Here is a 144,179-nt window from a genome sequence, read left to right as displayed (position 1 = left end):
TGCAGTTCAAACGAGATGTTGCTGTCGTTTTTTAATTGTTTGATTTTTAAATATCTGTCATCTGCCAGCCTTCAATGCAAGAATCTGGACCAAATGAAATCTGCTGTTGATTTGTATTAAAATCTTCTTCATTTTAACCATTTTATGCATAGGCACTAGAAAGACTTTGTGCAAGGAGCGGATGCTTCCAATTGTTGCTTATGAGAAAGAAAAGTATTCTGTGAGATCATAGTCCTTTTCCTCACTGAGCAGAAAGCTGGCTTCTGTCAGTTCTAAAGAAATTCTGCTGTTTCCCAATAGCTGTCAAGTGCTGGCACTTAGTTTTAAATCCCTTTCATGTTCGTAGAGTAAGGGGTTATTTAATTAAACCATATTTTCTCAGACTAATACACATATTGAAACATAATTATAATTTTTCTTTTGTACTTTTCTAAATTTTGCAGGATAAAAATGCATGCAATATTAATAATATTAATAATACAGAAAGTGAATCAAGCAGACAGACAAAGGCCAGTGGGGTCATAAATCCCTGCCATATCTGCTGATTTCCTCTAGAAAATGCTCTTTTGAAGCAAAATTTCCCCCAGATTAACCCCTCATGCTTTGACTCTTCATCAAGACAAACTCCCATACAATGGATTGACTGGCAGAGAACAACATCTGCATTGGTGATCATAAAAGGAAAAGGAGATTATAAACATGCAAATAGGATCGGTGCTTTGCAAACAGGTCATAAACAGATTGTACAGATTTCAACCGCAGCGCTGTTCTGCAGAGTATATTCAGGGGCAGCTGGGTCAATATGTTGCCATGATCTGGATGTTGGCATTTATTTGAGTGGTTTCTGATACTCATAACAATTAAATCTTATCAAGGCATAAATAAATAATAATAACTGGCCCAGTACTGTCAAGAATTTCTACAGATGAAGTCATCTGAAGATCTGATACCCGTTGGAGAACTGATATACATTCCTACATTGCAGATGCATATCCGTCATAATGGTATGCTCATTATGTAGACCAGCCATTCTCAATAGGGACCATATAGCCCCCTGGGGTGCTCTGGGATATTTGAAGAGGGTCACAAACTGGAAACAGTTCTTCACATACCACTTGACAAGGTTCATTATGGGACTTATACAACCCTCATTCAGCCTATATTTCTTTATGGCTGAGGCCACAAAAAGGTTGAGACTAGCCGATTAAGACTCATTAATTAACTATTCCTGCACCATCCAGTGACATTACTACATCGAGTGATTCCTAACAGTAAAATAAACATACAAGGAACAGCCAACCCCCACCAAATTCCCACTTCAGGGTAGGTAACTAATGAGAAGAATGCTCGAGCTGCTGCTGAGCCAAAGCTTCAGCAGAGCAGCTCGCCTTTGCCTCCCTCCCTGGATAAATGTGAGACCCTCAGTCTCATGAGAACGGCTTGGTGAGAGGCGGGAACCTTAGGTTATTTAAGGGATGTTCCCTCGTCTCCCTGCCCTTTTCCTTTCCTGGCACCAGTGGAGGATAGAGCTCCACTTCTTGGCTCTGTTGTGAGCTGCATCATCGATTGATGCCTGCGAGTTACAGCGATTAGGAGTATTGTGGGGTAGCATCGGCTCCCTCCCGCGGTTTGATTGCTAATCTTGTTGTTTTGGGTTTTTATTTTTAACATTTTTTGAATTCCTTTTGCTTAGCTTAGTCTTTAATATTAATTCATTTATTGTTAAATAATTGTATTAACAGGAATTGGTAGCGGCAAGGAAGGGGGCAGCCATGACCGCGCGGCTTGCATGGCTTGCACTTCAGCACGATCAGAGCTTCGGAGAGTGGAAGAGTGTACTTTAAATTTTTTTTAAAAGGAAGGGATAAAGGAGCCAACTAGGACTGAAGGGTCCAGCAAAGAGGTTATCACTCCGTCATGCCAGCCTTTTTTTTCAATCGACAAGGGCCCGGTAGACTCGGAGCAGTTAAGGGTCAGTGTGGTCTCTCAGATTCTCTGCTGTTTGAGTGCATCCAGGGCTCTGCGTGACTTTTCAACCATTAGAGCTCCGATCTCTTCATTCCCCCATCTTCTCCCTTCCACAACGGTCGGTGTTTTGGAACGTGTTGGTGGTGCTTCATTTGAATAGCTGTTGGCTGGTTCTAAAATAAAATAAAATAATATAAATAAAAAGAGAGAACAGTTACATAGCGAGGTGCTGAGTTTAAATTAGTCGTATAATTTTCACTCAGTCCAGCTGAATCAGGGATTAAAAGAAGAAGAAGAATTTTAATTTTAAATAATATAAAGCACATACATTTAAAAAAATAAAGAGATAATTAATTAGGTACATAAGTACAATCAATTGCTTTTCCTTGGGACCAGCAACCTCTATTGGATAGATTTTTAGCTTGAGGTTCAAAATTTAATTATAATTACACTGATTGGTACCTCGGGTAAGAACTGTTTGATTAAAATTAATTAAGTGCAATGATTTCTTTAATAATATTATTTTGACTTAATAAGTGTAATTCCAGGAAATTACTAAAGTAATAAAGTTCATTGTAATCATAGATTAGCTAATTAACAACATTCAGTTAGTTAAAACAATCAATAACAATTAAATTCATCCAAATAAATGCTTCTGAATACTAGGTTCAGGAGTGCATTGCTTTACTACAGGTTGCAGCTGGGAGTTATCAGCTTGTCCCCCCCTTCTATAGTCAGTGTATAGGGGGATTATAATATGAATTGGCACTGTAGCTGGTAAAATGCAAACTGCTCTTTGGCTGGTTTTAGAGCTAGATTCATATAGGCATCATGCAAAGGTCAGGGCAGCAAAAGGGAAAACAACCTCCCAGGAAAAGCCCAATCCCCCAAGTGTCTCCACATCAGTCTTCAGCGGACGAGGAATCCTGGCCTGTAAGGCAACAACTGCATTATCTAGATGGTTATCTTTTTTGTGAAGAAAGGAACACAGGGAGGTTTACATTTATTCTGGACACTTTTCAAGCTGTGGCAGAGGAGTTAGGTTTACCCCTAGCTCCTCTGCCATAGGAAAAAACAGAGGGACCCGCTATGTCCCTCACTTTCCTTGGCATTGAGCTAAATACTGTACAACAGATGTTGAAGCTGCCTGACAACAAGTTAGCTGACCTCAAGAGTTGGATAGCATCACTATTGCAAAGGAAAACGTTGTCTCTGCAAGAGCTTCAGGAGATTGTGGGCCATTTAAACTTTGCTTGCAGAGTCATGGCACTGGGACACACCTTTTTGCGCCGGCTTTGTGAAGCAATGAAGGATCTGCATCTTCCTTTGCATAGGACCAGGGTAACACACGGCATGAGAGAGGATCTACTAGTTTGGAGTCAGTTCTTAGCTGAGTTCAATGGAGTATCTTTCTAGAGAGGGAAAATAGAGCTTAAGGCAGACTTCCAGGTCCATTCAGACGCTGCAGATTCTTTAGGGTTTGGAATTTACTTCAGGAGAAGATGGAGTGCTGGCACATGGCCAGAAGATTGGCATCAGTCTGGTATTACAGGGATTTAACATTCCTAGAATTCTTCCCAATAGTCGGCGCGCTGTGGATTTGGGCAGAAGAGTGGTCAAACTCTGTCATGCAGTTTGGGTGCACTAACCAGGTGGTGGTTTACATTGTAAACAACCTTATGTCACATTCAGAACGGATCATGACTCTAGTTAGGGCATTCACACTGCAGGCTTTGAAATTCAATACAGTGGTGCATCGCAGAACGAGCGCCCCGTAGAGCGATGAATTCGCTCTACGGTGACGCTTTTGTGATCGCTAATGCGATCACAGAGCGATGGCCCCAATGGGCGAAAATCGCAGAGCGAAGGTCGGTAAGGGGTTCGCTTACCGACCTTTGCTTTGCGACCCGCCGATCAGCTGTTCCGCGGCTTCAAAATGGCCACTGGAACAGCCGAAAGGGTGGGGCGCAGTGTTTTCGCACCCTTGGTAAGCAAGGGGAGGGCGCGAAAATGCTGCCAGAACAGCCGAAATGGCTGCATGCAGCGTTTTTGCGCCCTCCCCTCGCTTACCAAGGGCGCGAAAACGCTGTGGCCGGCCATTTCGGCTGTTCCGGCGGCCATTTTGGACCCGCTGGACAGCTGATCGCAGCCATTTTCGCGCCCTCATTCAGCGAGGGGAGGGCGTGAAAATGGCTGCCAGCCATAGAGGAACATCGCTGTACGGTGAGTAAATCAGCCGATTGGAACGCATTAAACTAAGTTTAATGCATTCCAATGGCTTTTTTCTTTCCGTACAGCGATGTTTCACACAGCGAGGGTTAATCCGGAACGGATTAACCTCACTGTGCGAGGCACCACTATATTTTGGTTCAGGCCCGACACATTCCAGGAATAGACATAGATTAGTTGATGCAGTGTCGCATCAACAGATCAAGCTGTTCAGGGAGTAGATCCAGGAGCCAGAGAGTTACTGGAGATTCTGCCACCAGAGGTTTGGCAAATTGACACAAAGATGCGGAAAGAGCAATAGGCTTGGCCCTGGCACCAAGGACATGGAAAGAGTTCTTGGCTGTGAGTATAGAGTTTCAGGAATTTAGGAAGCTGCTCAACCTACAGCCAGTTTGGCCTGCACTGGTGGACCACCTTCAACAATTCATTGTATATTGGAATAGAAAGTGACTGCTGCCTGGAACTATGCAGGGTAGGTTGTCAGTGCTTGCCTTCTACGCCGGGGTTAATGGCCACCAGGATTATTTATCAGATTACCGCATTTAAAAAGCGATAGAAGGGCGGTCCAAGGAAAGGGGCAGAGTTCGGGACACCAGGGCTCCCATATTACCTGCATTGTTAGAACACATCTGTAAGCAGCGGGAGCTTCTGTGTAGGGATGAGTATGAAATTTGTTTGTTTAAAGCAGCATCCTTGTTGACGTTTTTTGGGGCTCTCAGGATTAGCAAGGTACTTGCTGCTGGAACAAGTGATAAGACTAGGGTAGCTCTGCAATAGCAGGACGTTAGGGTTCTAGACGGGAGGGTTCAAATTCACATTTGACGATCAAAGGCCAATCAGCTAGGTAGAAGTGCTCAACTTACACTAGCATGTTGTCATATAGAAAGCGTTTGCCCTGTGAAAGCCACAAATGCATACTTGAAAGTTAGGGCACAAGATCACGGCTATTTCTTTAAACATGGAGATAGTTTGCCATTAAAAAAGTACCAGTTCTGGAAATTGACAGACTTAGCACTGGATAGAGTTGGCATGCAGGGATTGAGGTTTGGCATGCGTTCCTTTAGAATTGGTGCAGCATCCACCGCTGCTGCCCTAGGATACAACACAGAAGAAATTAAGCATTTGGGTCGGTGATCTTCATCAAACTATCCTAGATATATCAGTACACTTCCTAATGTCTAGGCAGGGGACTGGTTTTGTTATATTTCTGCAGGTCCCGTGGTGGCGGCAACGTGGAGGCATGTTGTGATTTTGGGCCACAGCTATTTATTGGACAGTGCGATATGCGGCTGCATCCCCATGGGGGAGCAACCTGGGCCTTGGAGTCAGAGCCCAGCTCGAATGGAGAGGGCTGCGTGGAATGCTGTCAGCAATGCAGAATGGTGGCTTTTGGCCAATTTCCACTAGATGTGTTGGTGATACATCTGGGTGGCAATGATTTGGCCAGGTATCGTGGAAAGGCATTGATCCTGGACATTTTATGCAACCTGAGATGGTTGAAGGCCACATATCTGGCCAGGCATAATGTGTGGTTGACGATCGTCCCTCGCTTGGCATGGAGAGAGACCAGGAATTTTTCTCCATTAACACAGCATGCAGGAGTATTAACCAGGAGGTCTGTAGAGCGGTCTGCAGCAGCCTCAGATCAATGATTGGTCACCATAGGATCTGATTGGATAGGCCCAAGTTTTTTTGGAACAATGGTGTACATATGTCCGATGCTGGTTTGGATGACTTCATTGAAGACATCAAGGGGGCCCCTGCTTACTGAGCTTGGTCGGCTTGATGGTGAGCATGGGACTTAGCATGGCTAGTCCCTATGCTGTGGCAGGTAGTGCGGCCATAACAGGTTTTTTTGGTGAGTCCCACTGAAATCTCTGGTAAGCTATAGCCCCTCTGACCTCCCAGTGCTGCAGATCGTGCGATTACAGTGCTTGGGGGGGGGAGATGAGCTAGGGCTACAACCGGACCAACAGTCAACAAGGAGAAGCTGGCTTGAGGTCCGGGGTTGGTCAAATGGTGGCTGGCTGTGTTCTCACTGTCTTTAAGACCACAACAACTTGGGGGCAGGAAGTCACCCATTTGTTGCTTAGGGGGTCCTTTGAGACCTCTGCGCTTTAACCTGATTCCGCACTATGGCAGGTCCCCCCTTTGCCAAAGGATGGCAACACTGATTATGCTTAATAAAGTGTGACCCATATTTTAATCCATAACTCTTGTCTCGCGTCTTTATTCCGGGGTTGGGAGGGCAAAAGACTTATGTCCTTTAATTTAAACAATTAAAGAAACAGAGATGCCTGCTCTTATTATATTAGCATTGCCACATCTCACACCATCAACACAAACATGATTAATGAATATCGTGTCATGCTTCTTCTCTTCTTGGTTATACTTTTGTCTCATTCTTTGGGCCAATTTTGTTTCGGACAAAAGATTTACTTTTTGTATTTGAAGTTCCAAATGAGGCTTTTATCATCCAATTGCCCTGTTTCGTTCACAGTTTGTGAACATTCGATTCCTAACCTATCCCTGCTTTTTTTCCCCACTGCTTCTTCCCTTAACTGCTTCAGAAACATCTCGCAGGTTGGCAAGTCATGTCTCAGGAGCGGTCTGTCAAAAGGGAGTCTCCTCCTCCAGGATAGAATCAGGGAGGTGGGAGGGATTGAAGGCAACCATACCAACCACTGGGATTTTTCTGATGGTGGTTTAGAAGAAGTAGCTGTATTATTCTGTGCTAGCATACCAGGCAAAAATGAAAGGAAAATAGAGAATAAAGAAGATAGTGTCTGAGGAAGTGTCTGAGGAAGTGGACTTGTCCATGCAAGCCCACATTAAAATATAGCAGTTATTCTTAAAGGTGTCACAAGATTCTTGCTTGCTTGCTTTTCTCTGATAGGGAATGGCAGTTAGCTTAACAGAGTGTGCATGGTGGGTTCAATCAAAGCTGTTATTATCTCACACAGAGATAAGAGTTAGTGTAATTCAGGACAGTAGTAACTTTGTTCTTTTTACTCTTGAGTGTATGTTCTGTACAGTGCTCCTTGTTTTCCATTTATAAAGCATTCACTCATCTATAAGATGTTACATTGCTAAATCCTTGCTTTTATAGTAGGAAGAATTAATTACAAAATTAGTTACAGATCTGAGAATGAATTTTGGTCCATTCTGTAATTCTCTGACTCAGTTCTTCAATATATAAAACTGTGGGCCCAAGTATATTATTTTTTATTATTTTTATTTATTTTATTTCTATCCCACCTATCTGGTCATACTAAACCACTCTAGGCGGCTTACAACAAAAAAGCAACAATATAATTTTAAAAACGTTACAGCTTAACAGAGATAGAAATCGAAAAAGATATAGAGAGAAAATCGTCAGGAGTTTTCTGTTGGGAAGGCCTGCTTATACATCAGCGTTTTTAGTTGTTTCTTAAACATGCCCAGCGAGGGAGCCGCGCGAATCTCAGGAGGTAAGTTGTTCCAGAGGCGAGGAGCCACCGCCAAGAAGGCCCGATTTCTGATCTTTTCCTTCCGGGCTGAGAATATAACCAACAACAAAAGCATATGAGATTGCCATGAATTTGGGATTTATTAAAATTATAAACAAATGATGCCCTGTTTGAAGAATTGGGTGATTCTTATGGTTTGATTTTAAAGATTCCCTTCTTGCAGACCTTCTTTGAGCCTTACATTTGATTCCACCTTAGAGCCTGAAACCTTACTTTTGAGAAGTAATTTGCTTCTGTTACTTATAGTGTTCCAAAAGTAAGTCATTGTCACTACTCACAGCAATGCACAAAAAACTTATTTTTCAGATAATGAATTGCTTTTCTGTTACTTTTGCTTTACAAAAGTAAAACAATAAAAATGGCAAACTCAGGACTGCTAAGAGAATGGCAAGCAACTTCATATAATCCTGAGAAAATGTCTTAAGATTTCCTTTTAAAATAATGTTTGAAAACAACTTTGAAACATTACTTATTATAAGAGCAAGAGTGTAGGAATTTTTCCAGAATAAAAAACTACATAGCAATATGTTATCAAATTGTATGCAAAGCAAGCATTGCTACAATGAATGTTATAGCATATATAAGGTTAACATCATGACATGAAGAACATCACTCAACTCTCTCTCTCTCTCTCTCTCTCTCTCTCTCTCTCTCTCTCTCTCTCTCTATCTATCTATCTATCTATCTATCTATCATGCATTTATGCACCAGTGACAGTGCAAAGCACTGCTCTAAGTTGTTTATAGCAACACAATGTAACAGGGACCAAACCACCCAATATGTATTAAACCTCTCAAATAAAACAAGGAATAGATAAAACTCAAAATGATGGTGACACCATAACACATACAGAATAGATTAAGAGAGGATGTCCTTGAATGCTTCTTGAAATAGGATAGTCTTTGGCATCCTTTCAAAGGATAGGAGGAACGAGGCAGGACATAATTCTGCTGGAAGTTCATTCCATAAGAATGGGGCCACGAGGCCATGATTTCTGGTTATAGTCTTCTTTGCCTCTCTTGGAACGGCAACCTGGAGAAGTAGGCCGTAAGATAACTGGGTGGTACAGCCTGATATTCTGAGGGAGAGATGCTCCATCTTACATTTTCTAGAACTAGAGCCTTGGACCTGGCTTGGAAAATAACAATTTCTACAAATCAAACTAGTGTTAAAAACAAAGGGATAAAACAGGCTGTTTCCCCCAAGCTTAATCAACAATCCTATGCACTCCTACGCACACACGCACACACCTGCTGGCTTCCACAGCTGACTCTTTAATAGAGTGTATAATCATCATCCATTGCTGAACACCCTTTAATTTCCATTCATTTAGCACCTGTATATTAAAACAACTAACCAGGAGAAAAGGAGAATAATTCCATGTCCGCCATTCCTCAATGGCCTCTGTAAGAGTATAACTACGGGAACTGGGCATGGCCAGTCTCTGTTGTGCCACTTTACTTAGATTTCAGCATCATCCCATGTACACTGTGAATTAAAAACAACAATGGGTATCTCAGGTTGATACAGATTTAAACAGTTACATCTATTCCTCCTGCCTTTTCTGTATCTACCCATGGAAGCAAAATAAGGATCTATAGCTGAAAGTCCTGCCCCCCCCCCGAGCACTATGTAACATAGTTTCATAGAAATAGGAACTTGAATATTGTGGTGGCACTCCACCTAACAACTGGACATAGTTTTGCAGTAATTTTTCTTTTCTCCTCTTTCCATTTTTTTTCCTTGAATGCATGAAAACAATTTTTAGCTCAGCAATAGTCATTGCTCACATTCATTTTCTCCAAATCTGGAAATAAATTCTATCGGGGTAAAATGTTATGGAGAAAAACTGGAATACCCAGACTGAAGTGCTTTTGAATCATCACTCACTTACTTATAAAACCCAAAGAGGCTAAAGTCATTTTTATGACCATTGAAAAGGACTGAGAAAAGAGTTCAGATAAAAAAAATCAAAATTTCATCAGCCAAAAATCAGAGTTTATGAGGTGTTCGGTGAATGTTTAAGCCATTCATATTGAGAGCCTCTTTTGCTATTCCTTCTCCTGCTCATCCTCTGTTAAAAGAAGAAAAATTCAGACTTAATAGCTGTTCTGTAATGTTAATAATATCCTCCGACATACAGTATGTGTAGTCATAATAAAAGCAAAGGTCTTTTTTCATATCATTGCAATTTCTATGTAGCACCCTGAAATGAAAACACCAATTCTTCTTGAATATTCTTTGGTTATAAGACAATTTAGTTTGGATGTCTGGATAGCAAAATTGGGCAGCAAAGACTAGAGCTGACCCAAAAGCTCTTAGGGGGTTTGCTTGAGGGATTCTCATGTAGAACAGCAGATTTCCATGTCAATTTTGAAAATGTTAATCCCTGACCAGAATCCTGTAAATGGGCCACGTGTTCTGCCCCAGCAATCAGAACTGTGCAGGCTGATTGTGCAATCAGTCACATGGTTCCCATTTCAACCAATTGTGCAAGCTGCCAGCAGAGGTGCTTCATAAATAACACTTCTGCCTTGAGGCTGTGGCAGCTACTGTGTACATAACATCGAGATACTCCTGTGTAGATTCAACAAGATTTCAGTCTGTAATGGTGAATAAATTTTCCATAGATATTTTTATTACAAATATTCTTACTACAAAATGATTTCTATGCAATCAAGGAAAAAAGGTCAAATAATGTAATTCTAGGGAAGAAAAGAAAAATCATAATACCATTACCAAAGCATTTGACATAATAGAAAGGAATGGTTTCCCCTGCACTGTCATCGAACACAATGTTCTATTTTACTCCCACCAAGTACAATATACCATTCACTAAATATGACTCCACACAATTAAAAAAGCTGGTTGCATTGCTGCAGATTTATATAAACTGAATCTATGTGATTGAGGCCATGAACAGACTCATCCGGGGCAAAAACAGATCTCATTTTGTTGATGTTAACCATATTTGACTTATTACTTCTTCTAATGACAAATCAGTATGAACTTCCTTACCTAGTTTCTCTCTTTTCTCCCCCCCTCCCCTGTTTGGGAGAATGATTCTTACTATTTGGGGATGAAAAAAAGTAAAGAAGCACTTGAGATCTTGAATCAGATTATGCAATCTGTTAGAAAACTGGGTTAGTTAACCACTGCATCCTCTTGACAACACAGTCAGCCACACTGGCTGGGGCCGATTATAGGCAACATTGTAACAATTCGAAGAGCCACATTTGCAAATTGCTGCCTTAAATCCATTCAGACTGTTGGTTCTCCTTGCCATGTATCATTTACCCTCCACAGTATCAGGCCTTTCCCTACCAGGTGCAGGAATGTAAGAATCTTTTGGTTTCTGTTGCATTGCAAGTCTTCATATCCCATTTGCACATTCTTCCTGTCCTTGTTTCATGTCAGATGTATTTTTCCCCTTCCTGCAGTCATAAACATTTTCAATGCATTTTTTCCTAATATGCATCTTTATATATGCATTTTTACACATTACCCTATTGTCCCAAGGCACCCCATGTGCATTCTCCCAACTGAATTCTTCTTAGTCATACACAAAGTCTGGGTTCATTTTACTTCTCTCTGAAGGGCTCGGTCAATGCCTTGCACATGTATGACTTCTTCTTGAGGTGAGACATATTTCTTCTCACAATGAGTCTCAAGCTGAGACTGTCACATGCAATTAATTATTTTCCATATACTGCACAACTGAGCCTTCTCTTTAAATTGGAGATGCCAGGGATTGAAACAGGGGCCTTCTGCAGGCAAACCACATGCTCTTCCACCAAGAACTGTCTCCATCAGACTCATCGCTAAAGGTAATCACTACCCTGCAGCTTTGTCATTGCTGAACCAAAGCAAGAAAGATTCCTGCAGTCAGCAGAAGCTGGGCCGACAAATGTAGGTATTTCTTGATGCTTCTCACCCAGAATTTAAAGTTACTTTTTTAAACTACAATCATAGGCTCTCCCAACCATGGGGGCTGGGGATCCTGGCAGGTAAAGTCCAGAAAAAGAACTTCTCCAAGCTAGATAACTCTTGGGTCTGGTGATATAGACCCAAACCCTTATTCTACGATATCATTTCCAGGCAACCTTTTCCTGCCTCCATTATAACTGCTTCTTTTTGTAGTGTCAGTCATAGAGAGTGTGAAATGATAGTAATAGTGGTGGTTGGTTATACTTACAGTATCAAATGACAAGGTACGACTTACAGGGCATGACCAAACAGGTTTGATATGGCAATCCAGCAAACTGAAGGGGAGGGGAGTTGAGGAAAGGAAAGGGAATGAATACCTGATACATGAGAAAATAAACAACAAGAAAATCCTGGCACCACCATGGCATATATCATCTACATGCACCTATCACAGGAGTTCTCCTTGGAAGATAAAAGTCACAGATGTTTCCAACAGGGCAGAAAAGGAATCTGAGGTTGGAACACTTTCTGCCAGGTTGGCCCTTTCTTTGCACCCTGAAGGGTAGAGATCCAGTATATCTCATGGCCTTGGACCCCTGTTATATATGCCGTGGGGGAAAAATGGTTTTCTTCCCCTCATAACTCTAGAAGTCATGGCCATCCACTGAAAATGAATGCTGAACATTTCAGGACAGAAGAAAGAAGTGATTCTTCACACAGTGCACAGTTCCAAAAGGCACAGGAATTCACTGCCACAAAACATAGTGATGGCTGCCAACATGGGCAGCTTTCAAAGAGGACTGGAGAATTTCACAGAGGTTAGGGCCTTCAGTGACTCCTAGTCATGGCTAGGCTGTGTGTTACTGCCAGTTTCAGGAAGAATGCCTCTGTAAATCAGTTGCTGGACAGCATGAGTCAGAGAATGCTGTTCCTCCTGGCCCATTTCCCACAGTCCACTGGCTAGCTGCTCTGTGAACAGAATGTGCAACTTAGATTTTTTTTGGTCTGATCCAGCATAGCTCATACTGTACGGTCTTATCTAAATTAAAGGTGATACTAGACAAGCTTGCCTCAGTTTGCACTTTAAGGACTGTTCATGGTGTGGATGCAATCTTCACATTGATTGATGTATGTGGACCTACATGGAAAAATCCAGATCCAGAAAACAAAGGACTTAAGACTGTATCAAAATCCTCAGGTGGATTCTTGCATACATGGCACCTTGCACGTTGGGTGTGGCTTTTGTGAGAAATTTGCTTTTAAAACAACAAAGCCAAATGTCTATATATAAGATTAGCTGAGAAGAAAAAGAGGAAAGGTTGAACAAGGGAAGGCAATGTTAAAGGGAAGTCAAGCTACTTTCATGTTACTTATTTGAATAGATTCTGGCATTTCAGAATGTATTCAGAAAGAAAGTATAACTTTAAATGCTGCTAAAACTGAGAGCAAAATCCTGTATTTACGGGCATCCAAGATCATTGTAACCACTCTTTAGGAATCACCGTTGGTTTGTCCATGAGCATGTTATCCTCCATTTCCAATGTCAGTAGTCAGTCTGATAAATCAGTGGTTCCCTACCTTGGGGCCCTAGATATTCTTGGATGACAACTTCCAGAAATCCTGGCCATCACAGCTAGTGTTGAAGGCTTCTAGGAGTTTGAGTTCAAGAACATCTGGGGACCCAGGACTAGGAACCACTGCAATAAACTGCTTGGTGCTTATACCTATTCTCTTAAGTATTCTAAACATACATCTCAAAGCAGCCATCCCATTCCAATAAAGTGGACTATTATTTTTTAAAAACAGCTTAGTGAACAAATATTTATTGGTAAAGAAAATATAAGACCTGTTCTATCTAGGTTTCTCTGCATAGTGCTTACTTATGAAATTCTCCATGATGGGCTACCCAGCTACATTGGAATATAGAATTTTGTTACATCGTCAGTGGTCTCTTAGTGCACCACTGCTTATTCTTTAATCTTTGGTGCAATCAGCTTTCTTCACTGCTGAAGCTGAATGGTGCTTTCTGCATTTCCTCCCTTCAATGTGTTCATTCACAGCTGAATGCAAAACATTATATAACATTTTGTTTGGTTAAAAAAATAAACTGTACATGAATAGTAGGTGTACTAGAGGCTTACAGCTCCCAAAATCCTGCCAGCATGGGCAGTAGCCACTGCTATGGACATAAGTGTAGAGTGAAGGAAGAATAACAGGAACACTCTAGATATATGTGTGCCTGGTGTCTTATTTTAAACGTGTTGCCTCACCTGTGCATGCATTACTGGCATGCTAGGGAACTATACTGAGATTCTGTTAGCACTATGCCTGTAGTTTTAAATAAAAACCTTATTGCTTACAGTACAACAGAAGTTCATTGCTCCTGTCTGCACCTCAATGGTCCATTGTTCCTGTCCACATGCAGTCTCAGGCAGGTTGGCTCTTGGACCTGCAAACTGGCATGAGATATGGATTGTGACTGAAGTAATAGCTGCTGATGTGACAAAGGTATTGATCTCTCTTTTAATACGGGGATAGCAATTTTATTCATATGTGATCATTGTCAGGCAGCAGTGGACCATCAGCTGCCAATGGGCTACGTGTAGCTTTAAGCTTTTTACACTTACCAGTGCTCTCCATCAGTAGTAGAGAGGACTAGCATTCATCAAACTGCCATTTTGACAGGTACTACAGCCCTGTAAGGTGGGACTTCCAGGTCAAGGATCGACTTATGGGTCAAGGGTCGACCCTGGCCCCTTCCGGCAGAAGGGGCGGGTTGAGGGGTGACGTCAGGGGTTGTGGAGGTCACCGTGGCATGCCCTTAGGCCTCCAGGGTGTGAAACGCCACAGCGGTGATTTTGGGGCCCTTCTGCATGCGCTTGCCACTCTTTGCAGAGACCGGACAGTTTGGAGACGATGCCAGGTGATGAAAAACATGAAACACAGGACAGATTTACAGACTGTATATTCCTGCAGGGCGATTTCTCATCATCATGTTGAGCATTCTCCTGTTGGTGAGCATGAGACAAAATTTTAGTAAGCTTTTTTAAAGAACACACCACCACCACCCCAACATCCCCCATAACTATGCCTTTTAGAAATTTGCACTTACCGGGCTGCCTTGGCCCTCTGCATCACTCTCAAAGCCCTCATCTGAATCCTCTTCCATGGTCAGATCCTCAGAGACATAGCCATCCCCCACAAAAACTGGTTTTGCTAGCACACAGCCATCCACGTCCTCTGCTGATTTCAGGGCATCTCCGGTTGACTCTCCATGCGATTGCATGAATGAGGAAGGGTAACAGGGCAGTAAATGTCTCCTCCGGAAGCCTTTACTATGTCCATGTCTGGATTGAAAAAATGCAAATTTTGCCCAGTTGTTGTTTTTTCTCCTTATTTATTGCTGTGCTTGTGCAATAAATCTTTTTTTGACCCTTGTCCAACATCACACTCAAGATCAGCATCTTCATCATCACCCCACATAAGGGTGCAGGCTGGTTTTCTTGTGCTTTTCTGCTTTGGCTTTGTGGTAAATACGTATAGGTCTTCTGAAGTCCTACATTTCCTTAGATTTTCTGGGTCTTCGGGCAGCCTTCCCCTGAGCCTTGTAGGGGGTCCTAAGGGGCACAGGGGCTTGGAAAAACCCACAGACCCATAGTAGTATCCTAGGGGTCGCAAATGCCTTTTGGGTTTCCCTGTATCCTTTTGGCTTGTTCCAGGGATCAGGTTTTCTTTGTCCTCCATCACCTCCAAGACACACCGATCTCTGCAAAGAGCTACAGGCATACGCAGAAGGGCCCCGAAATCACCGCTGTGGCGTTTCAGCAAGCGTTGTGGACTTTCAACACCAGGCAGCCTAAGGGCATGCCCTACGACCTACCCCTTTCTAACCAAACCCCCACCCACCCCTCCAATTGCTTCCCATTGGACTATAGGGGCCGCCTGATGTTTTTGGTAGTTACACAGTATCTTTAAGTTGCAAGCTTTTTTAAAAAGTCTAGGACTTAGGAGAGCTGTCTATTTTGTGTCTTATTATGTGGAAAATGTTGTACTTTGGACAGTCTTAAAGCAGTTTTACTAAAATGTGGGTTTTTATTTTTTGTACTCTTCAAATTATTGCAGGTTTTCCTTGTCCGGCATCATCTCCAAACCGTCCGGTCTCTGCAAAGAGCGGCAAGTGCACGCAGAAGGGCCCCGAAATCACCGCTGTGGTGTTTCAGACCCAGGAGGCCTCAGGACATGCCCAGGCATGCCCTGAGGCCCACCCCCTTTTCTACCCAACCCTTCCAACCAATCCCATTGGTCTACAGGGCCACGGAGGGGTGACATGACCTTCGGGGGCCAATCCTCAGGCCTCCCTCTGGTCACGGAGATCCCCACCTCTAGGAAAACCTCCTATAGGTCCGTGGTGACCTCCACAACCCCTGATGTTACCCCTCAACCCGCCCCTTCTGCTGGAAGGGGCCAGGGTTGACCCTTGAACCATAAGTCAATCCTTGACCCGTAAGTCCCACCTTACAGGGCAGTTTGATGAATGCTAGTCCTCTCTACTACTTCCATGCACACACACAATTTTTTTTAAAAAATGATGTAGTTTGCTGCTGAAATTTGGTATTGGGCCACTCAGCTGGTACTAACAACAAGGCTTACTGGAAGCCCTTTTTATGTGTGTTCATTGGAACCGGCAACCCCTAACTACTACTTTCTTCTTCAAGTCCTCCCAACAGTTTTTCTTCCCCACACCTCAACCGTTCTTCAAAAAAATAATCCAAAGAAACTTTTAAAGCACTCAAAGAAAGCACAATTTATAGGCAAAAGTCCATGTCGATTTCGAAACCTTTATTGGCATATAAACCGACAACAACAAAACATGGGTACAAGCCAAGCGATGATCAGAGTAAACATAAAATAGGAGATACACTCAACAAATAGTATCATAGGTAATGGGTTAAATTGGAAATTTCCAAAAGATATCTTGCAACGGCAGATGTAATCCGCGGGCAAGAATCATTCAGGAAAAAGGATAGGGAGTTGGGCAAAAGAGAAAGCCACGGTTCGAGAAACAGCTTTCTCAGAGATGAATGCGCCGGGCAATGAAATAAAATATGGTCCAGGGAATCTGGGAGGGTATGACAGAAAAAGCAGAGCCTATTTGCACAGGGGATCTTAGCGAATCGGCCTGCATGAACCGCCGAAGGGAAGATATTGAGGCGAGCTAACATAAATGCTCTTCTCTGACCAGGGTTGGTCAGATTATCACACCTCATGCTACCTTCTTAATCAACCTCTGTCTCAATCTTCACATTGCCATTCTTAATGGCACATGGGGTAAGGACATCCCTGGTGAATACACCCACCTCTCCATTAGAGGTCCAAGCGTAATCGATTACGCCATCGCTTCCCCAGCTCTTTTCCCCTTTCTCTCGGACTTCTCTGTTGGTGTTCGTGCTGACAGTGACCACCTGCCTCTTCTTTTATCCCTAACCTTCCCTTCTTCCCTCTCCTCCCCCCAAATTCCCCCTTCACAACCCTCTTGTCACCTTATATGGACTTCTCAAACAGAAGCTGACTTCTTCTCTTGGACTTTATTGCCAGAGATCTCCAATCTTAACCTTACCATTGCTACAACTGACTCTATCGCCACAGCTATCACCTCCCATAATACTCTTGTGGATTCCTTAATTACTTCCCTTAGTAGTCCAACTAATTCCCCATCCCATAACCGTGCCACTTCATGGTTCGACTCCGATTGTTGGCAGGCCAAGAAACATGTTAGATCTCTTTTCCACTCTTTCCGCCTTAACCCTACCCCAGCGTCTCTACAACACTACCTTACTGTCAGAAGGTCCTGCACATTACTTTTAGACTCAAAAAAAACATTTCTTTGCTCAACGCAAGTGGTCTGATCTGCTCCAGGCAATTCTATCACATAACTACAAAGCCTTCTGGTCCTTGGTATCTTCTTCCACCACTTTCTCTTCTTCTGACCCTTCTTTTACTATCCCCTCGGAGGAATGGATAGCCCACTTCTCCACAATTTTCTTCTCCCTGAACCCCAACCCCCCTTCCGATCCCTCGCTCCAGGCCCTCCCCAACTGGCCTCCTGTTACTTCTGAGGAAATACTGGATTTAATCAGCTCACTGAAGTCTGGTAAGGCCCCAGGCCCTGATCAAGTCCTCACTGAGATTCTGACCAGTAACCCCCACTGGTGGTCTCATTCCTTGGCTAACTTTTTCACCTTAGTTAACCACTCTGGCATCCTTCCTAACTCTTGGTTAATCTCCACTCTGATTCCAATATTCAAAAAAGGTGATCCCTCTCTCCCTAGCAACTACCGCCCAATTAGCCTTCTATCTTTTATTGGCAAACTTTACTCAAAATCTCTTCTAGCCAAACTTTCTGCCTGGGCTTCTTCCATTAATCTTCTGGGGAAAGAGCAAATTGGCTTCTGCTCTGGAGCCTCTACTCTTGATCACGCTTTACTTTTATCCCATCTAGTTGAAAAATATTCCATTCATCACAAATCTAGTTTGTTTGCTGCTTTTGTTGACCTTCAAGGTGCCTTTGACTCTGTTAACAGATCTCTCTTATGGGACAAACTATCTCAATGGGGCATTGATCGTCGACTACTCTTTCTGCTTAGGCGTCTCCACTCTTCAAACACATGTCAGATTCGCCTCCCAAACTCCAATACACTAACTGATAGATTTCAAGTCAACAGGGGTGTCCGTCAAGGGTGTATATTAGCCCCCTTACTGTTCAAATTATTCCTTGCAGATCTCCCTCCTTTCTTATGTAAAGCTACTAACTCTTCCCCCTCTCTTAACGGTGCCCCTCTCTCAGTTCTCCTCTATGCTGACGATGCAGTCCTGCTCTCCCTCTCCAAAGCCGGGCTGCATCTTCTTCTAGCCAAATTTCAAGACTACTGCTCCATCAACGATCTTAGCATAAATTCTTCCAAAACTAAAATAGTTGTTTTTTCTAAATCTAGCCCTCTATCCACTTGGACAGTTGGTACACAATCCTACCAAAAGTCCATGTCTGGATTGAAAAAAATGCAAAATTTGCCCAGTTGTTTTTTTCCTCCTTATTTATTGCTGTGCTTGTGCAATTATATTTCATTAATTATGTTCAACATGTTAAGGAAAAGGCTGGGATTTAAGAGTATAAATAAATAAGATGGCCTATCATATTTCCTGAGTAATTCTGGAAAATAAAATAAGCATTCTGAATTTACAGAAGAATGAAATACCTTATTTCCCAAGAAGAAAAGAATTTAATAACTGTATCCTGAAGCCATTATTTGTCCAGGCATTTTGATTTAAGAATACTGGTCTCTTATTCAACAGAATGGCAAAATATTAAATTTCAGGGAATAATTTTAGAAAAATCAATAGTCAACCAAGCTGTATTTTATGTCTTAGGCTGACACCACTGCTCATCTCAGAAAGATGGATCTTGGCAGATAAGGAGATAAGGGCTAAATTATTTGATATTCTTTTGACATCATTCTTTCTAAGATCATACGTCAAAGATAAATATTCATATTGCATTTGAAAATTCCATAATTCCTGAAAAATAAATAAGTGCAAATACAGTTTTGTAGTAGAATGAAGTGTACACTTATTTTACCATTTCAGTCATACAACCTAGTCCATTTCTTTGATATTCCAAAGCAAAGCACGTAAACATCTAAATATTCTGTCACCATTTAGCATTTTAAAAGGCAGTGAGAACACATTGGCATCCTCTTACAAAACCAGTCAAAACATCATGGTAAGAAATAAAACACAGAATGAAAGGGAGAAGCAAAATAGAAAACATAAGACATAGTAAAGGCTTCAAGAGTAGACATTTACTGCCCTGTCATCCTTCCTCATTCATGCAACTGCATGGAGAGTCCAGACAGCATCATCCCTCCCATATTTTCCAGTGGCTTCTTAAGAAAGATGGAGGAAAATAGTCTGTTAAGGAATGTAAAGGGGAAAAGTTGCACTTTCTTTTGATTAATAGGATAAGGATCCCTCCATCTCTAAATACCTCCTATGGGCCTAAAATGTAACACCAAATTTCTTATAAGATCCAGGGAAAAAATAAAAAGAAGCAAAACAGAAAAGATACGTGGGGAAAAATATTGCTTGGGCTAGAAGCTCATGTTTATTTTACTTATTTTACTTATTTTATTCTATGTGTAGGTTAAATCGAAGGTAGGCAACAATATGTGGTGTATGTGTGGGAGGGCACATGACCTTTCTTAACCCACAGGACACTCAGAAAATCGGTGACTGCTGCTAACCAAACTTGCAGCAAAAAGTCATGCTCTCTGTTTAACAATGCCACTTTCCTTTTAAAACAGAGTGCTCACCTTGCATCTTACTTCCAGAGGGCTTCCTGGAGCACAAATTGTTTTGAAGACATGGCCTTTGTCTTTTCTGTATAATTAAAATCATCTTCTTTTACATGTGACCATCCTAAGTCTGCCAAATAATGTACAAAAAAAGAGAGGAGTGCCTAGATTCATTCAGCCTCTGTGACTTAGAATTAGAGCTTGGACAGGCTATGATGGGAGTTGTAGTCCAAAAGAAAAGTAACTCTACCAAGTCCTGCTTAGAAGAAAGAGTATTAAATTGGGTAGCATTTCAGTTAGGACATTAAAGGCATTCGTGTATAAACGGGTTGTTTACTATGGCAAATTGTGACCTGAGAAATACAGCCCTGGTTTTACTGCTTGAACAAATTTTAACATCTGTAGGTTACATGTGTCTACATCTTGTACTATTTTTTAAAAAGCAAAAAATGTCGAGGCTAGGCAGATTAAAATGTGTATCCTATCATACATTGGCCAAAATCCTGATCATTAAGTTGTTACATGATTTCCTTCTCAAATATTCGAGGGTCCTGCTCAATCTCTTTTGTAGCTGCGAAACTGTTGGGGTCTTGTGCACAAGGTCAGAAGTCTTTAATAACTAAAAGTCAAACAGCAGCAATTTTCAGTAATTAAAGACTCCTCCCCCACTTCTATGACTTCCAACAGTTCCAAGCTATGGAAACAGAAATGTTTTATTCCCCCACCTCACTACCAAAAAAAAAGCACCTTGCAGAACAAGATTTCAGCCATTGCATAGTGCAGATGGATGGGAAACAGCAACATATTCAAACGTACTGTATCTTATTATTAATTGCAAAATTTTAAAAATTGCTCTATACTAGAATGTTAGTTTATTGCAAAATTGTCATGCACCTACATGTACACTCTTCTCATTTATAGCACCATTCTCCTGTATTTTCACTCAAATATAAATCACAGTGGCTGAAATCCTCCTCCTTTGTGTAGTAAATTGCACGAGAGTTGGTTCACTGAATCAGTGAGGATTTGGTGAATCAACTCCTCCATAAATTCAGATGGGCCTGCTCTAGTTACGACTTACTATACAGATATAACGTCTTAGGACTGCTATCTATAAAGTAATTAGCAAGTTTTCTAACCCAAAAGATGTTTCATTTAAAAGAAAAATAACTTCACAAAGGAATACAAAGGTTCAATGAACAGGCTAAGTGCAAAATATAAGAAACAAAGGGCAAAACCCTGTTGATGTAAATTTATGCCAGTGAAACCCAGATTAAGTGCAAAAATGTTTAATGGAAAGTTTCATATTTGTTTGTTTGTTTGTTTATATCCCACCTATCTGGTCAAACAACCACTTTATTCACCTCCTTGAGGGTCTGAAGTTCTCTAGGACTATCTTTAGTCCTGGAGAAGCCTTGGGGAAATCTCAGGACATTCAATAGTATTTCTTTAAAAAAATCACCACCAGATTGCTGGCAGCAGCCTCAAACCTAGTTCTGCTTGTGATTTACTGTTATAAAGGCCTCTTCCTCGCTCACCTCGAGGCTGTCAAAGGCTTCCCTGGAACTCTAAGGAGTCTAGGAACCTTAAAAGTGGTAATAGGAAGCTTTCTATTAGTTTAAATTAAACATTTCCAGTACCTAATCTGGGTTACACTGTGCAATTTTATGCAACTGGCTTGTGCCCATTGTTTCAATTTTCAGTTTCTTCAGTACATAATTAAAAGTCCTTATTTTACTTATTTAGCTGTGCATGCTGTTCATTATGTAGAGATATTATATACAGATACTTAGATATTTGCTTTGACTCTAGGACTACTAGACCACACTGTTATTCACAGCCTCTTCACAACCAGGCCACTATCATTCTGACAGCACTGACTAACTCACAGCTTTTTCTGTTGCACACACATCTGTGTATACAAAATGGAACCACTCCAGCCAAGAAACACATGGATAAGTCTGTTTGCAGTTCCATTCCTAAACATTCTTTCACATTTTTCAACTGTCATGGCAGCCATTACTGGCCTATAGCCCACAAACAACAGTCAATTCACCCCAACCAAAGAAACCTGTACATAAAACCTGCATACAGTACAAAAAGGCCACAGTACCTGACATTCCTTTAAAGATAAACCAGCACTTTCAGAGAGACATCTGCACTATTGGCAAAAACATATCCATACTTGAAGAGAACTGCTGGATAGCTCACGAGTTTAGGTACTATCTGGCTGCGGGACCAGAAGTTGGGAGTTTTGATTCCCCACTGAGCCTTCTTGACGACTAGAGTTGATGATCCATAGGGTCCCTTTCAGCTCTTCTAGGATGATTATTAGTTAACACAAAAGTGGGCATCATCAAAAGATCCAGGGCCAATTTTATTTCCTGAAACCCATTGTACCCCCCCCCCAAACCGCACTACGGTGCTTCACTCAAACATGGGAATGTGGAAGTCATAGAAGTAAAAGAAATTGTTTAAAAATTCCAGTTAAGTCCAGTTTAAAAACTGGTATATAGAGCATATATATTTTGTTTTAAAGAATAATCATACTCCTGAGAGGCTTCTGGGAGTGCACGTCTCCTTTAAATCAAGGTACCCCCCTCCCCACACCCCTCATTTTAAGATAAAAATATCGTTTCTATCCACACTGTCAAAGTGCTGGTGGTAGGCGGCAATAATACAGGTTGCTGTTTGTGGCATGTGAGCCACTTACTTCCCACTCTTTAATTAATTTATTATCATTCAGTTGGAAAGAACTGTCAACTGCTACTTGACATACAGTTGAACATTGTACATATTGTTCAACAATTCTGGGCTGTCATTAAATGTGTACATGCTACACATTAGGAAAACTTCTGGCTCTACCACTTGAACAAGCTGTCGGGAGCTGTCCTTGGAACTGTCTAAAAGGGGAGAAATATATTCAGGCTGCTGTCAAGGATATTTTAAAGGTAGTATCTTCTGACTCAGAGCAGGAGTTTAAAACAGACATCTCTTGGGTCTCTTCCAGTCCCAGGATTTGGGTGGGTTGCAGAAGACGGCATAAAGAATTGGTATTATTACAGAAGACACAAATATGCATTTTATTGTTCTGGGGTTGGTATTGCTACTAATAATTTCAAGCAAAATAGCCTATCTAGATTTGGATTGTCTCTACTTCCATACAATACCACCTTATATTTATTTTTTTATGGAAACGACACTTCAATCAAAAACTTCCTTGAGAGCAATTCAGGCCACTTGGTGGGGCAGAGGTTTTAAAGAAATACTTCATACGCTCAGTTGGTCTGGGCCTGCAAGTAACTAGTTATTTTTGTTTTCACAATAATAAATGCACAAATGAAAACTTGCAATAACAAAGGCATTAGTTACATTATGATTGCAATATACCAAGTGCCAACTTGAGTGTCACTTCTGTTATCTGTGAGTGACCCTCTGCCACTACTGTTGCTGCCCAGCAGCTGTCCTTTCTTTGCCCCTATTACCATCCGAATCATCACTTTTCTTCTAAAGATGTGACCCTTAGTCCTGAAGAGAGCAGATGAATGTTAGTCTGTAGCCTCAACGTTAGCCATTGTACCTTCAGTGATGCTGCTTTGAGATCAGACTCATAATGAAATCTAGCCTCCTGACAAAATTGATCTCAGCTTCCTTGACTCAACCTGCCCTCATCACTTTAATATACATTCTAAGGGGTAGGAAATAGAGTAACAAGAATTAACATTAATTGGCTAAATGTAACTCTTTGATACTTTTACCCTCAAAAAACTTTCCCATAGGCTGGGATTAATAAACCTAATCATGTTTACTTAAAAATTCATCTTATTGCTTTCCATGGGTATTGTTTGTTATGTGCCATCAAGTCAGAACCAACTTATACAATTTTAAGATGCTAGATATATAAGGAGAGGTTTTACTAGTGGTTACCCCCCCCATGACTTCTCATGATCAAGCAAATATTCTAAGCCATGTTTCCTGACTCCTAGTCTGTCACACTGTCCACTACACCTCACTGAGTACCATTTTATGGACAATAATTAATTAATTATGTGCCATCAAGCCAATTCTGATTTATGGTGACCCTCTCCAGAGTTTTTTTAAGTATCAAAGAGGTTTACCATTCTCTTCATCTGGAGGGCAACATTTTTGAGGCCCTGAAGCTTGGACTCTTATAAAGGCCCCTTCACATCCAGCAGCGAGGTCTGGGTAACCACTGTTATCTTCTAATTTTTTTTAATAATGTGGACTAAAGTCACTTCTGTGGCCCCTCCAGGATTAGAGGCCCTGAAGCTTAAGCTTCATTAGTTTCATATTAAATCTGTTCCTGAGCTTGCCCAAGGCTACACAGTCTGGATCTTCTCCTGGGGCCCACAGTGGGGAATTGAACTCCCAAATTCTGGTCCCTCAGCCAGATACTTAACTCATTTAGCTGTCCAGCCAGCTTCCATGGATATTACTCCCTAGTAGGCACATTTAGGATTGCATTGCTAGATAGTAACAAGTTGCAGACTGAATATGTACTTTTTCTTGCAATCTACCTTCTATTTTTAACTGAAAACAGGACTTTCCATTCTTTTCAGTGTGACAAAGAGTGTGGTTGGGTGAATGGGTATGAGTCACCGGTTTTCAAGTGATAGTGAAAAAAAGAGTGTTTCCATAGTCCCAAAGGCGTTTGCATGCAAATCCAGTCTTCACTCTGTTGTCCTTGAATGTGCCACAGGAAAGAATGTACTTATACACTGAATCTGCCACAAGAACCTCAAGAAGTAGACACAGGTACTGGTAAGGAAAGGAACTTGCATACCAGTTATTAGACATTTGACACAATAGGCACATTGAACCACAGAATATGTTTTAGGTCTTTCCACAGTTGTGAGCATCAGGATCTTATCCTTGCTCCAGTTTGAGGGATGTGGTCCAAAACAGCTTTAAGTTGACTTTTTGTCCCAACATAAAAAGCAATTTAAGCAATGTGAGCCTAAAAGTAACTTTAATTTATTTCCCCAAAATAAAACTAAACAGGCTCACTAGCATTGCCCTCTAGGTCAATTCACACTTTGCAAAAGTGGTGTATATATTGTTTGGATGCTGTAATTTAAGCATGAGGGAAGACAGTCTTACTTAGTGGGCCAATGTCAGCTGTGGCCTTAGATGATATGTGAGGAAGTACCTATTGCTATAGTACAGCTAACTCAGTTTCCTCTCAGGATTTCTTGAGTGTAAGCAACGCCAAATCCCAACAAGTAGCCCATGAATGCAGATTGCACAGACACCCAACAGGCATAAAATTGGCACATAGATCTATTAAGAATCTCTTCTGCATTACAGAGTACTTTAATTCCAGCAAGCAGCGGGATTCTCCTCTTAAATCTAGTGTTTTCAATTGTTCTTCTTCTAGGTATTCTTATGTTTTCAGAGGCTAAATCCAAGTTTTTTTTTCACAACTAGACTCATTTAATTAATGAAACTTATGTAAGTGTTGACTTAACAAGTTTCCACTCATTCATTCAGTCTACTTTAGTTGAACTAACAACTAGTTTTAGGCTACAGATTTACAAAATATGGGAACTGATGAGTCTGTGGCGGTCTTAGACTAGCTTTCAGGTGGCCTTTCAGCTTCTCTTTAAATGTCACCAGTGAAGCTGAGCCCCCTACCTCCCAAGATAATCTGTTCCACTACCAATTTCCACTGTCATTAGGAAATGTCTTATAATGTTTTGTGAAATCCTCTCAATGTCTACTATTCAATTATAATTTTAGCCAAGGGAACAACAGAAATAGAGGAGTGGACTAGAATTTAAGGGAGGAGATAGCAAAGGAACAGTGATTCTGACCTGTTCTGCAGGTCAGAAACAGGAAAGCAGCTTATACTAATACTAATACTGATACTAATACTTAATAATAATAATAATAATAATAATAATAATAATAATAATAATAATAATAATAATAATAATAATAATAATAATAATAATAATAATAATAATAATAATAATAATAATAATGATGATGATGATGATGATGATGATGATGATGATGATGATGATGATGATGATGTTTGATATATGTTGAAAAGTTAGCAGGTTTTATAAAATGTAATGTACCAAATTGTTTCCCAGTTTTGCATTTATTGTGTGCAACGTGTGGTACATGTATACAAGGATAATGAACTTTAGGTTTAAGAATCTTGGATATTATTTACTGAGCCTGTTTCTAAGAGGACATTCCTTAAGTTTTAGAAAGTGGCATGCAGCAGCAGTACTGTATATGCTTCACAATGTGGTGCTCATTCACTTCTTCAAGTGGTGAGAAATTCCAGAGGACCAATGCATTAAGCCAGGTTTCATTTTTCTTGGAGGAACTCACTGGTGAGTTTAGTAATTTTAATACCGTTTGTGTTTATTTACAGATGTGTGTTGCAACACAGCTTAACATGCTAGCAGGCAGGCACTGCTTCCTCAGCTGATCTCATTGGAGAGACAACTTAATCCCTCAAAATGCTGTCTCCTTACAGGCTCCATCTTGCATAGGTGTTTGCAGGAGTTTTTCTGAAGGGAGAGAAAGCTACACAGGGATACGTTAGCATAAACCCCCCCCCACACACACACAGTGTATCATTACAATCCAGTGTGAAATGACAAGTAGATACCTACTGTGAAATACAACTGCTGTGAGAGAAATTGTACTACTGGACTTGGAAATTTTCTGGCCACCTGTCACATGCCTGGGTGCACAACTGAGGCTGCAACAGTCACCAAAAGATCACACACTCATGCTGAGCAGACACAATATGATTCTGGCTACTAAATAAATTTCAGATTTGGAGAACAAGTACTTTCTACACCTCCCTTCCTTGTGACATCCTTACCCATCTGAAATGACTGCCTCTTTAAGCCTCCGAGTCAAAACTGCTGTCTTGTGCTATTTCTACAGACACCTTGATTATAAAATCTTGGATGAATACCTGGGAGATAGAGAAAGGCACCCTCTTTCAGAAACTGCCTCTAACAACTTTCCCCCCTGGAAACACTTCACCTGTCATTTTCTGCAAGAGAAGTACTTGGCCAGTCATTCAAGGTTGTTTAAAGCAGTCTCCAGTACTACTTAAACTTGTCTTATACAAACCCCAGGGTGTACAATAATACATAAGGGCCTTACATAGAACTTTGGGTGCAACAACAATTATAAAGCAGAAGAGGGAACAAAAAAGGTGTGGATAATTTGGAATCCCTTCATGGATTGCTGCCTTGTCGTAGCAAAGGGGCTTGAGTAATTCAGAGAAGCTATGGGTTATGTCATGCAGGGACAGCCAAAACGGAAGGTCATAGTGGAGAGTTCTGACTAAATGCGATCCACCTGGAGCAGGAATTGGCAAGCCACTCCAGTATCTTTGTCAAGAAAACTCCATGGACAGAAACAAAAGGCTAAAAGATATGACGCTGGAAGATGAGCTCCTCAGGTGGGAAAGCATCCAAAATGCTACTGAGGGAAAGGGGAGGACAAGTACAAGTAGCTCCAGAGCTAATGAAGTGGTTGGGCCAAAGCTAAAAGGATGCTCAGCCAAGGATGCACCTGGAAGTGAAAGGAAAGTCCAATGCTGCAAAGAAAAATACTGCATAGGAACCTGGAATGTAAGATCTATGAACCTTGGGAAGCTGGAGGTGGTCAAACAGGAGATGGCAAGAATAAACATCGACATCCTGGGCATCAGTGAACTAAAATGAACGGGAATGGGTGAATTCAATTCAGATGATTATCATATCTATTATTGTGGGCAAGAATCCCGTAGAAGAAATGGAATAGCCCTCATAGTCAACAAAATGGGAAAAGCTGCACTGAGATATAATCTCAAAAATGATAGAATGATTTCAATACGAATCCAAGGCAGACCTTTCAACATCACAGTAATCCAAGTTTATCCACCAACCTTCGCCACGACAAGGCAGCAATTCTTGAAGGGGCCAGACATCATAGACAAGGGTAATTGAAAAGTAGTATTGCATTGGTGTCTGATGTTATTTACTTGCATATCTTCTTTCACATTTTTGAAAGTCCTGTTTCTTTGCTTGTGTTTAGCCATTTTTTCTCTTCCTTGTAAAAATGAACTGCAGAAGGACACAGTTCTCCCATTCAAGCTAATTTTGCCACATCTATTATTTTCTCCACCCCTCCTCTCATTTTGTGGGGTTGATTGCTTCCTGTCTTAATACTGTAGATGTGGTGTTGAACAAAATACTGTAATGCATTATTTTTAAGAAATCCACTGGCAGATTCATCCAGTTCTGCCTTTAAGCACACTAGCCTATCAGGGCCAGCCAGATGCTCCTGATGCTTTCCTGACTATTTTCTTTATAAAGATATTTTCCAAATTATAATTAGAGATAAAGCAGCTACATTTGCTGCTTTGGCCACAGCACTGAATAACCACCCCCGTGGCACCCTAAAGACTAAGAAATGTATGGGTTACACTTTATGGAACTAGAGTCTACTTGAGCAGATTCATATCCTGTTATTTAGTCACTGTTGCATTTATATCCTCCCTCACCACCTCCAGTTGATTCAAGGTGACAAACATGGGTCTCCTCCTCCTCATGTTCTCTTCAGAACTGTGTGAGCTAACTGGGTCAGGCTGAGACAATGGCTGGCCTCATGTCACCTACAGCAGTGGCTCCAAACCTTGAGCACCCAAGTGTTCTTCAACTAAAAGTCCAAGAAGCCTTCACTAATAACTGTGCTGGCCAGACTCTCTGGGAGTTTTAGTCCAAGAACATCCGGGAAACCAAGGCTGAGAACCACTAACCGAGACCTGAGGTTGAGGTGGGGGGGGGGCAGAACCTGGATCTCTCAAGTCTCCACTCCAGCTTTCTAACCAGGATAGCACACTGGCTCTGAAAAATACATCCAAATAGGATTCAAATGTACAGGCACAGATTCTAATGGTTAACTTAATTCTCCTATCGCTCACCCCCACCACATCATTCTAGTTGTTAACTTCAGTTGGAGACACACTGTAGAGAGCAATGAGCGGCAAGGAAAATAAAGGAAAGGCAAAAAGCTACTGACAGTTCAGTAGAATTTGGATGCAAGCGAAAAGGGTTTGCTGATCTTTTGCAACAGCAGTGACCATAACGACAGGTGTGACGAGCATCAGACCTGGTATCATCCTGCAGTGGAGTTCAAGAGCGGTCCCCATAAGCAAATACTGTACTTTCCTGAGAAAGACCTCCGTTCCCCTGTGCACCAAGAGCCCAAAGCAGCGGTCCTTTCCCGTTTTCAGCCGCACACAGCTATGGGAAACGAATGTGGGTTATCATTCAGTTTTCCCATATGTCTGGGCTGCGGATATTTGGCAGGGAAAATCAGACTTGACTGGAAGCGCGAAGTGTTGTAAGGCATCCGCTGAAACGTTTAGCATTTTGCCGTATTCTGATACAGTACAGCCGTCACCGCCTCCTCTTCCGTCCTCTAATTTCCACGCGTAAAAGTTAACCTTCGTTCTAAGTCTCGTAAAAAATAACGTAACGTAATTATTCTAATAGGGATTTGGGATTGCTGTCGGATGTCACGCGGCGCCGTGCCAAGCTCTGCGCCGCTGTTGGGCCAGCAAGCGAGGGAAGCGAAACGCGCCGAGTCCCTCTCTCCGCCCCCCCCCCCCCGGACTCTGTGCACGAGACAGAAGCACGCATTGGTTCGCGTTGGTACCGGGATCGAGTATACCGCCTAGCGAAGGATGGCTTCCTTCCGATCCAGCCTCCTTCGTTTCCTCGCAAGGAAACCACTCCGGAGAGCACGTGCCCGCGTCCAGCAGCTCTGCCGTTCCGCTCGGCTGCCCCGCTGGGCCGTGCGGCGCCGTGTTTACCTATCCGGAGGCAGCGTGGATTACACCTTCCCTTTGTAGAGAGGCAGACAAATGTCTCGAGCGGTCCGGGTGTTTTTTCTTGCCCGCACCCCTCCTCGCACACACGTTTCGCTTTGTGAACAAAGGTGGTGCGGGTCTCGAGAGCAAAGTGGAGAGGGGGTGGGGAAGAAGCATGGTTGATGGAAACAGCCAGGAGAAGCCCTCTTACCCCGAGAGAGATGCCTTGCTTTCCCTTGGGTTTCGCGTAACCCGCGTTTCCTTGCTTGGTGTGTTTGTTGCAACGGAAGGCAACAGGATTTGTGGGTTCACACGCGCTGGAGAATTGGAGATTTGGGGGAGGGGGGGAGAAAGGCTGCCCTTCTTCTCCAAAACGACCTTCTCAGTTGAATGAGTGCGTGGCTGCGGAGCCCGAAAAGACCCGGCAGTGGGACGTGGGAAAGGGGGGGGGAGGGGAGAGGATGCTTGAGGGACGAGCAAAGGGATGGAGGCCAACTTGTTTCGTGGGAGCCGCCCCACATACGCGGGCCACGCCGTCGGCGAGCCGCTCCGCCCGGCGAGTGAGGTCTGCCGCGCTTTCTCCTCAGCCCCCCTCCCGGTCCTCCTCTCCCCCCCCTACCCCGGGCTGGCTCTCCCTCAGCAAAGCTCTCCAAAAAACGAAGCTCCCAGCTCTGCCGCGCGGGAAGAGGAGGGGGTGGGTGAGAGAGAGAGCGAGAGAGAGAGAGATGAAGTGAGAAAGACCGTGACGCCAGCTCATCTTCCAGAGTAGCCAGCCAGCCGAGCGCGGACGCGGCAGGGCTCCCCCTTTGCCGCGAGACCCCGCGCGCCTCCTCCTCCTCCTCCACCGCCATCGCCGCCGCCGCGGGCGGCAGAAGCAGCAGCAGCAGCAGCCCAGCCACCGTTCTTTCTCTCTCTCTCTCTCTCCCCCCCCGCGGCCCCCCCACCTCGCCAGCTGCGCGCGTGCGCAAACCTAACTCTTAGCCCTTCTTCTCCTTCTCCTTCCTCTCGCTCTCAATTCCCATTCCTCGTTTTCTCGGAGGCGCCTCCATCCGGCACCCTCGCTGGTGGGGATGGGCAGCGAGAGCGCGCGCCGGAGCAACCCGGGCTCCGCCGCTCCCCCCTGCGCCCGCACTTGCTCCTGCTGCTCTTCTTGCCCGGCTGCCCCCACCAGGGCGGCGCCTCGACTGCGCTCCCGCCTTTTCCCACCGAGGACGGGTGAGTGAATGAGTGGCTCCTCCTTCGAAACACCTGCTTCTTTTTTTTATTATTTTTACGCGGCAGTGGGGTGGTCGGCGGGGAGTGTGTGCGCTCGGTTAGGCTCCGGGAGGAGTGCGGGGTGGTGGTGGTGGCGGCGGCGGCGGCAAAGAGGAGGAGAAGGTGGAGGTGGCAGCGACGGCGGCGGCGGCGGCTCTTTAAGCAGGGGCAGTGGGCGACGTCCCTCCTGTAAGGAAAGGTAGCTGCCTCTGTCCTGGACCGTCTCCCTTTCGTCGCCTCCCGCCCCTCAGGGGATGAAGAGACGGCTTGAAAGCTCTGAGGAAAAGAAGGGGGGGGGCTCCTCTGGAATGGAGGTGGAAGCAACCGCTCAAGCCCTGGAGGTCCAGCGCCTTGGCAATCTCCAGGCTGTTGCCCTCCTCTGAAGCCTATTATTTTGCACGTGCCCTCCCTCTCCTACAGTTCCCCTCAAATTTGTTGGTCGCCTAGGAGGCATTTCCCCCCCACACACACACACACAACCCGCCTTCCTCTACTCTTATTTAATCTCCAGCTCAGCCCACCAAAAGAGACCGTTTCTGTAACGTCCCCCGAGCCATAATTCTATCGCGGCCGCTTTTCAAATTTTTAACTTTTCGAAGGACCTTTCTGCGGATCCCCTTTTGCAAGAAGAAGGGGGTGGTGGTGGTGAATGAAGGGGACAGATTTTCCCCTCCAGAAGCAATCACCCGTGTCCTTTGCAGGCTTCTCCTTTTTCCCTCCTCCTCCTCCTCCTCCTCCTTGCTGTACAATGAAGTCTTTAAAAGAGATCCCTGGTTGCTCGCTAGCTGGCTGGGGTTGTGCCAGTCCTTCTCCAGTGGATCGCTGGACCGTTTCTCGGGGCTGAGCAAAGAATTTGATCTATGCAGAAGAGGAGGGCATATGCTTATACCTGGCGGGCAAGTGCTGCTGTGATGCGATTTTTGACATAGGTAAGCGTTTGGTGGCTCCTAGAATGAATGCAGGAGGAAGACAAAGATGAACTTTATTGAAATAAGCCCCCGCCCCTCCTGTTTTGCTCTCTTTACATAGTTGAATAACAAGATTGTGTTTCTGGAATGCTTCTCCCTTTATTTCAGCGCAGGTTGTGTTGTATTTTCAGAGTATGTTCAATATTTCAGTAGTTCTGTGTAGAAGGGTTGTTATGACAGCAGTTTCCCTCTCTGTCCCTTCTTCTCTCCTGTACTTTGTATATAGCATTAGTGGCCCCAATAGGACTATATCCTGTTGAGCCTGTTGCTCACGTAACTCCACAACCCTGTAATAGACCTGATGGGTGGGATACAAATCAAATAAATATAATAAAATAAATAATTTCTGCCACGTGAGCTGAGTGCAGTGTTTCTATTCTTTAATTTCTTCTGTTTGTATTTTTGCTGCTCTCTCTCTCTCTGTGTATGCATAAAGAAGTTGCAGGTATGACAAAAGGATCTTTTTTTCAGCAATTCAGTAGTGTGCCTCTGTTTGTGCACACTTGTAAGGGGTGTGTGCCTGTGTGTCTGTGCATGGGCTTACACTGGAGAGCTTCATGGGTTTAGTGCAGTGTCTGTGTGAATTGTTTACTTATAAGCCAAGGGTGTGGTGGTTGATTTGGCAGCAATGACAGTAACTTATGATGGCCCCTCGGCTGCATAAATGTAGGTAATAATTGGCTATAGTTTAAAGGAGGTAGTCATTAAAAAGTATCAGATCCATGGGTTGTTATGGAGATGAGTCGAGTTGATATTAGCAATGGTACCATTGTGTCATTGTATATCTGTCTCCTTGCAGTTAGAAACTGTAGCTTAAAAACTCTTTCAGTTTTCTGTTTTATCGCCTCTTTTTTTTTTAAATGTAGAGTATGTAAACCTGCATAAAATTGTACTGGATGGTATGAGAAATTGTGCAGGAATTCTACATGCTTTCTTTGTACCATTTTATTTTTAGGAACACATTTGTTCATTTTTACAAGGTTTTTTTGTGAATTGAGTTCTAACCTGTATGATTTAGTGATCCATCCTTCTATTGTACTGGGGTTTGAGGTGTGTTTTGTATTTATATCACTTGCATTTTTATTACGTATACGTTGACTTTTAAAACATTTGTATTAAGAATTGCTTGTTTTACAGACATTAATACACATTTACATCAAGAAAACAGGAACAGATCCCACTCCATTTCAGTATGGAAAACCCAATAAAATGCAATTTCTTTTTTCAAAATTAGTTATTTCATATATATTCACTGCAGTATTGGGAATGTGAATAAAATAACCCCAGGATACTTATTGTAAAAATTGTCACATAAAAATAAATCTCTTTCTATATATTACTATGAATTTTGCAGTCTTGCATTACTACAAAATATTATTAGAGAAAAGTACTTTTAATGTTTAATTTTAAGAGATTTAATCTGTTGGAATATCTGTTATTAGGAAGTACATAATAATAACATTTAAAAAACCTGGAAATTTTATCTTCTGAATTCAGCCGGTAACTATTGAACCACTGGTTCCCAATCTTGGGCTATCCAGGTGGTTCTTGGGCTGCAATTCCCAGAAGACTTCGCCACCAGCTTTGCTGATCTGGACTTTTGGAAATTGCAGTCCAAGAACACCTGGGTACCCAAGACTGGGAGCCACTGCACTAGATAAAATAATTCAGAAACATTATAGTTTGACCTAATCCTGTTTCTTCTGGATTAATCACTGCTGCGGAACTGTTGTTTTTGTTACATGCTATCAAGTTGTCTCTGACCCATAACAACCCTATGAAGGAGTGATCTCAAAAATGTCCTCTCCCCAATAGAACTGCTCATGACCCATAAACTCAAGGCTATGGCTCCTTCAGGGAATCAATCCAGCTCATTGTTGGTCTTCCTATTTTCTGGCTGCCTTCAATCTTTCCCAGCATCATTATCTTTTCCAGTGAATTTACCATCTTATGATGTGCCCAAAGTATGAACACTGTTGAACTAACCTAGGCTAAATCATTGAACTCAACCTTAAAATCCTGTATACATGGTAGGAGGCTGTATGTTTCTTAATATACCTGAGCTCTATGTCACAAAAAATGTGGAATTATCTCTGCTGGAAAAAGACCAGGATGGAAGTGGACAAGGGCTACATCCAAATTTAGTTATTTCACTTCCTCAAGAAAATAACTTGCGTGATCTCTGTTGAAGGATGTCCCAGCCATCAACTATTAAGAGAACTCGGGATACAGATCTAAATTCACACAGATCATTGACCCAATGGAAATAGGCTTGGCTGCTGAACAGAAAGGGTTTTCTCACATAAACTCATTTTATTTTAAACATAACCTAAAACAGTTATGTATGCTCAAGTTTGGTCTTGTTGGGTTCAGTGTGAAGCTGTAATAATTTTTTTCTTGGGGAAAATCTGACATTCTGACATGTGATTTGGTACATTGTCTCCTTTCTAGAATAATCCCTGCTTCAGTAGATAAAAAGAAAGCTAATGTTTGCGTCTAGGTAGATCTATCACTGGTAACATGGAAGGTAACACTGCAGCAGAGGTAGGGGAGTCAATGGGGTTATTATCATTGGGTAAGAATGGGCCATCCCTTTGTATTTCTGTTATGTATTCTTCAATATCATTTCAGAGATTTATAAGAGAATGTTGACGTCTTCCTCACTTTAGCTTTCCTTAACATCTTGTAAGATACAGTTGCCTGAGAAATGGCACATGCGGAAGGCCAACGAGAAAGCTTCATGGCTGAGTGCATATCTAAATTGAGGGTTTCAGTTGTCTTACAGTGGCTTATAGATGAGTATGGCTTAGTTAACTGTACCTGCAAGAGTGATTAAAAAGAAATGCATACATTGGGTAAAAGAAATTTCCACTGCTAATGTTCTTAATGGTAGTTTCATATTCATCTGCCATGAAAATCCATTTCAAGTTCAAGGAATTGCACAGTTTATATAGATTCTTTATATCTATCTATGGGAAGGCAGCTAGCTGTATTTTAAAATGCTGGGAAGTGACTGCTTTCCAACAGTGATCTTAAACAATATTGCTAGGCATTAATCTGAGATTCTGTGTAAATTAGTTATATTACTGATTCTGTGATCCATTCTCCAATCAGTCATTTTGAACTGGGGTAGAAGTGTTTGTGCTGGAAATAACAAATATTAAAACAGTATAGTATTGGATAAAATAAAACCTACATCATAGATATGGCACAAAATATGAGTAAAACAGTGTATGAAAACCCACAGTTATTAAAGAAAAATCTTTTACATTTCTAACTGCATAAAAGCATTAATGTGATAACCGTGGCAGACAGTAGTGGAGAACATTAGTAATTATTTCAATAATAGTCATAATGCTTTACATTTTTAACGCACTTTGAAGGGTTTATGGCACTTCACGGGCTTTGTTTCCATAATCCCTACAACAAGGATGATTGCTCTTAATATAAATCCTACTTTTAAAAAATTACATAAAATTTCACACACCATTTGGCTGCATTTTCCCTTTCTCTCCTGTCCCGTACAAAGAAGGATAAAATCAATGTTTAAATAAACCAGAGCTCTTTTAAAATTTCTATTAAGTTAAATATCTCCTTTAAAATAACATGGTTTCAAATGAATCAGAATTTAATAGAAATATACAGAGCCTGCGGTTCTTATAATCTTTGAAAACTGAATCTATGGCTGTCTGTCAAAGCTGCCATACTGAATTAAAGCCTGTTCTTGTAGAAAACTGTACTATGTTGAAAATATCTTAAGACCTTGCATTTTAAATGTGACTCTACATATACTCAGAATATTATTGTTCCTGATTGATCTAAGGAGCTAATTCTTAGGACACATCAAGGATAGGCAAAGAGCAGCCCTCCAAATACTGCTCCTAGTATTCTCACAACTGGCTATGCTAGCAACAGTTGATAGGATTTACCCCAGTAACATTTGGAAAGCCACTCTGCCCCCCATAGGCTAAATCCCTTTGTTAATCCCCAGATAGGGTAGACTCAATTAATTAATGAGACTTATTACATCAGCACTTATTTAAGTCCAATTGATTTAATGGATTTACTCAGGTGTGACTAACAAATAGATTTAGCCCTTAGTGGCTACTGGAAACTACTGATGTTTTAATAAGGTTTGTGTAACTTATGCAGACAATTACAACTAATTGACAAGATATTTGGGTACATGTTGGTTATGTAATTGGGTGCATGACCAAACTTGTGACTCAGATGCACCCCAACACCTTGACAATTAGCCACAGTTAGCTGCAGCAAATTACACAAATCTTACATAAACATTGACAGGGTTTCTGGCCAGTGTTTTGAAAGGGATTGCCTTACACCAATGCAATTTTAATTTTTCTTTAGTCAGTGTACCCCAGTGGCACATTAAAATGGAAATGAGAGTGCATAACACAATACTTATCTTCCATGTTGCTGTGATAAGGGGGCTGGCACAACTAGCCGCTGGAAAGAAGAAAGCAGAGTAAAAGTGCCATGACTGTGTATTTTTACCAACATACAGTAAGTGTACTTATAGTTATATTTGCTTTGCTTCTAATTTTCCATGTAAACAATGTGTATACAGTATGAGAAAATAAAATACATACCTTTGACAAATACTATAGTCAAAGCCTGCATTGTGCTGCAGTATAACCAAAAATTTACTGTGTCTGCACTCCTGAATTTTCTTACCTGCAAATAACTTCACTGAAACACAAGATGGCTACTTTTGAATAGATACGTATAGGGTAGAATCTATCTATCTATCTATCTATCTATCTATCTATCTATCTATCTATCTATCTATCTATCTATCTATCTATCTATCTATCTATCTATCTATCTATCTATCTATCTATCTATCTATCTATCTATCTATCTATCTATCTATCTATCTATCTATTTATTTATTTATTTATTTATTTATTCATTCATTTATATTCTGCCTTACTCACAAAGACTGGGATCCAAAGCAGCTAAAAAGCAAGATGCTTTGCTCGTTAGATCTAGAGATGTGCAGGGGGAAGACTTCTGGTTTTCTTCCATTTCAGATTCTTTTGGGAGATTCAGCTTTCAGCTTCTGATTCTTTCAGGTAAAGAATTTTCAGTATCTCCCCCCAATAACTACATCTTTCATTTTGGTTTTCACATTCTGCTTTCCTTCTCTAGAGCCAATGAAGCCCTAAAGAACCCTCAAAACTAATCCAGAAAAAGCAGGGACAAGGGAACAGACAACCAGCTACAACCTAAAGTGGGCAACAACAACCATATATGAGGAAGAAAAAAAAGACTTATGTAGGGACTAGCAGTACTTCTAAGTTCACATCTCTCCTCACATCCCCACCATCAGTTTATCAGCAGGAAACAGTGCAGATAAATCATTAGAGATCATGATCATAATGAAAATAAGCACACACACACTGACTTAGGCATAAAAGTGAGGAAACCAAGTTCGTAATCTAGAAAGCAATCCAGTAGTGGAGGAACCACACAATTTTTTTTTTTAAAAAAATGCATTTCTCAATGGAGAAACAACAGTAGTCATAGCAGTAGCAAGCCAACAAGGAATAAATCCAATCCAAAACGAAGTTCTGAGGAACTCTTCCAGCAGTAACAGTGAATAAGTCACCAAGCAGCTAAAGTGCAACCACTTTAGTTTTTGAGGCACTTTAGTTTTTGACATGGTGGCGCTGTGGGCTAAACCGCAAAAGCCTGTGCTGCAGGGTCAGAAGACCAGCAGTCGTAAGATCGAATCCACGTGACGGAGTGAGCTCCTGTCACTTTGTCCCAGCTCCTCGCCAACCTAGCAGTTCAAAAGCATGTAAATGCGAGTAGATAAATAGGTACCACCTCAGTGGGAAGGTAAAACGGTGCTCCCTAGTCACGCTGGCCACATGACAACGGAAACTGTCTTCGGACAAGCGCTGGCTCTACGGCTTGAAAAAGGATGAGCACCGCCTCCTAGAGTCAGACACGACTGGACTGAAAATGTCAAGGGGAACCTTTACCTTTACCTTAAAGCTTCAAATTTCCCTCCCACCCCTTTCAGGTGTCTCTGAGTCCTAAATGGCAGCTGATAGCTCTCCTCATGAGACTTGCAGTGGTACTATTTGCAGGAATATCAGTTGAGGTGTTGTTGCATATAGGAATTAAATTGAAGTAATTTGAAATACAAAATACATTTTAAAAACATGTAAATCAGCTTCTCTTTTGGAATCCTGAATTTTTTTTATTTCAAGGTCTCTACTGAAAAGCCACAGAAACCTATTTCATGTATTTTTCCCCATCCAGGTTAACCGAAATGTCCCATTCTTAGCTAGACCTAGTCTTTTGTTGCGATACAGGAGAAAACAATCTTGGTATGTGGGATCCAGTGACGACTATGCATGGGCCATTAATATTTTAATGAAAAACCCAAAACACAAAAGGGACTTTTATTTTTCATTTATTATTATTTATTTTTCTTACACTGATTCCCAAAAGAGATCCTAAAACATGAAAGAGGGTATTAAAGAAAGAGGAATACATGTAAATTTCATGTTTATTTCCTCTTCAATATTTCATGCAACCTTTCTTTTATCCTTTGTCTGCACATTTACCAGGAAATTTTTCATGTAGTAGTGACACAAGAACTAGTGTCAGCAGCTAATCAGAATGTCCAAGAGAGGGGAAATGGAATTTTGATTCTGGAAAAAGTCCTGGATTGGTTGGAACTCAGTACAGAATTCTCTTTCTTCGCTTCCGTTATTCCTTGTGCTCATGCAAGCTCCTGGTGTTCTTCTTATGTTGTGCTGCCTGCCTGCCTGCTTGCCTTTGTCCCTCCATCTTGGATCCTTTCCTCTTTTTTTTGCCATTTTTCCTGATTTTGGAGGAATTTTCCTCCATTTGTTTGGATTATTTTTGCTTCTGTCCTCCCAATGCTGCTTGGTGGACAGAGAAAGAGGCACAGGACAGAAGACTCTCTCTGTTCGTAGTTCTGGGTATGTGGGTTTTTTATTGCATTTTATGCCTTGATTTACCTGCTTGCTTATTTTTGGTTTTTGGAAGAGGGGGCTACGTATGTGTTTTTTAATTAAGCTTTTATTTATTTATTGCCTTTATGTGTGCAAGTATGGGCTTCCGCTGTTTGATTTTTAAAAATATATTATTTGTTTAATTTGCCATCTATTTATTCTGTTAGAGATGTTTATTATGATGGGTTTTTTGGGGGACTGTGCTTCTGTGGAGGGGTAGGTGGGCCATTAGAGAGTGGACTGTGTTGGTATGCTGTGGGCCACTTAGCTTTGTGAATGCGGTAATATAAACTAGTGCCCCCATAGATCTTGTATGATTTTTCTTCCTTATATACTGTTGTCTGCTTTTGGAATAGATTGATTTCCTGTTGCCTTGCTTCTGTTTGTTTGTTTGTTTTTGCTTTTGCTCTTTTTGTGGAGTAGTTTTCAAGGGTTTTAAAGGATTGGGTTTTTCAAGTGCCAGCAAATGAATGGAGAAACCCAAAACAAGAAATTCAAAGTAGTAAGGTATAAATATTTGCCATGTGGTCCGACTCTTACGTCTGAGCAAGCAGACTTGTCCACAAATGTTCACAATAGCTGTTAGTCTTTAAGGTGTCACAATGTTTCTGTCTTCTTTATTTTTTATTCTTCTAAAACTATCTCAAAAGAGGCTTTCCCTTTCAAGTAAATAAAAGGACTGGTTCACAAAAAAGTACAAAAATGAAAGAGGCACTCCTCTGAAAGAGCCGAAAACAAATACAAATATGTTCAATGTTCATATCACTAGTGATTACTGTCAAAGAAAGATGATTGCCTTGTTCACGCTTACGGGTTGAGATTTCTGAAGTTATAGTCCAAAAAGAGAGAGAGAGAGAGAGAGAGAGAGAGAGAGAGAGAGAGAAAGTAGAATTTCCAAGATCTGGTACAAGCATTTATTTATGGGATAGGTGGTGAAAATTTAGCTATCCTGATATTTGTAATGTAGAGCCTAAATATGGACAAACTGCTAGCAGACAGGAAAACTTGCAACTTTTTAATGACTCACACACACCCCCTTCTATTTACTAAACATCACCAACTCTGAGCACATTGTTTCTGAAGTGCTGAATGTTTCCTTAAGGGAAGGGACTATGCAGAAGGGTAGTGGTGTGACTTCTGCGGCAAAGGACCAGATTTGGACTGTCTGTTTCAGGGCAATAACAGCTAGTATCAAACATTCTATTGTTAAGCAAAATTCTGAAGTCAGTGATGTCCAAAATCCAGACTTTAAAAAAAAAAACATATTGGGCATTTAGCTCCCCTTTCAATCTGGCTGTTGCCCTGGATACTGCCTAGGTCAGCTGTGTGGATGAACAAGGAAACTGCCATCCTATTAATTTTCCTGGGCACTCTGGGTGGCTTGTGCTGCAGTTGATCATGGCATACTTCTGAGCTGATTACCCACAACCTTGATGCTATGATGCCTTGATTTCTTTATAGCAGAATCAATTCAGTTGGTAGTGCTACAAAGCGTCTCCCCCACCATCATCATGGCTTTTTACTTTTGAGGTTTCACAGAGTTCTACCACTACGGGAGGTCTAAAATTTCACCACTACACAAGGAATAGACATTTTTTTCAATCATTTCCATTTAATGTTCCGAGGGAAACAGTGAAAACTGTGAACAAGCGTCTGGGGTAGTTTTGGGATAGGTGAAAAAGAGTGAATCAAAACTTCAGCCAGTTCTGGATAGTTTTGTTCTCTTTCTGAAAGACAGAATTTACGGTTTTTTTTTAATATTCTTGGTCTCAGTGCTCTTTGAGAAATACTGGAGGAGTGCCTTGAATCAGCTTAGGCTGATATACCAGCTGTGATTCTACCTAGAAATAAACATCCAGACTTCAGTTATCCCTTTCTTACATCCAGGCTAGAGTACTGCAATGCATTCTGTGTGGGGCTGTTTTTGCATATGGTTTGAAAGCTTCCATTGCTGGAAAATGCTTCTGTTTATAGGTATGATTGTGGGGGCTCAACATTCAGACCATAATTTCAATGTTATATCAGCTCACAGGCTGCTTATTTGCATCTGAACCAAAGTTGAATAGCTGGTTTGGGTTTATGAAATCCTAAATAATCTGGACCAAGTTGAGAGCTTACATATGAGCTTTTCCAGTGTCTGAGGTGGATTTCAGAAGATCTTACCAAAGCACTTGTATGTACAATCAGATGGTTGGGACGCAGTCTGGGGATCCATCTGGACCCGGCGCTCACCATGGAGATTCAGGTGGCATCCGTGGTCCGCACCGCCTTTTTTCATCTCTGGCAGATAGCCCGGCTGCGACCCTATTGGTACATGCGCTTGTAATCTCAAGATTAGACCACTGCAATGCGCTCTACGTGGGGCTGCCTTTGAGGTTGACGCAGAAACTCCAGGTGATGCAGAATGCGGCGGCCAGACTCCTGACGGGAGCGAGAAAATTCCAACATATCTCTCCTATTCTGGCCGCATTGCATTTGCTGCCCATTCGGTTCCACGTCGACTTCAAAGTTTTGATACTCACGTATAAGGCCCTAAACGGTTTAGGACCTCGATATTTGGCGGAATGTCTACTCCCACCAAGTTCTACCCATGTCACCCACGTGAGCCAGGAGGTGAGTTTGAGGAGCCTGACGCCGAGGGAGGCCCGGAAGGAAAAAACAAGAAACCAGGCCTTCTCGGCGGTGGCTCCTCGCCTCTGGAACAATCTCCCTCCAGAGATTCGCGCTGCCCCCTCGCTGGGCATTTTTAAAAGTCAACTAAAAACCTGGATGTTCAGGCAGGCCTTCCCCTCCAGTTAATATTTGCTTTTCTCTTCTCTCCTCCTTGTAGTTCATTTTTCATTTTTCCCATCTTGATGTTTTTTAATATTGATTGTAATATTTTTTTTAATTGCTGCTGTTATTATTCTATTATTGTATTATGATGTTGTGAGCCGCCTAGAGTGGTCATGTTACCAGATAGGCGGGATATAAATAGAATAAATAAAATAAATAAAAAATAAATAAGAGATAGGACTTTTTCTTCTCATTTACATTGCCCCAGTCAGTTTCTGATTTGAAGATGGTTACAATTATTGATGTTGTGCAGTTCTGAAAGATTTTTATTGACCTTTGGATTGATATTTTTCTGTGCCTTTTAAACTTAGTAGTAGATCAGTTTAGTTGGTTTACAATTACAGGACTGCATGTTTTGTTTCATAGTTGTTTAGTTTTTTTAAATTACATGCTGGTCCAAGAGGACTTCATTCAGTATAGGAATCTATGAAGTGAGATAAATAAAATTCTATGTATGGCACGGTACAATATTTTGTGCAACTTTTGCTGAACAGCACTAGTGATGGTTTCCCCAGCATTCATGGTTCCTTTTGTTCAGCCTTTTTTCTCTTGTTACAACTAAGAGGCATTTCTCATACTACACATTTGGATGTCACAAAAGCCCTGATGCTTTCTTTAAGCAGGACTTCTGTATCTTTACCAGCTGTAGAATTATCACAATGATGAGAAAATCATTTGTGAAAGTTTGTCTGTTTGTTTGCTAGAGCAATAAAACATGGTGACTGTTGCTGACTGATTTAAATTTAGTTCTCCATTGCTACAAATTCATACATTTCCGAAACAAAGGTGTAACTCTGGTTATTACCAAACCATGTTAATTTACAATTAACAGAGTATTATTTGTGTTGTCATTTTTAGAGACAATCCTCACATATTTGTTACACCGTATACAATTTTAATGTTTGCTTGCTTGCTTTCTAACTATACGTATAGGCTCTTCTAATACCAATGACAGTTTTTGAGGTTAAATCTGGGAATATAACAATGCGCTGGACAAATTAGCCTTCTTTTCCGCCTCGCTCCTTTTATTTTACTCTTCCCTGGCTCAGCCCAGTTGAAATGCTTGCAACTAATAGGTAACAATAATAGCCTGATGGTAACCAGGCAGGACAAGCTGAGAAGCTTGTGTTTGGTAAGGAAATCTTTGTGTTCTTTAAATAACGACTTTCATTTGCAAATAAAAACTTGTTTTTAACTACGTTTATCAGGTTGGTACATTGGCCCAAATCCTGTTGCTTAGTGTAGTAAATTGCACTAGACTAGGCCCATTGAATTAATGGGGATTTAATGAGTCATTTTCTCTGTAAGTCCCATAGATTCAAATGGGTCTACTCTAACTATGACTCACTATACTATGATTTTCTATGATTCTGTGATTTACTGCACTAAGCAACAGGATTCTGGTCACTTTTTCACTTCAGACATTAAGTGGACCAACTCTATTAAAAATAGCCTGAGTACTTGATCAAATATTTCATGGTCATGTAACACATCCACTCTCTGTGTTATGGAGAATTAGGAGGAACAAGCCTTTCATGTTTTATAGCTACATCTTAGGCATTTGTGGATTGAGTGTAACAACCCAGTTCTCCAAACAAAGTAGCACAGGCCATGTCGTACCTCCACCTCACTCCATGTATGACCTTTCTTTGAAAGAGAGATGTTTCTGCTTAGCTGGTATGTGTGTGTATGTGTGGCACAGAAAACCTGAGTCCTCCATCTGAGAATTGGGGTGATAATTTAGTAAACTCACTAAGTTTTGCCAGTTGGAGTCAGATTAAAGCCAGAATGATATTACCTAGTGGTTGCAGCTTAGCCATTTGTGGGACTCAGGTTTTCTGTGTGACACATCCTAACCCACAGCCTGCCAGCAAAGCAGAAACATGTCCATGTCAAAGAAAGACCATAAATGGAGGAGGTGGATGAACATACATAACCTGTGCTTCTTTCTTTGGAGAACTTAATGGTTACACTCAGTCCACAAGTGCCTAAGCTGTAACCACAAAAGAACTATAAAAGAACAGTTTCCAGATGTCCATCCAAGAGAGACATCTAAGAGAGACATGCCTGGCAATTTCTAACTTACCAAGAACTCTTTGGACTTTACATCTGAGAGTAAAGTGCTTGGCAAAATCCATCATGCCATGTACGTTTGGACTTCAGTTCTTCACACTGGTACAAACCTGATGACGTGGTGATTTAATCCACAGAAGCTTGTGAATTGTATGATGACTTTAAAGTGGGCTGTAAAGGTACTGCCTATTTTTGCATTTGTATACAGTGGTGCCCCGCTTGATGATTACCTCGTTAGACGAGGAAATCACTTAACGATGAAGTTTTTTGCAATCGCTTTTGCAATCGCAAAATGATGTTTTAATAGGGAAAAATTGCTTCACAGTGATCGGTTCCCTGCTTCGGGAACTGATTTTTCGCTTAACGACGATCAAAATAGCTGATCGTTGGGCTTTCAAAATGGCTCCCCGCTGTGTAAAATGGCTCCCTTCTGTGTTTTAGGACGGATTCCTCACTATACAGGGAGCAGGAAATGGCCGCCCTATGGAGGATCTTTGCTGGGTGCTGAGGTATTTCGCCCATTGGAACACATTGAACTGCTTTGCTTTGAACCAGTTTTCAATGCATTTCAATGGGCTTTTTCATTTCGCTTGACGAGGATTTCATTCTACAGCGATTTTGCTGGAACGGATTATCCTCGTCAAGCGAGGCACCACTGTATTATTTACAGACTACAGCACTCTGCTCTTCACAATGGAAAGGAGTAAGATGCAACACGGGTGTCCTGTGCAGCTCAGCAAGCACACAGGAAAACAGGGATGAGGGACAGAATTTTTCCTTTCTTGTGCTCAAGGGAATTTGGTTGTAGCTCAGATTGTCTACTGAAGGAAGGCTGTGACTCTTTTCTTAGATTCCCTCTACATCCCCCAAGTTGTAGCACTTCCCATGTTGTTCAAGAAGGTTGCCTTACCCTCCAGAATAGCACAGAGTAGAAGTTAGCAGAGGGAATGGGGAGCAGAACTTTTGTCAGCAGAATTTCATGATTGCAAATGGGATCTAATCTATTATATCTAACAAACAAACAAAAAGTCATCACAAAGCCCTAGTCTGAATGGATGCTATCTAGACAAATCTATTAATTACATGAAAGAGTTAAGGTTGCCATCAGGAAGTCTTAATTAAAGCACATATATAGCAACACTTGCCAGTTCTAAAGCTTTGATTAATCAGTAATACACTGAAGATTTGTAACTAATTCAAAACATTTGTCTTGCCCATATGTTACTTTACAATATGCATGTTATGATTTTAATTAAAGATCTTAGGAAAAAGATAAAACTGAGAACTATTTTGGCATGGATTGTAATTGAGCTAATTGACAATCAACAAAATTAACATCTGATGCTAGCCATATTTACTTATTATTTGTGTACTAAAATGTTTCTGACTTGCCTTATCTAACCCACAAATCTCAGGGAAGTGATCAGTAAAATTACATTAAAAGAAACTGATGAAATTTATATACTTTGAAACAATTAAAATGTATTTAAATTATTTGAAACATTGTAACAATTAAGACCACCATCACCGCTACCACCAAGCTGAAGGAGTGAAGACAAAGCCATGATTTCTAAGTGTAAAATTCTTAGGTGGACAGCCAGGTTTCAATGTGGTGCCAAAATAAAGACGAGCTTAGTGCCAGTCAGTCCTCCAGGAAAGGGCATTCCACAACTAAGATGCTACAGCTCAGAATAACCTCTTCTGTTTCTTCACTTACTGTGTTGCTGACAGTGTTGGGACACATAGGAATGCCTCCCCCACCCAGCAGATTGTAATGATTCAACAAATATGTATTGGAAGAGGTGCCCCATCTCCATGCTTTTTAAAAAAAAGTTACATGTGGTTTATTTAGCTCTCTTGGTGGAAGGCGTACAATTTTGATCAATTTCTCATCTGATTTTACTTCCTGTGGGGATACCCTGAGCAGCTGCTTGGTGGAAGGGGAGGATTAACAAATTATATCCATCCTTGTTCTGTGAATAAAGATTTCAATGGACAAAAGGAATTACCTGCGCTCTGCCTGTACTATCCCTATATTTTTTTGTGTACTTTTAAGACTATCTCTAATTTAAACTAGCACAGACCCAATGAAGCAGAACTGTGTTCACAAGCATAAATCCACTAAATCAGTGGAACTTGCATAGTCATTGACTTACTAATTTCTCATTGATTCATTCGGTCTGCTCCAATTGAGACTATTTATTTTATTTTATTTTATTTATATACCGTCCCATTAGTGCAAAAGCACTATCATGGGTGATTTAACAACAAATTAAAACATGCATTACATAAACAATAAGTGGAAGGTTAAAAACACTAACAACATAAAAACCACATGGTGCCAAAGGCAGTTTCCCAATAATGGTAGAACAGGAAGTAATCAGATTGTCAACCAAGGTCACTATGAAAGGCCTCCCTGGAAGGGAATGTTTTGAGTTGTTTTCTAAACAACAACTGTGAACGTAACTGCTCCTAAGCGTCCCCTCCCATGAAGCAGAGCCAGGCAAGCCCCCTGGTTCACTAGGAAGCTGGCAGTGATGAAACGAGTAGGACGGAGACTAAAGCAAAGATGGCGGAAAACTCAGAGTGAATCCAACATAGGCTAGAGCCCGTTTGAAGACCTATTCTGTGGCAGTAGCTGCAGCAAAGAAAAAATTCTTTGCTGCCACCATTGCATCTGCACAAAGTTGTCCAGCAGAGTTTTGAATGGTCCGAGGCCTAGTACATGCCCCACCAAAAGAACAAAATATTGACGACTTCACAACCCCCTGTGAGGAATTTGCATGACATTTTGCAGATAAACTCACTCAGATCCGCTCTGACTTGGATGCTGCAATTGATACAGACCCAGTGGATGTAACTTTGGCCCTGGCTTGTCCTGTTTTAATGAATATTTTTCAGTTGGTGCAGCCTGATGATGTGGACAGGATTCTTGGAGAGGTTAATGCCACCACATGTGTGCTGGACACTTGCCCTTCCTGGCTCATAAAAGCAGCCAGAGGAGGAATGGCTGATTCGGTATGGGGAATGGTAAATGCCTCCTTGCAGCAGGGTAGGATCCCTGCTTTCTTAAAGGAGGCAATAATAAGACTGATATTGAAGAAGCTCTCCCTGGATCCCAGTGTACTGGGTAACTACCGGCCAGTCTCAAACATCCCATTTCTGGGCAAGGTACTGGAGCGTATGGTGGTTTCTCAGATCCAGGGATTCCTGGAGGAAGCAGATTATCTAGACCCATTTCAATCTGGTTTCAGACCTGGCTGTAGGACAGAGACCGCTTTGGTCACTTTGGTGGATGACCTATGCCAGGAACTGGGCAGGGGGAGTGTGTCCCTGTTGGTTCTGCTGGACCTCTCAGTGGCTTTTGATACAATTGGCCATGGTATCCTTCTGGGCTGACTCTCTGGGATGGGACTTGGAGGCATTGTTTTACGGCTTCAGTCCTTCCTGGAGTGGAGAACTCAGAAGGTGGTTCTGGGTGACTCCTGCCCAATGCCCTGGCCATTGGCCTGTGGTGTTCTTCAGGGTTCTGCTTTGTCACCCATGCTTTTTAACATCTACATGAAACCACTGGGAGAGGATGGGGTTTGGTGTCACCAGTATGCGGATGACAGCCAATTCTATCTCTCCTTTCCACCTAATTCCAGGGAAGCTGTCTTGACTCTAATCTAGTGCTTGTTATCAGTAATGGGCTGGAACATACTGAAACTTAATCCAGACAAGACAGAGGTGCTCCTGGTCAGTCGGAAGGCAGATGAGGGAATAGGGATAGGGTTACACTCCCCTTGAAAACTCAGGTCCACAGCTTGGGTGTACGTCTGGATTCATCCCTAAGCTTGGATGCCCAGGTCTTGGCCAGGAGTGCATTTACACAGCTAAAGCTGGTGTGCCAGTTGCGCCCGTTTCTTGACATGTCAGATTAGGCTACAGTGACACATGACTTAGTTACATCCTGTTTGGATTACTGTAACATGCTCTATGTGGGGCTGCCTTTGAAGACGGTTCGGAAACTTCAGCTGGTGCAAAACTGCAGCCAGACTACTGACTGGAGCCAGCTACAGGAAGCATATAACACAACTGTTACAAGAACTGCACTGGCTACCAGTCCATTTCCAGGCCCAATTCAAAGTGCTGGTCATTACCTATAAAGCCCTATACAGCTTGGGTCCAGGCTACCTTGAAGGACTTTATCTCCCTATATGCACCTTCTCCGCAATTAAGATCAGCAGAGGAGACCCTCCTCTCCGTCCCATTGCCAGCACAAAGACAGCTGATGGGCCCTTCTCTGTGGCAGCTCCCAGGCTATGTAATGCTCTCCCTTGGGAGATCAGGATGGCCCCTTCTCTGTAAAGCTTATGAAAAAAGTTAAAGACCCATCTCTTCAGGCCCATCCCTGAACCCCATTTTAGCAGATAATTTCACTTTAATTCCCCACAGCAATATTTTTCCCTTCTTTAGTTGTGCTTTGGCTTTAGTTGAAGCCATGTTAGGAAGAAGGAAGTACTGACATTCTCTTAGATTTTTGTTAGGACTTGTGTATCATGTCCATCTTTATTCCCTAAAGTAAGTACTGTATATTTAACGTAAATCAATTCAGATATCTCTTCAGCCTTGTCAGTGAAACCTTTCAATTGCTTGATGGTTTTTATTGTTAAATAAACATTCCGCCAAGGTCTGCTTCATTATATATTATACCAGCTGCTTCATATTTTGTTCCAGGACACTTTTTAAAATCCTTCACACTTGTACTTGTGTCCCAAAGTTTTTTTTCCTAAGATGGCAAGGTGACATGCATGATGTTATCCCATATATTCCTAAAATCACTCTATGGTATAAGCAAAATTGAGCGAGTGACCTTTCCAGGGTCACATGGTTCAGCCACTGAATGTATATCTTCCTAGTGACATTCTCACTGATATTCAGAAGTCTCCTTAACCTCAGGCTGAATGGATTTTTTTTTCAGTATTCCTTCAAATGAATCAAAATGTGTTACATTATAATCTAGTCCCACTGGAAATTAATGCTTTTTGATTGCCATATGTGCTTCCCTTCCATGTATTCCCCAAAGGCATGCCTGAGCTTTGACCTTCTCCTCAAACTAAACTACAAACTATAAACTGCTTAGAATGGCTACTGTTTTGTTCTTCCACAAATATCTTTATAGCAGAGAAACATTCCGAATGAATGAAATCAATTTTCAATTAGTTTTCAAGAGGATGGATTTGATTTAAATCAAATTGGCTTAAACCATGATTTAAATTTTAAAAATTGGATTTTTGATTATTTAAATAAAATGATTTTTAAAATTGTATCATGAATCAATTAATTTTTTTTAAAAAATCATTAATTTTCATCCACTCTAGTTTTCAAAATGATTTATTATTATATATTCTTACATAATTAAAATAGATGACTGAATAGCTCAGTGGTTTAGGTATCTGACTACAGAGACAGAGGTTGGGAATTTGATTCCCCACTGTACTTCTTGCAAGAAGAATCAGCCTGTGTGGCCTTGGACAAACTGCATAGTCCCCAGGCATCCCCAGAAGAAGTGAATGGTAAACCACCTGTGAGTATTCACTACCGGGAAACCCTGAAAAAAGTTGCCATAAGTCAGTATTGACTTGACAGCGTCATCTTCGTCTTCTTGTTGTTGATGATGTTAAAAATACCAGACACAGCCAATGAAAATTATGAAAACATTGAATGATATTATATAACAAATAAAAGTTTTAACCCAAAAACTAAGCATTTGTTAAATATCGGCTCAGTATGTATGCTGTTCCTAATATTGCCATTTTTTGCAGCTCTGATTATGTTGTTTCTGAGATCTGCAAGCACTCATAATGCTGTGTGAAATTTCTTGATACTGTATTATTATTGTTGTTCAAAAACACCAGGCACAGTCAAAATTATAAAAACATTGAGTGTTTTTATAATTTTATTACTTGTACAGTATCTGTATTACAAGTTTTAACGAAAAACAGATGCAAGTTTGTATCTGTTTTACAAGTTTCAACCAGATACAAGTTTTAACCAAAAACCTAAGTATCTGTTAAATATCGGCACAGTATGTATACTGTTCCTAGTATTGCCTTTTTTTGTAGCTCTGATGGTATGATTTCTGAGATCTGCAACTGCTTATGGTACTGTGTGAAGTTTCTTAATATTTTTCCCAAAGCCCCAATGACTAATGGGAACACTGAAGCATGTTTCTTCCAGAGGCGAGATGTTTCGATTGTTAGGTCTCTGTACCATGTTAGTTTTTCTAATTCTTTATTTTCAACTCTGGCATCCCCTGGAATTGCAATATCAATGATCCAGACTTTCTTCTATTACTACAGTGTCTGTTCAAGGTGTCTGCCAGTTTGGATCTGGAGATCCCACAAGAACTTGACTTCCTCACTTTCTGATACCTTCTCTGTCTAATGTTCCCATGGGTTTTTGGAGGCTGGCAAGTTATATTTTTTGCATAATGACCAGTGCACTAACTTTGCCACTCTATCATGTCTAATTTTGCAATCTGTTTGTGCAATCTTTGGATATTCACAGATGAGATGTGACACAGTTTCATCTTTTTCTTAGCAGAGTCAATATTTGCTGTTACCACTAATTCCTTGGATCTTAGCTTTCATCACATTGGTTTGGAGTGCTTGTTCTTGTGCAGCAAAAATCAAGCCTTTGGTTTCTTTCTTAAGGGTCCCCAGTTTTAACCATGCCCATGTTGAATTATGACCATGCTTTCCATCAGTATTTCTCAGGTGTTGTCCATGTAGTTTATTTTTTCCAACTGTTTAATTTATTTTCAAATTGTTGCTTCTTATACTGAGCATTTGTTTCTGTTGTTTTCAAAATATTCTCCATTTTCACTGCCTTAAGTAAGTTTTCTCTGCTTGTACTGATATAATCATTTAGGCTTCCCCCCCTCCACTACCTGCTGTATTTGCAGTAATCCACAGCCTCTGATTTTTCGTGATAAATATAATCTGTCCACATCACTTTTTGGATGTAGTGCGTGATGCATGTTCATTAGTTTCTGTGTTTTCAATCCAATTCTAATTCGTTTTGAGTCCAATCTATTATCCCAGCTGGGTGTCTGATCACTGGAACTGCCCATATGTTTATGTCTTTGATTGTATTTCCATTTAGTTTTGATTTTAAGATTTTCCGCAATCTTTTGATATATTCCTTTTCTGTTGGCTCTTTGACTTTTGTGTGCACGATGTTATCTGCTTCTGGTATTCCAGGGTATTTATAATTTCCATCACTTGAAAATTATGAATACCTTTTTAATAACATTGCCATTTTTAACTGTATTCATCTAGGGTTTTTTTAATCGGGCCACAGTGTATAGACAGAGCTGCACATTTGTCAATTCCAAATTTTATTTGGATATCTTTACTAAATATTTGCACTGTGTTTAGCAGTGATTCTATCAATGTGCAACGATTTGCATATAGTTTCAGGTCGTCCATGTATTGATTTTTGATGTATTGGTTATTGATGATTGATTTTTCCTGCTTGTTCTGAAATATGGTAGCTCACTCCAGTTTTATCTAAAATTGTTGACATGGGGATTATTAGTGAGATGTTAAACAGCAGTGGTGACAAAGAATCCCCTTGAAATATTCTTTTTTTTTTTTTTTGGTGCTAACTTCCCCAGTTTTTTCACCATGGGCAATTAAAAGAGTTTTCCATTTTTCCATGTTTTTCTTGAGGAATTTCTGAATGTTTTTATTAATCCCAAACATTTTTAGGCAGGTGTTAATCCAGCTGTGTGTCAATGTGTCAAATGCCTTTTTATAGCCTATCCAGGCAATGTTAAGGTTTGTTTTTCATCTTTTCACATTCTTCAATATCATTTTATCAATAAGCAGCTGATCTTTTGTGCCTTTTGACTTTTTAAAGTTTCCGTTCTGTTCAGTTGGGTATACAGACTTTTCAGTTAGGTAATTATATATTAATCTTGCAAGTACCCCTGTGAGGAGCCTGAACATTGTTGGAAGGCATGTAATTGGTTGATAATTACTAGGTTCATTGGCCTTTTGAGGATCTTTTATTATCAGAAATATGTGGCCTGTTGTCACCCAATCTTCAGTTGTAAAAGTTTTGAAGAAAGGAGATTAAATTCCACTGCTGTACTTTGAGACTTGTTAGATGCTTTAAGCAAAATCTGTGCAGCTCATCTGGACCAGGAGCACTCCAATTTTTCACAGCCTTTACTTGCCTCTTAATCATTTGTTGTTATTACAATATCATCCATTTGTTTTCCTTGAGTTTCTTTACAAATGTCTTTAATCCACGAGGCATTTTTTATGTCCAGTTGGGCTTTCCCACATTTCTTTCCAGAATTTTAGAGCATAATCTTTACATGCGCCTCATTTCTTTTTCTCTGCATTTTCTTCTAGTGATGTATAGAATAATCATTGGTTATTTCAAAATTGCGTATTTTCTCTAAATTGTTTCAAGCATCCATCATATCTTTCCATCATATATTTCAATTTTCTTTTGCTGTAGCTGATACCTGCTGTTTAAATCTTCCATAGTTTCAACTATAGTTTTTCTTTATAAGTCATATATTTTGCATAATCTGGCTTTTACTTTTTTATTTTTAATATCTTTCAAATGTTTTAAGTTGTTAATGGCTGCATGTAATTTGTTTATTTTTCTTTCCAGCCCAATTTTCCATTTTGGAGTGCCAGGCATTTTCTGTTTTTTTGCAGCTTGTAACCAAGTTCCGTGGTTATTATGGTAGCTGTGCTATACATGACCTGGTTTGTTTCCTTTAGCATGTTGTTTGGGATTGTTCTGACGACTACATTTGCATCATTCAGTAGGTCTTTTACTGGTTTACTTTGTAATTGGCACAAATTGGGGAGCCTTTGTCTTTCTGTGTTCTGGTTAATATGGTTTACCATTTTTCCCTAAGTGTTTGCCACTCTGTCAACTCATAATTTCTGGATTGTTCCATAAGTTGTTCATCTACTGATATGTTTTCTTCCACTATTGTGTCTACCTCTACCCTCCATACTATGGTCATTCTTCTGTCTTGATTTTTGCCACCCTTTTTAGTACTTGCAATTCCAATCTGAAAACATTTTACTCTGGATGATAAACCTTCTCTGGTCCATTTATCATTGTTCAGTTATGTCACTACTTGGGTGTTTCCTTTTCCAAATTTCCATCATTCTTTTTTGAAAACCATGGACTGTTGGGTTTGCCTCATAATAACATTTCATAATTTCTTGATTTTCGGCAAGAGTCCAAGTTTTGCATTTATGTTGTTTCAGTAACTGTGCAGCAGCTTGTCTAAGGGCTGCTGAGCCCTGTAGCCAATTTGTAACCAGATGCCTAGGGACTATATCAACTGATGCGGTCCTTGTTGGCTGAGGTGACGACCAACCCATTATGGATTTCTCTTTATTTACTCTCATCATAATTGATGGTTGGTGGACACAATTGGTCTGGCTTCTCTGCTGAGACCTGTCTGTCTTGGGATACCCTTCAGCATAGCTCTCAACCTCACTGAAGCACGCAAGCCCTTCCACCTCAACAAGGCCTGTGTCCATGGTAGGGATGATGATGATGATTAAATTAAAACAGAGAATCCAAAACCATGATATTTTTCTTTCTAAATTTTGCATGCTACTTTCTTAGAAAAAAAGCATTATTTTTTTCTTTCTTAAAAATGGTATTCTAAGGACTTCTTAGAAGAGAGAAAAGTCATCTTCAGGCAGCCTCATGGTGCTTTCATTAGCTGTAACAAATATAAATAATAAAAACTAATTTTGTGTATAGTTTTAGCTCTGTCTTGAGAATAGAAATATGCTGTATAGTAAGTGACATTTTAATAGTTAACAGAGAAATAATTTATCATGACTGCATGCTAGCTAAATTAAAAGTACCACAATTAAATTTGGTCTTGAAAGTCTTTGGAACAACTGCTGATCTGAGATTATAAGTAATTTAATTTCATGTAATCAGTGAGCTAAATAGGGCCTTTTGTGTGTAGACAACTACATGAATGAGGCTGATACAGTTCAGATCTGTGGGAAAGCTTTCTTGACTGTACTATATTCTGATGAATGTGACAGATACAGTAAAATATAACCTGATATAGAACTATAGACTGACTTTAAAACAAGACTTTTTTTCAGAATAGATGTATCTATGGATTAGCCTAAATTCTGAGAGATGTAATGTTATGATCAAATACAAACAAATACAGTTTAAAAACAAGGTTTAAAGTATGTTTTTTAAAAGTATCAATTAAAATAAGCGAACAAAATCCAGCTAGTTAAAGCTCCCTCAGTTGCATCAGTTTAGAAACCAAACACCCTTTTGAATTTTAAAAAAAGCATTTTGTAAACAAGGAGGGGTCCACTGGCAAGCAGCCCAGATCCTACAAAAAGCTATACTTAAAGCCCTCTCTCTCATCCAAGAATGGCAGGATTGAGCAAAGGCTGTCTCTAAAGTTCAAGGCCCAGGCAGGCTTGTAAGGGCAGTACAGTTTTCAAGATAGCTTAGTTTCAAGACAGTTAGTTTCATTAATCATAAACTACCCAACTGGGAACCTGGTGTTTCAGGGGGGAATGCAGCTCCCTCTATACAGGTATTAGGTTGAATACTGCACTGCTGGCCACATAAGCAACCTGCTAACAGAACTTCTGGGTTTTTTTTTCTGGATTGACGCTCAATATATTGGTCTTTCTTTCTTTCTTTCTTTCTTTCTTTCTTTCTTTCTTTCTTTCTTTCTACACACACACACACACACACACACACACACACACACACACACACACACACACACACATACATACATACATACATACATACATACATACAGTGGTGCCCCGCATAGCGAGGTTAATCCGTTCCGGATTAACCTTCGCTATGTGAAATCTTCGCTAAGCGGGAAGTAAAAAGCCATTGGAACGCATTAAACTTCATTTAATGCATTCCAAATCGGCCCTAAACTTCCCACTTAGAGAAGTTTCCTGGCCCCGGGCAGCCATTTTCGCACCCTCGGCAAGCGAGGGGAGGGCGCGAAAACGCCATGCGGGGCCATTTCGGGTCGTCCGCGGCCGTTTTGAAGCCGCAAAACAGCTGTTTTGCGGCTTCAAAACGGACCCGGAATGGCCCCGTGCCGCATTTTCGCACCCTCCCCTCGCTTGCCGAGGGCGCGAAAACACCGCGCGGGGCCATTTCGGGTCATCCGGCGCCCATTTTGGAGCCGCCGAACACGGCTCCAAAATGGCCGCCGGACTCCCCAATTGTCGCAATGCGTGTGCAGCGATTGGGTGCTCCGTATAGCGATCCTGAAAAAGGGGATCGCTATACGGATTTGTCGTTATACGGTGCACTCGCTAAGCGAGGCACCACTGTACATACATACATACATACATACATACCGCCCATCTGGCAGCCAGGGCCAGTCTCGGTTTATAACAGTAACTAAACCATAAAATGACAGAATAATACAATATCAGAGTTAAAGTGCACAGTAAAATATCATAAATAAACTGAAGGACAAAGTGAAAAAACACAATACATACAATTAATATAATTAGTAGCATAAAATATGGCAGCATATAAATTAGTGCATTGTCGCAGATACTGTTGCATCGGTAGTTGTTTACTCCGGGAAAGCCTGTCTGAACATTCAGGTCTTTAATAACTTTTTAAAGGTGCCTAGTGAGGGAGCCAGGTGAACTTCAGGTGGGAGGGTATTCCACAATTGTGGGGCAACTGCCAAGAAGGCCTGATTTCTGGTGGTTGTTTTCCGGGTCCCTCTCGGGGTCAAAACGCTCAGGCGCCCTGCCTCTGACAATCTTACAAGACGGGCAAACCTAACTGGAAGGAGGTGCTCGGCAGGTATATCGAGATCCTAACCCGTTTAGGGCCCTATAGGTTCATACCATCACCTTGAAACTGGGACGGAAGCAAACAAGTAGCCAGTGTAAGGCGGCCAGGGTGGAGGAAATATGTTGTTGTTGTTGTTTTCTAACCCCACTCAGCAATCTGGCCACCACGTTCTGAATCTGTTGCAATCTCAGCACCAATCCCAAGGGCAACCCCATGTAGAGGGCATTGCAGAAGTCTAATCTTGAGACTACCAGCACATGAACTGGCGTGATGAGGGACCCAGTGTCAAGGTAGGGCTGGGTGATCTGCTTTAGGTGGAAATAAGTGAATTGGACCACAAATGCTACTTGAGATGCCATTGTAGCGCTGGGTCCAGAAGTACACCCAAGCTATACACCTCATTCTTCGTGGAAAGAGTGGCACCCCTGCCAAAAGGCAGGAGGCCACCCAGACCACAGACATTAGGGGTTCCCACCTGCTGGATTTCCATCTTGTCTGGATTTAGCTTCAGTCTGTTTTCCCTCATCCACCCCAGCATCGCATCCAGGCAGCACTCATGGGATGGGACAGCATCCACTGCAGAAGGATGGAAGGAGAGTTAGATAATCATACCTAGGCACTGATTCAGAACAAGTGCTGGCTAATCTGGATTAGATGAAAAAGGAAAGGTAGAGCTGGCATCATCAGTGGTAATGACCCTTTTGGTAGCCCACATCTCCTGATGACTATTTTACATACATATGAAAAAATCAGGGGGACAGAAGAGATGCCTCTGGGGTCCTGTAGCATAATTGCTATTGGACAAAACAGCAATACTGCAGAATTTTCTTTCTTAATTTTAATAAATAGAAGTGGGACTGCTAGGTAGCTCAGTGGTTTAAATATCTGGCTGTGAAGCCAAGAGGTTGGGAGTTCAATTCCCCACTGTGCCTCCTTGAGAGGGACTGGACTCAGTGATCCACTAGGTCCCTTCCAGCTCCGCGTTTCTAAGATTCATGGATTAAAATGAGGTTTACATGGTTAAACAGCACACTAACTTGAATGCAGATGGCTTATGTAGAAAGATACAGTAGCTAATGGCAAGTAGTTGGCAAGAGAACTAAAAGAGTGACATTCCTGCAACTCCTCTAATAGCAAATATTATATAACAAAGCACTAAAGGCAGTTCCTGTTCCTGAACCTGACCAAAAGAACAGCCGAAAGAGATTTAAAGATGTTTAGAGATGACTGGTGATTATTTAGTCAAGCATACTGGCTGGAAGGGGGCTTTTGGCAGCTTATCCTATAGTTGTTTGGATCTGAGGTAGAGATGGGCATGAACCATTCAGAAGCAGTGATACAGGAGGCAGGGCAGGGAAGCCAGGACTCTGCTCCAGAGGACGCAGGGTGCTGAACCATCGAACAACTATTGCGATGGTAAATGAACCTGTGGTTGGTGCCCACCTCTAACCTGAAAATTTTGTTTCTGCAGAAGTAGCCTGATCACTGTCTCCTTCAAGGAAACTGGTGTCACTATTTATCCTAAAGAGAAATTTTCAGTCATGCACCATCCTAGAGTCAATCAGATAACCCTTCCCTATTACCTTTAATAGCAAAAGATCAAACACGCAGGTGGTTGGCTGGAATTGGTCAACCACATGAGCCACATGCTCAGGTCTCAAGAACCCAGGACTCATAAAAGACAAGGTGATAGTACTTTGTGTAGTTTATGCCAAAGATCCCTCACTGAACATGATATATATTTTGTGATAGGTGTGAGTGACTATATCTTCAAAGCTTAATTGGACAACATTCAGAAGTAGTGATGGTGGTGAAAAAGAATTCTTCCTTCGTTCTTGTCATTATATTTTAGGCTTCGGGAGGAGCTCAGATGGCACAAATTTTTGCTGTGTGATTGTCAGCCATATTGCTTTACTGCCATCAGTTCAGACGCATAACAAGGAAATACTATGTACATATAGAGTGGGCTATTAAGTACAGCCATGTCTGGAATATCATTTATGTTCTCCACAAACCAACCAAGATTTCTATAAAAAGTGGGTCATTAGCCATCACTTCTGAGGGTCATGGCTCTCCTTGGACACTGATTATCATATGGTTGGAAGCATTCTCTATTGGGGGGGTCAGTGTTTTCATTTATTTATTTATTCAATTTATGTACTAGTCAACCATCTATTCTAGCAAATTCATCCAGTGACATAAATCCATCCTCTTAGAATAGAAGAGGAAATGCTATCGCCACATTCCTTTCAGTACCAGTGATTGGAGGTGTCTTGGTATGATTCTCAGTGACTTTGTTAATAGACGTTGCGAACAGGCTGTGGCATGAAAGGGTAAACTCAGTTTTAAATTTGCTATAACTTTGGATTACAGGTGTCAAATAGAGGAAATATGATTATCATAAATAGAAACAAGAAGTTCTGAAATTGTTAAGGTGTAGGAAACAGTAGACAGATTAGATTGCACTCAGTAAGAAATAGTACAGAGCATATTTTATATTAACTGAAATTAAACTAAAAGGCACAGTACACAGAAGATACTATTTATGCATGGAAAAACTTTCAATGTGCCACAGGAACAAAATCTTCTAGTTTTCATAGGTATACAGGAAGTATTAAGCGATACTGGCACTTTGCTACATTAGATTAAAATGAACACTGGATAAATGCAGTTATCAGTTCAAATACATTAACATTTTCCAGGATGTAGTTGATTGCATCTGTACACAAATACTTGTACTCCCAGGTACAAATTCAGTTTACACAATTTTGGCCAGCCATGGTTTAACATTATGAGAATCCAAAGCAATAGCACAGTATTGGGACACTCTATTTCTAAAGAGCTAGCACATTTATTTATTCATTGTTTCAGTTGAAATAAAACCAAAGAAACAGTGATCTTAATTACAAAGCAAATTACAACAATGCCATAAATGCCATTAGTGCAAACACTGCTTCCCCCCACACACACACACACACTGTAAAGGACCTGAGGTCATCCCATCAAAGCAGTTTTTCTAGTGTCAAGCCATTAATTGGAAAAATCAGGAAAAGGCCACATGGTCATGGAAATAATGCAATACAGGTGATACCTTTAATTGACCATTAAGAATATAACATTAAAAAAAAACCACAATCAGTGAACTTTTGGTGACAAAACATCTTCCAGGATGTGCATCAAGTTCTTGTGGGTGGGTAGTTCCAACTTATACACTGTTGTTAATATTTCATATTCACATGGCTGATGATGTTGAAGCCAGGTTCGCTTCTTAGATGGTGATAGTGCAGTATGCAAGTTGTTTTCAAGATCCTTCTAAGCTAGCACTTTGGAATCTATGGCTTGTCTCTTAAACAGGAGAGCCGGGCAATTGGTTACTGGCCAGAGTGCTCCCTCCAGCCACTCACTTCCCGGCAGTGGTGGAGGTGTCGGTGTCCGAGCACCAGGAGGCTGAGCCTGGCCGGGTTGCTCCCTCCAGCCGCTCACCTCCCGATGGAGTCCAACGAGGCTGGGGTTGGCGCTCCTCACCGCCCTCCATGGGCCGATGGCGGGAAATTCAAATGGCGGAAGGCAGCGAGGAGTGCCGACCCCGGCCTCATTGGAGCCTGCCGGAAGGCAAGCAGCTTGAGGGAGCACCCTGGGCGAATTCAACCTCCTGGTGCTCTGACACTGCCGCTGGGAGGCCAGTGGCCGGAGGGATCACCCCGGCCAGGGTCAGCCTCCTGACGCTCGAACGCCACCACCATTGCATCCCTTTCCCTAACCGCTGGGGCGAAGAGCTACAAAGAAGCAGCCTCTTCGCCACCAACGGTTTGAATTTCCTGCCTTTTCCCCCTGCCTTTTGCTGTTCATAAGTGGAAGCTCCGTCTGGAAGTTGAAGCAAAACTTTGTGGCCGGAGCTGTTCGTAAGTCGAATTGGTTGTAAGTAGGGACATTCGTAAGTCGAGGCACCACTGTATAGAGACTCACAGAAGATAATAGCTACAAGTTCCCCAAACAGCCCATTCCTTTCTCATTAACTGGCACTTAATGTCTCAAGAATTCGTTCTGATACATTTGTAGGAGAAAGTATGAAAACACTCTATTACTTAGTTGTGAACGGATCAACAGCAAACAAACAGCTGCTTCCAACAGACTAAAGAGAGGTAAAGAAGATGACTCAGGAGAGAGACAGGGCTCTCTGAATTCAGAAGTTGGAGGGAACAAGTTGTCAGTGCTAGATAGATTGACAGTCCCACAGTCCAGAAAAGTCCCTCCCAGCCACACCTTTTACAAGCAGCATGTCAGGTTCTAAAAACTCCAGCCAAAAGCATAGCTTTTGGCAGGATTATGCCTCAACAGATCTACATTATCTGTTGCATTCTGAATCATACAATTAAGCTTGAATCAGATGTCTATGGAGATTTCTAATTTGCAGCAGATAATTTCTTTTATGTAGCAGTGCAACAGGATTTTTATCAATGTGTTTTCATTCTTAGTACAATTGGTATGTCTGTCTCTTCAGGCAAATGTATCTGTTACAAAATGAGAGGATTAATTTATTTATTTTTTAAAGATTAAATCCTGATTTAAGTTGCTTTGATGTAAATCTGTATATCCTAGAGTTACCATTGGCATAATGTACATTTGGTTGATTCATGAGAAATCGGGACAAATCAAGTAGAATTCAAAGTGACAGTGTCTTAATACAGAAGTCTAGACACCAGTGATTTTGGGTTTTGGTTTTAACTCATCCTTAATGTTCTCTCCCTCATTAATGTCTAGATAATGCATAACTGATATTACCAAGTAAATAAACAATCTTTTATTATACTTATGTTATACAATATGAAGTAAGGATTTTATGAAGACATGTTATTTTAAAAGTGTAATGGAGCATGAACTAAGTGGGAGATGAGACTAGTATCTTTTGCCCTGTTGATCACTTTTTTCATATTGGGTTATTAATGGAAGGACTGATCATTGTCAGAGAACTTTTAGAAGGAATACCAGTTGGGAAGCCAGAAAAGAAACCTATTTCTCTTTCGAACAAAAGCTTTATTCAGGAGTTCTGCTTGATAGGATATAGGGCTCAAAGGGTGGTGGTGGAATTGGGGCCATGCGTGTAAGGCCTATCCCGTGTGCTCAGCATAAAGGTCTGCATATGCAGTTATAGGTCATTGTTAGAGCTACTGGTCGTGGAAATGTAATGTCTATGTTCAGCTGAACATGATTAGATCCCTTAAGCATGCCTTTGTGCTTAACATGCAGAAGTCTGAGGGCATAGCTTACCTTTATCCCTACATCACTACCACTTTTTCAGTTCTGTTCTTCTTCGTGGTCTCTGTGAATGCACACTGTAGGGTTTAATCTGCACTTGTGCGGAGATTTCTGGAATATTCTAGAGCTTTATGACGCAGTCACCAGGACAGCCCCCCTAGTACACGCCTGTCCTGGTGATTGCCTCAGTTCCTTTCTGCCGCCACTGAGGTTTCTTCTCTCGACGAGCTCTCCGTTTGCCTTTATCTTCTCTTCTACATTTAAAGAATAAACAGAGGGAAATTGGTGAGAGACTTTCGATCTATATCCCTCTTCAACCGCCCCCTTCCTTTCCCTTCCCCCCCCTTTTCACCATCTTATGGTCCCTACAGGGCAGTTCAGATGGTGCACATCATGCCCTAACAAGGTCCCTCTCTCAGACGGACATGATTCTTGCCTTTTCTGCTTGGGAGAATCTCATCAACCTGCCTCGTGCCGGTTCTGCAAAAATCTCACAAAGCAGGCTCTTAAACTCAAGATAACAACATCTCAGGTCCTTTCTCTGGGAACGGTCCTGCGCCCTGTGCCATCTTTGGAGACTACACACAGCCTTCCCAAGCTCGATCTGCTTCACTTGATGTCCCTACGACTTCTCCAACACCAAAATTGAAACCTAAGTCTAAATTGATCTCAAAGTCAAAGTCTGCTGCATCGACATCGAAGTCGACACTGGTACCGAAGCTTCCCTTGGCATCGGATCACTCTAAACCAATATATATATACTGTATATATATATAAATAAATAAAAATCAAAGAAACCTTCTACCAAGTTCCAATCTCCTAGGCAGGTACCCTCTACAAGCTCAACTGATAAATATATGCCTTTGATCCTGCTTCAGGATCAACAGACTATCTACCTTGACTCTATTTCCATGGATGACGATGACTATTTGCTTCCACCATCAGGCCAACCGCCTTCACCTCTTTTAGCTCAATCTCTTTCGTGGGCTAACACCTTGGCTGATTACCAAGATCCGACCACTGGAGCCCCTCGGGTCACTCTGTCTCTGTGTGTCAGTCAAATTCAGCCTATGTTTAGGTGATCCACAGTCTCTGCAAATTATTCCAAAAGGCACACCATATACCAGAGACTGGTCCTTCTGATGCCGACCTTCCACAACCTCCAACGTCACATCTGTTTCTTTTGATACAGCAGCAGGCTGTTTGAGAACTGAGGCAATTGCCAGGGCGGGTGGACCACGTGCACTAGGAGGGCGGTCCTGGTGAATAGAATATAAAGCTCTAGAATAATCCCAAAACTTCTGCATATGTGCAGATTAAACCCTATAGTATGAATTCACAGCTGACCACTTGAAGAACCAGAGTTACAGGTAAGTAACCTCTCTTTCTCGTTCAGGTTCAGTCCCTGAATTGGACTAGTAACAGCAACAGGAAATCCCTGACACAACCAGATGCAACAAAGTCCAGTGCCACCTCGTGACTAAACTATATAATTACACTGTGGTTGATGAAGCAATGTGAAATAGGGATGTATGTCATAACATATTTCAACCTCACACGTAAGGACAAGGAATGTGAAGGTATTCTCTTCACCTATAAGAGAATGTGGTATTCTATGGCTCTCAGACAAGAAGAATATTTTTGTGCAAATTAAACAGATTAATAAAAACTAATGGTGTAAATTAACACACACATGCACGAACACTCACACATTGCACAAAATTTTGATGGTTGCTGGTGTGATGCATTGGCATTTAAGGACAGAAGCTTCAGAAGTGTTGCTTTTCTTTTTTAACAAAACAATCAGCCAGTCATTCTGTGCTTGCTGTGTTGCATGGGCGGGGGGCTTTTTTTCACAAAGGAAATAAATGTTAGTTTTGTGCCTAGGTAGTTTGAGCAAATTACAAAAATCATGAGAAAAATTTGCACTCCTTGACCTGTTGTCAGTTGCAAGTGATGTATCCCGTGGTGCTTGAAAATTCCAAGGCATTTCATCTATTTGAGACAGTATACATTGTCAAGAACAAAGAATTTAGTGAGTATTCTTTACACTCCATATGTGAACGCCATTTCCTTAAGTGGCACCATCTGTATGTCTTCTCCAGCTAACATCTCTTCTTTATAAAAATTGGTCTGTTCTGAACTAAATGATGCTGTTTTGACTTTTCCCTTTCAATATTATTTTACTTCTTTTTTATTTTGTTTTTCTTTTTTTACCTTGATATTTTGATTAGTTATATTAATTTACGCTTGTTTATTTTATGTTTATTATTTATATGCACTGGTTTATTGTCTATGGTTAACTTTTATTATTTTTATTATTATATTATATTATATTATATTATATTATATATATATTATATTATATTATATATTATAATATATTATATTATTATTATTATTATTATTATTATTATTATTATTATTATTATTATTTTCCTTTGTTCATTTGATTTATTTGTGTTAAGTTAAATTTTGGTTTACTATCTTCTTCTTTTCTTCTTTTTTTCCTGCTCTTTCTCCTTCCTTACCCCTCCCTCCCTCCCCCCTTTCTACAATGGAATGGAAGGCCTGCCCTCCCAGCGAGGGGCCCCAAAATATTTCTGTGATTACGGGTAGAGGTAGAAATGGCATTGGCCCAGTCCCCACTCGTGTAAGAAGAACAACGGACAGATGTCTGAAGGCTGTCCATTGTTCTGAGCCTGGGACCAACCCTCAATATCGAGGCAGCCAGATCAGTCATCCTTCCACTCTACGCCTGGTGTTGTTGAATGCCAGGTCTGTATCCAATAAGGCCCAGGTGATTCATGACCTTATGCTGGAGGAGGATGCAGACCTGGCATGCATAACCGAAACATGGATTGGCAGAGAGGGGGGTCCCCCCAGCACTCATCTGCCCGCCCGGTTATGCTGTCCAACACCAGGGTAGACTGGAAGGTCGGGGGGGAGTCGCCATCGTTTATAAATCCATCTTCAAGGTTACTAGGCGCTCCTCGGTGGTAAAACCAGGTCTGGAGGCCCTCCACGTGTCGATCGGGGCTAGGGACGGTATTGGGATCTTGCTGGGCTACCGTGCTCCCCGCGACCCAGCCATTTCTCTACCAGAGCTGGTGGACTTTGTCTCCGCGGCACTGTTGGGTTCCCCGAAGCTGTTGGTTTTGGGGGACTTCAACGTCCATGCGGGGGCAGAGATTTCCAGACCAGCTCTTGAGTTCTTGGAGACCATGGCCTTCTTGAACATGTCCCAACATGTCATCGGCCCCACCCACGTGGGTGGCCATACACTCGACCTGGTTTTTTCCTCCAGTTGGAGCGAGAGTGGTCTGATGGTGACTGACCTAGAGTCGGTCCCTCTGTCATGGTCGGATCACCACCTAATAAAATGTACCCTCAACATGGCCCTCCCCCCTCGCAGGGAGCAGGGACCTATTGTCATGGTCCGCCCTCGAAGGCTACTGGATCCAGTTGGATTCCAGGATGCCATGAGAGGTGTTACGGCTGACCTGGGTGGCACTCCTGTCAAGGATCTGACCGACAGCTGGTTCGCCGCTGCGGTCAGGGCTGTAGACACGATCGTACCTAAACGCCCTCTCCAACGCCGAGCTCGCCCGGCGCCATGGTTTAACCAGGACCTCCGGGCGTTGAAGAGAATCAGGAGACGGCTAGAGCGCAAATGGAGAAAGGACCCGACGGATTATAATTGGATAGCTGTTAAGGTCGCCACTAACCTTTACCTGGCTAAGGTAAAGGCTGCCAGTCGAGCATACTTCGCTAACCGGATAAGCGAAGCATCGAACCAGCAGGCGGAATTATTCCGTATAGTGCGTGACCTATCCGGAATTGGCCCGGGTGATGGGCCTCCCCCTAGTTTTACACCGGACCAATTTGCAGCATTTTTAAAATCTAAAGTGGAGGCCATCCGCCGGGACCTCTCTCCTTTTTTGAATACAGTGAGTCGAGCTGAGATGTCCAGCGCTCCGTCTTGTCCGGCAATTTTAGACTCCTTTCAGCCTGTCACGCCTGACACTGTCGCCAGGGCGCTTGATTGCTGTCGTGCCACCACCTCCTCCCTTGACCCCTGTCCGGCCTGGCTAATCAAAGCAGCCAGGCCTACAACCATGGAATGGGCCACTGCAATAATTAATGGGTCTTTCCTGGAGGGCAGATTTCCATCTGCCCTCAAGGAGACACTCATTAGGCCCATTAGGAAGAAACCAAGTTTGGCGGCGGACACAATTGGCAATTATAGGCCCGTCGCCAATGTTTCTTTCCTAAGTAAGGTGGTGGAGAGGGTGGTGGCCGACCAGCTTCAGGCGCACCTGGACAAAACAGATGCCCTGGATCCATTTCAGTCGGGCTTCAGGCCGCACCATGGCACAGAAACGGCATTGGTCGCCCTGTGTGATGACCTACTGAGGGAGGCCAACAGGGGCAAAGTGTCCCTGCTGGTCCTCCTCGACATTTCAGCGGCCTTCGATACCATTGACCACGGTATCCTCCTGGGGAGGCTCTCCGAGTTGGGAATTGGGGGCCTTGCTCTGGCCTGGCTCCGTTCCTTCTTGGAGGACCGTCCCCAGAGAGTGCAGCTTGGGGAGAGCGTCTCGGCCCCGTGGAATCTCAATTGTGGAGTTCCACAGGGGTCGATCATCTCCCCAATGCTGTTTAACATCTATATGAGGCAGCTGGGTGGGGTCATCAGGGGGTGTGGAGCCCAGTGTCATCAGTATGCTGATGATACTCAGCTCTACATCTCCTTTCCACCTACCGCAGGAGAAGCCGTTCTGTCCCTTCAGCGCTGCCCGGGGACCGTACTGCAATGGATGCAGGAGAACAGGCTGAGGCTGAACCCGGACAAGACGGAGGTGCTAAGGGTGGGCGCCCCCACAGTCGGGAGTTTGGGAAACTCCCTCTCTTTTGGGGGGGTGACCCTTCCTGCGAAGGATGGGGTCCGCAGCTTGGGGATCCATCTTGACCCGGCGCTCACTATGGAATCCCAGGTGGTGTCGGTGGTCCGAACTGCCTTCTACCCAGCTGCGGTCCTATCTTGATGTTGGGGCGCTCACCACTTTGGTGCATACGCTCGTAATCTCAAGATTAGACTACTGTAATGCGCTCTATGTGGGGCTGCCTTTGAGGCTGCTGCGGAAACTACAGGTGGTGCAGAATGCGGCGGCCAGACTTCTCAGTGGAGTGAAAAAATTCCAACACATTTCACCCACTCTGCCGCACTGCATTGGCTGCCCATCCGATTCCGCATCGACTTCAAAGTGTTGATGCTTACGTATAAAGCCCTAAACGGTTTAGGGCCTCGATATTTGGCGGAACGCCTTCTACCACCAAGATCTACCCGTGTCACTCGCGCGAGCCAGGAAGTGAGGCTGAGGAGCCTAACGCCGAGGGAGGCCCGGAAAGAAAAGACAAGAAATCGGGCCTTCTCGGCGGTGGCTCCTCGCCTCTGGAATAACCTTCCCCCTGATATTCGCGTGGCCCCCTCGCTGGGTATTTTCAAAAAGCAACTAAAAACATTGATGTTTCGGCAGGCCTTCCCCCCCCCCCAGTTAATTCCTGACTCCTCTTTCCTTTTCTCTCCTAGTGTTTTATCCAATTGCTGAAAGTTTCTCTCTTTGTAAAATGGTTTTTATTATTGCTGTCCCCTATGTTGTGAGCCGCCTAGAGTGGTCAATCGACTAGATAGGCGGGATATAAATAAAATAAAAAATAAATAATAAAAATAAAATGTTTAAGGTTTGGAAGCATAGATCCTAGCGGTTGATCTGGAAGTCCTTATCATGAGCTAAGCCCTATCACCAGAATCTCATACAGAGGCAAAGGCTAACGTTGATGGGGTGGGGGGGGGAAGAGATTGAGAATACCATTAATGAACAAACAAAACAAAAATCCCATACAAGGCAGCAACAAGTGGTAGTGTGCAACACAAATGGATGGTAGGATATTGTGGGTTTTGTTTTGTTTTGTTTTAAACTTGGCTGGTGGTACATTGAAATTGTCAGTGGCTGAAATCCTGTTGCCCAGCATAGCAAATCACACTAGAGTAGACCCACTGAATCAGTTGGGATTTGGAGAGTCAACTCCTGTATAAGTTCCTTTGATTCAAATAGGCCTATTCTAGTGAAGTTTACTATGTTAAGCAACAGGATTTCACTGGTCTGCAAATTTGATCAGAGCAGCCAGTAGAAGTAGTAGTATATTGAGTGTTTGTTTGTTTGTTTGTTTGTTTGTTTGTTTGTTTGTTTGTTTGTTTGTTTGTTTATTTATTTATTTATTTATTTATTTATTTATACCCTGCCCATCTGGTCTAAAAGACCACTCTTTATTCATTTACTCATTATTTCCCACACTATTTTCACAGATTCATAGAATTATCAGATTTTCCCCTCAATATAAATATTTATTTCTTCTCTTACATATCTAATAGTGGTTTTGTATGGGAGAGGAGATAAGTTTTTGGAAGAGTACAACAGGAATAATACAATAAATACAAAATTCCCAAATGCCATTTCTCTTAGCAAATCTGCTAGCTCTACAACAATTATCTGCAAGAATAGAAGGCCCTTGATCTCAATCCTAAATATGCATACAAGCACATTATATTGTACTGCTGCACTAACATGTCACTCTGAAATATTGCTTTCTTCCCCCTTCCTACAAAAAGGCTGCAGAAAGAATTCAGTTCTGTTGAACTACAAAGCCTCCTCAGCCATGGTCTCTATAAATTTGAGATTCCCAGAGGTACTTAACCTTGATTTTACCAGGGGTAAAGGGGTAAAGAAAGAAGGTACACCAGTTGCCACTCAAGCTGTCATTCCTTGGGGTGGGTGTGTGCTACAATGCTTTCACTAGCTCCCAAGCAGCTTAGTCTCTGCTCAACTATTAAATTGCCATCTCCAGTATTGGGGAATCAACAGTCTGCTGGTAGCATCAAGGCCTCAACATAGTCCCGGGTCACCCAACATCCCATAAAGATGGCTTGTACTACCAGCTGCCAGACAATGTCTGTATGTCCCTGACCCCTCCTGAAAATGTTGGTCCTTTTGTCTTCTGCATCTCAGGGTCAGAGTGGAGTTCAGATGCCCTGTCAGATGCACAGCCCTCCACTGGCTGGTGGGTTGAGGAGGCAACCCTGGCAATGGCATGATGGATTTCCGCCTTCAGTGTCCTCATTCTTTAGGATATGGGATCTCAATTTCACAGCCAATTTGGCTTTAAACCATTAGCAAGAGAAGAAGAGATGACAAAAGTGTTTATTGATTACTGGCATGAGTTTTGAGCATCTTAATTGTAAAAATAAGCATTATAAAACCTACCAGACTCTTTAAATTAATAATTTGTGGTAGAATATGAATTTTAATGAATGCTAATTCAAATATTTTTATATGGGAACATTATTCAGATACAGCAAATGAATGTTTTCCCCAGATTATGTATACTGCATATACATGGCACTCTATGTATTCACTTGTAGCTTCTACAACTGGGAAGGTTTTTATTTAGACACTATACAGAACAGGCCTAATTAAGGAGCCGAAGAAGCAACACAGATCTTTCTGTAAGCGGTTTCATTAAATTACAAATGAAAGTCTTTTGTGCACGCAACTATAATAAAATATGAAACGTTAGAGTGAATTATTCCATAAATAAATAGATTTGTTGTAAATATCCTGCAACTGTGTCTGGCTGTAAGCAGATCCTTAATTCTAATTATACCAAGTAGAATTTTTATAATGGAAGACAGCCAAACCACGGAATCAAAGCTAGGCTTTCGTTTTTTCTTTTTTCTTTTTAAAGTCCTTTGGGGTTTGGTTCTTGGCACATGAATGCAGCAGCAATATATTTTTATTCTTGAAAATAGTTCTAAGATTAAATCGGCATAAATAATATATATTTCATCAGTGGGAGTTTAAAATTGAACTTTCATCTTATTTGTTTCTTTACAGGGTGGCTTTTTTTCCTCAGGGCAATCCAACAAGCAGTTATTTCATGTTTCTGTTGTGTAAGTTTTTGACGATATCCCAGGATACAGAACTAGTTGGAGAAGAGAGTCTGCTGTCTTGATAATTTGCTTTGTGTTAGTATTGGCAGTCTAGAAAAATAGGCTGTGGGTGAGTGAGAAATTTGCAGCTAAAATAACTTGAACATTCTGGCTTGTTGTGGTGGCCTGAGTCTTTGTCTAATACCTTCATTGTGTACTGATGGTGGGGGGGAAATGTAATGCCTATGAAGCCCTCATATTACCTGAGCATCAGTTCATGATTTATACACAAGCTAAGAAAGACACAGTTTAGGACCTCTGATGAAGAGGGACCTCTAACTGAAAAAAACCAGAAACAAAACATGCTAAATTTCACATTTTACATAATGCTCTCTTAAACTTGACGTAACTCAGTTATCTCTTAATAATAAACCCTCAATAGTGACATAGTTGCCAGATGCACTGTATGAGTGGTTCTCTACAGGAATTTTGAAGAATCTAGACAACATAATTTAAGCATAACATTGCACCATTGACTTGATTTTTAGTGTGAATAATCTGAAATAAGTTCATGTGAAAGTTGCTGTTGTTGTTTAGTTGTTAAGTCGTGTCCGACTCTTTATGACCCCATGGACCAGAGCACCCCAGGCCCTCCTGTCTTCTACTGCCTCTCGGAGTTGGGTCAGATTCATGTGGGTAGCTTTGATGACACTGTCCAACTATCTTGTCCTCTTGTTGTCCACTACTCCTCTTGCCTTCACACTTTCCCAACATCAGGGTCTTTTCCAGGGAGTCTTCTCTTCTCATGAAATGGCCAAAGTACTGGAGCCTCAGCTTCAGGATCTGTCCTTCCAGTGAGCACTCAGGGTTTATTTCCTTTAGAATGTCACCATCTGCAGTGATCATGGAGCCCAAGAAAGTAAAATCTGTCACTGCCTCCATATCTTCCCCTTCTATTTCCCAGGAAGTGATGGGACCAGTGGCCATGATCTTAGTTTTTTTGATGTTGAGCTTCAGACCATTTTTGAACTCTCCTCTTTCACCCTCATTAAGAGGTTCTTTAATTCCTCCTCACTTTCTGCCATCAGAGTGGTATCATCTGCATATCTGAGGTTGTTGATATTTCTTCTGGCAATCTTACGCCTTGGGATTCATCCATTCCAGTCTTTCACATGATGTATTCTGCTTATAAGAAAGAAAAAGAAATAGGAAAAAAGAAAAAGAAATAGAGCTTAGTTATGTAGTATTAGGCTGTATATTCATGCAGTATTTATATTTTTGGGAAACTAATTCAATTAATCCAAGTTATCCAGCTGAGATAACGTGCAATTTTTCACAGTAAAAATGGTATATGTAAAGACCTTAATTTCATTATTGTTCAGCAGATCTACGTACAGTGAACACATTAACTTAAATGCTAGGTTTGAATTTTGTTGGGAGTGAAATACATCTCTCCCAAGCTCTTAAGTGTGAGGATGGAGGGGCAAGCAGTAAAAATAACAGTAAAATCTTCTGCGCGGCTTACAAACTTTGGGATGTTTGCGCATATACTTGAATTCTTATTTTTTAAAAATATTTTTTGTTTAGCCACTTCAGTTAATAAACAGCGATGTTTAAGCAAATACAAGAATGTGTAAACTCTATGTTATTGTTTTAGTTAACAATTTAAAAACAATTTAAGTAGTTCTCCAACTATGAGTGATTAACCTGTTAAACTAACATCAGTTCTGATATTGCTGTTTTACTAATCTGACAGGTTGTCATTCTAAATATGAAATTTTCATCTGGTTGCAAATATTAAAGGTTATAGCTACCAGCAAGAATGAGTCTTTACATTTAAAAATAATGATATAAATAAAGTCTTACTGACTTGTAATTAAAATCATTATTTAAATTGTGACTTAAATCAACTTTTTAAATCAAATCCACTCTGGTATTTATATATGTCTAAATTGTTTCAAAAGTTTATTGTACAATGGGAAAGGTAAGAGAATGCCACCTGTATGTTGTGAGCTTTCCCATGGAATAAAATAAAAGCCTATATTTTCCTTTGCTTTTCCATACCTTTGAAGAGCTGGTGATGTTGGAGAGTGTAATTGTTCACTCTTGATCTCTCACTTGGCAATCTGAGCATCCTGACTTGCATTCAGTTTTGTTCCATTTGGCTCGTCCCACTTGTCAATAGGTAAAACTGTTCAGGTTCCCAGGAAAATAGTACCTTACTTATGAATAGATGTCACAGACAAGCTCTCTTTTGTTTGGAGAGGTTTCACTCAGTAAAAAGGGCAGTGTAATGAACGTGTCAGCTTAATTTTCAGTGAAAAAATTGCTAGATTCCCTTTTGTTAAAAATAGAAGAGCAATCCCAGGAGTTATGAAAGGACAACTCCATTCATGGGTATTGGACATCTCATAATACAAAAATGCAATAGTGAGAAGTTGTCTAGCTTTGAAGCAGGGGGCCGCGCGTTAGTTTCAATAAAGTAACTGAATACCATGGAAGTTAAATAGGAACAAGCATATGGAAGGTAAATTACATTTAACAGAATGCAAGCCATTTACCAAAACCTTAAAGGCTGTCAGGCCTTTGCCTGCCCTAACATCTGTCTGATCACCCATTCTAGAATGGAGACAGACAAGCCATTGATCTCACCAAGCTCCCCTGCCAACCTGGCTATTAGTTTCCTTGTGGAGGAGAGATATTGCACCTGTACTTTTCATTTATTGTACACCCCTATTATACTCAGGCAACCACCACTCCATTCAAAATCTCTGGCTTTGGGCCTAATGGTTAATACATAAGAAGTCTTCTATAGGCCTGCTTTAAGTCTCATCTGACAACACACAGGTTGGTCTGTGAAACAAGATTTTGAGCACCAACACTCACAATGGCCAGGGAATTCAAGCCGTTGTGTGATTTCCTCTCCTGGAACATGGTCATGCCAGGAAATGTGGCAATATGTCCTGATGCTGGCTTAAATCTTTCCCCTCTCACATGAGAGCAGCCAGAGGGCAACACTTTTGGCTTTGGGTCTGTCATGATTCCACGTGAGCCCTGATTGTTTCACCAACTGAAGAGCTTACGCTATGTGGCCCTCAGCTGCCACCAGTTGATTTTATCAACAATACCTATTAGGAATGATAGATGTCCAGACCATACATCATTTTTAAAAGAATCAAATAGAAATTGTTTATTGATACAGGTGTTGACAGAACAAGCAATGTTATTAACTCTTAAACCAACATTCTTATTTATCCACCCTCAAACACCACTATCCCACCTAAACTCTAAAACTCTCTCAACTTTCTAACTCTTTCTATCTCAAAACCCTATGTCTATCTAATCTCCTCTTCCTGCTGAGTTTCTTATACCTCATGACTCTGCTCCTCCAGCACTCCCATTGGTCTGTGCAAATAGCATATGAATATTAATGACCTGAGAGAACGCCACAGGGTCTAATAGCCAAATCCATATTTCTTCTGTGATAATGCTGTCATACTAAAAGATCTTCACGCTCTAAACCTATGAAGGTGTTTCAGAATTTCCTATATATAACACTCATTTCAAAAAAAAAAAAGTCATGGGATGATGTGACATTTCAGTGACTGTAATTGTGCAGTTCCTGTGATTAGATATATAGTTTTGGTTTTTGGTTTCTAAAGTTTCTGAAAAGGTGTGTGAAGAAAGCAGGAAAAAGGTGAACCTAATCACCATGCAAAAATGTTAATTTGTCCTAAGAACCTCTTAATGAGGGCCCTTTTGTCTCTGTTGAATGCCTTACCAAACAGTTGCCCATCTGGATGCTTTTTAAAATAATGTCTTGGACAGCTGTTTTCCTCCTTTGTGTGACTGCGGTCTCTTTAAGGACTTTGAGCATTATTTACAGGCAAAGTTTCAGGACACTACAGAAGTAAAACAGATGTCCTTACATGTCCCAATTTGTTTTTTGTTCCTTAGATACCTAGGTATTTTCCCTTTGGTGGGGACCATACATCAGGTTGCATGTATGATTTTTGGCACATAACAAACAATGGTGCAATGAGACACCATTTCCCACATGTGCTAGTCTTCCCATTTAATACCTGTGAATGCCTAGTAACTTCTATTATACTACCTCCAGGAGTAAAACTTATTCAGATAGGCCCAGATAGATTATCATCCTACTTCATCTATTGAAGGCATGTTTTCTTATTTTCTCACTTCCTTTACTCTCTGCTGCCACCAGTTGGTTCTAAATATTCATGTATTCATCGTTTATCATATTGTAGAAGTGTTAAAAATGTGGGATGAACAAACCAGGAAGTGAAAAGTTAAACAAGTACACATTTTTTAAAAAGTATTTATGGTATTCAGTGACAGAATCATCATTCAGGTTAGACAGTTGCTTTGTGTGGTGAAAAGGCATGGGAGGTTGTACATCTCTTCCTTCTGCTCATTTTTGGGTACTAAGTAGACTCCTGTCTTTACATGTAAAATAAGGCAAATGTGTGTTCTAAAATTAATATAATCATTTACATGACTTGGTTGCAGATTTGTAGGTACATTTTATAACCCCGAAGTATATCTGGAAGAAGACTCTTATTGTGGCAGTTGTGTCCCCTATACAGACATTCTGTATATAAACAAGATAGCAATAACAATTATCCTGAAGACTAGTAGGTTTTACTTTGCATATGCTTTTTGAACTGCATCCCACTTCATGAGATACATGGAGAATATATATTGGAGAATATATATAAACATCTGCCCAGAGAAGTAACACTCCATGCATTTGCTGAAGTGGGCTGCAGGCCACAAGAACGTACAGTAAATAAAACTTTTTAGTCTTTAAGATGGTATAGGAACATTTTAGTTTTGATGCAACAGGCTAACACAATCATCACCACTCCTAAAAGGTGTCTGTAAACTGTATCACTTCAGTCGGGCTGTTGAATCAGGGAAGCTTCTATAACGTATGCCAAAGGGAACCTTGTTAAATGTCGAATGCTGGGTTCTGCAATTCTAGATAAACTCTGGAATTTTGAAACACAGTCTGAAACTCTAGGAAAATTTGCTTAGAAGTAAATCCAGTTGATATTGGCAACATTCATTTCTGAGTCGTACGGATGGGAATGGGCTCTCCTGTCCAGATGTATCTCACCAAACCACTATTTCAGTAACTCTTGCCACCTCATGTACCATGATGATGGGCCCTGGACATGGCTAGCAGAGGCATGCAGGTTGTTGGTAGCCTCAACCACAACAGCTACCACAAGGGAGAGGCAAATTGCTCCACACACATATCACCCTTCCTATCTGTTGTGTAGACTGTAAGTTTCACGTGTTCTTCCCCAATCCTGTACAATCTCCCCAGTGACCAATCCAGTAATCTCTGCCAAGCCATAATCTATCTCCAGTGAATATATAATGAATGACAGAATCATAGAACTGTGGAGGTGGAAGGGGCCAACTAGTCCAGCAACTCAAGAACTAAGTAAAGCATTCCTGAGAGATGGATATCCAACTCTGTTTAAAACATTCCAACAAAGGAGAATTTGTCACGTTCTGAGATAGAGTGTTCCAGTTCTTACTCTCAGGACATTTTTTCCAATTTTTAAAATCAAAATGTTTTTTTTTTTCTTTTCCTCTTTTTTGTCAGTTGAACCTACTGGTTCAGGTCCTATTTTACAAAGCAGAAAAAATAAGGCTGCTTCTACATGACAGCCTATCATGTTACCTCTGCTAATGTCTTCTACCTGACAGCCCTCTTATCTGTTCCCCAGATGAAACATGCTCCAGCTCCCTTCACTGTTCTTATGTTTTTGTTTCTAGACCCCATATCATGATGGCTGCCCTCTTATAAGCACACTGCACACTTTCAACACTCCCCTCTCACCCACATAAATCCAGTGCATGATTATTTCAGTCTGTTCAAAACCGTGGGGTTGTCAGAAGAACAATGGGAAAATTGCTGAAGCAAGTATGTCATTTCCCTCTTATGTGGGTGCATATATTGCATTTCTAGCTGGATGGACTATGGGGGATGAAGTCAACAGCTTTAGCAGTGGGTGGTTATTTCTCTCTTCTTTACTCCTCACCCCCCCCATCTTATGACCATGCACAGCCATCATGGCATAGTTGTATTTTTTTTAAAAAAAATCAAAAGCGCAGCACGTTTTGGCTGTCAGTTTCTGACATTAAAGACTGAATGAAAGTCAGAAGCTCAGTCACCATAGCAATGAACTGCAGTTGAAGAAACATAGTTTAGTGCTGTGGCAATGGGAGGACAGGTTTAGATGGCCACTTAGTTGAGTGGCTGAATTGCCCCTTATAAATGGGTAAGTGGCTAACTCTAGGCTTGCAGAAAAATACAAGACAGTGTTCAGTAATTTATATATATAATTATATGTTGTTCAAGAGCTGTTCAATGGCCTGTGCTATGCTGTTATGGACTTAGAAAGCTCTTTGCAACCTGTTGTTCCATATTGTTTGCAACAGAACTATGCAGAAAAGCTGGATAGAATTTCCCAAATTTCTAGCTTGTTTCCTGTCATTTTCCACATTTTGGTATAGACTGTACCATTTAAATATAACTGGAGAATATTAGTCTTAGGTACTTTCTAAAGGGCTACTTCCTCAGAAACAAGATCAAATTAAGGATGCAGTACTTAGAGCATCCTCTTTCCAACCATTGGCAACTTGATTCTTCTGACAAATCCATCCAAGACACAAAGCAATTTGCCTGTAATATACAGAATCCATTTAGCTATCAGTGTTTAAAAAACAATGACCCTGATGCCAGCCATCCAGGATAAGAAGAGAGCTCTAGCAGCGTACAAAGCCTGTCCTAACGAGTACAACTTGCAGGCTCTTCGAGTTGCACATAGCAAAATCCAACAGACTGCCAGGAGATGTTCCAACAATTATTGGCTTCAGCTCTGCTCTCAGATACAGATAGCAGCGGACACAGGTAACATCAATCAGGCTTTAGGTCCAATACAGAAGAAATCTGCTACAGTGCAGCACTATTCTGAGCTATATTCCAGAGAGAGTGTAGTAACATTGAGTCTGCCTGTCTTGGAAGAGTTGGACAGTGAACTAACTTTAGCAGAAATAAAAGCGGCCTTGGATTCCCTCGCCTCTGGGAAGGATAACATCCTTGCTGAAGTGTTGTAAAAAGATCATCACCACCGAGCTGTATGAAATCTTTTGTCTTTGCTGGAAGGAAAGTGGAGTACCACAGGACATGAAGGATTCAAACATTGTCACATTGTATAAGATCAAAGGAGACAGGGGCGACTGCCATAACTACTGTGGCATCTCTCTTCTCAGCGTTGTAGGGAAGCTGCTTGCCTGTGTTGTGCTGAAGAGACTCCAGGAGCTTGCAGACAGAGTCTATCCAGAATCACAGTGTGGATTTCAAGCTAATAGATCCACCACTGACATGGTATTCTCCCTCAGACAGTTGCGGGAGAAATGTAGGGAACAACAACAGCCACTCTTTGTGGCCTTCATAGATCACACAAAGGCCTTTGATTTGATCAGCAGGGACAACCATTTTAAAATACTTCCCAAGATTGGATGTTCACCTTGACTCCTTAATATCAGGTCCTTTCATGAGGAAATGAAGGGCACTGCAGTTTTTGATGGCTCAACATCAGATCCCTTTGACATCCGAAGTGGAGTGAAACAGGGCTGTGTCCTCGTGCCGACCCTGTTTGGGATCTTTTTTTCTATCATGCTGAAGCAGGCCTTTGGAACTGCAACAGAAGGTGTCTATCTCCAGACTAGATCAGATGGAAAGCACTTTAATCTCTCTGAGAGCGAAGACCAAAGTCCAGCTGAAATGCATGTGGGACTTCCTTTTCACCGATGATGCAGCCGTTGTTGCCCTGAAGACCTCCAACAACTCATGAATCGCTTTAGCAAGGCCTGCTGAGACTTTGGACTAACAATCAGCCTGAAGAAAACACAAGTCATGGGCGGGGCATGGACTTACCTCATTCCCATCTCCACGCAAGAATTGGAGGTTGTTCATGACTTTGTGTACCTTGGCTCAACGATCTCTGACACTCTCTTCCTAGATGTCGAGCTGGATAAACACATTGGCAAAGCAGCTACCATGTTCTCTAGACTTATAAAGAGAGTATGGCTTAATAAGAAGCTGAGGGCATATACCAAGATCCAGGTCTAAAGAGCCTGAACCCTTTGTGCATGGCAGGAGAGGAAGCTGAACACCTTCCATATGCATTGTCTCCGACGCATTTTTGGTATCACCTGGCAGGACAAAGTTGCAAATAGAGTAGTCCTAGAACGAGCTGGAATTTTTAGCATGTATACATTACTGAAACAGCGACATCTACATTGGCTTGGGCATGTCATGAAAATGGCTGATGGTTGGATTCCAAAAGATCTCCTGTATGGAGAATTAGTGTAGGGAAATCACTCCAGACGGAGACCACAGCTGCGATACAAGGATATCTGCAAGCGGGATCTGAAGGCCTTAGGAATGGACCTCAACAGATGGGAAACCTTGACATCTGAGCATTCACCGTGGAGGCAGGCGTTGCATCATGGCCTCTCCCATTTTGGAAAGACCCTTGTCCAGCAGGCCAAGGCAACGAGGAAGTCCTGAAAGCAGCAAAATCAGGGAGCTGGACAGGGGGCAGAAAGCACGTTACCATAGTCCTTCGAGACTGAAGGATGCCTAATCTAAAGTTTCCTTTAAGAAGTCAGCCCAATTATATTTGATCTTCCTATTTTCCTGCTTCCTTCAACCATTCCTAGCATTATTATATTTCCCAAAGAATTATAGCATCTCCTGATGGACAGCCTCAGTTTCATTATTTTTGCCTCCCAAGATAGTTCAGGCTTGATTTGTTCTAGGACCTACTTGTTCATTTTCAATAAAGGTTTCCTTCAGTACCATATTTTAAAAGAATCATTTTTTCCCTGTCCAGCTTTCACACCAATACATGATGATCAGGAATACAAAAATGTGGATGATCTTAATCTTGGTCACCAGTGATATATCCTTCCACCAATTTTCACTCCTCCTATATCTGAATCTATTCTGGCTTTCTTTTTGATATGTTCTGCATACTGATTGACAGATAAGGGGATAAAATGCACCCTTGTTTGACACTTTTTCCTATGTGAAACTATTCTGTCTCCCTATATTCTAAAAGTTGGTTCTTGTCCACAATATACATTATGCATCAGGACAATCAATTGCTCAGGCACACGTGTTTCTTTCAGAGCAATCCATAGTTTCTCATTCTGCACAGAGCTAAAAGGTTTTGCTGCTGTCAGTTGAGTTCTTCTGGTTCATGGCCCCTTCTTGAATGCACAGCTTAACCACCTTAAGTGGTAAAGGGGTTTGGGTGTGGCAGTGAAGCTGAGATCAATGCCATCAGGAAGCCAAGGTGTCAAGTCTGGACACCTAGGGAGGTCACCCAAAGTGTAATGGTCACAGCTGAGACATAAGACTAGGATGCATCTGCTCTCTTCAAGGCAACTATTGGGCAGCAATGGTAGCTGAAAGTGACACTGGTGTAGGAGGCAATGGCAGTGACATTAAATTAAACTTTTGTTACTACTGTGCAGAAGGTAGCAACGGTAAATAAAGCCCTGCTGAACTTTTCTTACCAGGAAAGCTCAATGAAGACACAGTCTAAAATGAAACAAGAGATGGTGCTTGAAGATGTGGGTCCGAAGTCAGAAAGCACTCAGTCAACTATTGGGGAAAAGCAAAAGACCAGTATGGATACCTCTATCACTAATGATGCAATTAGATTAAATTCCAAAGGATACCTAGTGACTGACATGCAGAGAAGTGAAAGGAAAATCCGATGCAGCACAATTCACACAATTGAAATGTGAAATGTGAGAAGTATGAATCAAGGTAAACTGGAAACTAGAAAACAAGAAATTGAACATATAAACATTTCAGTGCTTGGTATCAGTGAACTAAAGTGAACTGAAACAGGATATTTTCAGTCAGGCAGCTACAAAGTGTTCTATTGTGGAAATGACAAACTCAGAGGAAATGGAGTAGCTCTAATACTGCAGCAAGATGTAGCACAGGCAGTTAGGGGCTACAATGTAAGGTGTGATAGAATAATATCAGTCAGATTCAGTGGAAAACCTATCAACATAAACATCATTCAAGTCTATGCTCCAGCTATTGATGCTGAAGATGAAATTGAAAGCTTTTATGTAAGTATCCAAGAGGAAATTAATAGCACAGCAAAACAAGACATGCTTATCATAGGTGACTAAATGCAGAAGTAGGAAACAGCAGAATTAAACGTTAGCGTAGGGAACTGAAATGAAGCAGTATAATATCTCATAGAGTTCTCTGAAGCCAACAGTTTGTTTAATTGCAGATATGTACTTCAAGAAACTGAGCAGATGGCTGTACAAGTGGACATGACCAGATGGTTAATATAGAAATCAAATAGACTATGTAACTGGACACAGAAGATAGAGAAGCTGTAGTCTCTCTGCCAAAACAAGACTAGGAATGGATTGCGGTACTGTTCATGAACTGTTAATATCCAACATTAGAGTAAAGCATCCTACCTTACATGGTGCCATTTCAGTTGTGTGTTAAGTGTCATCTTTAAAAAATCACCAGCTGAAATATTATTTTAATTTACAGTATTATCTTCAGCTTTGGCCTAAAACTGAGCTTGTGCAATCACTCATAGAAAAGGGATGCAAAGGTTACAGTGTAATGATTCAGAAGATTATCTCCTTGGGACTAAATGTGCAGATGTAGTTTTTCTGCATTAACTCCCTGTCTAAAAACAATCAGAATGAGAATTTATAGAATTATAAGAGGTGTTACTAAAAAAATAAATTCCCGTTTTTTACATTATCAGAATGCTCTTCCCTGGACTGGACCTGATTTTTTCCATGTCAGGTTAATTGATGGATATGCAACTTCATTCAAATTCGAACATCCACTGTAGGAACACTGTGATCAATCCTTATTCTCTCAGCTGCTGGTATGATGAAGTCTTGTCCTTCCATGCGTTCATTATCACAGCCCAATTGACATTTAACTTTCCACAGTGTTCACATTAGCAGTTCTTCCCTCAGTCTCTTTAGTTTTTCAGTGGTTATCCTTTTGGCCTCAGACATGGAAATGTTTACCTTGCACAGACATCTCTTTGTAGAGGCATACACCCAGAACAAAGAGGAGTGTTCGGAGCTCTACATTGGAGAAACCATACAGGTGCTACCCAGGAGAATAGCCCAGCACAGAAGGGGCAATGGCTCAGGACCACAATCAGGAGTGTTCCTTCATTTGAAGGACAGAGAACACTCATTTGATGACCAGGATTTATTCATTTTGGATCAAGAAGATAGGTGGTTTGAGAGTGGGTCAGGGAGACCACACATGTTCATACAGTGGTGCCTCGCTTGACGACGTTAATTCATGCCAGTGAAATCGCTGTAGAGCGAAAATGTCATCAAACGAAATTTTTAAAATCCATTGAAACGCATTGAAAACCATTCATTGCGTTCCAATGGGCTGAATACCTGCTCATCCAGCGAAGATCCTCCATACGGTGGCCATTTTCTGGTGCCTGTTAAGCGAAAAATCAGTCCTAAAAACAGCAGGGGACCATTTTCTTCAGCCGACAGCCATTTTGAGCCCCGACAATCAGCTGTATGCTGATCGTCATAAAGCGAAAATCGGTTCCCAAAGCAGGGAACCGATCATCGTGAAATGAAAAAAAAACCCCATTTAATCCATCGGTTTGCGATTGCAAAAACTTCAACATTAAGCGCATTTGTCATAGAGCGGGGTAATCGTCCAGTGGGGCACAATTGTATAGAAAATTCTTCACTCAACAGGGGTGGAGGCCTTAAATACAATCTGTCTCCCAATTATCATGCTGGCCTTTCATATGCCCCCAGAAGGATCAGGACCACACCCACGAGAAAGACCACTATTAGTGAATGTTAACAACCCATGACAATGAGTGGAGAAGGACTGCAGAAATGGGATTTTCACTCAAACACACACACCCCCGTCCTTCATCCAACTAATGAGCCTATTCATATGAGGGGGAAGTGAAACCAAGGTGGAAGATATATCAGGGATCTCCTACGAATTCTCCTCAGACTGAAAAAGCTACTTGGATGAGCAGCGAAACATGTCAACCTAATAAGAAAGAAGTTCCAGTTGCCATGACTCAACTTCCAGATGACCTCTTACTTGGATGAATGAGAATCTTCACAGATACCCAGAATATTGTGAGTTCCTTGCCTGTTGTACCTAAGCATGAGCTCAAGACAAAAGAAATATAATACAGTGGTGCCTCGCATAACGATGTTAATTGGTTCCGAAAAAAAAAACGTTATGTGAAAACATCGTTATGTGAAGCACCATTTCCCATAGGAATGCATTGAAAACTGGTTAATCCATTCCAATTGGAACAGAATATTCTGGTTTTCTCCCTGCCCCCCGCGGCTTGGATCTGATCCACGGCGGCTACCTCAGCCATGGCTGGACTCCCTAGAGTCCGGCCATGGCTGGGGTAGCTGCCGCGGCTCGGATTCAAGCCAAGGGGGGAGGGTGGTGGGATTGGAATGCCTTTCAGGCATCCCGGGCTTGGATCCCACCCGCCGCCGGTTACCCTGAAAGGCATCCCAACCCCCCCACCCTGCAGCCGCCGCTTGAAGCCTCCCCGTGTCGCTTTCCCCAGCCGTTCTCGGACTTCTAGGCGTCCGAGAATGGCTGGGGTAGGCGGTGCAGGGAGGCTACCAGCATCGGGGACAGGGGGGATCGGGAAGGCTTGAAGCCTACCCGCGCCCCTTACCCAGGCCGTTTTCGGACTTCTGGAAGTCCGAGAACAGCCTGGGTAAGCGGCGCGGGTAGGCTTCAAGCCTTCCCGATCCCCCCACCCTGTCCCCGATGCTTGAAGCCTCCCCGTGCCACTTTCCCCAGCCGTTCTCGGACTTCCAGAAGTCCGAGAACGGCCGGGGGAGGCGGCGCGGGGAGGCTGCCGGTGGGGGGGACAGGGTGGGGGGTGTCCGGAAGGCTTCCAGGCAAAGGCCTGGAAGCCTTCGGCACCCCCATACCCTTCCCCCACCACCGCTGAGAGCCTTCCGAGCTCTCAAAGGGCTTTCTCCGATATCGGAGGGGGCCCTTTGAGAGCTCGGAAGGGAATTGTCGGCAGGGGACGGTGGCTTTGGGGTCCTTCCGAGGCCGCAGCCCACTGCCGACCTTTTCCTCCAGCTGAGCGGCGGGGCTTCAAAGCTCCCGCCGCTCAGCTGGGGGAAAATGGTGCCTATGGGGGAAAATTGCGAAGCGATTTTTCCCCATAGGCAAGATCGTAGTGTGATCGCAAAAGCGATGGCAAAAAAGCCATCGCTATATGATTTCTTCGTTAAACGGGGCGCCGTTATACGAGGCACCACTGTACTGTGATGCAATGCAGTCTACTGAACTACAGGTATTTGTACTGGGTAAAAAAAGGGAGAACGTGTTCTCAATACAATTAGATTTAATAAAAGAATCATTGTCTTTTTCTGGCACCTTTCTGTTACACTTAATAACAGTCATGTCTCTCAATAATGTTTTGATTCATTTACATTCTGTGTGATGCAATTGCTTGCCCTACTTCAAAGTAGTTTGATAGTTGTTGTGGGTTTTTCCGGCTCTTTGGCTGTGTTCTGAAGGTTGTTCTTCCTGATGCTTCGCCAGGCTCTGTGGCCGGCATCTTCAGAGGACTGCAGTAGGTACTCTGTCCATGCTCTGTTGCTGTTTGTTGGATAGTTGAGTATTTACAGCTGTGGGAACAGCTTTTGTCCTTTTCAGGAGATAGGGTGATCAGCATGTTTTTGATGTGCTGTAGAGTCCATCTGGTAGATGGTCTGTGACACCTTTGAGGTATGGCAGAAATACTTTATTTGTGGGTGGCTGTTTTTCCTCTTCAGTTTGGTGTTGTTTCCTTGGTTTGATGGCTCTTGTGATTTCATTTTTGGAGTAGCCATTTGCCTGTAGGGCCCAATTCAGATGGTTGAGTTCATTGCTGAGAAACTGAGCTTCACAGTTCCGATTTGCACGGTCTACCAGTGTTTTGATTATGCCTCTTTTTTGCTGTGGGTGATGGTTGGAGTTTTTGTGTAGGTACCGGTCTGTGTGGGTGGGTTTTCTGTAGACCTTGTGTCCCAGTCAGAGGTCAGTTTTGTGTAGGACCATGACATCTAAGAACAGGATTTGGCCCTCTATTTCTTTTTCCATGGTGAATTGTATATTTGGGTGGATGCTGTTGAGATGGTTGAGTAATTCTTCCAATTTTGCTTCACCATGGCTCCAAATTGCAAAGGTGTCATCCACATATCAGAACCAGACTGTGGGTTCCAAGAGTGCCAAAGCCAGGGCAAGTTTTTCAAAATGCTCCATGTAGAAGTTTGCTATAACCAGCTGAGGGGTCTCCCCATGGCCACTCCATCTGTCTGTTCATAGAATTCATTATCCAACTGAAAATAGCTGGTTGTTAGGCAGTGTTGGAAAAGGACCTTGATGTCTTCTGGAAAGATCTGCTGGATGAGTGTCAGGGTGTGCTCTGTTCACCTTGGTGAACAGAGATACTACGTCAAAGCTGATCAGTCTGTCCCCAGGGTTGAGTTTTAGGGTGCTGATGTTGCTTATGAAATGTCCTGAGTCTTTGATGTAGGATGAGGTTTGTCCAATGTGGGTCTGTAGGAGGGTCGCTAGGTGTTTGGCTAATTCATATGTTGGAGAGCTGATGGCACTTACAATAGGCCTGAGTGGGATTGAGTCCTTGTGGATTTTGGGGAGTCCGTATAGTCTTGGTGGGAGAGCTTCTGTCTTGCAGATTCGTTGAAGGACGTTGGGGTGCAGGGAGGAACTCCTGATCAGCATGTTTCTTTGTTTTGTAATTTTGTTGATTGGGTCCCGTTTCAGTTTTCTGTAGGTGGTGGGGTCTAGAAGTTCCCTGATTTTGTCCTTATATTCTTCTGTTTCCATGATTACTGTGGCGTTGCCTTTGTCTGCTGGCAGGATGATGATGTCTGGGTCTGAGTTGAGGGACTTAATGGCATTTCTCTCCTTTCTTGTTATGTTGCTTTTTGGGGGGTTTGCTTTTCATAGGATCCTAGTCACTTCACCTCTTATTTCTTCTGCTTTTTCTTCTGGAAGATGATATAATGCTGATTCCACAAACACTTTTCGAACACTGCCTAACGACCAAGCCTATCTAGCTTGCTGGGGTGGAGAGGGCAACGTATAGCCTGCATAATTAAATTGTACTGTATGTCTCTTTAAGAATGTGTACATATTCCTCCTTCATTTTAAGACCACTTTCATTTTCTGTGGCACATGTAGACATTTCTTGTGTCTTCATGAAATTCTCATGAAGCCCAAATGAAGGGACACAGGGGGAAAAAATAACTGACCTCCTTCTCCATTCCTCTCTCCCTGTTCTCTTTCTCTCTTTCTTCATGATCATAGACATGCAAAGTGATCCAAAATCTATCAGTTTCAAAATGAAATAGCAATTCATGTGGAAACATATTAGTATGCACTGAATTGAGCACAAAATTGTGCCTTATATGGTTTGAAAGTTGATATTTTGATGCTTCTATTTTTTATTGGTCTGGGAAATCAGAAATTCAGGGAGGCATGTAAATCCTTACTTGTCCTATCCATACCTACAAAGATGAAGAATTAATAAGGAGTTGCAATATTTCTATCCATGTCGGTGAGAATGGTGAGGAACTTCTCTGACACCCTCCACTAGCAGAAAAATGTTTTGTACAAAAATATGTTTTTTAATCTGCAAAATTATGCAATCCATGGAATCTATGCAAAATAACCACAAATAATTTGTCTTCTGTATTCACAAAGGCTTTCACAGCCAGGATCTAATGGTTGTTGTGGGTTTTTCGGACTCCTTGGCTGTGTTCTGAAGGTTCAACCTTCAGAACACGGCCAAGGAGCCCGAAAAACCCACAACAACCAATTTGTCTTCTGTTTTATTTAAGGATCTGAAGCAGTAGATGGGTTATTTACGTCTTTCTTAACACTTCATGCTCTTGTTGTGTATGCATCTCTGTTTTCTATATCTCAAAAGGAAAAGAACACTAGAGACAGTTTACAAAAATTACAGAGCCATGGTCAGGGGGTGGGTGTCCGGATGGTAGTGCTGTTTATCTTATGCTGAACTGTAGCAGGATATTTCAAGGGATATTAAAATTATTTGTTTGGGCATCTTATTGAGTAGAGACAGCTTAAATCTAGTGATTTACTCATTCAGTGAGTATTCTTTTTCTCCCTAGGTAGAGAGCCCTAACCCATGTGTCAAGAGCATCTGAAGGGTCTGAGCAAGCATCACATTGCTATCACAGTAATATTTTATTGCTACCCCTCCCCCCAAAGGAAATACATCCAATAGCGTTAATTTATACTCTAAATAAAAATTGGTATGATGCTGTAATTTGTGAGAGATTGTTAAAATCTAAAATTCAAAAAGGAGTAAAAATAGGGTGTAGAGGTCCTTATATTTTTCTTTCTGAAGGAGTGGGCAATATAAAAGAGCGAAAAAGGTCACAGGGAAGGAGTGGGAAAAGGAGATATCAGTAAAACACATACTAAAGTGTGACTAGTTTCTTAGACACATATAGTATGTGGCTATTGACAAGGATGGAAATCAGCAAATCACTAGGAATAGCTGTAAGTTCTGAAAAATTTCAGTCTGCTTTGCGCGCATGTTCTACTCATTTTTATGGAGAAGCAAGACCCAGTATGTTAAGTGGAGCTTGCACCTAGCCATGTATGCAAAGAACTGGCTCTTTTTACTTCTGTCCATATTTGCACAGATGTATATCTCTAATCAGTGTGCCTGAATCTTTTGAAACAGATAAGAAAGCAAGCTGCACTCAAATCCATAAAAATACTGTAATAGAAATCTTGTGACTGACTTCAGCAAACTAGAAATGATTTCTATAAATATAGATTTTCCAGGGTTTCCATCTAATGTATAAATAAAGTTGGCAAATATAATAATATATTTTTTTCTACACATACGTTAATATGAATGTGCATATGTGGAGAGAGAGAAAGAGATCAATCTCTCTTTCTCTCTCCAATGTCACTTGTTTGAAAAGTGCAAACCATATCTAAGGATCAAAGCACAGTGATGTTTCTAAGGCATTTTTGGCTTCTGCTTTTATTAATTGAACTAAAAAGAACAACTGCTTTAAAAAACACACTAGACAGTAAGCACGTTGTCTCAGAATTTCACAAGATCATAAATGGTCTTACACAAGATCATAAATGAATTGCCAGATCATAAATGAGAGACAGTCTCAGGATGTAGAAAGTAGAAACGAGCTCTTTATTCTCTATTTCTTGAGTTGTTAAAAAACCCTGGCGAAGCCAAATGTATATATATAATTTTTTAAAAAAAGAAAATGTATATCATTCAGTATCTAATGTGTGGTTTTGTATTATGTTCAGCTCCTGAAGAAGGCTTTGCCAAAACACGTTGAGCCAGAGCTTTTTAATGACTCAAGAAATACAGAAGAGCTCGTTTCTACTTTCTACATCATGAGACTTTGTCTCTCAATTATAATCTGGACTTTCGTGGATGTACCAGTTCATTTTGTTTTGTTCATAAATAAATTGCACAAGATCATAAATGATCATAATTGCTAGCAAACCTGCATGTTTTCATAGAGGGCTAATGACCTGTAATTGAGATTGCATCTGTATGAGAAGAGAAGTTGCTGCTTTGGTTGCTTCTAAAATTCTAAATCGAAACAGAAGTCACTAAAAAGGAACAATGTATTGACATAACTCTTCATAAATGCAAGAGACAACGGGCTGGGTTAGTGATGCAACACCTTTCGTGTAGGAGATAATACAGTAAAGCAATTAGCGAACATTGAAGATTCAGGCTGCAAAGTTGGTGTAGTTGAGTGAACATCGTGAAAACATAACAGCCAATCTTGTCTTAGATCCACATATCCTATGACTGGGATCCAGAAGAAGGTCCATGGATTTGTTTCCCTTTTTTAGTTTTCTTCTTCTAGCAGTCTTCTTCGAGTAGTCCCCTAATATTGAGAACTATTTGAAGCAATGTACGTGAGAATAGAAAGGCTATTGGAAGTAGGAAACATTGTCAACCTTCCTTTCATTTTATAATGATTTAAGCTAGTAAGCATAACAGGGTAGAAATAAAATAATTGAATGGAACTGGAAAATATAAGCATTTTGGATTAAGCAAAACAATATTTCCCTGTGTTTTTTTGCAGTGATAGTTTAAAGGAGGGAGAAGAAAACCTTCATGTTCCTAAAGCACACACACACATATCATTCATGTAAAGACCCATCTAGAGACATAGGACTTGCACAGAAAAAGTCCTTCAAAGAATACAAGCTTTCTGAAGATCAAATTAAAGAAGCTCTTGGTAGGACATGAAGTACAGGTTCAAGTGTATACACAAGAGATAAAGGAACCCGTCTGATCTTTAAACACTGGTATAGAAAGTAGGAAATATGTTTTTAATTGAATACTGGCTTTCAGAAGAAAATGAGATTAAGATCTATTCAATTGTGGATATGGAATTAATTTTAGACTGTAGAGACAGCAAAGTTGGATATTCAAAGTATACAGTTTTTTCAGATTACATCAGAAAAGTATCTGTGGCATTATATTTTCTTTTTAAAATTAAAATCAGATCATAAGGGATTTTTAAAGTACAAATCATAGCATATTGCCTAGATTTAACTTTAGTCCCATTTTATGTTTCGTCCTACAGCTTTTTGAATTTTATTAATGAGATCTGGCACTCAGATTTCCAGGTCCAGTTACCTTTGACTGTATGACAATGAGAAAACATAGACATAATATGCAGCACCCAAACTGAAATACAAAATTAACATCAGTAAGTTTGAACTCAGAAATTTTAAATTGCATAGGTTCTAAATATAAAACTTTGGACAAAATGCTTTTGCACAAGACTGTGCCAGCCAACTAACTAACAAAATCCATTAAAATAGCTGCATTACCCTATGTATAAAAGCACGAGTAGAAACCTATCTCAGCTTAGTAGAAACTTATCCACAGTTTTTCCCTCTACCACGGAGGCTTCTATTTTTTTTTTTCAGTAGCAGATCAATTTGCATCAGTTCAGATGGTGTGATCTTGGGAACTTTCAGCATCAGTGGTGCATGGTGGTTGGTACAATGGTGGGCAGGGCAGATCCATACTAGAAGGCCTGAATCTTTGTAAACAATACAATTTCTTTTTTAAAAAATATTTTTTTAAAAACCCTTGGTGCCAGCCCTCTTGTGTTAGGGCATATACACACACACCAAAACTATTAGAGAATGAGAAGAGGAAGTTGTAATGGACAAAGTATGGCATACTTCAAAATAAACAAATACAGGAGTATGCTGAATGATAACTTAGCACCAATTCCAGCCCTGCATGTCCAACCTATACTTGTTCATTTGAAGGGGATTTGTAGTGAGTTTGATGGGCTTGCTCCCAAATAAGGGGAGGTCGGGTGGTGTTTGAGCAGCCCAATCCTATGCACTCTCTCTAAAGTAATTCAGCCCTGTAGCTGCAACAACACAGTGAGAAAAACAAGAGGGAGAAATCACCACACAACCCTTGTTTACAGCTTATTAGTTCCCCTCTAACCATGCCTCCTGCAGCACTACAGAAGAGCTACATTAACAAGTTGCAAACAAGACTGTCCAGCCAATTTCCTCCTTTTTCCTGTGTGCCAGTTAACATGAATAGAAGTGAGAAAACTAAAATTCCCGAGTTTTACTTCACAGCAAGTGAATTTGCATTTCTCTTACAGTGTAGTCATGTCATCAGTTATATGCAGAAGTAGACAAATGAGTCTTTTAAGTCTTGAAGGCCTGTGTTGATGGGACTTGGCTTATATAATATGGAAAATAATTCTGCAAGAGGGACGCTATGTAGAAGATACGTGACTTTAACATCCACAAGCAATAGGCAGAGAAAAACTAAACTCCTGGGAAAATACACACAGGTAAATCTGGTGGTTGTCAGGAATATGTGCAACAGAATTATCAGTATATTGAGCAAAAGAGCAATTTGCTCTGGTATTCATTGCAATGTAGAATAAGAGACATATGGTGAATTAGGAGGTCAACAAGGACACCAAATGATGTAGGTCTTCAGAGGGGGTCTGCCTTGCCTTTGAAACTGCTAATCTAACATATATGCAAACGTAGTACAGTGGTATCTCAATTTAAGAACTTAATCCATATTGGGACTGCATTCTTAAGTCAAAACATTCTTAAGTCGAAGCACCATTTCCCATAGGAATGCATTGAAAACCATTTAATCCGTATCGGCTGTTTTTCGTTCTTAAGTCGAGGTGCTGTTCTTAAGTCGAAGCGTTAGTTCCCATAGGAACTAATGCAAAGCTGGTTAATCTGTATCTATCACTAGGGGGTGAATTTTTGTTATTTTTCCTTCTTTTGACCCAAGGTGAACTTAGGTCGAAAAAAGGGCAGGAAGGGTTTTTTTCCCCTTTTTTGGTTCTTAAGTTGAGACTCCATTCTCAAGTTGAAGCAACTTTTTGCAAACAGAGCCGTTCTTAACTCAAATCGTTCTCAAGTCGAGATACCACTCTATATGCCATGGAAGAAATAAAGGCAAGAAAGAAGAAAGAAAGATTTTTAATAGTTTTATATGTCTCCATAGCCCATCCTGAGATCCTGCAATATAAGGTGGGCTATAAATGTTTGATAGAGAGAGGGACTGAGGGAGGGAGATAAAGATTCTGATCGTTACTCTTATTTCTTTGTATTGCCTTCATTGATTTTGATATAAACATTAGATTATTGAGCCACAGTGATTGGGTCCTGTTAATCATAAAGCCACAGAGAAAACAAAACTTTGTTATTCCTTTCACTGGAGTGTCATGAGCATAGACATACTGTCAGAGAAGGTGGACAAAATCTGACCAGCACAATCTCAGTCTCTATGTCAAAACAGAGCTAAACGTGAAACAGCAGTGTGAAACAGCAACAGAAAAAGGTAATGCAGTTCTAGTCTATATCAGCAGAGACCGAGTATTTAGATAAAGGCAAATAATAATACCACGCTGTTCTGCTTTGTCAGAACAGACCAGTACATCTGGAATACTGTGTCTAGTTCTGGGCATCACAGTTTAAGGACATAAAGAAATTGGAATATATCTAGAGGAGGGCAATCAAAAGGGTTAAAAAATCTGGAAACCAAGCATTATGAGGAACAGTAGAGAAGGTTGTGTATGTTTAGACTGTGGAAGAGAAGACTGGGGCGTGATGTGATAGCCATCTTCAGGTTTCTGAATGACTGTCACGTGGAAAATGGAGCAATGTTATTTTCTTCTGCTCCAGAGAGTAGGAACTAAAGCAGTGGATTCAAATCACAAGAAAAAGAAATACTGTGACTAAGGATAATGAATAGCTTTCTGGTAATAAGAGCTGTTTGACAGTGGAATGCACATCTTGAAAGGTGGTGGGCTCTTCTCTACTGGAAGGTTTGTATACAGAAGTTGGTTGGTTGATTTACCTTTGGTTTTCATGTTAGCGGACTAGATGGCTGTTTGGGATCCCTTCCAACTCTACAGTTTGATGATTCAATGTAATTTGGATTGTTTTTGAATCTCATTTGGCTGACAAGCCCAAGATATTTGGAGAAACCTATTTCCTGTTTGAAACAATTTTGTTTTAAAAAATCTACCCAATGTCTTAAATGTGTAAAATATTTTGATGTACATATTTTTAGACACTAGAAGCTTCTGATGGATTTACATTAAAATTGAAATTCTTCTCTAATATTTAGTAGCTTAATATATGCTGCAAAACATTTCCATAAAGCTTTTAAAAATTAATATTTTGTAAGGGGGGTGTTTTTGTTTTTGTTGTGCAAGAAGTATAAAGCAAGCATTTGCTGACCTTTAATATTTAATCTTCTGGTTCAGCATCATTGTATTTTTTTTTCAAGTACTTTTTCTTTTTTTAGCTCAAGTACAGAAGACACTCGGAGGAAAAATGGAAATTACACTTCTATTGAAATTCATCAAAGATGTTTCATTCCTCCATATTGTCATTCTAAAAAAAAAATTAAACAATATGATGAATCTACTAAGAATATGTTTCCAAAGATTTACAATGGAAGCTTTCTAAATTACTGTAGAAGAAAACAATGTACACTGGTAATAGACTACTTACCTGTCGGATCAGTGATGCAGCACATGTATTAACAAAGCAGAATAGGATTGATTTGGAAAGGCTGGTCTTTCTTTTATGAAAGGCAAGGCTTAGAGAAAGAGAACAGAAATTAATAAAACACTGCAAATGTCTTGTCTTAAAATTGTATTTTTACACAGTCAGATTGTTTGCTGTGACTGTTAGATTCCCTGTAATTTTGTTGTGTTTTGGTATGTAGCAGTCGGGGCGGAGGGAGGAAACTACAGAGGGTAATGAAAATGAAAGGGAAAGTTTTTATTCGTGGTGGGAATTATATTGCCCATAGGGCTCAGTATTTCCCCATCTCTGTTGTTGTTGTTGTTGTTGTTGTTGTTGTTGTTGTTGTTGTTGTTGTTGTTGTTGTTGATGATGATGATGATGATAATAATAATAATAATAATAATAATAATAATAATAATAATAATAATAATAATAATAATAATAATAATAATAATAATAATAATAATAATAATAATAATAATAATAATGTTATCAAATAATTTTATCAAGATATTTCTGTGCTTTTGAGGTCTATATTATATGGATATCAGTTGTTAACAAGTTTTTAAAGCCCTTGGATTTTATTTTATAGAAACAAAAGAATATCTGGTTTCAGTAATAGTTTCCATAATTTTTTAGAAATGGGGAACAGAATCTTTTACTGAAACAATCAACCTCAAAAGCCCTCTGAAACTGCATGATTGGCTTAGTAAACTTTTTAAAAGGGTGCAGGACTAGCCTTTTGTTATTTATTTCATTGCTGATCTTCTGACCTCTTGTGGACATGTCTGAGGAAGTGGACTTGTCCACGAAAACTCACATTAAAATATAGCAATTAGTCTTTAAGTTGTCACAATAGTTAAAAGGTTAAATATTTTTTCTTTTTGTTTGATATGCTGGGTCATAGTCACACAGCTACCTCTTCTATAACTACTGTTATATTAACGAATAGCATAACTAGTAATAATGCTGATAACACCATTCCTTTTTTTTCCCCATTTTTTTATTTTTTACTTTATATACACATATCCATACATAGACATATATATACACACATATGCCTAAATCTCTATCTACAAACGATACATACTGTAGAGCTTAGCCTACAAGCCTTTTGTATAATAACACATTTCTTTCAGCAGTGTCTTCTCCTCATTATTCCTTTTGGTCATTTTCTATTTATTACTAAGTTTTTGCTTTCCACCATTCGTAGAACATGTTCCAGCTTTCATAGTAAGTTGACTTTTCTTGCCCTTTTAGTCTCTTTGTAAGTCTATCCATTTCAGCGCACTCTAATATTTTTTTGATAATCACTTCGTCTTTTGGTGGGTCTCCCTCCTTCCATACTTGTGCCCATGCTAATCTAGCAGCTGTAAGGACATGTGATATTAAGTAATAACTTTGCTTATTTATATTATTTGGTATTAGTCCCAATAAAAAAGTTTCTGGTTTAAATTGTATTTCTTGCTTAGTCATTTGTTTGATCCATGTATACAGCTTGACCCAATATTTCTTTGCAGTATCACATGTCCACCATGTGTGGTAATAGGTTCCTTCTTGGTTTTTACATTTCCATCACTTATTCGAAATATTGGCAGAAATTTTTGCAAGTCTGGATGGAGGGAGATGCCATCTATAAAACATTTTATACAAATTTTCCTTATATGACGTTGCTAATGTTAATTTAAGATTTTTAGTCCACATTTGTTGCCATTTCTCAAGTTCAATACTGATAACACCATTCCTGACTAACACTAATAGAAAGCATTACTGGAGTACAAACTCTGAGTAAAAGTAAACATTAATTAAATTGCCATTTCTATTAGCAAATATTCCAACTTAATAATGTAATAGACTGTAACATGTTTATACCACTCTCTGTTAAAACCCATTAAAGGCATGAAAGAACAAGAATGTTCGGCAGCTGAAAGGTAATACTGTACAGAGGATGTCAGGGAAAGAATTGCACAGGTCTCAGTTGCATGGCAAGGAGAGCCCACTCTCCAGCAGCCTCTGAAGAGCCACAGGGATGTATTTTGAAAATGAGACTCTAAATCATTGCTTGACTTGTTTTTGTGTTTAAGAACAAGGAGCCACTCAGCTTTTCTTGTTTGATGTGCAACAGTGAGACATTTTCCCCCATGCCTGTAAGATTATTTTTCTAAATCGTCCACAGGTATGACAGCTGTTCACTGATTTTATAGACTTCTAAAAATTAGAAGCGTTAGGTGGGTTGTTTGTGCCCCTTTCATCACTTAGCCACTCCTTCCCTGCTTCCTGTGTGGGTATACTTTGCTTCACACTGGAAAAAGATGCCAGGGTTGCCCAGAGATGTTTTATGTGTATTGTGGACACTTCAATATACCTCAGTTAATTTAGGAACCTCATTTGATTCAGAGATTTCGTGATAGGATTTATCAGTGTCTTGGGACGGCCTGTGTAGCAATTAACTATTTCTTTATTCATTTTATTTTTACGGCACCTTTAAGTATAGTAACCTAAGGCAACACAGAAATGGATAAAAAATAGAAACAAAAAAAATAAATTTCATATATATTTAGCATATAATAATATTTAATATCTAGTAATTTTAAAACATTTAGAACACTGTTTAAGATTAGCTTAGGTATCTTTCAGTCTCAAGAGACTATGGTAATGTATGGAGGACTTGAAACAGCTAGTATGGCTGAGAAGGCCAATGCGAGCCTGACAATCCCTTCCACACTGAAGACAAATCAGTGTTGCCTACATAGCTGCCTAGAGTGGTATTTTAGGCCAGATGGGTGGGGTATAAATCAAATCAATCAATCAATCAATCAATCAATCAATCAATCAATCAATCAATCAATCCAATCTGTCCCCTGTCCAGCTCCCTGATTTTGCTGCTTTTGGGACTGCCTCTTTGCCTCGGCCTGCTGGACAAGGGTCTCTTCAAATTGAGAGAGGTCATGATGCAACGCCTGACTCCAGGTTGAGCGCTCAGATGTCAGGGTTTCCCATCTGTTGAGGTCCATTCCTAAGGCCTTCAAATCCTGCTTACAGATATCCTTGTATCATAACTGTGGTCTCCCTCTGGGGTGATTTCCCTGCACTAATTCTCCATACAGGAGATCTTTTGGAATACGACCATCAGCCATTCTCACAACGTGCCCGAGCCAAAGTATATGTCGCTGTTACAGTAATGTATACATGCTAAAAATTCCAGCTTGTTCTAGGACTCTTCTATTTGGAACTTTGTCCTGCCAGGTGATACCAAAAGTGCATCAGAGACAACGCATATGGAACGTGTTCAGCTTCCTCTCCTGACGTGCACAAAGGGTCCAGGACTCACTGCAGTACAGGAGTGTTCTCAGAACACAGGCTGTATAGACCTGGATCTTGGTACATGTCATCAGCTTCTTATTGAGCCATACTCTCTTTGTGAGTCTAGAGATCATGGTAGCTGCTTTGCCAATGCATTTATCCAGCTCGACATCCAGAGAGAGGGTGTCTGAGATGGTTGAGCCAAGGTACACAAAGTCATGAACAACCTCCAATTCTTGCGTGGAGATAGTAATAGAGGGAGGTGAGTCCACGCCCTGGCCCATGACTTGTGTTTTCTTCAGGCTGATCGTTAGTCCAAAGTTTTGGAGGGCGTTCCATAGTCTGAGAGCAGCTGCCGAAAAGGCCCTTTGTCTACAAGCCATCCCTCTTACCTCCTTGAGGGACAGCTCTTTCAAAAGCGCCCCCTGGCTACATCTTAACTGCATATGGAAGGAGGCAGTCCTTTAGGTATTCAGGGCCCAAGCCATTTAGGGCTTTATATGTCAAAACAAGCCCAGGCAGCAACTGGTAGCCGAAGTAATGTAAACAGAATCGGCTTGATGTGTCCCCTAATTCTACTTAGAAATAAATCAGCAGCCAGTGGATTTCTTGTAAGATGAGAGTTACATCTGCCTGTAGAATTTTGAATCAGCTGAAGTTCCAACACTGTTAACCAATCAGTCTTGTAATTTTGCAAGAATCCATCACCTTCCTTACGAAGAATAGTTTTAGAAGAAAAAACTAAACTAGCAGACAAGGAAACACAGTATTTTAGATAATTTGATTGGCTATTTCATTTTAATCAAAGTTTGCTATCATTATCTGTCAGTTTTTATTTCCAGTAAAGATGACTTACAGTGTAGTCTTAGTCACCTAATGTTGCTTGTTGGAAGTGATTAGGATCTATTAGAGATACCACTCTGCTTAGCAGAAAGGAGCTCCATTGACAGCAGGCTCTGCTGTGGGGAAAAAAGGCCCTCCATTGTAACCTGTGAGAGAGGTACGGGTAGCCAGTACTATTCCTGACAGTGGCAGGGACAAGGGCAGCTTTGTGCCAATTCTGATAACCAACCAGCTGGCCATATTTGATTGCCTGCATTTAAAAAAAAACACAGGCCCGTTTTACTTTAGTTTGTGGCAACATTTTGAAAAATCTTCCCTCATCTTTGCTAGACATGCCTAAATGGTCCTTCACTAATCCCATTACATTGATTTCATTATGTGTGTGCCACAACAAATGTATTTAAGACTAAGAGCGCTGAGGAATCTCAATACAATTTTACAAAATTCACAGCAACTGTAAAGCTGACAGATGGAATGGTTTTCAAACATCACACACAGATACAGTACTGATGCATTATATCAAAAAGAGCTGACAATTTAGGTAATTGTCCAGAGGCGAGGTGAACTTAATTTGTTGTTCATCCATGCTTATGTCATTATGGTGTCTGTTAGAGGTTTACTAAAGATGGCTAGGTCGTATTTCACATCCAGTAACTGAACTAGGAAAGCATATTTCATCTTGGAAAAATGCATCTCCATCGTAATCCATTATAATGTGCAAATGCAAAGACTAACAATATCTATCTCCTGAGAAATCTATATGTGGGACAGGAAGCAACAGTTAGAACTGGATATGGAACAACTGATTGGTTCAAATTTGGGAAAGGATGTGCATTGTCTTCCCGCTTATTTAACTTGTATGCAGAATACATCATGTGAAAGGTTGGACTGGATGAATCCCAAAATGGAATTAAGATTGCCGAAACAAATATCAACAACCTCAGATATGCAGATGAAACCAGTCTGATGGCAGAATCTGATGACCCTGAGTGCTCACTGAAAGGACAGATCCTGAAGCTGAGACTTCAATACTTTGGTCATCTCTTGAGAAGAGAAGACTCCCTGGAAAAGACCCTGATGCTGGGAAAGTGTGAAGGCAAGAGAAGGGGACGACAGAGGACGAGATGGTTGGACAGTGTCACTGAAGCTACCAACATTAATTTGACCAAACTCTGGGAGGCGGTGGAAGACAGGAGGGCCTTGTGTGCTCTGGTCCATGGGGTCATGGAGAGTTGGACACAACTAAACAACAAGAAAAGGTTTTTACTTTCAACAGTTAATAACATTTCTAAGTTAACATTACAAAATATAGTTTGTGCAGAATTTGCCTTGACGTCATGCCTTCTAAGAAGTACTCTCTAGTTTTAGCTGAGCAATTTGAAGTGTAAATCCCTAATAGGACTTTTTAAAAAGAGGAGCTATACCGATGAAATTTTTGCAATATTAGCTGTTTCCCAAATACATCTTCCCAGCTTTGCCAAATCACAAATTTAAATACGTTTCCAGTGACCTCAGAGGGGATTATTAAGTCTAGTTTGGAAATTGCACTAGAACTTTTCTTTCTAAATGCTTTCAATTCAGTTTGCTAGTCTTGTCTCGGAAGGGTTAACATTTATTTCATTTCATTTAGCTTTATCAGCTAGGGGTTATCCAACCAAAACCCTATGTGGATAATAAAATGTTTCATTCTATTTGCTATCTGAAATTATATAGAATTCTAGTCAGGCCTTACTTCTTTGAAACGATGTAAGCAGCAACTTTGCTGAAGCCTATTTTATCTCATTTTCTAATGTTGAAGGTAGCATTCTTTTACTTTTTTACCTATTGAAACACCTTCCAGATTATTTCATCTGCACAAGAATTCTAAACCTCTGCCACTGTATGCTTTGCATACAAATCTTTCTGCGTGTTTTGTCTAGGATGAACTACCAGTTTACACACTCCCAGGCTTTAGTGTGTCAGTTCGTCACTGAGTAAATTGAGAATATAGTCTACAATGCACCTAGCATACACCTTAATGCAGAAGATGGTATCTTAGATAATACTTTGCATCTTTGCCTCTTAGATAATAACTTTCAAGGAGGTTTTTCTGCCATTGCTACATCAATGAAGAATACTGTACTCATTGTAAGCATATGATGAACCCTGGAATCGTAATAAGATCAAAGCCATTCATTTAGGATATAAGAAAGGTATACATCAGTCCATTCAACTGTTAGGCTATGGCTCATAGTGGCTCTCAGTTACAAGCATTATTGCATCTCCTTTCTCTTAAACTAAAAAGTAAAATTAATACTGAACAAAAACATTCTAAATACTGGTTCTAGTATTCTTTCTCCAACAGAAAGATTACTAGCATTCTGGAGTGAGTATCACTTGCTTTGCTGCCATAAAGAAGTATTTTCATCAGGTTTCTTTAAGTCTTTATGGAATCTACACTTTTCTCTCAAACCATCAGAGACTTACTCCTCAATGCAGTGTTCATGCTTAAATTTGTTTTTGTACCGTGGGTATTTTTTTGTATCTTTGTATACTTATTTCATTATCAAATTAAAGCCACTTAATATTTTCACAGATATTGCTACTGGTAGTAAAAGCCTTAATAAACAGAGCTATGAAATGTAAGGCGAAGCTCTGGAGGATCTGATTGACTGGTCTGATGCATCCAGTACCACGAAGAGCTCCTAGTAGCTGCAAACAAGCTGAAAAGGCTGTTAACTTGTTTTTGCTGTATTATTTAAATAGCCCTTGATCAGTTTGTGATTGCTAACTTCTGTGTGGCTTCAGAGATGGAAGTCTGGGTTCTTGTCATCTGAGTCCTGGCAAGGTATTAGAAGCACCATGTCATCATGCTGGAAGAACATGAGAAGAAGCTCTGAAAGTTCCATCTGAGTAGGACAGAATATACCTCAGGGGAGCTCATGAGGTTCATGATATCCTTTTCATTCTAAGATGTATTTGGTTGCCACTTCTGCCAAAAATTCAAACAGAACATAAATCTGCAAATGGAAGACTGGAAACCAAGCCATGGTCTCACTAAGTGCCAAATGCCGAGCTTGGTGCTGAAACATAGACAATATGAATGTCAGCCAAGTTTCCAGGAACAGGGCATTCTACAAATAGGGTGCCACAGTTAAAAAAAAACTCTCTTCCATGTATCCACATAGTTTCATTTTTCTCAATGGTGGAATACAAAAATGCCTGCTGCCACCACTTAATATTTAATACTTGGGTAAATGTATGTGGGAAGAGGCAGCCTCTCAGATATCAAGATCCTAGCTTATATAAATTCATTTTTCCCTATCTTAAACTCAGATCAGTAGCATTTTGGCAGGCAGTGCAAGTCTTTTGAAATAGGCTTCATGTGGCTTCTTCGTGGTGTTCCTGCCAACATTCTCAGTGCCTCATATTGTACTAGATGTATCCTATGTTCCATTATATTTTTATGTTATGATAATTAGAAACAGTTCAATGGACCATTCTTTGCTCTTATTTGCAAGATCTGCATATAAAGTACAGTGCAATAATTTAAACTGGAACTTACTAGGTCATGAACTTCTATGGCAAGATTGTCCCTGCCCAGGAATAGTCACAACTGGTGGGCTAACTGAAGCTGGACCAGGCATCTGGAGCCTCTGAGTTCATCTGGGCCTCCAGTGAACGAGATCATGTTCAGTGCTGGTACAGCTCCAAACAGTAATTTCAGCCCTCAGAGTGGATGGAATGTTTGTCTCATAAGCAGCCAAAACGTTCAAGTAAGTCTTCATATTTTGAAATCAAAGTCTCATATTCCTGTTCCCTGTTATCCTGCACCTCTTGAATTTGTTGAACTTCTCATGTAATGTCATACTCAAGCTTGAAATCAAATGCCCAGCTATTACCAAAAAATGCCAGTTTAACATGCTGCATTTGTATTAGGTGCTGGCAATACCATAACAGTTTATTGATCCAGGATACTTTTATGTTTGTGTGACATTTTGGATAAAGTGGAGTCTTTCATAATTCAGACAACACATTAACCTAAGCACCTATATCCAATTTAAAAGGTCTCTCTCTCCCTTCCCAGCTGTTTTCATAGATGGATGCTGTGTCTGTTCATATTTGCTCTTTGCTTAGTGCATGAATAGTCTCTTACAGTCTTTTTGTTTGAGTCCCCACCAGCATGCTGCAGCACATGACTTAATTTTTCTTTTTTCTTTTTCTTTTGCTTCTTGAGTGAGATTTTGTTCATGCAATAGTTTGAGCTTCGACAGCCTTGTAGCTTTGAATTGTGTTGAACTCATAGCCTTAAGTTACAAGAAAGTACAGCTGCTCAGCCATTTCTTCATCATGTCATCACATGCATTTGACTCAGAAATAACCAGCTGACCGGTTTGGCCACAAGTCCCATAAATCCACAGAATAGATGATGGTTTTTTGGTTGTGTGTGGGGGTGGGGGTGGTAATTCAGTGTTCTTAGCTGTTCCAGTGTTTATTTCTCTCTGCAAACCTCTTCCTTGATACTGTCTTCCCATATGTTTTTCATCCATGCACTTTGTTATGTTTAATCCAAATTTAGAATTAAAATCAGTGGATTTTACCTGATTTGCTTTGGCTAAGCTTTGCTGTTTTTATAGTGCAGTATTTTATTGCATCATATTTCATTCTTTTAGGATTTTCAGCTTGCCCAGATTTTTATTTTTATTTTATTTTTTAAATTGGGATAAGAACATAGTAGATAAATATTGTATGTCAATGAGTCAGTATTTAGAAAAATCAAATTTATGGGGTTCTGAACAGATTAAGGGAGAGCAAATAAAGATGCCTCAAAGATAGCTAAGAAAGTGAAAGTACAATTGAAAAAGTGCTTCATGAAGAGATAGTTTACAATAATTATAATCATTTTCTAAATAATTCTACTTACTTCCCAAACACCCAGATTTTTTGAGAACAGAGCAACTATTAAGATAGCCGAAATATTTCATTCATTTTATGCCAGTTTTCTCAAGAAAGAGCAAACAAATTTGTATAAGGTGAATGGAGAACAAGAAATGTTAAAAGGGAAAGAAATATAATAAATTTTTAAAAATGGAGAAATGACCCTTCTTTCTTTTTGATTCAAAAATGATTAACATTCTTGTTTGGACTTTGCATAGGGAAAAGCTTATAATTCAGATATATTTTCTGACAAAAATACTTGTCTAGAGTTTAAGTTCAGTATTCATATATTTTTAAGAACATTATCTTTCAATCTGTGACCGCTGGAAACAGTTTCATTGGCTCTTGCCTTTCCATTGGACTATTTCAGCGATGTGGAGAGGGGGGATTTGCTGCTTGGGTAACAGCCTATCCTCCATATTATTTTCCCAGGCTTTGTGCTCTGGAGAGGACATTCTAGCTTCGCGTACAGTGTCGAAGCAAATTCGGGGAGCTGGAAAGGGAACAGATTGTATTTGTCTTCAGTGTGAAAGGGATTGTCACTCTCATATTGACCTTCTCAGCCACACTAGACACTGTTCCGCGTCCTCCATACAAAGCACCTTACCACAGTCTCTCGAGACTGAAGGATGCCTACACATTTTTCAGTGTTGTAAACCACCTTGGATCTTTTTCAAGGAGAAAAGAAGGGTAAAAATATTTTAAATAAATAAATAAGGTTTGTGCCTACAATTTGTTCTAACTGTAAGGATGCATTTGCAAGATGAGATGACAGCTGTGACTTCTCAAAAGTAGTGTTTTAATACTATTGGATTTCATGTTACATTTATGGAAACTAGAAGCTAAGTCGAAATAAAATTTGTAAAAATAAAAGCTTTGGGTGTTGCCAAATATAGTTTGCAAATAATCTATACAGTAAAAGATTGAGTATTCATGCAGTTGAAAACAAGTTGGACCTCTTAAAAGAATGCATTTAAGATTTTGGTTTTAAATTTCAGTGCCCTGCCTGTTTTGTATTGAGAGTTCAATGGCATGTTTTCTGAAAATATGAGTGGGTAATTTTTTGGACATACTGTTTTTTGTGTGTGTTTATTATAAACATACAGTAAGAATCATTTATAAGATTCAAATTACAGCATGCATCTTTTTGTGTATTGCGTTAGCATTCTGTAATCCACCTTTAGAACCAAAGATCCTCAAGATCTTCTAATAGTATTAAAGATATTTAAAAGTACACCACACTGGGAAGAATTTGTTTTAAAAGGTTTAAAAAGGTGGTGGCATAAAATCCTAAAAACAGCAGCAAAACACACCCCAAACAAAATAAAATAAAAACATAAGCCAGTCTTGTTTCTCTCATGTGGGAAACTCCTGCCTAAAGGTAGTAGCTGCGTTCTGTTTCAGTGACGTGCAAACACTGCTGGCAGGATGCGGCAGCTGCCAGCAGGCGGGGTAACCCCTTATTCTGCCCTTTCGCTTAGAGGTAGAGCACAAGATCAAAGAGTTATTTTAGCCAATCCTAGTTGCGATTAGGTAACTAGTATCCTATCTGTTTCTCCCATAACATATTATGTAATCATGCTAAGTTAATAAAAAGAGCCCTCAGGGTGTTGCCTTTAGGCTCTGCTGGTTCTGACATCCATCCTTGACTCCTTTGTTTTCTCTGTAAGGCAATTAGCTTTCATTTGTTCCATGATCACCCACACTCTCATTCCCAGAGTTTGTGACTGTAGGTTGTCCTAAAGCCAGATTTTGCAATTCAAATAACATGAAACTAACTGACCAACAACAGAAAACTAACCAACATACTGACTAAAATCCAAATTGTATAATCTGCAAAATAATCAGGTTCTTGCTTTTTACTAATAAAATAGTATTATTTATTTATTTATTTATTTATTTATTTATTTATTTATTTATTTATTTATTTATTTATTTTATTATTTTATTATTTTATTATTTTATTATTTTATTATTTTATTATTTTATTATTTTATTATTATTTATTTTATTTATATCCCGCCTATCTGGTCAATAGACCACTCTAGGCGGCTATCTTCAGAACGTGAATATGTATGTTTTAGAAAGCTTCAGCATTGGAGATTGATTGTAGCATATGGAGTAGATTGTAGTGCTTCATGAGAAAGGACCCTCAGTTCTTACATACAGCTTTTGTACCCCTTAAGAGCTTGAAGCCAGTAAGTACTTAATACCCTGTTTCCCCGAAAATAAAACCTAACCTGAAAATAAGCCCTAGTCTGATTTTTCAGGATGCTCATAAGCCCTACCCCTAAAATAAACCCCAGTCAGGTGAAACCCCACCCTCCACCATTGTGCAGCAACCAGAAGAAGATGACATGACTGTACAGTATTTAAATAAATATAGATTGTTGTACATGGAAAAAATAAAACATCCCCTGAAAATAAGCCCCAAAGTGTTTTTTGGAGCAAAAATTAATACAAGACCCTGTCTTATTTTTGGGGAAACACGGTAGGTGGTAGTTGAACTGGAGGGAAGGAAAGACAAATGGGTTTCTCAATCAGGCACATTCTTCACAGAAATAACACTGGACAGTGGTATTTCTGTGAAGCATTTCCTCCTTCCTATTTGAGCCTTATATGGCTTGGAGCATTACACAGATAATGAAATAAGGTAGGGTCACAGGCTCATGCTAAAGGTTGGAAGCTGTTCTCCATCACAGAAGAGCATGTACGTAGAATGTAAGAATATAGATACTTCCCTACAGATAGAATTATAATTCTGCCTGGAAATATCTGTTCATACTGGGGCACACCTGTATTGAAGATCTTCTACCTGCTTTTATTACTGTTCCACAGAGAAGCTAGTACTTTTCCATCAAGACTAAAATATAGCAGCAACATTTTGATTATGGTAAGTCAGCTCAATAGCTAAGTGTGACAAAGTAGTCATTTTTTCTTTCTTAAAATTTACCTTTCTTCCTTAGGTTGTTTCATAAGCCTCAAAGGAGCAACAAGAAAGTGCATCTGTGCCAAATCAAACATTAAGATATTTTGTACAATGTGTAGTATATGTGGAATGTTTTATAGAGAGTGGGGTTAAGTAGAAGGAAATTAATCCTGCTGAGAATTACCAACCCTGCAAGTCACTAATAGAAGTTCCTCTATCTCTCTTTAGATGTTTTGATTGTGAAAATCTTATTTTAATGAGGCAGGAATTCAGATTTCAGATTCAGGTCCCTCATTCTTTCATAAGCACAAGTCATGGTATTATAAAAATTACTCAAATTAGAATAGAATACAAAACTTTGGCTCTTGTGTGCCTGTGAGTTTAAAAGTAAAATGGGGTCACCCAAAATTAATGAGATTCAGGTATTCATGTGCTTTCTGATAGATCCTATAGTGCATCACTCTGCATTTTTAAGGCAGAGATTTGTTTCATTTTACTGTGGGTTGGCTATGAATATGTTATTCCATAAATGTGTCTTGATTATCACTTATTTGTGTATGAGGCACTGTTAGATGGATTCCATGTTACAATTGGGCATTATGCAAATTAACTCTAGATTCACATCTGCCTTTGCAATTTCGGATTTTTAAAAAAATTCCTTGCTGATTTAATATTTAATGACAAACCTTTTGTTGTTGTTGCATTGGAATAGAACAAAATTTAATTCAGAAATGGAAAACAACATTTAATAATAAATTTGTCCAGGTTAGATTTAATGGCAAACTATGATTCTGTGACACTATGATTAGAATTTACCATGTAGATTAAAAATGCAGATTATTTTTGAGAGGTGGGTTTGGTATCAGTTTTGTTAATTTAATGATTTCTGTTTTTCTTCATTATTATTATTATTATTATTATTATTATTATTATTATTATTATTATTATTATTATTATTATTGAGATAATAAATTTGTTGTTATTTAGTCGTTATGTCGTGTCCAATTCTTTGTGACCCCATGCACTGGTTCTTAACCTTGGGTTACTCAGGAGTTTTGGACTGCAACTCCCAGAAACCTTCACCACCTGCTATGCTGACTGGGGTTTCTGGGAGCTGCAGTTCAAAAGCATCTGAGTAACAAAGGTTAAGAACCACTGGACCAGAGTATGCCAGGACCTACTGTCTTCTACTGCCTCCCAGAGTTAGGTCAAATTCATGTTGGTAGTTTCGATGACACTGTCCATCCATCTTGTCCTCTGTCGTCCCCTTCTCCTCTTGCCTTCACACTTCCCCAGCATCAGGGTCTTTTCCAGGGAGATTTCTCTTCTCATGAGACGTCAAAAGTATTGAAGCCTCAGCTTCAGGATCTGTCCTTCCAGCGAGCACTCAGGATTGATTTCTTTTAGAATGGATAGGTTTGATCTCCTTGCAGTCGAGGGGACTCTCAAGAGTCTCCTCCAGCACCACAATTCAAAAGCATTAATTCTTCGGCGGTCAGCTTTCTTTATGGTCCAGCTCTCACTTCCATACATCAGGACAGGAAAAACCATAGCTTTGATTATGTGGACATTTTTTGGCAAAGTGATGTCTCTGCTTTTAAGATGCTGTCTAGGTTTGTCATCGCTTTCCTCCCAAGAAGCAGGCGTCTTTTGATTTTGTGGCTGCTGTCTCCATCTGCAGTGATCATGGAGCCCAAGAAGGTAAAATCTGTCACTGCCTCCATATCTTCCCCTTCTATTTGCCAGAAGGTGATGGGACCAGTGGTCATGATCTTAGTTTTTTTGATGTTGAGCTTCAGACCATTTTTTTTTTTTGCGCTCTCCTCTTTCACCCTCATTAAGAGGTTCTTTAATTCCTCCTCACTTTCTGCCAGAGTGGTATCATCTGCATATCTGAGCTTATTAATATTTCTTCTGGCAGTCTAAATTCCAGCTTGGGATTCCTCCAGTCCAGCCTTTCACATGATGTATTCTGCATATAACTTAAATAAACAGGGAAACAATATACAGCCTTTTCGTACTCCTTTCCCAATTTTGAACCAATCAGTTGTTCCATATCCAGTTCTAACTGTTGCTTCCTGACATATAGATTTCTCAGGAGATAGATGAGGTGGTCAGGCACTCCCATTTCTTTAAGAACTTGCCATAGTTTGCTGTGGTCAAAGGCTTCTGCGTAATCAACGAAGCAGAAATAGATGTTTTTCTGGAACTCTCTGCCTTTCTCCGTAATCCAGCGCATGTTAGCAATTTGGTCTCTAGTTCCCCTACGCATTCAAAATCCAGTTTGTACTTCTGGAAATTTTCAGTCCACATACTGCTGAAGCCTACCTTGGAGGATTTTGAGCATAACCTTCCTAGCGTGTGAAATGAATGCCATTGTACGGTAGTTGGAGCATTCTCCGATTTTCCTGAACAGATCTCTGGTTTTTCCCTTTCTATTATTTTCCTCTATTTCTTTGCACTGTTCATTTAAGAAGGCCCTCTTGTCTCTCCTTGCTATTCTTTGGAAGTCCGCATTCGGTTTTCTGTAACTTTCCCTATCTTCCTTGCATTTTGTTTCCCTTCTCTTCTCTGCTATTTATAAAGCCTCGTTGGACAGCCACTTTGTTTCTTGCATTTCCTTTTCTTTGGGATGGTTTTTGTTGCTGCCTCCTGTACAGCGTTATGAGCCTCCATCCATAGTTCTTCCGGCACTCTGTCCACCAAATCCAGTTCCTTAAATCTGTTCTTCACTTCCACTGTGTATTCATATAGGATTTGGTTTAGATTATACCTGATAGCCCAGTGGTTTTTTCTACTTTCTTCAGTTTAAGCTTGAATTTTGCTATAAGAAGCTGATGATCAGAGCCACTATCAGCTCCATGTCTTGTTTTTGCTAACTGTATAGAGCTTCTCCATCTTTGGCTGCAGAGAATATAATCATTCTGATTTTGGTATTGCCCATCTGGTGATGTCCATGTATAGAGTCACCTCTTGTGTTTGTTTGAAAAGAGTGTTTGTGATGATCAGCTCGTTCTCTTGACAAAACTCTATTAGCCTTTGCCCTGCTTCATTTTGAACTCCAAGGCCAAACTTACCTGTTGTTCCTTTTACCTCTTGACTCCCTACTTTAGCATTCCGATCCCCTAGAATGAGAACATCTTTCTTTGGTGTCAGTTCTAGAAGGTGTTATAAGTCTTCATAGAATTGGTCAATTTCAGCCTCTTCAGCATCAGTGGTTGGTGCCTAAACTTGGATTACTGTGATGTTGAAAGGTATGCCTTGGATTCGTATTGAAATCATTCTATCATTTTTGAGATTATATCCCAGTACACCTTTCCCTACTGTTTTATTGACTATGAGGGCTACTCCATTTCTTCTAAGGGATTCTTGCCCACAGCAGTAGATATGGTATTCGTCTGAATTGAATTCACCCATTCCCATCCATTTTAGTTCACCGACACCCAGGATGTCAATGTTTATTCTTGCCATCTCCTGTTTGACAGCATCCAGATTCCCAAGGTTCGTAGATCTTACATTCCAGGTTCATAGATCTTACATTCCAGGTTCCTATGCAGTATTTTTCTTTGCAGCATTGGACTTTCCTTTCACTTCCAGGCACGTCCACAGCTGAGCGTCCTTTCGGCTTTGGCCCAACCACTTCATTAGCTCTGGAGCTACTTGTACTTGTCCTCCACTCTTCCTCAATAGCATGTTGGATGCCTTTTGACTTGAGGGGCTCATCTTCCAGCATCATGTCTTTTAGCCTTTTGTTTTTGTCCATGGAGTTTTCTTGGCAAAGATACTGGAGTCGCTTGCCAGTTCCTGCTCCAGGTGGATCACGTCTAGTCAGAACTCTCCATAATGACCTGTCCATCTTGGGTGTCCCTGCATGGCATAGCCCATAGCTTCTATGAATTACTCAAGCCCCTTCGCCACAACAAGGCAGCAATCCGTGAAGGGGGAGATAATAAATATATTATCATTATTTCCTGTGATCCATTTGGAAATATATGTTCTTGTTGGAGAGCATCTACCATTCTTTGGTCCAATACAATCTAATCCCATTCAACTCAGTGAAAGCTAGGGTACTGATGTAAAAAGTTGTTTACCCCAGCAGTAATAACTAGTGAATTATCTAAGACTCATTCTTAGGACAGGTTCCTATTGATTTTTCTTTGTGGGACACTTTTTGTTTTTGGTGACAGAATCATCCTTTTCTCTAGCCGTCAATTGGCTTGGCTGATGTTTCTGGACTGGCCCATTAAAGAGAATAAGCCAAATTGAAGATGAAACTTAACTTGTCAATTTGAATTTTATTATATATTTCTGGATGCATAAATATTTTGTTATTTATGACTGAACAAGAACATGGAGTAGAAATGATGATTCTGCTAGGGTGAAATCAAAAAGATTTATGATATAGTCTGTGTAGCAATTTACCATATTTGTCATTTTTTTAGATTAATTCTTAGCTAGTGGATTAGAGAGGATTTCTGCTGGTCTGTTGCAGTAGATATTTTTGTAGTTAAACTCATCATCCCAAACCTGTTACAATCAAAATGTGTTGGGCTGCAACTCCCATCATCTCCAATTCATATGTAGGTTGTTGTGCTGTGTTTGTAGTTAAACAGGTCTGAAGAGCACCTGGCAGGAGAAGGATCATTCATCAGTGTGATGGCCATGAAAATTTGTCATTAACAGTTTGCAGCCATCAGAATTAGGATAGGGCAAAGAGGGTGATACAGGGAAACCAGGATAAAGATTATGGCAAAAATGTCAACAATCTAAAATCTCCCATTCAGAAAAAGAAGTATCATTGAATCTGCCACAGTTCACTCAATCTAGTACCATTTTTTTTTTCAATAACAGCCCTCTGGGACAGGAATGTGATAGCCCTCTGTTTTTCCTTGTTTCCAGATGTGTCGGATTTAGTTATCATAGCTACCAGCTGTTTATACAGCTATTCCACAAGGAGTAATTAATCTTTTACATCCTTTTATTAATAGTTGTAATTTATTAGCATTTTATTAATATTAATTAAGAATAAATATTAAAATAACGTAACAGTGAATCAGGATATGTGAAAACTATATTTCAACATCTGCTTCTCCTCTGTATTATAAAAATCTTTTGTCCATTTCCGCCAACCAAACAGTTAATTAATAGTGTATTTTCTGGTTGATATCATTTGAACTTGGGGGATAGCTAATAAAGATTGACTCCGAATTCAAGATGATTGGAGAACTGAGCCAACGCGGCAAAATGAGGTTGTGTTCATGTTTGTTGTTTTTTAAAAAAAGTAAAGTCCTGCACTTTGTTAGAAACAATGAGGTGAATGAATATAGGATAAGTGACAAGTGGCTCAGCATAACTACTTGTCAAAAGGTTCTGCCTGTCGTAGTAGACCACAGGTCAAACATGAGTCAGCTATGTGTGGTAACAACTAAAAAGGCCAATGTTATAATAGGCTGCATCAACAGAAGTACTGTATAATGTCAAAGGAACTAATAGTTACAATTTAGCCAGACCTCAACTGAATGTTGGTTCAGATTTGAACACCACAGTTTAAGATGAATATTGAGAAGCTGGAACATTTTCAGAGAAGGGTACCCAGGATGTAAAAGATCTGGAAATCAAGGCCTATGAGAGAATTGAGCATGTTTAGCCCAGAGAAGAGAAGAATGAGCAGTGACATGATAGCTATCTTTAAATATTTGGAGGAATGTCTATTTATTTATTATTTATTTATTTAATTTATACCCCGCCTATCTGGTCCACCAGACCACTCTAGGCGGCTTCCAATATAAGATCAAACAATGAACAGATATATAATAATACAACAACTACTACAATAAAGTAAGAAGTAAGAAAATAAAAAGAAAATCAGGAGTTGGCTGGAGGGAAGGCCTGAATGAATAGCCATGTTTTTAATTGGGTTTTAAAGATGCCCAGCGTAGGGGCCACGCGGATCTCCGGAGGGAGATTGTTCCGGAGGCGAGGAGCCACCGCCGAGAAGGCCCGGTTTCGTGTCTTCTCCTTCCGGGCTTCTCTCGGCGTCAGGCTCCTCAGCCTCACCTCCTGACTTGTGCGGGTGATCCGGGTAGACCTTGGTGGGAGTAGGCATTCTGTCAACTATCGAGGTCCTAAACCGTTTAGGGCCTTATAAGTAGGCATTAAAACTTTGAAGTTGACGCGGAAACAGATGGGTAGCCGATGCAAAGCGGCCAGGTTTGGAGAAATATGTTGGAATTTTCTCACTCCGGTAAGGAGTCTGGCCGCCGCATTCTGCACCACCTGAAGTTTCCGCATCAGCCTCAAAGGCAGCCCCACGTAGAGTGTGTTACAGTGGTCTAATCTTGAGATTACGAGCGCATGCACCAAGGTAGTGAGCACCCCCGCGTCAAGGTAGGGTCGCAGCCGGGCAATCCGCCAAAGATGGAAAAAGGCGGTGCGGACTACCAACGCCACCTGCGTTTCCATGGTGAGCGTCGAGTCCAGGTGTACCCCCAGGCTGCAAACCCCACTCTTAGCAGCCAGGATCACCCCCCCCAAAATGTGAGAGAGACACCCAGGCCACCAACCCCAGTGGCGTCCACCCTCAGAACTTCCGTCTTGTCCGGGTTCAGCCTCAGCCCATTTTCCTGCATCCACTGCAGTATGGCCCCCCAGGCAGCGCTGGAGGGACAGGACGGCATCACCTGCAGTTGGTGAAAAGGAGATGTAGAGCTGGGTGTCATCAGCATATTGATGACACAAAGCCCCACACCCCCTGATGACCCCACCCAATGGCCTCATATAGATGTTATGTGGGAAATAAAGCAGGTCAAGTAATGAATCTACGTTACAAGAGAGATATCAACTAAATAGTAGGAAAAACTTGAAATGAAAGAGACTGCCTTGGGATGTGGTGGGTTTTCTTTCATTGATGATTTTTAAATGGAGGATGACCACCTTCCAGAGTGGCTTTAGCAGTAAATTTCCTGCTTCTGAAGACAACTGGACCCTATAACCCTTGGGGCTTCTTCCAGCTCTACCATTCTTTTTATTTAGGCATCCTTCAGTCTCAACAGACTATGGTAATGTGCTTTGAATAGAGGTCTTGGAACAACGTCTAGTATGGCTGAGAAGGCCAATTCGAGTGACAAACCCTTCCACACTGAAGACAAATACAATCTGTCCCTTGTCCAGCTCCCTGATTTTGCTGGTTTCAGGACTGCTTCTTTGCCTCAGCCTGATGAACAAGTATCTCTTCAAATTGGGAGAGGCTATGCTGCACCATCTGCCTCCAGGCTGAACGCCCAGATGTCAAGATTTCCCATCTGTTGAGGTCCATTCCTAAGGCCTTCAGATCCCATTTGCAGATATCCTTGTATCACAGCTGTGGTCTCCCTCTGGGGCGATTTCCCTGCACTAATTCTCCATACAGGAGATCTTTTAGAATCCGACTGTCAGCCATTCTCATAACATGCCGAAGCCAATGTAGACATCACTGTTTCAGTATCTATCATTCTATGTGTCTATCAGTTCTGTGATTTTGCCATTCTATAACCCAGTGAGTATCATGGCTGTGGGGCGGGGGGGGGATCTTTTCACTCATAGTCCAGCTTTGCAGCTAGTATACCATACTGTTGTCTTCAGTTCTTTTCTTTCTTCTTAGAACAGCAATATAATTTGCAATAGTACTGAATGTTTATTTTAAGGTTGGAAAAAGGATACACACACACACACACAAAGACCAAACTATGTGCTATGTGCAAATGTTTATTAAGACACAATAGGATTATGTTCTTTAGTGAAATACTCAACCTTTCTTCTGTCCATAACCCTTTATATGGAGACTTTCTTTCCACTCTAGGTCCAGCTTTTATAAATGTATTTATCCCTACAAAACCTGTCACAAGCACTATAGTGGACTTCTGTACTCACTTCTGTACTCACTTTGCTGATCATCATTGAGATTTTCTCTTGGATTGCTGTTTGTAATTTGACCCACTGTTTCTGATTTAATAGCTCCAGAGAAACAGAGCAGGTAATCATGGCCTGAACTAATTTGTTGTTCATCAACCTACTCTTCTTGCTTTAGGCTAACTACATAACTGAACCAGTTTATCAGGTCAATAAGGAAAGTTAGAGCAAAACAAAGTTAATCTCTGCTCTACTCCCTCTGGGTAAAGCGGAACTGGTCAGTACAGTGAACATATGAAAATATATTCCAGTATATTTTAGGTGTGGAGTAAAGGGATATCCCCCACAACCAATACTGAATTAGTCTTTAGTAAGATCTGGACAGCTCAATGGTTTAGATTGGGAGTTTGATTCCCCACCATGCATCCTGCAAGTAGACCCATTCTGTGTGGCCATGGGCAAGCTGCCCAGTCCCAGGGTACCCCCAGAAGAAGGGAATAGTAAACTACTTCTGAGTATTCTCTACCTGGAAAACCCTGAAAACGATCACCATAAGTCAGAATTGACTTGCTGGCACATAATTATTATTAAGATCTTTCAGGAAGACTTCTTTTCACTGTAATTTGAAGTAGCCAAGAGTTTTCAAACAGTTTTTCTCTTGTTCTGTCTTCATCGAAGAAAAGAAAAATACATGTCTGATGTTTCAAATGGGGCAGAAGAGCCTTACAGAATTATGGTACATGGTGAAATAGCATTGTTCCCAGGGTCATTCCCTTCTAGGAATGTGGCCAAGGCAGCTTTGCTGACATTTGAAACAGTGACAAGACCGTTCTGGTTCCTTCATGAAACCAAATGGGCCGTCTCATATATCAAGGCAAGTTGCAAAGACAAGTTAATTTTCTCCAGGTAGTTTCATTGCAGACAAATGGTTCTGTGAAAGTAGGGACAGGAGATACTCAGCTGAGCATTACCTGCAGATGCTTGAATTGTGATTTGTGCACTGCAAAAATAAGAACTGTGGTGAAATAGGAGGCTTTGTGTTATTATTTAAAGAGCTCCTTGAAACAACTCCAGTTTAGTCAATCATTGCTCTGTTTCTGAATATATGTTCCTCTTATACTAATTCTGACCAGTCCCACAGATAATTAACTTCTGGTGAAAGTTAAAAAGAAAAAAAAGAAACAATATTTCTGAAATATTTGCTTCTTACCTGTAAGGTGAAATTGTGATAAAATAATGCTGAGTTGTTTATTTTGACTATGCTGAGCAATACTGATATCCACTAAAAATTTCGTCTGTATACTGAAACTGCTGAGTATAATGTGGGATGAATGAAAACATTTTAAAGCAGTAATGGAACCAAAACGATCCCCCCCCCCCTTTCGGATGAACCCGTTTGCTTGGATTGCATGTGAAAGTCAACCTGGACAAAAGGAAGCAGGAAGAGGTAACATTTTAATTAGGCACAGAGATCCATGGGGAGGGGAATGGTCCTGTCTACAGCCCCATTACCAGGATGGGGCAACTGATTCCAAATTGCAGCTGATGCTTGAGAATATTTGTGGAAGTTCCCTTTATCCATTTTACTGCCACTCAGATCCCTTGTGATTTGTTAGATCTCACCAGAAATGATGTTCGAATTAAACAAACAATATTCCTAACATTGAGTTTGTGGCCTTCCTGGCCTGTGTCTAGAGTGAAAACAGTGTACTTGTGCAGTTAATGTTGGATTTGTAGTTTGGGGGGCTGATTCGTAGTTTCAGATGTAATGTGCTCTCATGAAAACTATCATTCCAAGAATTCTTTGTGCAGAGGCAGGAGGAAGAGACAGGGAAACGTGCTAATGATGGGCAGTGGTACAGGTAGGATTTAGATGTCTGAATATTGCAGAGGAATGTTCCAATGAACACAGTAAAGCTTATGTCTCAATAGCATGTTAAGAGTGCACTGTGGCTGCTTAGTTCACACATAACCTGTAGATTTTTCTGAAGATGTTGTGTATTATTGTTGCAAAATATTTTGCAAACAAAATGCTTAGAAAAGAGTATGAACTTTTTACATTATTATACTAATTAAGATTTACCTAAAGCAATTACAACTGATTTTTGTTAGATGTGCACTAAACCCTTAATACATTGCCAGTGACTGTGACAGGAGCTAATAAAACAAAACTTTGGCATTCTGCCAAGTGGAAAAATGGTGGAAAAATGGTTATGTTCCCTAGCATTTTTATTATTATTACGGTATTATGCTATATGAACTTGAATACAAATTGAAGTTGAGAACTCCATAATTTTGCAGAGAAAATGTTGCTTGATCTTTTTATAATGTGTTTGCAGCTAGACTGATCTACTGGAGAGGAGAATCAAAATGTAATCATAACCAATCAAAAGGTTACAAAATGCTGATATTTTTAGACATCCTCAGATTAAGTGTCATACTACATAAACATGAGGGGGGAAAAGAGGTGTTTCAGAGCATTATAGAAAAACAGTATGGTCTGTGATTGTCAGAATGACAGAAAATGTAATTTCAGAATTGACTTCCTTTTCCTTCTCAGTATACGGTCTGTTACACATCATACCAAGCTGTAGATTCTGACAAGACACAGGAAAACAGTTTATACTAGCAGCTTCAGTAGTATTATAGTTGGTCCATTTTATCATTCTCTATCAAGTCAGAAAAATGAACAAGCGAGTCCTAGAGCCAAACTAGCCTGAACTATCTCTGAAGGCAAAAATTTTGAAAATGAGGCTGTCCTGTTTTGGGCACATTGTGAAAAGGCAGGATTCTCTGGAAAAGACAGCAATGCTGGGAAAGGTGGGAAGCTGCAGGAAAAGAGGAAGACCAAATAACAGATGGATTGACTTCCCAAAGGAAGCCAGAGGCTTGAGTTTACAAGAGCAAACAGGGCTGTTGAGGGCAGAACATTTTATAGCTCTCTAACTCCGTAGGGTCGACATAAATTGGAGGCAACTTGATATCATGTAACAACAACAAATTGAGTCAATTCACACTCCTTTATCTTTTTCCACAAACTTACACAAGATGGATGGTCTGCTCTCAAAGCCTGTTGCTACAAGATGAAAAAAGTACAGCTAAGTGCACTTGAAGATATTTGCAAAAACTGATTTCCTTCTCTCTGTACACAGATTTTGTGAGATTTCTTGAAGGTAATTGGAATAAAAGAGCCAAATATAGATGTGGATTCCATTGACAAAAATTCAAAGACAAGACATAGGTGAACATGAAAGAGTTCAGTCCTCCCTTTGCCAGCCCAGTTTTATCATATGTTTGTGAGATATGATTAGATTTTAAAATTGCCATCTATAAATCTGAATAATAAATGTGTTTCAGCACCAGGCTTCCATTTACAAAACTAGGAAAGAAAGAACAAACAAGCAAACCATGCAACTATGATGTGGTGAAATACATTGCTAGATGGAAGATAATATCAATTTCATTTTTGTACTGGCATTTCCCCCCCCCCCCCCAGGAAGATTTGGGTTAAGTATACAAAGATGATCTCATTAAACTACTCAGTAAGCTTTATGGCTGTGTAAAGATTTAATCTCACGTATCCCTAGACCTTATTTATTAAATCACCCTGACAGTCCATACAGATATCTTGATGCCCCTCTGTGTGGTCAGTGGCAGGGCAAAGCTTAAATAACGTCAAAGATTAATCTGCTAATCTGCCTTTGCATTGTAAATATTCTAGGCAAGAAAATGATGTTTTTGTGTCTTGTACACTGGCTAGACCTAAATGCATGTTCAGTAGCCATTCTTAAAGATTAAGAACCTTATAGATGCATTTTCTGCATCTGAGAAGACAATAAGCATCTTGTTATGTTTTTCTTGGAGCTACAGAGTAAACTCAGGTCCACTGCTCTCGAAAAGCAAGGGAAGATGAGCTTAATATTTCAGTTAAAATAATATGACTGAAGCTAACAAAAACATATTAAATAATTACAAAACAATGTTGTGATTCTATTTCTCCCAAAAAATTCAGTTTATCTACATTGCTCTTTAGGGTACTAGGAAAAAAATAGGGTTCTTCTCCACTATTGTCATGTATGGATGTGTCAGTAATATGTGGTAATGGATTAAAATCACCAGTAAAACTATGTAGAAATTTGTGGCTATAAAAATTAAGTCTCTATATAGGGTAGAAAGATGTCTAGAAAGAAAGGGTGTCTGAAGAAGTAGATTTTGATAGAAGGATATAAATGTTACTCCTCAGATATACTAATAGAGCTTTCACCATTAATTTAAAGATGATGATCTCTCTCTTCCTTTTTATCTTCTTTCCTTCACAGATCAAATTATGACATCATCATCGAAAGGAATTTTCCGACCATTTCTATTTATTTTTATTGTGCTGGGTTGTTTCATGGCATGTCTGCTTATTTATATCAAACCAACAAACAGCTGGATCTCTGGCCCTATCGAATCTGCCAGCTCAGTTCTAAAAATGAAGAACTTCTTCTCCACCAAAAGTGATTATGTGAATGAGACAACTGTTCTGATATGGGTCTGGCCATTTGGCCAGACTTTTGATCTGAAATTCTGCCCAACATTTAACATCCATGGGTGCCATCTGACTACTGATCGAACATTATATAACCGGTCCCATGCCGTTCTTATCCACCACAGAGATATCAGTTGGGATCTGACTAACTTACCTCAGCAACCTAGGCCACCATTTCAGAAGTGGATCTGGATGAACTTGGAATCGCCAACACACACTCCACAAAAGAGTGGAATTGAACATCTCTTCAATCTGACTCTCACTTATCGTCGTGATTCAGATATTCAGGTGCCTTATGGCTTCATGATGGTTAGCACAAACTCCTTTCTGTTTGAAATGCCAAATAAAGAAAGGCTGGTGTGTTGGGTGGTGAGTAACTGGAACCCTGAGCATGCCAGGGTCAAGTATTACAATGAACTGAGTAAATACATTGAAATTCATACTTACGGGCAAGCATTTGGAGACTACGTGAGTGATAAAAATCTGATCCCAACTATTTCCACTTGCAAGTTTTACCTTTCCTTTGAGAATTCTATCCACAAAGACTATATCACGGAGAAGCTTTACAATGCTTTTCTGGCTCTATCTGTGCCAGTTGTTCTGGGTCCTCCTAGAGAAAACTATGAAAACTACATTCCAGCTAATTCTTTCATACATGTGGATGATTTTCTCTCTCCAAGGGACCTTTCAGAATATCTTCTGATGCTTGACAAAAATGATAAACTGTATCTTAGCTACTTCAACTGGAGGAAGGATTTTTCTGTGCGCCTTCCTCGATTCTGGGAATCACATGCATGCCTTGCCTGTGACCATGTAAAAAGACACCAGGAATACAAGTCTGTGGGTAATTTAGAAAAATGGTTTTGGAATTAAACTTTTATCCCTCTTCCTTGCACTTTATATTGAAAATGCTGAAAAAGTCATTGTTTGAAGATGAAGGAAACTTTTCTGAATTAACGCATCACTTCATCATGTCTCTTCTTGGGAGCATGTTCAGTTTACACTGTCACTTCTTAAACTGGCACATTCATTCACTCCAAATCTAGAATTATTAACCCTTTCCACAGGAAGGTATCTGATCAGAATAACTGAATGATGTCACTTACACTGGCCATTCTCTTATTGCTTGAAGAGGTGGCTGTCTGTTTTCAGACTGTCATTTTATTTTATTTAGATACAACCTTGTGAAAGGAACTGAGAGTTGGCAACCTGGAACAATTACTTGACTATATTGATTAAAGCAATGGGCACTGTGAATATTTCTTGTTCTGTTTTAATCAGATGCTGCCCTAGGTGAAAGGTCTACAAAAAGCAAGTATTGTAGTATGGTACTTAGCAAAAACTGAGAGGTAACTCACATGGATGTGTTTTTAAAGATCTTTATGTGGCACAAAATGGCTGCACAAATTATTCCATTCTGAGCCATTGGCATGGGACCTTATTTATTTTGTTGGAAATCCTGCTGTATGAGTAGCTGGTTATATGCACTGAAGAGTAACATATTGTTTACCATTTATTTTTAAATACTTTATACCCATATTTGTAATGCATCTGTCACTGGCCAACATACAGCATAATGATGTTTACATGGACCAAGATAGCTTCCTCTGGGAGTGGGGAAAATAAGGAGGAGAAAGGCTTAAATTCAATATCTAATTCCTGATAGAGTAAACTCATTGAATCAGTGGCATTCACATAAGTATTGAGACACCATTCAGGAGTTAATTTAGTGGATATACTCTCATTGGTACAAACTATTAGATTTAGGCCTAAATATTTTCATTAATGCATATTATGTGATATAATATGCATATTATAATAATGCATATTATGTGATACACAGAGGAAAGTGCATTTTGTGATTTAACACCTACTTTATGAAACAGAGTTCCCGTATCCTGACCCTGAACTGCAGTATCATCTTCCATGTCATATTATAAATTAGTATTAAAGCTTTTTTCAGTTCGGAAATCAATTTACCATATAGCATGGAAGACCACTGCTGATGGGTAAAGCTCTGGAACAGCTCATGAAACTCCCATGGCCCTGAGGCCTATAGAACTTGGACCATTCTTCAGAATCCTGAACATATTTTTCTAACATTATTTGTAGACACAGGACCCTTGCAAATTTATGGATTTATCTTTTCCTAGGTAGGGTTATGTATGACTGGGAAAAGAAACATTTCCATACCCTTGGCAAAATGTTAAAATATATGTTTAAACAAATGTGTGGTCAAAATTAGTAACACACTGCAGTGTTGTTTCATACTGAAAGTTTCAGAAAATAGGCCTTCAGTGTCTACTTAAGTCTGGATCATGAAAACATGATCTATACCAAGCCATACTCTTGGTCCATCTAGCTTGGTGTTGTCTGCTGGCAGGGCATGGCCCTCCAGATTCTTAAATGTAGATGGGCTGCTATCTGATACTTTTTGAACTGGGACCTTCTGCATATAAAGCATGTGGTCTACTGCTGAGCGATGATCCCTCCCATAATCTGCAATCAAACTGCTGTTGAATAGAAAAAAAAACTATTTTTCAATCAAATGTACTTAATCTGTCAGATCTAATGCCTTGCAAGTAATAAGAAATCACATAATCAAGATGCAATTTTATACTTGGAAGGAAAGCCTGTTTAACTCAATGGGACTTTCTAGCAGACATACGTATATAGGATTGAGGGATATAGAATTAAGAGACAGCACTGAAATGTTTATTGGTAGGGTGGAGGGGGCTTTTGAAATATGCTGGGTAAGGTTATTTAAGCTGCCATTGTCGTAAGTCCACAGAATACAATTTATAAACTGTAAAATTAATGAATCATCATGAAACAGAGGTTTTAAACATCTAAAGATACAAATGTTTTGTATTGATTTATGTTTTAAAAGGGATACAAGACCACAGTGAAGAAGTAGCACAGCAGAAATCTGCAGCTGTTCCATCAATTGTGTTGATACCTACCTGGGGAAAAAACTGGGGGGAAAAGCTGGGGAGGGGGGATAAAGGACTGGGACAGTGACCAGATGATTGTCGGTACCATCAGTGGTGCCAGTACTTACAACACTTATACAATTTGGAAGCTGATTGATGACAGATGTGGAGCTCCTTGCTTTCTGTGCTTTCAGTTCCAAGACGGGTGGTCATTGAGCAGAAACCTGTTGAATGACTGGTAGACTGTGGGCACAAAGGACATTCGGAGTCAAGATGCAGTTTTCTGCAATTTGTCAAAAGATAAAGCAGGGTGACTTCAATGCATTGAGATATTGCTATATGTTCAAGGTATGTATTTTTGGAATGCATTTAAGAGACGCATTCATCTTTTTATTTCAAAGCTCCCCCCCCCCCAGTGGTTCATTACTTTGTGGCTTGATCCAGTCATGTCTTCTGCAAATGATTAATTTGGATTCTGTTTTAACACCACATAAAGGCAATGGAAAAGAACAGCTTATCCAGACAGTGCAGGCAGGTGGTCAGAAGAGGTGTGGATTCAAGTAAAATCCTTCTCTTTTTCCTCATTTCTCTGAAGCCAACAGTAAAGGACTCTTGTTTTTCTTTAAACATGCAGTTTGCTAAACAGAAATAATGGGTCTTGAAATAAGCCAGTTTCCTTTAAATATCATTTAATCTAAGCAGTATTCAATCACTGAAGACATGAAATGAAAAGCTGAATAAAGTGCTATGAGGAGTTCCAGTTGAGTACTATTTACTGTAAAGTACTGCACACATTTTACAACTTGGGAGATTTTATACTGGTGAAATCTAAACAGAACATAACGTAATAAGCTTCCAAACTTAAAAACAAATCAGTTTTTTTTAATCTTTTCTGTTTCATTTTGCTTTTTGGTTGCTGTTTTGTGCACAAAATTTGGGTTTGGGGCTTTTAAATCTCCGGGCTCATATCTGCTGCTTATTTTGGAGTGGGCTGGTGCAGGCTAAATAAAGTCAGGTATTCTCAAATTTAAATTGCATATTGGAGTTCAGACAACCCTATTTGGTCTGGCTCCTTCCATCTGAATTTCCACTATCATGAAGTAGCTTAATAAGTGAGCCACTTCAGGATATCAACAAATTGAGCACTTCCTCTGTTCCTCAGCAGAGTGATAGAAGCGACTTTCCCCCCTCCCCCCAGCCTTCAGTGATCCATTGTTTCACCTATAAAGAAATTTAAAATTATATTTTCTTTACTGTGTCTTAAAGAACCAGCTGAGAAACTGTCCACGGTTAAATCCATTGATTCAGCTACAAGCACTTTCTCAACCAGCCCTTCAGACAAGGCAAAGAAAATAATTTTAAAACATTTCTTTATAGGTGATGTAGTGCATCAGCAATGATATACCAGAGGCTGGGGGGGATTCACTTCCCCTCCCCCCCCAACTGAGGAGTGAAGAAAGTGTTAAGTTTGTCAATATCTTGAAATAGCTCACTTATTAAGTCACTTCACAGTATCAGAAATTCAAAATGAAAGGAACCTTGACAGCTGGAAGGCTTGCTTTTGGCCCAATCCCAGCAATCACATATGCTAGAAATGGAGCAAACCAGAGTGATCCTATTCACACCCAAAAAGTTGAAGCCCCTGACAGGATCTGAGAAAGATGTGGGAAGGGAAGCTCAGGACAGTTTGGTTCACTCCTGTGATTATATCATTTGATCGCCAGGGGAAAAAAAAAGCAAATCAATTTCTCCTCGTGGTGGATTAAATAGCAGAATGAATGCCCGATTGCCCTCTCAGCAGAAATCAAGCTTTATCATCAGATTTTTCTGTAGAATGTGGTTGCTGAGGTTAAGTGTTTGTAAATCATTTTCTGCCAATACCTGTTCAAGTATTTGCCTCTCATTAGATTAGCAATCTGGAATGGAGAGGAAGTCTACGCCTGCTAGTCCCACCCACCAATGGCATATACATATACATATATATAAATTTTATTTCTTAAAGGAAATTCTGAATTCCCAAAGTTCACCAGCTTTTGCATTATGAAACTAAACAGGAAAGTGGGGGAGATAATACGTATAATGGAAAACTAGTCTTTCAAAAATGTTTTTTTTATCAAAAATGGAAAACTACACCTTGGATTCCAAAGTGTCTGCTAAAAACAGAAAGGCACTTTTCCTTGGGGTGGGGGGTGGGGTTTCCACAAACATTCTTTGCACCTGCAGTCCCCTGTGCCATAATCGACAGCATTCAGCCTTCCGTTCCTGGTGAGGCACGTGCTGTGTTGCTGCAGTAGACAGAATTGGGGGGTGGGTGGGGAGGGGGAAGAGCTCCCAAATGTCTGTTCATTCTAATTTCTTGAGACCAGTTCTGTGCGTGTGTAGGGCGCACATGTGCAGCAAAGTAAAATGAACATTGTATTTTCACAATGATTATTTTGTGTGGAAAATGAACTTTCAAAAACGAATACTGTGTTTAAGTAATTTAGAACTCGAATCCTTTTCACTGCCACCATAATATTGTTGCAGGCTATACAATAGCAAATGATTTTGCCCTATATAGAAAAAAAACATGTATTTGCAACCCAATGAATTGCTAAACTGAATGAACTCCTTTTCCTTGTCCAGTTTATTAAACTAAATTTGAAGTGGCATCATTGCCTTCAGGTCCCTGCTCTCTGGTGGACAGGAAATATAATGTACCGTAGGAACCCCATATCCATGGGATATTGGTTCCAACCCTGCCCCGGATGCTGTAAACCAAGGATAACAGTGAATGCTATATGTAGCCTGGTGAAAGAAAAGAAAAAATCCAGAAATACATATTTCACCATGTATTACCAGAACTGGCTACGAGAGGGAGATAGAGACCATGCTATATATACTTCAACAACAAAAATATATAGTATGGTCTCTGGCTCCTTCTAGGAGTAAGTTCTGTTAAATACATTGTGAAAATACATATTTCTAGGGTTTCTTTTCTTTTAATATTTTCAGACTGCAGATAAGTGAAAGTGTGGATACTTATCCCAAAGATAAGGGGTCCCTACTTAAAATCAAAGCAGTTGTGAAATAGAAAAGTTTGTTTTTGTTAATCACAACAATCACATAGTCCTGGCTGTAGAAACATCATGTCATAAGCTGTTACAAGCAAGGTCACAAATGTTACTCCTGTGTTACCTGCATGATTCCTTGGATGTGCAAAGCTGCTACTATGGTGAAAACACAGCTCTGAGGTAAACTAAGAAATCCTTGAAGCAATTTGGTATGTTCTTAATAAAACCTCTGCATCTTCCTCTGGTACTAAAGATATAATTCTTTAAAATGTTTCATGTTAAATGAAAATAATGGAGAGCTGACTCAAGCAAGTTAAGAGTCATGGCTAGAATTTAATGGTGAGAAAGTCAGAAATTGTTTTGTTTTGTTTTTCTTTGTTTTCCTTTTAGTTAAAAGCACACAACCAAAACAAGGAATTCTGTCTCCTTTGTAATGCACTACACGTGTGAGTAGTATAAAACTTAACAATGACTACATTTATATTTCCATTCAGTTGCTCTTAAGACCTTTCTCATCCCTCTGCACCCTTTTGTATTGGCTTATTAAAATTCTCCCATCCATTGAGAGATGATAAAGCAGCTTAATTTCTTGTCCTTGTGGATCCTGTGCTTTGTAGCACTTCTGCCTTAAGGACCTAGTGGGTTCTCACCACTGCTTCTTTTCCTAAAAAGGCCATATGGGTATCAATGCGTACCTTCTGAATGACAACAAAAATCAGTTTGTTTTTTTCCTTTCCACCTGTAATTCTAAATTACATTTATATGGTGAAGTCTGTACTGAATGTTCACACTTTTTAAAAAAAAATTAAAACATGTAAAGTAGCGAAAAAAGTTTTTACATGACAGCATAAAACAAATTTCTTATGGAAAATTAGCATCTCAATAAAATTGTCACAACAGAGGTCTTTGTAATTGTGTGAGGCAAAATTCACTGTGAGCTAGTGTTTGATTCTTTGAACAGCTTATAAATTGTACCACTAACATACATTCATGGAGGAGCGGACAGCATGGTAATGTAAGGAAGACATGCAACACTTTCTATTTATGGGCTGCTTATTAAGTTGAAATTAGATTGATCTAACAGCTATTTAGTACATAAAATAATGATGTAACCGTAAACCTTGGTGGCTAGCAGTGTAAATCACAGAATTTTCAAGGAGAGAGCTATTTCAAGGCCACACACTGGCCTTTCCAAGTAAAGATCACTATATTAAGATGTAATTGCTAAAGAAGATCAGAGTTACTATTGCATATGCAAAAACATGCATTTAAGGCAGTGAACAGGCACATGTACATGTACCATGGGTGTATGTGCCAAAAGGCATGAAGATATATTTTGTTGCTACCATTTTTTTCTTTCTGGACAGCATCCTATTGCTTATATAGAGGTGGAATCTGAAGGGCTACCCATGGCCTTCCCCACATGGAGGTTTTACAGTTCCCTTTCCTACTATAGTCCTTCCTCCATTTGCTCTGAAAATCCCCCAAGTGAATGATGATTGGCTTCTATATACAGTATCACAGCCATAATTTGTTTTCAGGCTGTACCAGCCCAGTTTAGTAAGGATGCATGTTCAAGATGTCCTTTGTTCATACAAGAATGTTGTTATAAGTACAAACAGTGGGAAAAAACACTGCAGCATTACAAATATTTCTACTTAGTTGAATGATTTGCTGCATACTAGAGCTATATAAAGGATATTGATGATGATCCTACCAGAGCTAGCCTATGCATAATTCTCATTGAAATAAGTGGTCTTAAAAAGTGATTCATTTTGGTTCGCCCATGAGTCTGAGATACCGTTGATTCTGCAGTTAAAACTGCTTACATACTTTTTTTAACTAAGAGAAGAGTGTGTTTTTCTAAATAACTCTATAACGACACATAAATGTAAATGACAAGAGCAATTGTGTAGTCAGCCCCTTGATGAACCAAATGATTTTGCTCACAACTAGAAAATCAGTAGAAATTTGGTTGTAAGTTTCAATACTCGGATAAAATGTTTTGTCATCATTTGCAAAATAAATAAAATACTTTGTTCTTTTCTGACATGTATTATGCTGTGCCATTACTGCACTACTGTGTTTGTAAGTATGCAAACAGAACATCAATGTGAAAATATCACATTTTTTTCATAGAATTTAAATATTTTGGGAGCAATTCAATTTGGCTGAAAAAAATTGGTTAAAAAAAACCAAATAAAACCCCAGTATGTTTGAATTACTTTGGACTATATCCTCCCTTGCCTAACTTTTTGTCAGCATTGAGGTTATATCCCTGAATGGAGGGAGTTTGGATTTGGTGTTAGCTTTGCTTCTCTGTCACTTCATACCTGCTCTGCCCCTTTTTGGCTCTTGTGCTAATGGATCTTAGCCACCAGAACAGCTTGCTCAGCAGATTGTTCTGTCTGCAGATCTCAGAAGAAGAGGGTTCTGCTGGTAGACATGCATTTCTGCCAACAGCAAGGGATGTCTGCCAATGAAATACGTTTGTACTGAATCCTAACTCTCTATAGCCTGCATATCTTAAGAGGTAGCACTGAACTGCTAAGTTGTAGTTCTCTGTCTGTTCAGTATTTTCTTGGAATTAAGTCTCACTGAGCTTGGTGGGATTTACTTCAAGCAAACTTGTATAGGGTTGTGCTTTTAGTTTTAATGTGCCAACCTACATCTAGTAAAAGAGCACAAGTTTAAAAATGGGATGGGGAAAGTAAAATGACTTCTGATCTAATAATGCACTGTAATTTTGCACTACTTTGTAAGAGAAAAAAAAGAATCAAAAATCTATAACATGCCAAATGTACAGTATGTAAAATATTTTGCATTTTCTGAGTGTGTTAATGTGAAGTGTAATGTACTATTTTGACACAAGAATAATCACACCCAGGCAACAAATGAGTCATTCTGACTTTTAAATTGCCTATTTCATCTTTTCTACTTTTATTTTCCCCCCATGTCTTAGAAACATTTAATCTTAGTGAACATTGATTTCAGATAAGAGATTGCTTAACTTATATGTATGGAACAAGTTCAACAACTGCACCAGTATTCAAGATCCTTTGAAGAACAGAATCACTAGCTTTGCATTAGTTGAAATGTCTTACAAAAGAATGTCTTTTCATTTCGGTACTGAATAACGTTGAAATTGATTTGTTGCTTTTTGATTCAATGAACAATATTTGATATTTTGATGAAAGGCAGAGGAAACCTGAAAACAATAAGGGAGAGTCAAATCCAGTGCAGCTATAGTCGGTACAAATACATCATTTCACAAACAAGGATAACATTCGAAACATGGTGTTGCCAAGAATGTTGGGGAAAGGTCTTTTTTGCATGAGAAATATTATGCCAGTGTAACAATTTGTATTGATTGCTAGAAAATTATGAATGTTGGTTTCATCATGCTGTATATAAGGAAGAAACTTCAAATATCACTTGGCATGTGTTTAGGAGATAGAATGTAAGATAAAGGAAAGTACTCTCTATAATAACTGCCAGAAAGAGACAACATGAAAGGTATGGCTCTGTTCTCCTCTGTATAAAGGGGTTATATCCCTTTTTATCATTTCTTCTAATTGAGGAACTGGATTTCCATTCACACACAAAACTGCTTTGATATTCCAGACACTTACATTGTTATATTTATCCTACCACTTATTGTGCATATAGGTAAGTCTCCAACAAATTATTATTTTAAAAAAACTGTAGTGAACTTATAGCTCTTCTACAATACACATTTTAAGAAGCCATGAAAGACAGACAGCCTTGTAAAAATGTGTATACTTTTTTATTAATTGCAAACTGAAGTTTCTTGTACCCCCACAAGTGTAGCCTCAAACAAAACAGGCTCCCTGTTTTTGAATTACCGTTTTGCCTCTCTATTATGTGAAAGTCAAATGATATGGTTGTATTCCTACCCTTTTGTTGTGAAAAGTCTGTGTTTCTGCTTATCTGTGATTATATTCATAGGTACATATTACATTGACTGCCATCAGTTAAAGTCCATTTTGTGGAATGCCAGGAACCGTAACTGTGAAAAGAGATGTGTGTGGAACTGCTGTCTTCTGCAATATGTCAAGCACTTCATCGATTTTTAAAAAGAATTTATTTATTTAGGACACGCATTTTTTTCTCAATGCAGACACTGAATATGTAAAAATGTGTCAATGCTGGCATAAACTTGTTGTAATAGGTACATTTAAAATAAAAATACACTGTCTAAAAGTACTTTTTCTTTCTTTCCTTCTGATTTTCCCAATGGCCTGGATTCAGTGATCTCATCTGCTTCAAAACAAAGTGTATCTTTCATCTACACTGTTTTCAGCCACAGTATTTCATGCATAATCCAAATCATTTATTTATTTATAAATGGAGGGGGGTTGTAACAGGGGGGGAGGAAAATCCCACATTTCAGCTCTCAGCAGTAATCGACAGTTCTAAAAGCAGTATCAACTCAGGAAGCAGAACAAAATAACCAGTGTATAATCATCAAGGCAGAGGTTTTCCATAGAAATCAAAGTGTTTTCATTTCATATTTCAGAAACTTAAATGGCTTTGAGGTGTTCACCACCTCATCACAATTCACAACTTTTTTAAAATGCAGATTCATAAAAATGTCCAGACAAATGGTTTGCAAAATCCAGTAGGAATCTGTTAGGTCACAGTGCATATCTGTTTCAAACATGCTACGTCTGGGGAAATCAATGTCTGGTGGTAAATGAAGACAATAATCTTCTGATACATTCTGGTACAGTGGTGCCTCTACTTACAAACTTAATTGGTTCTGGAACTCCAGTCGTAACTTGAAATGGTTACGTTGAAGCACCATTCCTCATAGGAATGCATTGAAATGCAATTAATCCATTCCGGCCAAAGAAAAAAATCACAAAAAATCCACAAAACTGCAAGACCATCGGAAACGTGATTAATACATTCTGGCAAAAGGGTAAAGGAAAAAAGAAAAGCAAACAAACTGTGCAAGACTCTTCAGAAATGCAAACAAAAAAAGAGGAAAGAAAGCAAACAAACTGTGCAAGACCCTTCGGAAATGCAAAAAAAGGAAAGCAGAAAGCAAACCACGCAAGACCCTTCAGAAATGCAAAAAAAGGCAAAGTAAAAAGCAAACAAACCATGCAAGAGTCATCAAAAATGGGGAAAAAGCAAATCAGAAAGCAAACAAACCAGGCAAGACCCTTCAGAAATGGGGGGGAAACCCAAAAAACAAACCCTGCAAGACCTCTCACAAGATAGAAACACAATCACACCACCCGGCCCAAAACCATGCTGCAAAACCCACACAGAACAGTTTTTAAAAAGTAGAAAGCAGCACCTTGCCAGGCAGTCCGAAGCCTCCTCCAATCACACACTCTCTAACTGCTGGGGCAAAAGAGCTGCAAAGAAGCAGCCTCTTTGCCACCAACAGTTAGCAATTAGAATTCCCCGCCTTCCCCCCCACCGCCTTTTTCTGATTGTAACTCGAAGCTCCGGTTCCAAGTAGAAGCAAAATTTTGCAGCCGGAGCTGGTTGTAACTCAAAATGGTTGTATGTCAGGAAGTTCGTAAGTCGAGGCACCACTGTACATGTTTGTTGCATATAATGATGTTGGGTAGAGTTGTCCTGACTTCTCTTAATGCTAGTGGAAGAGCAGGTCCCTTGATGAAGCATCTGCCAAATACACCTCATTCTACCATATGAGTTAACGGTGATTTCTTCACCACTTCCTCCGCAGCATGAGTATCCACAACATAGATTTATCTCATTTGCCTTTCTATGATCTGTTTTTAGAAGTAGGAGAGAAATGAAAATTCAGTTCCCAAGCACTGCTTTCTCAAAAGGAAAGCCATAGTTGAAATTGACAAAATGTGTATCACTCACCTTCCCCAGTCTTTTGATTTTTAATTAAAATAGGCAGTTTTTGTTCCATGTCTTGAGTTCTTCATTTTTGCGTTTTTGTTGTTATATGCCATCACATTGCCTCCAGCTCATGGTGATCTTATGAATGAGAGATCTCCAGAATGTCCTGTCCCCAACAGCCCAGCTCAGCCATTGTAGACTCAAGCCTGTGGTTTCCTTTAGGGAGTCAATCCATTTAATATTTTGCCTTCCTCTTTTTCTTCTGCTTTCAACTTTTTCCAACATTATTGTCTTTCCAGAGAATCCTGCGTGTTCATGATGTGTTCAAAGTATGAAAGTCTTATTTCATCATTTTTGCCTCCAGAGATATTTCAGGCTTGATTTGCTCTATGAATCTTTGTCTTTCTGGCAGTCTAGGGCAGCGATGGCAAACCTATGGCATGCATGCTACAGCTGGCACGCAGAGCCCTTTCTGTCTGCATGTGAGCCATAAGTTGCTGGATCGCTACTTCCCCCCCCCCCCAGTGCAGCCAAACCTGAGAAATTATCGCCACAGTAATTAAATTTCTGCAAGACGTACAACAAGGTCAAAATTGAGGCACTGTTGCTTAGTTTGAATACTGCAGTGCTAGGTGAGCTGCATCATGTTTTAAAATTCCCAAAGAGCAATAAAATAACTTGTTAATAATTTGATTTACTGATGGCTGAAAATGGATCATGTTTCTTTAATGTATTCTCCAGAGATAATTCCTGAAACAATTCCTGATTTCCATGAAATAATTGTATCTCACTCCAGTTATTAATACCAACCTATTACAATTATGGCTGAACTAACTTGTAAACATTGAACCCCACATTGTTTTGAAATGGATTTCCCCATCCTGTTTGATTCCCAGCTGGAGCGGCTAAAAACAGAATCTCTAATATAATGGCATAGAAGAATCATTTCATAAGGTGTTCTCTTCTCTTCTCTTTGCAATGGGGCTTCCCTGAGGTGTGATCTTAGGTAGCTGCCGTGTGTACTGTGGTTGGTGCAGTGGAGTCATGATTCACAGGGTCAAAACTCCAGTGTTAGCAGGGAGGATTAGGTCACCTGTCACCATCACCTCAGCTTTCCCTGTTCCCTCTGGACAGAGCTGCAGTTCTCAAAGTAACTAGTCATCAGTGCCAAGGAATATGCATATAATTTTTCCCAGCAAGCCATCTTTCTCACAATGGAAAGTATTTGAGGGTGACTTAGTTTTGAATGGGTACTTAAGACCTTTTAAGACCAGCTCCCACTGGGGGTGAAAACTGCCAGAACAGTTTTGTTCTGGCAGTATGATATTGATCAAAACAGTTGCTTGCATTTTTGGACTCTCCCTGGGGAAAAAGCAATGCAGACTCTCCTCTGAACTTCAAAATTTGCTTGAAAACTGGAACTATGCAAGCAGAGCCAATCACACAGTGCTCTCGCTCTCTCTCTCTTCCTCTCACCCCCTTGTCACTCTCCTTTTTCACAAGAGAAAGGCATAATTTCTCCCTGTATTTGTGACGTACTCAGAGTCATAACTTTTAGTTCTTCCAAAATACACATTTTAAGAAGCCATGAAAGACAGAAGGCCTTGTAAATTTGTAAAAAATGTGTATACTTTTTTATTAATTGCAAACTGAAGTTTCTTGTACCCCCACAAAGTTGACACCTTGGGGCTTTGTTGCTCTACTGATTGAGGTTGCATCCCATGAGACTGGTGGTTCACACCCTTTTAGCAGCAAATTTGTACCCCTTTTAAATACCAATGTCCTGAAACAAAGCCCCAGTTGCCCAACTCCAGATACAGCTCTGGATCTGACCACACCAGAGGCTATTTCTCACACTGCTGCAGGTGCATATGAAAAGATTATTCAACTGAATGAATAGCAGATATAGGATGAGGATGCGGGGGTAGTCCTCCAAAGAACATAATTTTCACTGAAAAGCTATCATTTGCATCTTCATTTGAGAATGAACATTCACCTGCTTCTTTCTCTTCAAGGAACTGTTTGATTTACAGCAGCCTGTCACCTGCACAAGAACAGAAACAAAAGTTTTAGTGCTAGCGGTTATCATTTATTTAGCACCAGCAGCGGGCTGCTTTATGCACAGAATGCAGAAGTACTCGATAGATTTACCAACTGGCACCTTATCCTATCACATTAGATCAAACCAAAGAGATTTATCATTATTTCACTGGGTAAAAGTTAAGGATAAACATACCACACTTAAATGGACTGGTTTTCTAGATGCTTTTCACTTTGGCTGAATTGTACCTATCACATGTATTCAAATGTGGGCAATTTAGGCCATATAATCCCTGAAGTCCAGTTGTAAGTCACGACTACAGTAGATCCATTGGATCAGTGGAGATCCTGTGAGTCAATGCCTGTATAAGTTCCATTGACTCTAGCTGCAGTGTGACTTACTACTGTATTTCAGCCAGTATGCTTGGCATAACAGTGCCCTTCAATGCCTCTCTGTTCAAAATGTCTATGGGACTCACTTTCAGTGTGTGCAATTCTGGTAACAGAGGGAATCTCATTCTGAGTGATGGGGGTGCTGCTCCTTCCCCCATTAGATCACATGGATTGTAGCCAAATATATTGACTTGGGGATCAGTTTCACAAAAATTGGTAAGATATAAATCTCCTGCAATGTGTCAACAAATAATGGTAAATGAGAAGGTGGAATAAAGAGAGATTACCTCTTACATGCATAGTCTCCCCTCAAATATGCTTAAATGCCTGACAACAGTTAATTTTAGTGGGAAGCCTTTCATAAGGAGGCCAAGAGTGATGGGTTACTCTGCCCTTTCAATGCAGGAAACTACTCACATGTTCTGTGTTCATATCACTCTTTTGATAATGACTAAACAACAACTCTTTCACCAATTTTAAAACTGATGGCACTTCCACTAGACCATTGCTAGCATCCAGCATTTTCAGCCATTATCTGAGGCTCTGGCAATCCTGGCTCTAGCCCTCCCACACCAGGCAGCTGGGTCTGCAATCCATCTACCATTTTAATTCTTCGTAAGAAGGACATACGGTTGTTTTTAGGAAGCAGAGTCCTCCGCTTGATGGCCAGCTTGATGACAATCCTTCTTTTGAAGGTGTCCACCATTTCAAAAACTGTCCAATCCTGTGTTGGTAGATAAAGAACCATAAGAACCAAAATCTGGGACCTTGAAGTTGCCCATCCATGGTTAGAGGCTGGACAGCAGCCTGAACGGGCAGATTTCACCTGGTTATTGACTTCCCCATTAAAGTGAGATACATAGTTCGTTTCATCGTTTAGTCGTTTAGTCGTGTCTGACTCTTCGTGACCCCATGAACCAGAGCACGCCAGGCCCTCCTATCCTCCACTGCCTCCCGGAGTTGTGTCAATTTCATGTTGGTTGCTTCGCAGACACTGTCCAGCCATCTCATCCTCTGTCGTCCCCTTCTCCTCTTGCCTTCACACTTTCCTAACATCAAGGTCTTTTCCAAGGAGTCTTCTCTTCTCATGAAATGGCCAAAGTACTGGAGCCTCAGCTTTAGGATCCGTCCCTCCAGTGAGCACTCAGTTTGATTTCCTTTAGAATGGATAAGTTTGTTCTCCTTGCAGTCCAGGGGACTCTCAAGAGCCTCCTCCAGCACCACAATTCAAAGGCATCAATTCTTCGGTGGTCTTCTTTCTTTATGGTCCAACTCTCACTTCCATACGTCACGACAGGAAAAACCATAGCTTTGACTATTCGGACTTTTGTTGGCAAGGTGATGCCTCTGCTCTTTAAGATGCTGTCAAGGTTTGCCATCGCTTTCCTCCCAAGAAGCAGGCGTCTTTTAATTTCGTGGCTGCTGTCTCCATCTGCAGTGATCATCGAGCCCAAGAAAGTAAAATCTGTCACTGCCTCCATATCTTCCCTTTTATTGGCCAGGAGGTGATGGGACCAGTGGCCATGATCTTAGTTTTTTTGATGTTGAGTTTCAGGCTGTTTTTTGCACTCTCCTCTTTCACCCTCATTACAAGGTTCTTTAATTCCTCCTCACTTTCTGCCATCAGAGTGGTATCATCTGCATATCGGAGGTTGCTGATATTTCTTCTGGCAATCTTGATTCCAGCTTGGGATTCCTCCAGTCCAGAAACATAGTTATTTCATCACAAAAAACAATATTTTATAGTTTTGCACTTGGATAGATACAAGCTATTTTATACATATCATTATCCATTGGCTGATTCTTCTTGCTGATGTGTAAATGGTCTCACAAATGACTCATAATGCACCAAGTCAATGCTATTTTGGGTTTATGTCAACAATCAAAAGAGTAGGCAGTTCGCAATAGTCTAGCATAGATTCATAGGTACCCATTCAGGTAAGTGGAGAGCATCAGAGGGGAATGCCAGTACCCCTCTCAAACCAGCAATCAGCCTTTGACTTCTAGATGTCATTAAGGGCTAGCTCAGTGGTTCTTAACCTTTGTTACTCGGATGCTTTTGAACTGCAACTCCCAGAAACCCCAGTCAGGACAGCTGGTGGTGAAGGCTTCTGGGAGTTGCAGTCCAAAACTCCTGAGTAACCCAAGGTTAAGAACCAGTGGGCTAGCTTATTTCCCTCCTGTCATTACCATAGTTTTTCATTAGACTGCATTAATGCAAATATTAAATCCAATGATTTTTGGTTTATTTAAAAGATGAGAGAAGTTGGATTCCATTTTTCAGCAAGCCATTATATTCATAAATCTTTCCCTCTGGGCAAGTATGCCTGTGTGGTCCCAAGAGATTACAAATGATTTGTAAAGGGTATGACAATCTTTCACTCTGACAAATTCACTGAACGTGTTCTTTTCCATGTAATTAATAAGCCACATCTTGCCTAACAAATAGCTTTCATAGTGTTTTAGGATTTATTTACCTTTCAGGTGTCCACTAAGGAACTATTAGTCACTGGGTTCTATTCCCCACAGCTTTGTGTGTTCATTAAGAGATTTAGTAGCTAAATTAATCAAAGAGGGTAATCAAGGTGGTTAAGTTGCAGTCTAAACCAACAGGTCCTCACCCCAAGCCATTTCATTTGGCATCTTAGCTGCCCTTGCAGGTTTGCTTCTTGAGCATTCAGGGCATTCTAGGAAAAGCCACTCATTCTAAGTGAAAAAAGAATTGACACTGGCCATGCTAGTCGGATGATCCTGTAAGAAGTAGCAAAATAAAATAACTTTGTCAAACACTGACTCGGGACTCCATATTTCATTATGAGTCAACAAGTGACAGTCCATGACTAAACCTGCAGCAGGTCTGGAACTACCCTTTCCCCATCCCAGGAAAATGGCATATGGACAAACTGCATCTTTGGTAACTGATAATCGGCCTTCAGTAACAAGCATGCCAACTACTGTATCTTGTCAAATAAATCACAGGGACAAGAGATCACTAATCAAATTACACCGCATGTTGAGTGCACCTGCTAAGAGTATGCCTGTAAATCAAAATATCTTCAGTGTACTAGTCCAGCAGAATATATCAGCGTGACATCGTTACAGCAGTTTGATGGCTTTTTAATTACCATAGTTTCATCCAACAAAATCTGGGATTTGCAATTTAGTGAGGTACTTTAAATTTTCTTGAGAGACATGTAGCACACTCCACTGAGCTACAGCATGAAAGCTCTGCAGCAGCCAATTCTAAATACCTCTCCAGACTGTAGATCCCAAGATTCCATTAGACTGAACCACACCCATAAAAGTGGTGTAAAGCTGCCACAGCTGTGTACTGTAGATTCATTGTATATTTATTCAGTTTGTTTTTAAAACCCTCCATTTTATGAATGTGAGATATGATGCTTCTGTATCCAGAATTCAAAATGCCAGGAAATGGCCCAGTATTGCTGCATAATATCATGCCTATTTTGTCACAAGGAAAAACGATCCCAAGATTATATAGCAAAGGACGACACCAATAGCAACAGCCAAGATGGTGTGAACGATAGTAATAGTAGCCAGTGAAAGTGGTAGCCAATGAAATGGAGGGAATTCACTGCATGATCCAGCAGCATGTATTTATTTATTTATTTACTATTAAAGACATCCCACCACCACCATCATCCCAAGACTCATGAAGGCTTCCTGAGGGCAAAATGGAGCCTCAGAATCTGAATGGGGGAAAGGAATATGAAGTTTTCTATTATTTAAAATTACAGTAAATATTTCCAGTGCCCAATTGAGGTACATTGGCATAAATGGATTTTGCCCAGTACATTTAAATGTTTAATATCAATGATGAAGACACTTTTGAAAATGCTAGATCTATTAAGGAAGGAAATGTCTTTCTTTGTTTCTATCTTAGATTAAATGTCCAACTATACCTACATTCAAGCGATTTCTGCTTTAATCATACACTTAGTATTTAAAATAAAGACATTTTGGCTGGAATACAATAGTGTTATATGGTTGTATAATGGCAATACTGAAAGTAATACAAAATATTTTGCTGAATGGTTATCATCCATCGGGCAGTCCACTAGGAATACAAATGGTTCACAGCTGACAGTCTGAAAATTGAAAAAGTGTGCTATTCAGCTTGTGGCGTTTTGCAATAAGATTATGGCCTAAGCTTTAAACAATAGTAAGCTTTAGACAACAGTAAAAACAAGTTTTGTGAAAGAAAAGTATATGGTGAACCAATAAAAGCTTGTCACTGAATTTGTATGGATTCAATATAGGAAACAGACATTTGGCCAATATTTTACTTTTAAAGACAAAAATTCTGTTGCATAGTTACATTAATAGTGTAACTTTGAGAAATGAATTGCTACTAATGAAGAAATCTACATAGACATTATCTGTTGCATACCAAGTCACACAATTTGACTGCAACAGATAAGGTGTATGGAGATTTCTTAATTTATGGCAATTCGTCTCTCACAAGTTATTTTGTCTGTGTAACTCTGCAAGAGGATTTCAGCCAATATTTCAAACAATGTAGTTGTGAGAGGCAAGATTCAAGTGAAATTGCCTTCAAAGCCCTTCTCAAAAAACAAACATGTTCAGCAGCCTCTTAAAAATCGGGAGGGAGGGGGCCAAGCACAGCTCGACTGAAATCTGATTCCAAAAAGATGGTGCCACTGCTGAGAAGGCCTGACTTCTTGTTGAAGATGTTCTGGCCTCCTTCAGGGTGGCCACCTGGAGGAGCATTGCCTGGAAGGATCTGGTGATGTTGGAGAATGACCTTGGGAAAAGACACTCCAACAAGTAACAGGATCCCAAACCATGAAAGGCTTTATAGGTGAGCATTAAGACCCTGAACTTCATCTGAGAGGCAGCAGGTAACCAGTGATAACAGTGTATTTGTTAAAGAAGTCACTGGAAAGTTCAAAGTTATTTAGGTGTGAGCCCTGCTAGTCATGACCTGGTCAGCAGGCAGTCCCTCCTCCATCCCTTCATCCAAAGACTCAAGAGTAGGTGTTCCTAACAAAGTGGGATTAATTCCAACTGAGAAGGGGGATGCAACAAAACAGGTGTTGATGGCATTAACCCTGGTTCAGTCACAGTTCTCTCTTCACTCCAGATTAATGGCATTGGAGGGGATGAGTCTCTAGTTCTGTTCGGTTCAGTACAACATGCCAGCCCAAAACTCAAGGCCCACGAAAGTGTAGAATGGTATAACTGCAATGTAAGCAGTCCATGAGATGCACCAGGGTCCACGGTCGTCCTCTTCCTGCCAGGTTTGATGTCTCCATCTCAATCAAGTCTCCCCTTGGAGACTTTTGTTGCTTAGTTGTTTAGTCGTGTCCGACTCTTTGTGACCCCATGGACCAGAGCACGCCAGGCCCTCCTGTCTTCCACTGCCTCCCGGAGTTGTGTCAAATTCATGTTGGTAGCTTCGATGACACTGTCCAACAATCTCGTCCTCTGTCGTCCCCTTCTCCTCCTGCCTTCACACTTTCCCCAACATCAGAGTCTTTTCCAGGGAGTCTTCTCTTCTCATGAGATGGCCAAAGTATTGGAACCTCAGCTACAGGATCTGTCCTTCCAGTGACCACTCAGGGTTGATTTCCTGCAAAATGGATAAGTTTGATCTCCTTGGAGACTATACTGATGCTTTTTCTGGCTCCCCCCCCCCCCATATCAGAGTAGAGTTGTGCAGATCTGATTTCTGCTCTTTCACACCCCATTGATAAGGACACATAGGTGGACAAAGGTTTTGGTGCTTCTCACCTTCCCCTTTCAGGACCCCCAGCTGTGCCAGGACCCCTGTTCAGTCGTATTTATTAATTATACAATCTCACTCATGAGGGGGTGATATGAATCTTCTTCCTTGATCTCCCCAGCTTGGTAGATTTCCCTCAGTTCTTCTGAGCATCTCCTCAAGCACCCTCCTCTACTTCTTCTTCCTCCCCCTCCTCCTCTGGTGGCTCTCTCCCTGGGTACCTACCTACTTCAGTCTGGATCCCCAGATATGTAGTCTCTAGCAGAACCTTCTAACTCTCCAGTTCCCTCTACTGCCTCCAGCACCTCCTTTATGTCCTATCCCCATCTACCACCTGCCCTCTTCTTCCCCTGCAGGCTTTCTGTCTCTCTCCCCAGGCAGTGCCTCAATCTGTGTTTGGCTGTTCCAGGTATGAGGCCTCACTAACTCTCCTTCTGTAGTGGTTGTTCTCAGAGCTCCAGGATTTAAGATGTGGTTACATGGGTTATGCTTTTTGGGGCCCCGGAATGGGTTTAGATGGCCCACTGCCAGAGGTGCCTTCACTGCTGTCCCTCTCACATTAAATACATGCAAACAATTTAAAATAATCATAGCCATTTGATGAGATTAGTGCCTCTCCAGGAAAAAAAAGATGCTGGAATGAAAGAATATTAGGTACACACACACACACACACACACACAGAGAGAGAGAGAGAGAGAGAGAGAATGCAATTGGCCATGTTGTTAAATATATTCAATATAATTAGGAATGTCAAATGTGAATCAGACCAAGAAAAATAGGTGGTTTTGTAAGGACTGCATATTTAATCCTGATCAGCATTTGGAAAGGAAAAAAAGTGGAATCATTGTTTTGCTTTTGGCAAAATGACAAAACAGTTTCACAGATCTTTTCTTTAAAAAACTTAGTGCTAAGTTCTTTTTCAAAAAGCATAATAAATTAATAGCAGTCATGTTGCATAAAGTAAAGAACTAAAGTAAATCCCCTTCTCCTTAAAAAGTCATTATTTTAAAACTGTATCTTATCTATAACAGAAAATATGTTCTTAACTCAATAATGCGAATATTCACCACAAATCCTCCGACATTCTGTATCTATTTTATATTGAGGATTAGCATTTGGCTCTTGCGTGTTCAGAATTTCCTTGTTCTTCTTTTAGGTAGCAATGACAAATGTTCATTTCACTTAGTAATGAATATGTATATAATTGTAGGATGGATTACTAGGTCTTTTGTGTGCGCTTCGATTGGATAGATCAAAGTAGTGCTGGAGTTTGTGCTCGCTCTATTTCTTTTTAATTTTTAATACCTGCTGTGGCCTTTGTTTGCAGAACCTTTTCTTTCTCTTACTTAAGGTGCCTGTGTATGTCCCAGAGTGGATGAGTGCCAAACATATACAGTTTGATTTGGAGTAGGAAATGAGTAGGCACACTTTGGCATGCCAGGTTACTGACCAGGGAAACTAAGAAGATGTCTTCCATACCTCCAAAATGTCTTCTTCTTGAGTTACTTGAAGGGAGCTTTGGCCCCAAAGTGATGGTCCACCATATTCACGAAGTTGATGATGTTTGTGTGTGTGTGTGTGTGTGTGTGTGTGTGTGTGTGTGTGTGTGTGTGTGTGTGTGTGTGTGTGAGAGAGAGAGAGAGAGAGAGAGAGAGAGAGAGAGAGAGAGAGAGAGAGATTCATTAGCTGAGGGAGACTGGGATTCCATTTCTCCTTCAGCTTATGAAGTTCAGTGGACCATCTTAGCTAAGTCACCATCTCCCACCCCAATCTATTTTGCAAGGATTTTGTGAGAATTAAGTCAACTAAACATTGACCTGAGAAGTATGGGAGATGACTGAGACAAGAAACTAATAAATAAACATTAATGTGCTAACTTGATTTTTCCTGTGATTCACAAAACACTTGTTGAGCATTTTATTTCTGCATCATCATATAAGTCAGCTTTGGTCACTAGAGCTGCCACTCAGCAGCATTCCATTCAAGATTTCAACAGTGAAATATGAGGACACAAAAGCATATCAGGAAATTACAAGGACTGTAATAGAAGAAATTGGCATCCTAAACTGAATGTATTAAGGAAGCTGTTAATCAGCGATATTGTACAGCTGTGTATACAGCTGAGTCATGCTGACTAGGAAGAAGGATGATGTAATTCATATGAGATCACCTGAGATGAGGTAACATTACCTGATTGGTCATATGTACTATATATTTTACAGAGGAACACACATGTAGAGTAGAGATTGTGGAGATTTGTTAGAGCAGTGGTCCCCAAGCTTGGGCCTCCAGATGTTCTTGGACTTCAACTCCCAGAAATCCTGGCCAGTAGAGGTAGTGGTGAAGGCTTCTGGGAGTTGTAGTCCAAGAACATCTGGAGGCCCAAGGTTGGGGACCACTGTGCTAGAGGATATGTTGTTGGAGTATTTTGTGAAGATTGTACATATGTAATATAAGCTTTAAGGAAGCATGTTGTGTCATGCTTTCTTCTCTGTGAGGACCTTGGAGGCTATTTGTAACCCTGCTTTGCTCAGCACACCCAAAAGAAATGCTTGACAAAGCGGTCCCTTCTGATGTCATACAGAGAGAAATAGAGAAGGGGTGGGAACTCTTCTCCCACCAACCCTTTAGCTCATGAAGATCAGTGGGTGATTTTGATTTTGTGCCACTGCTGCTTCTTGGGAAATTAAAAGGTTCATTATTCATCATATTGGTGCTCTTCTCCCTGATTTTCTCCATTGGGCCCAATGTTGTTGCACCGATGAGGACAGAAGAAGATCTCTCTCTGGGGAGAGATCTGATGCATGCAAGCACTGGACCCACTGTGCCATTTGGACCAACACACACACACACACACACACACACACACACACACACACGGACATGGACGCACACACACGGACATGGACGCACACACACTGACACAGAGCCTAGTAGCAGGAGGGAATTTATCCCCCTGGTTGGATGTTTGAAGAAACACAACAACCTTGCCTATTTGCAGCATTCATGAAATCAGCTAACAGTGAGCTTCAGAATTCACATATTTCCTCCATTCCAATATGTCACAAGTACCAGGGTGTTGGGGAGGGGGAGAGAGAAAGGGAGGGAGCATAGGATAGAAAATAAGGAGAAGGAGAGCTAAGTGACCTGTGATAACATGCTGCCACTTGAAGTGCGGTGCCCATCAGGCTGATGAAGCCCTGAGGTTAAGTCACACTTCTTTGTGTATCGTGTTGTGTACTACAATGTTTCGCCCATGCAGGTTTCCCTGCTGCCTCAAGCCTATTGGAGAAACTATATGGCTGTGTGTATCAGAGCTATATTTTGAAGAACATACGTATTTTACACATCATTGATAAAATTCCATGAAAGTTCGGAAATAGGAATCTAAATCCATGAGACTGCTCAGCTGCAAATTATGCAATAACCTTATAGCTCATGTGTCAAGACTACATTCATTTCTGTCCTACCACTTAGGCTCCAAAATGTTCCCTTACCTTGTACCTGATAATTCTGAGTGGTCTTTCTTTAGCTTAGCCAAACAAAAATCCTGCTATTTATATTTTCACGGATAGTTTTTTTTTAATTCCTGGGACTCGTCTAGTAATTAATTATTAAAGACACATTACACTAACATATATCTGGTGTCAACAACTGCAGGAAGCTGACCTTTGAACCATTGTATCACAGCTAAAAGCTGCTCTAATATTAGCAGCTGCAAAAAAATTTAATCTTCCTTAACAAGCTCCTTAAGAGGCTAATCTTACCAAACTACTATAAACTAGATTTCAGATAGTAGGCACTATCCTTCCCCTTCTTATCTTCTCATTGGGCATAGAATGCAGGCAATGGAGAGAAGAAAAACTTGTTTTTCTAGAAAAGGCAGCAAATGTTGAGATCATCCATCATTCCAGAAGGAGCAGTTGAGATCTAGAAGAGGGAAGACAGTTTACAATTGTTCTTAAAAACAAATTGCATGCCTTTGGTTAACTAACATGGATTGGCAATTTGGTCATCGGACAACAAGGCCTAACATTTGTCTTCCAAAGTTCCATTCAAAAAGCAGCGGTTTAGGTGCACCATGGGTACTGAAGTGGAGCCTAGGTGAAATGAAGAGTTCTCGTAGCCATTGCTAAAAATTTACTCCTCCACAATTCTCATGTCCTCTTCCAAGTCTGGAATGTCATTTTTTATTTATTATTGTTGGTCAATATCCTACTGCTAGTCCAAACCAGGAGCAGATCCACTGAATTATTTGACAAATAGTAAGTATTAGTTCTGTAAATCCATCTCTGATTCTTGTGTCTACCTCATGTGACACTAGCTATAGGATACCTGCCTTTGTGTTTCACAGTTATTACACTAAGAAACATTTATATTCAACAGTATTTTTACTATTTCTAGCTACCAATGGATTATTTTTGTTTGTGCTTCATCCTGACAATACTACTGCAGTTTTCATGTCATTAACACATCTGATCTAGCCACAGTGATATATATGCTTTAATTACATCCCGGTTGGATTACTATAACGCTCTCTACAGGAGGCTACTTTGGAAAATGTTTGGAAAGTTCAGCATGTTCTAAATGCTGCAGTCAGAGTTTTAACAGAGGTTGGTTACAGAGACCACACAATAACCCTATCACAGCAGCTCCACTGGTTGCCAGTCCATTTCCAGACGCGATTCAAAGTTTTGGTTTCCAGCCGTGATTCATTTCCAGGCATGATTCAAAGACCTGTTATTTAATTATCAAGTCACCTCTGACTTATGAGTGGTCCAGTGAATGTGATCTCCAAAATGTCCTGTCCTCAACAGCTCTGTTTGGTTCTTGCAAACTTGAGCCTGTGAGTTCTTTGATGGAATCAATCCATCTTATATTTGCTCTTCCTCATTTTGTGCCATTTTCAACTTGATATCAACTTTTTCCAACTTGATTTCTCCTGTAATCCACTTGTTCATCTTTCTGGCAATCCAGGGTATCCACAAAGCTCTCCTCCAGCACCATATTTCAAATGAATCCCTGTCAGTTTCCTTCCCTTCACACTTCTACTTAGTAAGTGGGAATACTATAGTGTGGATGATCTTGGTCTTCGTCTCCAGTGACACATCCTTAAACTGGATGACCTTTTCTAATTCCTTCATTGTTACCCTTCCAACTCTCAGTCTTCTGATTTCCTAGCTCCATTTGGGTTGATGACTGAACCAAAGTATACAGAATCTCTAGCACTTCAATTTTTTCATTGTGAATGTCAAAGTTGTAGTGTTTGTCTATAATCATGATTTTTGTCTTCCTCATGTTCCACTACAGTCCTGCTTTGGCACTTCTTTCTTTCGCTGTCACTAAAAGTTGTTTGAAGTCTTTACTGCTTTCTGCCAGTACGATGGTGTCATCTGCGTATCTGAAATTACTGATCTTTCTTCCACCAGTTTTCACAGAGTGGTCACATCGATCAGATAGGCGGGATATAAATAAATAAATAAATAAATAAATAAATAAATAAATAAATAAATAAATAAATAAACAAATAAACAAATAAACAAATAAACAAATAAATTCTCCTTCATCTGAATCTAATCCAGCTTTCCATATGATATGTTCTGCATGTAGATTGGACAGATATGGAGAGGAAGACCTTTTTCTGACACCTTTGCCTACAGGAAAACATTCTGTCTTTCCATATTTTGTGTCCATCTCCCCCTTCCAATTACATAGTCTGTTTGATTTCTATATTGACTATCTGATGATGTCCATGTGTACAACTGTCTGTTTCAGTTGCTTGAAACATGCGTTTGTAAAAAATAGATTGTTGGCTTAACAGCACTCTATGAGTTGTTCTCCTGTTTAAATTTCTGATCCCTAGACCAAATTTTCCAACACCATTCAGTTCTGCTTTATTTCCGGTTGCTTGTTCCAATCACCTATGAATATAAACATGTCTTGTTTTGGTGTGTGATCAGTTTCTTCCTGGATGCTTCCATAAAAGCTTTCAATTTCATCTTCTTTGGCATCTGTAGTTGGAGCATAATGATAGTTATGTTAAAAGATTTCCCCAGAAGTCGATTGATATTATGTAGTCAGACCTTGCATTATAGCCCCTAACTGCCTGCTCTGTCATGCCTCAATATTACAGCCATTTCATTTCTTCTGAGTCAGATAGATGGAAAGGAAAACACTTTGCATCTATCTGATGGAAAATGTCCCATTCCAATCCACTTTAGTTCACTGACATCAAGCACTGCAATGTTTAAATATTCCATTTCTTGTTTTATCTCTTCCAATTTGCCTTGATCCATGCTTCTCACATTCCATGTTCCAGTTCTATATATTGTGCGGCAATGGGCCTTCCTTTCAACTGTATCATTTTTGACCTATAAAGCCTTAAATGATTTGGGTCCATGCTTTCTCAAAGACTGAATCTCCCTTTAATTAGTGTGTCCAGATTTTAAGATTATCAGGGTTGCCTTCTCTTTGTCTCATCACACTCACAGATGCATTTGGTGGGGAGATACAGAAAAGGGTCTTCTCTATCACTATGCCCAGATTCTGGAATAGAGATGGACATGAATCAGAAAAATGGTGATTCATTTTGATTCATGATTCAGCAAGGTTGATGAATCAGGAATTATGAATTTATGATGTTTTCTAACAAATCAATGAATCAATTCATCAACTCATTTTTTTACTTTAAAACCCTATAAAGTGCAATTCCCCAAGAACGTAGAGACACCAAATTAGCAAAGACACTTCCATTGACTCTCTTCTATAAGCCATGTTAGTTTGATGACATTTGTATTTTAGACGTCTGAGTTATACACCCACAAAGAGGGCCCCCACAGGAAAGTTTCCCCCAGGCACCTAGAGACATCAAAATGACAGAAAAGCTTCCTCTGCAATTCCTCCAAGTTTGGTGAAGATTGGGTCTCAGACAGCCAAGCACTACAACCATTTTGTGGGTCCCTCCAGGAAAGTGCCCTTCAGCAGCTGGCTTAGTGAAACCATTCAACAAAGTTGGAAAATTTGTAGGAGACAATCATGGTAAGCTTTTCTGTAGCTTTGGTGTCTTTAGGTACCGGGGGGGGGACTTTCCAAGGGAGGGGATCTTTGTAGGTTCAAAACTCGGACACCTGAAACCCAATCCTCACCAAACTTGGAGGGATTGTAGAGCAGGGTCAGAGGAGGCTTCTCTGAAGTTTAGGTGCCTGGGGACCATTATCTAATCAAATGAATCAACAAATCAGAAATCACAAAAATTAATTGATTTGTGATTCAGCAGGGTTTTCAGCAGATTCGTACAAATAGGAATTGACAAATTAGAGATTTTTGAAAAAAATTGGTAATTCATTTTTTTTTTTTAACATTCATGCCCATTTGTACTCTGGAACTCTGTCCCATGAGAGGCCAAGGATGTCCCCATCTTTGTTGTCCTTCCACAAGCAGGCAAATACCTTCTTCAGGTAAGCATTTTCTTAAAGACTGGCTGTCTAAGAAGGGTTGAGTTATTTTTTTTAAAGAGAGTGTTGTATTTTCTTTTTGGTTTTTGCAAATGTGTTTTTACTACTTTTTACCTACAGGTTTTAATATTATAATTGTCTAATTCTTTTTAATATAGTAATAATCTATGGTTTTAGCTTTTCATATTGTTTCTTTTAATACTGTAATACTGGATCCTTTTTAAGAGAAAGGTGGCATACAACTATTTCACAGAAAGAAAGAAAGAAAGAAAGAAAGAAAGAAAGAAAGAAAGAAAGAAAGAAAGAAAGAAAGAAAGAAAGAAAGAAAGAAAGAAAGAAAAACCTGACACATGCATAGCAACAGAATGCCTTTTTCTGTATAAATGTCTTTCTTGAAAAATATGGATGTGCTGGAATCTAGGTTCTTTAATAGTGGGGCATAAAGTAATAGACCAATATCCTGTTGAATGTTGACATACACAGAAGTCCAACCGCAGAGGCTTGTTTAATGATCTGACATGGTGCTGGTAGCCTTGATCCAAACCAAGGGTGGGGGAGTTGAAATGACTACTGTTTCTCTCCCCAAACAATGGCAATATGGCAAACATCTCCTCTATTCTCAATATACATACCATTTTTCAAGTGCATCCAAGATACCAAAATATTCATCTTGTAAAACAGATTTGGCCTTTATGAACAACACATGGCCAATATTGAGACTGACCATGTAGCATCTTCTCTTCTTATCTTCCAGTGGTGTTCAGTAATATCAAACGTACAGTTCGTTGCCACTCAGCTACAAATTGTCCCACTTTTCGCTCAGCCTGCCACATTAGCCACAGGTTCAGTTCTAGGATGAAACCTCATGCTTCCAATACCCTTATCTTCCAGGTACAGTGGTGCCTCGCATAGCGACATTAATCCATGCAGCA

The 144,179-nt window shown here is 40.3% G+C and overlaps 1 protein-coding gene and 1 long non-coding RNA gene across 3 annotated transcripts; one reads left to right on the top strand and one right to left on the bottom strand.

Annotated features, from left to right (window-relative positions):
- Positions 1-7,405: 7,405 nt before the first annotated feature.
- LOC144584355 (uncharacterized) lies at positions 7,406-10,446 on the bottom strand. Its single transcript, XR_013538553.1, has 2 exons — positions 9,064-10,446; positions 7,406-7,733 (listed from the first exon to the last, which is right to left on the bottom strand). It is a non-coding gene; the product is annotated as an uncharacterized LOC144584355 (long non-coding RNA).
- A 20,363-nt stretch (positions 10,447-30,809) lies between these two features.
- FUT9 (fucosyltransferase 9) lies at positions 30,810-118,615 on the top strand. Of its 2 annotated transcripts, none has more exons than XM_020783869.3 (2): positions 30,810-31,052; positions 115,542-118,615. In XM_020783869.3, exons 1-2 carry the CDS (start codon positions 30,908-30,910, stop codon positions 116,624-116,626), a joined length of 1,230 nt encoding a protein of 409 aa, XP_020639528.1. In that variant the 5' UTR covers positions 30,810-30,907; the 3' UTR covers positions 116,627-118,615. The 2 variants fall into 2 exon arrangements, with proteins under 2 accessions (XP_020639528.1, XP_020639613.1); XM_020783954.3 differs by lacking the exon at positions 30,810-31,052 and adding an exon at positions 31,195-32,020.
- The last annotated feature ends 25,564 nt before the right edge of the window (positions 118,616-144,179 follow it).

Source organism: Pogona vitticeps, chromosome 1 (assembly GCF_051106095.1).
Source record: "Pogona vitticeps strain Pit_001003342236 chromosome 1, PviZW2.1, whole genome shotgun sequence".
Lineage (NCBI taxonomy): Eukaryota > Metazoa > Chordata > Lepidosauria > Squamata > Agamidae > Pogona > Pogona vitticeps.
This window is presented reverse-complemented; position numbering and strand designations above follow the sequence as displayed.

Bases quoted from the DNA above. Each gene is read 5' to 3' on its own strand.
- FUT9 (XM_020783869.3), top strand. From the start codon at position 30,908: ATGGGCAGCGAGAGCGCGCGCCGGAGCAACCCGGGCTCCGCCGCTCCC. The intron at 31,053-115,541 runs GTGAGTGAATGA...TTTCCTTCACAG, and splicing joins CCTTTTCCCACCGAGGACGG to ATCAAATTATGACATCATCA.